The 144,179-nt window shown below is 42.6% G+C and overlaps 1 protein-coding gene across 1 annotated transcript; it reads right to left on the bottom strand.

Moving 5' to 3' along the window:
• Nucleotides 1-73,714: 73,714 nt before the first annotated feature.
• Nucleotides 73,715-140,875, bottom strand: LOC124613756 (odorant receptor Or2-like). Its single transcript, XM_047142472.1, has 7 exons — nucleotides 140,552-140,875; nucleotides 138,396-138,629; nucleotides 124,221-124,462; nucleotides 122,111-122,213; nucleotides 108,232-108,333; nucleotides 88,521-88,676; nucleotides 73,715-73,771 (listed from the first exon to the last, which is right to left on the bottom strand). Exons 1-7 carry the CDS (start codon nucleotides 140,873-140,875, stop codon nucleotides 73,715-73,717), a joined length of 1,218 nt encoding a protein of 405 aa, XP_046998428.1.
• Between the last annotated feature and the right edge of the window lie 3,304 nt (nucleotides 140,876-144,179).

The following is a 144,179-nucleotide window of genomic DNA, read 5'->3' as shown; positions in this document are numbered from 1 at the left end:
GTCACTAACAGCTAAAACGTCCAGCCCCATCTTACTTGCAGCCTCTGCCAGCTCTACTTTCTTCCCAGAGTAGCCCCCATTGATATTAATAGCTCCCCATCTCATTACCATTTGTTTGCCAAGTCGTATCTTAGGAGTCCCTGGTTTGTCAGTTAGAGGTGGTACTCCGTCACCTCCAAAGGTCCGAGGCATTTTGCTCTGATTGTTGCCAGCATCATATTTAAAGTACCAGGGAAGCAGGTTGCTAGCCTTACTTGCCCTGAGTCCCATTGAATTTTACCCCTAACGGTTGAGGGACTAACCGGTGGATTTGGTAGTCTTTGCCGTATGAGCACAAAGGTGACCACAACTCAGAATATGTCCGAGATGCCCAGCCTTATTCCAAAGTAACTGGTATCCCGACTGTCGGGACCACTTACTTGGCCATTCATATGTTGCCCGTGGTTCATGAACTAGGACATGACTACAGGAACCCACACCATGAAGATAATTAGTGGCTGCAAAAAAGCGTCACCGATTCGTGGAATACAGAAGTGTATTCCATGGCCATTGGGATCGACGTGTTATCAACAAGCCACTTACAGTTGCAACACAACGACCTCAGCCTCAAGGAGAGTTCTTTCTACCTGACATTGCATATAAGGGTGAGTGCTTCTTGTGTCATTCAATTTTTATCATTTTTTTTTAGTATTATTTACTTAAAACAGTTTTTGTTTTAAATTTTGTGAACAGCTACACCTAGCTTTACTTTTTAAAGAACATAAAAGAAAGTGTTTTTGTTATAGGTGCACAACCTATTACCTGTGACAGGTATGCAAACCTACAACAGTTAAAGATGTTTTACGAAGAAGAGGCTAGGCAGTTTTTTCCCAGCTGCCAAAACTAGAGAAACGACAAAAGCGTAACAAGAAACTGTGTCATCAAGATGACACTGAAACTTTCTGGCAGATTAAAACTGTGTGCCGGACCGAGACTCGAACTCGGGACCTTTCCCTTTCGCGGGCAAATGCTCTACCAATTGAGCTACCCAAGCACGACTGACGCCCCGTCCTCACAGCTTTACTTCTGCCAGTATCTCGTCTCCTACCTTCCAAACGTAACAGAAGCTCTCCTGCGAACCTTGCAGAACTAGCACTCCTGAAAGAAAGGATATTGCGGAGACATGGCTTAGCCACAGCCTAGGGAATGTTTCCAGAATGAGATTTTCACTCTGCAGCAGAGTGTGCGCAGATATGAAACTTCCTGGCACATTAAAACTGTGTGCCGGACCGAGACTCGAACTCGGGACCTTTGTCTTTCGCAGGCAAGTGCTGTACCACTTGCCCACGAAAGGCAAAGGTCTCGCAGCTTCTGCACGTTTAGGGTTACTACACCTGTTATAGGTGTAACACATGATGAGGAACTAATTAATTGGGTGTAAACTTAAAAATTCTTTGATGTCCATACCGATGAGAATTTAAGCTGCAAAGAGCACATCTTGGAAATCCTAAAACAACTTTGTTCAGTCATATTTGCACTTAGGATCACTGAAAAGCTTGGTGAGAGACAAATAAGTAAGTTGACATGTTTTGCACATTTTGATTCAGTAACGTCATAGGAAATGACGTTCTAGAATGACTATTCTTAAAAGAAAAAAGTCTTCCTTTCTTAAAAACATCTTGCAAGAATAATATGTGGTGTTCACCCAAGATCATGTCATAGTAATCTGTTTAAGGAGTTAGGCATTCTGACTACTGCTTCACAGTATATTTATTCCCTCGTGTAGTCTGTTGTAAATAATTCACTACAGTTTGTAAGGAACAATGCTGTACGTAATTACAATACCAGTAGGTAAAACGACATTTGTTACTCGACGTTAAAGTTGTGTTCAGCACAGAAAGGGATGCCCAATGCGGCAACAAAATTTCTATTTGTAGAGGAATTTCTGTTACTGTAATGTGTAAAACGCGGTTGGCAGTAAGTACTAACTCCCATCTGTACATCTTTTTTTATTTAAAATAAACTTAGAAATGTATGTAAAAATTGATTTCCAATGTGAATATAAAGTGACATGTTTCACATAATTATAATTAAATTTTCTCATTATGAGAGTAATGAAGGGTGATCTGTTTTGTTAAAAACTATTCAAAAGACAAGATCGCAAATATTTTTTTATTCGAGGCAACCGGTTTCAACAGTCTTTGTTATCATCTTCAGGTCCTAAACATCTTTTTGTAGTAAAATATGTTCATGTTACGCTGAAACTCATGCAGAAGATGTCAAGTGGATGAAACTCAGCACATTATAAATTTTCGTTATCGCTAAAATATTTAAAAACATGCAGCACGTTGTTCAAAAGGCTGGACCAGCATAAGTAAACAGATGTGCTATTGTGTAGCGTATTTGTATGATGCACCTGTGAGTAATATGTTTATGGACACACCATTTTGGACAAGGTGATGTGTATTTTTAAATATTTTTGCTATGACAAACGTTTATAATGTTATTAGTTTTATCCACTTCACATCTTGTGCATGATGTTCAACATAAAATGAACATGTTTTACAACAAAACGGTTTTTAAAACCGGAATATGACAGCAAAGACTGTTGAAACTAAAAAATATTTTGTGTGATCTTGGCTTTTGAATGGTTTTTTCAAATCATTATGATTTATAGTTCAAAATGATCCATGGAACACGAAACTAACTAAATAAATAATTTACTAGTAAAAAAGTACTTCCAGTTTGATAGTTAAGAGTGAAAAAAAATGCTACGCTAACTCCATATTGTCTACTGCTTCCCAGCTCACAAGATACTACGTAGCAGCACAACGGATGATCACGTTCGCTGCACATGTAAAGGAAAATTCTTCGTTGAAGTCCATGGGAAAAACGAAGACTGTCGCGAAGCAATGGCCAACAGAGAAACTGCTGGTAGAGTTTCGGGCGACTTGACATTACAGCATTCTGTTCTGTGCAAGTAAACATTCACACATTCAGTAAGTGGCACAAGTCTACAAAAGTAAGCGACGGTTCCTGTTACAGCCAGGCATATTAAAACTGAGTACTGTACGATTATTCGTACACAGAAACTTGCGTTTTGTCGACGACGGTGATTAAATATCTTCTCGGGAAAATGGACGGAAATGAAAATAAAATTTGCTTTCTGTGACAAAATGCTGGAGCTAGAGAGACTGAAACTGAAGTATTTAGTTTAGCCAGGAGACTACTTGGACAGCTCAGCTGTCAATATCGTCGTCGGTGGAAGACAGAGATGTGGTTTTGAGTTAATGCTTTTCACACGGCTTCAGCATTTTTTCTCACTCACGACTATCAAACACATTACAGCAAACACATTGCTACAGAATTACAAATTCATTCTTGAAAGAGAATCGGAAGCCAATACAGTGTCGAATGTCTGTCGCACAAGATATTGAAATTTTTGCTTCTTGTAATCACATAGCACAGAAGAACGATTTGTTATATTACAGTTAAAGAAGCAGATACCAATTATGCAAGTCATTCAAGTCTCACTAACAAAACGAAAGAAAACTACCTTTCTACACTCCTGGAAATGGAAAAAAGAACACATTGACACCGGTGTGTCAGATCCACCATACTTGCTCCGGACACTGCGAGAGGGCTGTACAAGTAATGATAACACGCACGGCACAGCGGACACACCAGGAACCGCGGTGTTGGCCGTCGAATGGCGCTAGCTGCGCAGCATTTGTGCACCGCCGCCGTCAGTGTCAGCCAGTTTGCCGTGGCATACGGAGCTCCATCGCAGTCTTTAACACTGGTACCATGCCGCGACAGCGTGGACGTGAACCGTATGTGCAGTTGACGGACTTTGAGCGAGGGCGTATAGTGCGCATGCGGGAGGCCGGGTGGACGTACCGCCGAATTGCTCAACACGTGGGGCGTGAGGTCTCCACAGTACATCGATGTTGTCGGCAGTGGTCGGCGGAAGGTGCACGTGCCCGTCGACCTGGGACCGGACCGCAGCGACGCACGGATGCACGCCAAGACCGTAGGATCCTACGCAGTGCCGTAGGGGACCGCACCGCCACTTCCCAGCAAATTAGGGACACTGTTGCTCCTGGGGTATCGGCGAGGACCATTCGCAACCGTCTCCATGAAGCTGGGCTACGGTCCCGCACACCGTTAGGCCGTCTTCCGCTCACGCCCCAACATCGTGCAGCCCGCCTCCAGTGGTGTCGCGACAGGCGTGAATGGAGGGACGAATGGAGACGTGTCGTCTTCAGCGATGAGAGTCGCTTCTGCCTTGGTGCCAATGATGGTTGGATGCGTGTTTGGCGCCGTGCAGGTGAGCGCCACAATCAGGACTGCATACGACCGAGGCACACAGGACCAACACCCGGCATCATGGTGTGGGGAGCAATCTCCTACACTGGCCATACACCACTGGTGATCGTCGAGGGGACACTGAATAGTGCACGGTACATCCAAACCGTCATCGAACCCATCGTTCTACCATTCCTCGACCGGCAAGGGAACTTGCTGTTTCAACAGGACAATGCACGTCCGCATGTATCCCGTGCCACCCAACGTGCTCTAGAAGGTGTAAGTCAACTACCCTGGCCAGTAAGATCTCCGGATCTGTCCCCCATTGAGCATGTTTGGGACTGGATGAAGCGTCGTCTCACGCGGTCTGCACGTCCAGCACGAACGCTGGTCCAACTGAGGCGCCAGGTGGAAATGGCATGGCAAGCCGTTCCACAGGACTACATCCAGCATCTCTACGATCGTCTCCATGGGAGAATAGCAGCCTGCATTGCTGCCAAAGGTGGATATACACTGTACTAGTGCCGACATTGTGCATGCTCTGTTGCCTGTGTCTATGTGCCTGTGGTTCTGTCAGTGTGATCATGTGATGTATCTGACCCCAGGAATGTGTCAATAAAGTTTCCCCTTCCTGAGACAATGAATTCACGGTGTTCTTATTTCAATTTCCAGGAGTGTATAAAATGAATAACAATTGGCATTACCATGTAGAACGTAATCGTACTCCATGGCGGTGTATTGTGGTTTCTCGCTCTTTTACCGGTAGGACGGCCTGCCGAAGCGTGACGTCATTGGTCAGCTATAGTGCTGCGATCTCGCTTACTTGAGTAGAGTTCGTGACCTGTGGCCTGTTTCGGTACGAAGTGATATCTTTTCTATACCTGTGGGTTGTTCACGGTATTTTCCGAATGATATGAGCAAAATCACGTGGTGTTGTGCTGCTGTTATTTACCATCGGTTTTCGAAAGACTTGGAACGGCAATGTTAATGGTTGTCTCGCTGTAAACGTGAGGACAAGATGAATAGTAAAAATGCAAGGATTTAATCCGAACATTTTCGTCCATAGCATTATAAACTAGACATGCTAAACTATTTGGGTGCACCTGCAACAAAGTTGCTGAAGTCAAATGCTGTTACATCCCAGAAAATTCCTAATGGTATGGAAATAAACCTGTGTGACGGTACGCCACGTAAATGGACATTTGGAGAAAGGAAAAGGAACATTTTGTTGTGCGACTTGTGAACTATAAATTATTTAAAGACTGTGTACGTGTGCGTGATGTATAAGAAAGATTAAAAAAGTTAAATAGTGCCAACAAAAATCACAAACAGCGATGTAATATACAAATGAAAGAACACTTTTTATCTGTGTAAAGAAAATGAACTTGACCGGAGACAATTTCTTTATTGAAAGCCCTCCTGTTTTTGTTTCGTCTAGAAGTAGGCCACCATTGTAGCGCTGAACAATAATTAATGCAGGTTTTTCTGAATTTTTGCAAAATATAATAGAAATTGTTATTAGAAAGTGTATATTATTGACTTAGTTGTCACCTCTCATGATCGCAACCATTAATTCTCATTAACCAAGTCTTTACAGAACTTCGTAGTGCAGGGAGCTCATCTCCCCTAACAGGATTTAGTCGGTCATTACGCTGAGTGTATTATTTAATTAAAATTTCATGTCATAATATTAAATGTAAATGCGAGAGGCTTCTCAATTTTGATCTTTCATTAATTTCAAAGTTAAAGACAGTAGTGATAGATTTCATTTACCAAAATTCACAGCACTGAATGAGTTCAGTATGTTTCATTTTGGCCGCCTAACGGCAGATGAGATTCTCTCCATTTTTGCCTTGCAAATAATGAACAAGAAATATTCAAAATCATTACATTCTGCAATATCTCAGTTAATCTTTGTTTAGTTTCGTACATAAAGAACCAGTAGCCCCTGAGACCCATATTAATAATTACAGTTTGCGTAAGAATAAGCATATTTTCTTTTCTAAATAGCAGCGCTCAAGCAAACTATTTATTAGAAGGCGGTGAGTCACGTGTTGTGTTTAAAAATATTATATCGTACGTACTTCGGCGCAGCCGATGTCCGTAAGAGTGTTATCGCGGTATAAGTTAATTAAAAGTCTCATGCTAGCCCACAATATTTAAAGCCATCCCAACCAAAATCATAAAATATAATTATAAAAACAAAAATATATAATTATCCCGTGATAAGTGGCCACACACCCACACACATACATATACAGTTATATCGTGATACCTGGTGCTACAGGTTCTGCCCACACGGAAAACAACGTATCAGGAAGAGAGCGTACATTACGTATATTCGCGGTTGCGAATATGGAGAGCCATCAGCTGTAGAATGGAATGGCGACAATGGTAATTTTTGCCTGACCGGGGCTCGAACCAGGATTTCACGCTCGTCGGGAGCGGTCCTCTTACCACTTTTTCATTCGCACAGGACTCACGGCCAGACCCAAATTTCCATACGTCGTCAACCAGGCATCTACGACCTGTACTCGAACATCCATTGTGTATAGTCCAGTACAGGTGAGACATTTTACTAGAAAGACGCTTGCTCGGCGTCGGCGGAGAAATACAATATTGCAGTGCCTGATTTTTTCTGAGTTACGAAGCAGAGCTCCTTTGGACATGTACGCTTGTCCAAAGGAACAGACACTGCGGTGACTACAGGCTTCATTCTCATCATTTCATTCTACAGCTGATGGTTGTCCATATTCGCAATTGCGAATACCTTCAACGTATTTCATAACGGCTGTTGTCGCCGTTGCATCTCCAGAGGAACACTGGATCGTATTTCAGCTTAACAAAGCCACTGAAATATCGAAAGAGAACTTCGTAGTAACATCACAGCAGTGTGGGAGAGGCCTCTCAAAACATTGCAAGTTTTGTTTTCCAAGAAAGAAAAACTGGACAAGTCCATTAACACAGAAATTTCCCCTGATCCGATAAGCCATTAACTACTGTAAAGATCGTTTACATAGATGAGGAACAATAGTAAACCTATGATTGGGTCTTAGGAAACCTCATACATGAATTACTAAGTACAACTTTTTGCATTCTTTGGGTACTGTACAACATTATCGATTGGTTGACTATACGATCAGTCCTATGGAACTTAATTTGTGTGGGAGAATACTGTGACACACATAGTGAAATGCCTTACGTAGGTTGTAGGACGCACCAGCCAGCCTTGTTTTATTATTTAAGAGCGGAAGCTCTTTACTGGAGCAAAAATTTCAGCTGTGAAGAAAGCTAAGAAACATGATATAACCCTAAAAGAAAATAATTAATTATTTTGAGTAAACAAAACTAATGTTAAAGTGACATGTTCCACATCATTACCAAATGTCGTATTCATGATCTATGGAACAAGGATTAATGTATACAGGGTGGTCCATTGATCGTGACAGGGCCAAATATCTCACGAAATAAGCGTCAAACGAAAAAACTACAAAGAATGAAACTTGTCTAGCTGAAGGGGGAAACCAGATGGCGCTATGGTTGGCCCGCTGGATGGCGCTGCCATAGGCTAAACGGATATCAACTGCGTTTTTTTAATAGGAGCCCCCATTTTTTATTACATATTCGTGTAGTGCGTAAAGAAATATGAATGTTTTAGTTCGACCGCTTTTTTCGCTTTGTGATAGATGGCGCTGTAATAGTCACAAACGTATAAGTACGTGGTATCAAGTAACATTCCGCCAGTGCGGACGGTATTTGCTTCGTGATACTTTACCCGTGTTAAAATGGACCGTTTACCAATTGCGGAAAAGGTCATATCGTGCTGATGTATGGCTATTGTGATCAAAATGCCCAACGGGCGTGTGCTATGTATGCTGCTCGGTATCCTGGACGACATCATCCAAGTGACCGGACCGTTCGCCGGATAGTTATGTTATTTAAGTAAACAGGAGGTGTTCAGCCACATGTGAAACGTCAACCACGACCTGCAACAAATGATGATGCCAAAATAGGTGTTTTAGCTGCTGCCGCGGCTAATCCGCACATCAGTAGCAGACAAATTGCGCGAGAATCGGGAATCTCAAAATCGTCGGTGTTGAGAAAGCTACATCAACATCGATTGCACCCGTACCATATTTCTATGCACCAGGAATTGCATGGCGACGACTTTGAACGTCGTGTACTGTTCTGCAACTGGCCACAAGATAAATTACGGGACGATGACAGATTTTTTGCACGCGTTCTATTTAGCGACGAAGCGTCATTCACCTACAGCGGTAACGTACACCGGCATAATATGCACTATTGGGCAACGGAAAATCCACGATGGCTACGATAAGTGGAACATCAGCGACCTTGGCGGGTTAAAGTATGGTGCGCCATTATGGGAGGAAGGACAATTGGCCCCCATTTTATCGATGGCAATCTAAATGATGCAATGTATGCTGATTTCGTACGTAATGTTCTACCGATGTTACTACAAGATGTGTCACTGCATGACAGAATGACGATGTACTTACAACATGATGGATGTCCGGCACATAGCTCATTTGCGGTTGAAGCGGTATTGAATAGCATATTTCATGACAGGTGGATTGGCCCGCACCTTCACCGGATCTGACGTCCCCGGATTTCTTGCTGTGGAGATAGTTGAAGGACATTTGCTATCGTGATCCACCGACAATGCCTAACAACATGTGTCAGCGCATTGTCAATGCATGTGCGGACATTACGGAAGGCGAACTACTCGCTTTTGAGATGAATGTCGTTACACGTATTGCCGAACGCATTGAGGTTGACGTACATCACTTTGAGCATTTATTTCATTAATGTGGTATTTACAGGTAATCACGCTGTAACAGCATGCGTTCTCAGAAATGATAAGTTCACAAAGGAACATGTATCACATTGGAATAACCGAAATAAAATGTTCAAATGTACCTATGTTCTGTATTTTAATTTAAAAAACCTACCGGTTACCAACTGTTCGTCTAAAATTGTGAGCCATTTGTTTGTGACTATTACAGCGCCATCTATCACAAAGTGAAAAAAGTGGTCGAACTAAAATATTCGTATTTCTTTACGTACTACACGAATGTGTAATAAAAAATGGGGATTCCTATTTTAAAAAACGCAGTTGATATCCGTTTGATCTATGGCAGCGCCATCTAGCGGGCCAACCATAGCGCCATCTGGTTTCCCCCTTCGAGCTAGACAAGTTTCTTTCTTTGTAGTTTTTTCGTTTGACTCTTATTTCGTGAGATATTTGGCCCGGTCACGATCAGTGGACCACCCTGTATATGTATGCATGTATGTGTGTATATATTTATGTACGAATACGGGAAGAGTAACTAAGGAGGTTAAGACTGTACTATCTCAGTGTTTCACACAAGAATAAATTCGGTGCCTCGTGAAAAAAAAGCCAGTAACATGGAGTTCGGAGGACACTGCATTTGCACTAACTTTAAGAGCTTCGTCTTGAAATGCATAATCTCAGCCCTGTCAATCAACACTCCAAAACTGGGCCAAGCAGTTTATGTGTCAATTAGGCATTTAAACGATAGATATACTAGTTTTAGTTAAGGCTCGGTTCAGAAATGTTTAGCACATTTGAGAACACGGCTGTACTAAGCTTTGTGCAAGGAATATTTACAGTCGTGGAGCTACGATTCATCTGACCATGTCATACCTGAACCACGCAAGAATGTTCAGTTATCCATGATCTGACTTTTACTTTCAATTGACAAAAAGGCAATATATTACTATTTTGACGTGACATTGACAAGTAATTTATTGCAGACAATCATTACATAACTTGAAGGAGTTGGGGTTCGTGTTGTAGCAGTTACATGCGATATGGGAACGAAAAATTGAAGTGAAAACAACTTGCTGCACTCACAAATAAGGCGTTTTTTTCTAACCCTGTGAGCAATACAAGGAAAATATGGCTCTTTACGACCTAACCTCATTTTCTCGAATTATTACGAAATCACTTTTTTGACGATGGAATCAACTTGTCTAACGGTGCTGTAAATAGCGACTGTAACAGAGGATCTCCTGCACCGCCAGACAAGTGAACTTCCGAACATCTGTCACATATCGGAAGCTCAAATGAATGTCAGTGGACGTGGAAGTCCAAACGTTAGAATGGCTGCATTGCTATTTTCGCGTAGCACTGCCCAAGCTGTACCATACATCCTCCATAAAGATGGTAAAATAAGCTTCATCCAACTGATAAACGACGTTAGCGATTTGTTGAACTCGGGGTGCACGCAAAATCAGAATGCACCTCTTAGAAGTGTTTATGATTTCAACCTCAGAAGTCAAGAAAATTTCCGTAAGAGGTTTTAGGAAATTTGCTCGAATATGTTGGGATACGCGAGTAGCGAAAGGAAACAGTCTCAAATTGTTTTCAAGAGGATTTGTCACTTCAGTAAATTCACGTTTCGGACTTTTCACACATTTAAAAAATGCCGAGGCACCTTCCTCCTGAGTGCCAGACTGAATTACGACTGTCTCGAAAATTTCTTTTCTAGATTTCGTAATCTTGGTGCATATTACTGTACACCCACACCCGTTGAAGAGAAGTAGAATACGCCTACTAATACTGACTGGCAGTGCGACAAATATACGTTTGTTCCTTTGTGCTTCCATTGCAGAGGACAAAGACAAAATTTCTGCAGAGAAAACAGCGGGCGAGTTTGAGAATTATATTTGTAGTGAATTATGAAACAAAGAAGCTGAGAGTTCACATTACGATATTTCAGATGAAGAAGATTTGCTTGGAGATTGTGATCATAGTGATCCAGCTAGCTCCAGTGAAGACGGCAGTCACGATGCGTTAAAATATTTGATAAGATACATTGCATTCAAGTGCAAAAACATCCACTGTTCATTAGAAATTACAACAGCTGAATGTCGATGCAAAATTAACAACAAAACAAGAATGGAAAAGTGTACTTTCGAAAGACGGACTTACTTCTTCATGACCTCAGTGATTTGCTAAAATATCTTGTTTCGAAACTATTTTTGCGTCTTTTCATGGAGCAAATATTTCACGTACGAAACGCGTGATGGAAACATTAGCAGAACTAGCACAATGAAGATTTCCCGAAACCGAAAGAAAATCGTTGATTTGTATGCAAATAAGGAGAACTTTCATTGGCATCAGGATTTTGGAATAGAAGGGCCAAATAGGCTACAATGAAGCAGCCTTCGGCGAAAAGAAATGTTTCCTCAAGTGCTTCGTCTTCAGCAATATTGAGTTAAATTTTCAGGGTCGTCATCATATGGTAAGTTTCGTGATTTCTATCATAACGTTCCCTAAACCCCTCTGAACCAAAGTAGCACGTAAAACTGTAAAATATTCGGTATAGTCACGTCCTTAACATTGAACTATTAGTGATGGGCATCTATAATTAGCTATGGATATTGAGAAATGTTGTCATCAACGACTTTATCGCTTTACATTTGCTTTCCAATATTTTAAAAACTAATTATTTCGAACCATCTTCAACCCCATCAATGAGATGCTCAAAATCTAATGAAAAGAGACGTGAGAATCCCATTAGCGAGTGCGTGATTGCACCAAAGCTTTGTGCCAAGTAACATAACACGTCGCTGACTAAAGAGAGCATATGCGCAGGAATGGTCTACGTTTTTAGGCTATGTACCTACACCTGATACAGTTTCACAACAGCAAGACGACAGCCAAATACACTGCACAATAAAAAATAGTCCATCTGCATGTACAGAACGGTATAATCTTGCTACATACTAATTTTCAAATAATTCCGCAGTACATACCGTTACCGTTAATGAAGGACGCAATAAGACGGATTGTAAAACTAGTGTTGTATCTTCAACTTTGCTCAGAAGAAGTAGTTGGTTTAATCAGTGAAATGAATTGAAACGTGTGATCCTCTAAAAAGATGATTAAGGTTTATACTTTTGATGAAAACAACTACCGTCAAAGAGTTCTGCTGCAGTAGCGTATAAAAAATCCCCACATGTGAACATCATCGTGTGCACAAGCGAAATCTGAGAAATGATGGTGACTGATCACTTACTTGTTCCTCAACAGAATCCCGTCTGATACCGGCTTTCTCTCTTCTTATATGAACTCGTAAAAGTCCACACAACCTTAGAAAGCAAGTATCACTGTCAGATGTTAGTTAAATAGCGCTCGACACTTAATATAGCACAAGTAGCAACTCAGAAAGGACTCACTCGTCGCGAATAAGTATCGCAATGATGCCAGGCAACTGCTCGTGACGTATGGCGCGATGTTTCATTGTTGAGAGTGTTGTCCCGGACCGATGATAAAAGATGACAATAGCTTTGTCGTAGGCACAGCTTTTTATCGATAAGACGTAAAATGTAACTAATTTACCACGATTTCTGCGCAACCCACATAACGTAACTTTCTAGCAAATCTTGTAATCTCTTTCTGGTATAGTCGTTATTACAAGAGACCATCAGATAATATTCCTCTGTTCGGCTAGAAGTCCCTATGCAAATTAACACTTCTATAATGCATATATCAGGAAGTAAGGTATTGGAGATGACGTAGTCTTAAATAATTTTGATTCACGAGTAACAAAGTATGTACAAGCTTAACCTGAAATGACGTAGCGTAAACTTTCGAGTTGGACGAGGATTTGAATTCAGAAACTGATCAATTGTTAATGAAGCATCGTAAAATGTCGGCCATCTAAATGTTTCGCCAGTACCGAGATGACTGAAACCGAAATGATGAAACATAATTGTTTTGCCTTGTCGGGATTCCAACTCGGCGCCTATCGCAGTTGTTTCTATATTTAAGCAGTAGCGAGTGTGCACATGTTTGAAGTTATTAAGCTGCGAAAAGTTCTGTGCTCACTCGTAGCCGAGCATGTAGACTTCATCGTTCTTAACTACACAAGAAGAGACAGTAACTATCGAAATATTTTCGCCTGTTATTTGGTGTGCGCATGCTATAGCTTGAATGGAAACGAAACTATTTGTGCTGGTCCAGAATTCTGAGTCAGACATGCGCCTGTTGGTTATCCTCGTTCCAAGTAGGACACCTTTGACGGGAATTCTTCGTCAGTCAGGAAGACAATGGACATTAATGGTTTCAACTACGGTCCACGTCAGTGAACCGTTAATTTCCAGAAGTGACGACCGCGATCAATTAACCTCAATGCAAAATTAGCATTCAGTTTGCGATGTTAGGAAGTTGGGTGTAAGGGTATTACATGCTGTAATTCAGCGCAACAAAACGTCATGCCATCCGTTAGACGACATTTCAATCTTGTCTTTTCTACGAAATATTCTGAAGAATTTGTGTGTAAGATGTGACCATGAGTTAAAAATTTTATTTTTTACTTGGCAAGGAGCTAATTTTACATATAAATTACAATTTCTGTTCAACGCCATCTCATTTGACGTATGCCACGGCCCTCGTTGCCCTGACGTAATGCAACTATAGCCGTAGGTTCTAATTGGTTGATGTGCTGATATACTTAACACCACTTATTCATTTTAAATGTAAGCAACCACAACGATATCTTAAGAATGTCATTGAGTTCGTGCTGCATTTATTATAGAATAAAAAGCTCAATTTGATAATTATCAGCCATCCGATAGAATGTCAAAACTTCCCATAGTTATTTCTGTATTTGCATCATTAATTTGTTCATACGAGCTTCTCTGTCGCTCATGGTGGACCTGGAGAAATGTAACCACTGCAGGTGCACCACCCACGGTACTCTAATACAACGTTACGTATTAGCGTCCATTTGAACACAGAACTCGATAATCAACTTCAATAATGAATTAGTTTTGCAAGACAAACACTTGGAATCCGTAGGGACTGGTCGAGTTTTTTCCTAATGCGGAAATACTGCAAAAACTACATATCCCATGCACAGGTGTGGAGTGATTTCAGGAGTTTTCGACTTCCGAAGACGAGTTTCGTGATCAGGTGAAAAAGTGTGTGAGTTTACGATAGGTATCACCGGTATTGATATCCGATCGGTATTTGGGGTTTTAAAGGTGAACTGTCTGGGGACTTAGATGAAGCTGGCGTTACTAATGGAAGATCAATTTATCGAGGAAGTATCCAGCGACTTTAGGTACTGGTCAAGCTTCCAGATCAAAAATCAGCAAAATTTCTCTTGCAAGTCTTTTCACAATGTCGGTTTAGAACTCCCCAGATCTGAAGGTTCTGACATAGCATTCGTGTTAAAAATTAGATATTTCTGTTTATATCTGCATTATTAGTTTATTTTTTCATAATGACTATTCGTGAGCTCTGTGAGATTTCCATTTAGGTTTACTGTTAAACAAAATCCCCTACTAGTCACAATTTGAGGTGGTTTATTCAATCACTACCGATTTTGCACTTATTCCCACCTTCAGTTGATTATACATCCAGTTTCATGTCCCTACAATTAATGTTTGAATCCACTGTTCATCCCAAAAGGCAAGTTAGGTGATGAATATGGAGACATACATGAAACCACTAAAAGTGACAAAGTGATAAGAGATGAATTTATTTACATTGGATGATCCATATCGTAAATTCACATTTGTCAAGAATGTAGTCGTTCGAGTCAAATCCAAATTGCACATTGCCACGAACGTAATCATTGGAACCACCATATTTCGATTTTAAAGGCAAACACAACCTACGTCACCGAACTCAGATATATAAAATCTTTGTGCCACAGTTTCCCACATTTCTACGCAAGCTAGAAAGGAAGAAATTTTGCTGTAAAGTATCGGTAACATATGGATATCTGTCAGCCAAAAAACTTTGTTAAATCCCCCTTCACAACACATCTGAAAGAGCACGATAGTAGTTGAGCACTACTAATACAGAGACCAAAATAAGAGTCACTGGTAAGCAATAGCAATACGATAACGAAATTCAAGAACTCTGATAAGACTTCCAAGATCCCCCCTCTCCCTAGGGGTTCCAGCATCAGGAGAATTGCACGTGGTACCTCCAACGTCACCGAAACACAGCATCAATATGAAGTTCAAAATCAAGGTGACACCCCTTTCCCTGGTAAGTGACGAGGGCACTGAAACACAGTGCCAATACAACGACCAAAATCAAGGTCGCCCTCCACGCCTTGACACGTGGCGATGCCTTGCAGCCACAGTGCGTATTTGAAAAAAAAAAAAAAAAAAAAAAGAAATGGCTCTGAGCACTATGGGACTTAACATCTGAGGTCATCAGTCCCCTAGAACTTAGAACTATTAAACCTAACTAGCCTAAGGACTCCACACACATCCATGCCCGAGGCAGGATTCGAACCTGTGACGGTAGAGGTCGCGCGGTTCCAGGCTGTAGCGCCTAGAAGCACTCGGCCACTCCGGCTGGCAGCGTATTTGACCACTAGATCTAGGATAGTGTCACGCCCCTTTCCCAATAGGTGTCAAAGTCGCCTTCCCCTCAACTGTTCCCCTTCTTCGTAATATAAATCCAGTTACATGAGCATCATTATTTGAGGTCTGTATGCCACAGGGACAGAATTATAAAACGCCAGCACCAGAGATCAGGCTCTGGCCAGACTAATAAGAGGGGTAAGTACACTGAGGTAGCAAAAGTCATGGGATACCTCCTAATGTCCTGTTGGACCTTCTTTTGTCCGGCGTACTGCAGCATCTCGACGTTGAATTGACCCAACAAGTCGTTGGAAGTCTCCTTCAGGATTGTTGAACCATCCTGCCACTATGCATCCAATCATTGCGAAACCGTTATCAGTGCATGATATTGTACATCTCTCGATTGATCTCGATTATGTCCCACAAACGTTCGACGGGTTTCATGTCAGACAATGTGGGTGGCCAGGTCATTCGCTTGTACTGTCCATAATTATGATCCGACCAGTCGTGAACAGTTGTTGTCCTGTGACGTCGGGAATTGTTGTCCATAAAGTTTCCATCGTTGTTTGGTCTCCAAGCAGCCGAACTTAACCGTTCATAGTCAGTGATCGGTTCAGTTGGACCGGAGGATCATGTAAATACCATGTAAACACAGCCCGCATCATTATGCAGCCACCACAAATTTGCACAGCGCATTGTTAACAACTTGGTTCCATTGTTTTGTGGGATCTGCGCCACACCCGAACCCCACCATCAGCTCTTATCAACTGAAGTCGGGACTCAACTGACCAGGCCAAGTTTTCCAGTCGTCTCGGGTCCAAACGATGTGTTCTCAGGCCAAGGGTAGGCGCTGCAAGGGATATCGTGTGGGTCGTCTACTGCCATAGTTCATTAACGCCAGATTTCGCCGCACTGTCCTATCGGAGACGTTCGTTGTGCATCCCACTTTGATTTTCGCGATTTTTCCATGCAGTGTTACTTGTCTGTTAGGACTGACAGCTCTACGCAAATGCCGCTGCCCCGAGTCGTTAAGTAATGAAAGGTAATACCTGGAATTTGTTACTCTCTACACACTCCTGACACTGCGGACGGTGGAATATTGAATTCCCAAACGATTTCCGAAATGGGGTGCCCTATGCGTCTAGCTCCAACTGCCATTCCGCTTTCAGAATCTGTTAATTCCCGTAGTGCGGGCATAATGGCATCGTTTGTCTTTTCACATGAACCACACGAGTACAAATGACAGCTCCGCCTATACACTCCCCTTTTATACGTTGTGTACCGCCATCTATATATATACACATAGCCGTAGAATGGCTTTTTATCATCTCAGCATAATTCTCTATCCACCTCCTTACGTCATTTAAAATTATTTTTCCAAGCGTTTATATTAAAGTGCTTGATACTGTTTGTTCCAACCGTGCAGTGACGTCCTGACGTGGTGTTAGCAGAAATGTTGAACCAGGATACTATTCTCTGCACCACCGAAGCAGCGGCAGCCCACAAACGGTCTTCCTGGACTATGGGATCTGCCGTTCAAATGTTCTGTATCGCCACAGCAGCAACCGTCGAATTTTTTCGGACCCGCCAAGTTCCAGTTAAGCGATTCTAGGATACTGCTCTTCGCCAAGACGAACAGTTTCACTGGTAGTGATTCAAAACGGGTGAATGTAGGCATATGACAGTGGCTTTGACGTACTAGTTGAGGTGGACAATGTCGAATGTCTTAGTAGTAGAATGCAATACACACGGCCTGAGTGGCGCTACGTAAGCCATATGAGAAGAACGTGACGACTGATGACGATCCGTCCAATTGATGTCCATTTGTTTGTAAGGAAGGTGTCCATAGTCGACATATATGGGGAAGCAATGCTAGATATAACTTCAGGAGACATATGCATTTATATTAAACACTTAAGTGTAGTCAATGTGCATAAGCAACGCTACACTGCGCTCTGGTTATCACTACAGATAGATTGCGTCGATGGTTGTGCGTAATTGAGAGCTGCTTATTACGACTTTATGGACTATTTACGTAATCATACCGTAAATAAAGGCAGTTAGAGCAATGTATGTACAACCCTGTACTCATCCAGTATGAAAGTCCACAACTAAGTCCAAAAGTATAAAATCCTTACGAACAGAATATACTCGTGGACACAGAACACCCATGCGTGTAATTGCTCCTATATAACTGAATAAGTTCCGGGCCAAATTTAAGGAATGTGGAAACCAATTAGTTTGAAAATACTTTAGAACAGAATGATTGCTATGTCTAAAGTAGGTAACAATATTTCCTAATAGAAATTTCTGTTGTTTTCCCCACTTGTTCATTCAAATTTTTTGTCTTGCCACAGCCCGCTGGAGAGAAATAATTGTGATGCTCCAAAGACACTTGTTAATACGCACAGGTCATACGCTCCAGCTGCCACTGCCGCCAGCCACCGCTGTCGTCGCCTTTACTGTAGTCGTGTTCTACCGAATCCGTTCACCGCACTTAGGGCAATTAAGAGGTAAGTTGACTCTGTTTTCCAGCAGCCAACACGCATTAGATAACTGATAGAAGAGATAAAGGTGCGGCACCTCAGAAGTTATCAAGCCAAGGCCAATCATACACCTCAGAGAGAGGGGGAGATGACACTTACAGTGCAACATTCCTCCAGCACCAGTCGGTATTTAGATGTGAATTAAAAATTAATAAAGAATGTTGTCGTCCTAGCGTAGTGGGTGTTGTTTTGCATTTATAAAAAGATAACAATCCAACCAACTTGTGATGTTGTCATGATATACACCCAAGAAATAGAGATATATATTTTGTACTTGTCAACACTCATAGTGTTGTTTAACAGGAGCTCAAAGACGATTTTTTTTCTTTTTTGAAGTTTTATACGCTGCTGCTAATATTATATATGTATACAATTGTTGATAAATCTCTCTCCCTGTCAAGTGTATACGTGTCAAAATGCATAGCAACAACACCTGTCCACAACCATCCCCCTCCACCCCTCTGTAAGACAGCATTCATGTGATGACATGCCACGCTACATAAAATAAAAACTAGTATCAGTGTTCGAATGATGTCGGATTGTGAGTTCTCCCTTCTAGTGGTTTTCGAAAATCCACGGTGTAGTGATACCAAAGTCGTATTCCCACTGGAAGAGTGCACATGAGTGCAAATTTCTGCCGTATGCGGCAGAAATACCCATTGTCTCTCACCGATACTAGGTGGCTGGGGACTTGCCACGAACAATTAAGTTGTATAACGGGTGACAGTGCAGACCTGTACAAGAACACACCTTTAAAAATTTTGTGTACACCAATTAAGCGATCCGATAGATTCCGGAATGTTGACTGGGTTGTCCGACAGCAGTGACCGAGCGGTTCTAGGCGCTTCAGTCCGGAACCGCGCTGCTGCTGCGGTCGCAGGTTCGAATCCTGCCTCGGGCATCCATGAGTGTGATGTCCTTAGGTTAGTTAGGTATAAGTAGTTCTGAGTCTAGGGGACTGATGATCTTCGATGTTAAGTCCCATAGTGCTTAGGCCCATTTGAACCATTTTTGTTGACTGGGTTGGCAACAATAGGTCCACCGAGTCTAGCAGAAAATGTGAGGCAACTGTTAGAGTCAATGCGCAATGCTCCCTGTCGATCAGGAGAAGTCATCGCTCAAGATTACAATACTTGTCGTGAACCAAAACATGTAGAAATGTATAAAACGACTGTGCCAGACGTAGGTGCAGAGTTACATTCGTATTCAGATATGGTCATATACCCTGCTATATACAAGAGGTTGAAATGAAAAAAAAAAAAAACAAAGGACCTCTTAAACTACGTCTGTGTTCTCTGTAAAAGCCCATGTATGTTAATGTGAGTGCAGAGTCGTCATGACTGAGGTGGTAAAACACCCATGTCTCAACAGATAAATCAGTACAACTAGAGGAAGCAATGTAACGAGCCCGGTCAAGGGAATCTGAAATGGCATCCTCTATGACGCATGCAATGAGAAGAGAACTTCGTGACTGAAAGGGAACGATCGGACCAAGGGAAAACAAGGTCACGAGAATTCGAATAACGGGATACAGGATTATCCCGGAATGCAAAGAATTTACAGTATCGAAGCAAAAAGTACTAAAGCGAGTATACTTTCCAGAAGCTCTAGTACGAAATAGGCAAGGAGAGTGTATTTTCAATGTGTTAGACACCAAAGAGGAAGAACGTGACATAAATTCGGTAAATTTAATTACCGAAATACTATGCTGCGAAGCAACGATAAGGAGAGCACGAGAAATGCCGGAACAGGCACCAGAATGTAATACTCATATCATTTAGCTCAGAGATGACATGTGAATAGGGCATCTAAATCAGAAAAAAACCTTAATTAGAAAGTTTGTGCTGTGGATATTGTGATATATGCCGATTAAATGGTGACAGATTTCCATTTACAGAAACCATGTAGCGTACACTTCCTATATAGCCGGACAATAAAGACGCAGTTATAAACGTCAGATTCTGAAGAAACCCGCAATCGCAGAGTAAGGTATCTCGGGAACATACAGGGCAAATGTTGTGGAGAGTCGACGTCTGGAACCCACCCGTGTAATTAGTCCCTGAAAACGTAGGTGTCAGGTGACAAATGCCTTGCTGGCAACCAATTACCGTAAAGTAAATCAGATTTCACTGGGAGAAGCGTTCCCAAAACCGAGCGTGTTCGAAATACTGGATACCTTAGGAAAAGTTTTTTTCCACATTCGATTTAGCTAGTGGTTGTCACCACATATTTATGGACTCCAAGGACAGAGAGAAAACCGTTTTTAGTGCTATCAGCATTATGAATATAACAGGATGCCAGTGCGATTGAAAAGTGCACCTAGTAATCTCAAAAATTGATGAATGTCACGTTTTCAGGGTTACCAGGAACCAAGTGTTTGGAATTCTTAGATGTATTATTTGTTATGTGAGCTCCTCAGGAGAGTATTATGAAAACGCCGAAAGATTTTCGATAAACAGGACACCGACTAAGACAGAAAATTGCGAATTTTTGCTGAAGGGTTTCGTATTACTGGGACGTAAACAACGGATACTGGAATAGAGCTAGATGAGCGAAATCTGGAGAAAGTGAAGAAGATCCCATAGCCAAGGATAAATAAAGGGTCAGAGAAATTCCTAGGTTTAATAGGATACTATCGAAAATTTATAAAAGACTTACGTAAAACTGCGGCTCCCTTGCCTATGTTACTATAGGCCGACGAAGGCAGCAGTAGAATGCTTCTGAAGAATTAAAAAGAGATATTACTCAGTCCTCCCATGTTACAATATTGTGACTTTTAGAAATTGTATTGTTTTCATTTAGAAGTAGAGGACGTAGGATACCAATTCTGCTCTGAGAGAGAGAGAGAGAGAGAGAGAGAGAGAGAGAGAGAGAGAGAGAGAGAGAGAGAGAGGGGGGGGGGGGGGGGATGGAGAAAACATTATCAGTAGCATACAAAGATTGGAATAAGGATGTCAGTTATGAAGAACATGGGTCTGGTGGAAACGCACATACCACAAAATAAGACGTATTAATTACCAGGATCGTTGTGGAAAGAAAAAGAAGGTGGCCAAGAAACAATTGTTTCAGCCAAAGCAATCGTGAACTACTTTGGATTACCAATTTTACTCGCTCCAGTGGGTTTATCATGGATGTAACATTCTAAGACGGATTATTTGTATTTGCACAACGGCATGAGTAGGTCGTTTGAGGATGATCCGAGTAATAATGTTGGAAATGAACAAGGATATTTATATTTGTTTTATTGACTGGTAGAACTTTTCAGTCATCTGGAGGTACTCCTGTTATGTTGGTATAGAGTCGACAAATATGACGTTAAGAAACGAGATATACAGAATCCAGAAAGTGACAGAACTGGAAATGAGGAAGCGGAAGAGATGAGCAATGGGAGTGGTGTAAGGCGAGGATGCTCACCTGATACAAGTAGGTAACGCCATAATGGAAGTAAGGAGCATGGTAATTGGAGAAGAATTGGTGAAGACTATAAAATACGCGGATGATCAAGCTTTGCTACCAGAACCAGAAGAGGTGCTACATCACATGTTGAAGAGAATTACCAGAAGAGCCTAGTAGTATGGAATGAAGATTAATACAGGAAAGACAAAAGTGATTACTATAAGCAAGAAAGAAGCCACAGTTCGTGTATTTATAGATAGAATAAAAATCAAAGTCCTTTCTGTATGTGGGAAGAGTAATAACATGAAACAGACTCTGTGCCTGCTTACTTAGCAACGCCCCGGTCTCCGGCGTGCTTCTGTTTGCCATTCTCCACTGCGTGAAGCAACGCTTACTACGTGTGGCCACAACACTGCCTCCTCCTAAAAATTGAATTCGTCCCCGAATTTACGCTATGCGTTAACTCTAGTTCTATCCTATATTCTACTTCTTCCCTATGTAGATCCAGGTTGCCTTGACTCATGCCCTACTGGTAATCCATTGTACAGGAATCTCATGGCGCGGTCTAGCATTAACATGCCGTATCCTCCGCGTTAATAAGACATACACTACACCGATAAATACAATCAACACAGTAATAGTACTGGTTGAAATACCAATGGTCACTATGCTACATTTCCGCCTGGTATCGTACACCTCCACATGCCTTAATAATTGCTGCATTGAAATTTGACCTTTCTCCGAATCTACTAGTTTATCCATCGTTTGCAATAGTGTAGCACCCAAGGTGTTGTTAATATGCGTCAAATTTTCTCCTGGAGCGATGCTGAATGACGCATGTGGCCAGTATCTCTAACCTTGGTGGTTCCCGTGACTGTCGCTGGTAAGCTGAAACGATCCCCTACTATTTCACAATTTGTCCCATTGATTATCGAGCCACTGTCCCGTAATTCCATCTCCGTGGTTTCTGTCCAATTCCCATTGTCATAACACTTGGCTGATATCCTCTCCGTAGCGAATACTGAATACAACCAATGCCTCCAAACTTGCTGAAAATGTGGCGTAGGCTTCACTATTATTCTCCGACACTCCGAAGCTTCTGCTTCTGCCCTAAATAACTGGATCTCACACGACCCTATGAAATAAAGCATTTGGAAAGGTGAAGCAGTCATTAACATATAGCCGAACGGCAAAAGACTGAGGAAACCATTTGCTGTTTGTTATATAGCAGTGAATCATGGACAGTTAAAAAAGTGAAGGAAGTTATTTACGAAGTTTTGATTTATGGCTGTGGAGAATAAAGCTCAAAGTGGACTGAGAGGGTTAGGAATGTAATGAAGAAAGTAGAGGAATAAAGAAAATTATTGGAAGTAACGAGAAACAGGGCAAACATTTGGCTGCCACATATACTGAGTAGGAATTGTCTGCCACAAAGGACTGTAGAGGGAAAAGTGGAAGGAAAGTGAGGAAGAGATAGGAAGAGGATTGGAATGATGGAAACATTAAAAGAGGATGCTGAGGCAAGATTCTCAGAGTAGAACACGAAGGAGAGCTTCCAGTTGGAACACATCATAAGAGAGATACACTAAAGAATAAATGAGGCAAAGCGTTCAGTCACATCAGGACGAGGCTTTTCCTTTGACTGCAATGAATCAGTGACCTGAAATACACAACAGCGACAACAGTGGGATCACAGCAAGCTTTGTGCCGCAGCGGCGCGGCTCTAAATTTGCGACGTCAAATATAAATCGCTTGCCCAGAATCTGACTGGTCGCCTCTAGCCGCCGCCATCCCGGCGAACTTTCTTTCCCCATAAATAGCAGTCACCTCTAGCTGATATAAATCAAGAAAAACAATCCTAATTCTATCTACAAGAATTTTTATTAGATTTATTATTCCAATAATTGTTATTATCCTTGCAACAACATTATCAAAAAAATTAATTAATGACCGAGAAAAAAGATGAGCGCCGGTATTGGCAGACGGCTTGCCGTCGCAGAGGAATGCGCGCCGATCGAAACTCTGGGTCCGCTCCGCACGTTTGGGATTCAGCCGGCAGCGGAGGGAATTCCTGAAGTTGGCCGCTATACATCTCTATATGAGGGCGCGGAGGAGCAAAGAATTTGATTTGGTGGCCGCTGCGTCTTCATGGTGGCACCAAAGGGCAAAGCCTTCCGGAAGTTTAGGGAGCCCTTCGTGCCGACCGCCGGATTTAACAACTTCAGCACTTGAAACGTCCCCTTTGGAAAATTATAACTAACTGTGCTTATAAACCTCTACATTATTTGATTTTCAAACAGCTGAGCAAAACTGAACGTACTCATACATTTCTCTCTTTACTTGTTCTGATCAACACTAAACTGACACATTATATTTTTAGCGCAACGCAATCTGACTTTCAACAATCTCTACAAAAGAATGACGCTGACTAACAATAAGCTATGCCTTTCATGAATAACTTATACCTCAAAAAAATCTTCGTTATTCGAAGTATTGCAATACAGCGAGCGCCAGTACTGCCAGCTAAATAAAAGATTCTAACTACTGAAGGCACTAACTACTGATAGGCATAGTTAGCAAATAAAAGATTTTGGTAGAGAACAAACAATGTATTTACCTTAATAGTGTTCATCCGGTCTTACAAATTTCGTTTTACTGACTGACACACGTCCAGATCGTCCGCTCTCAAAACTCTGCCATATCTCTCTCCACATCCACCACTGCTGGTGGCTCACCTCCAACTGCACAACGCTACACGCTGTTCACATCCAACTGCCCAACACTACAATAGAGAATATTGCAACAATGCCAACCAGCCACAGGCTGCACACAGCACAGTCAGTGATTTTCATACAGGCGCTCGTGGCGTTACCAACATAAAAACCTAAACAGCCTACTTACACACTTATTGTGACGCCCGAGCTAAGGTGTTAAAATGAGGCTTTGAACTACAGTGATTTTTACGAGATTCGGCCGGTGTTGGGATGAAGTGAAGTAGCATAATGGTGATTGTACCAAGTGACGCTACAGTGCCAGAGAAATCATGCACATAATTTAGGCACACTGACGGAAAAATGGAGCCTACTTAAGTGATTAAAATTGCGAGATCACAAATTAATGTACGCGTGAGATGAGCCACAGCATACGTGAAATTCTGATCCATTATTAACTTGTGTAACCATAAAAATGTTGAACGCAGGCAGGGAAACTTGATTGCATTGTGCTGTACAGATGCCGGATGTCAGTTTGTGGGACGGAATTCCATCACTGTTTCACGTGGTCGGTCAATAAACGGACGGCTAATGCTCGTTGTGGATGACATTTGAGTTGTCGACCGATGATAAATGCTCGATTAGATACAGATCTGATGATTGAGAGAACCAAGGCAACACGTCGACTCTCTAGGACGTTGGGATGCAGCAGCGGTATATGGACGAACATTACCCTGTTGGAAAACAGCCCCTTGGAATGCTATTCATGAATTGGAGCACAACTCATCTAATCACGAGTTTGACGTCCAAATTAGACAGGGTGCTTCCTATAACCACGAGAGTGCTCCTGTTATCATATGAAATAGCATCCCAGGCAGTAGCTCCAGGTGTAAGACAAGTGTGTGTAGCACGCAGACAGATATGTTGCAGGCCCTCAATTCCCCTCCTTTTAACCAACACAGAACAATCACCAGTACTGCGGAAGAGCCACAGTCCTTCAGAAAACACAACAGACCAGCAGCCCTCGCTTCAATGAGTTATCTCTTAAAAACCACTGATGTGGCAAATGGCGGTGGTTTTTGGTGACTTGGAGCTGTCCTTGAAATAATCGATGTGTTACAGTTCGTTGTGTAACTGTGGCGGCAACTGCTGCTCAGGTAGCTGCTAGAGATGCAGGACGATGAGTCAGAGCCGTACCTCGAACACTATGGCCTTCCCTGCTGGTAGTCCCATGTGGCCACCCGGTGCCCAGATTTCTAGCGACCATACATTCTCGTGACCACCCCTAGAAGCAATCATGTACAGTGACTACATCCCACCAAAATCTTTCTGCATTATCGCATAAGGAACATCCAGCTTCTCGTAGCACTATTACACGACCTCTTTCAAACTCACTATGATATTTCTATGGCGTCTTTGTTGACTTACAGGTGTTCTTGACTAACATCAATTCATGACATCCAATCTCAAAGGTAACTAACGCTCAGGGCAGTTATGGCGTTTGCTTAAAGTAAACCTGATGTGCATCCTCACAGTAGCGCTACTGGCGCCACTCTTACACTACTGGCGCGACATTAGAACAGACATCATTTCTCAGATGAAGAAACATGCCTACCAACTTTCGTTTATGTCGCACAGCTCCTTCTTAGTGTTATATTTCTGTTTACATGATGGTACGAGAAGAAGAAAAGTAAATGATATTCATCCAGTACCGGCCAACAGCTGCTGCAGCATCTTCAGTCTTCGTCAGCTCATCGTCACCGCATGGCTCAGGGCAGCATAAACAGAGGCACAGGTGACCCATTGCCTCTTCTCCTCCGCTTTCACATTTTGTCGTCCTTTTGAAAATGTTCATTTGCTAAGGGTGTCCCTGAATTGACCAAAACCTGACCTCAGATTGGTCAATGATCACCAGTCTAAAGTACCTCCGGGGTTCATTGAATTTTGAAGTTTACAGCATCAAGCTGTCTGCAGTTGTTCTCTGGCAGCACATGTAGACATAGTGCTGACGATGAACTAAGAAAAATTCTGGATTTCAACCTAGATCTTGATGGAGATGGACATGTAGAGGGTGTAAATGATTTATTTCAGGCATTTCCATTTCAACATCAGCAGCTGCTTTACCCCGTACATCGGGTTATGTAATACCTGACAATCGCTCAATCGCTTGCATGGTGGAAAGCATGTAAGTCGACCGCTCCCCCCCCCCCCCCTCCCCCAGGAGCTCAGTTCCTCATGGCACTCGATGACGGCGACATATGTGAGTGTCGAATCACTGTGTCCGTTGGACACTTTGAACGGTAATACATCCGTGCACTGTTTGACCAACATTGGAGCATGTTTGTTTATAGGATTCTCATTGTCAATGTAATGATATTTATATGATTCAACCGCCAGGTATTCTGTCTGTACATTGTATTGATCCATTCTGTATGAAACAGAAAGACAAAAGCTAGGTAAATTTTTCTATGAAAATCATTCTTGCACTATAATAATGTTGTTACGAAATCATAGTTTATTCTTCAACTAAGTTTCTACATCTACATCTACATTTATACTCCGCAAGCCACCCAACGGTGTGTGGCGGAGGGCACTTTACGTGCCACTATCATTACCTCCCTTTCCTGTTCCAGTCGCGTATGGTTCGCGGGAAGAACGACTGTCTGAAAGCCTCCGTGCGCGCTCTAATCTCTCTAATTTTACATTCGTGATCTCCTCGGGAGGTATAAGTAGGGGGAAGCAATATATTCAATACCTCATCCAGAAACGCACCCTCTCGAAACCTGGCGAGCAAGCTACACCGCGATGCAGAGCGCCTCTCTTGCAGAGTCTGCCACTTGAGTTTATTAAACATCTCCGTAACACTATCACGGTTACCAAATAACCCTGTGAAGAAACGCGCCGCTCTTCTTTGGATCTTCTCTATCTCCTCCGTCAGACCGATCTGGTACGGATCCCACACTGATGAGCAATACTCAAGTATAGGTCGAACGAGTGTTTTGTAAGCCACCTCCTTTGTTGATGGACTACATTTTCTAAGCACTCTCCCAATGAATATCAACCTGATACCCGCCTTACCAACAATTAATTTTATATGATCTTTCCACTTCAAATCGTTCCGCACGCATACTCCCAGATATTTTACAGAAGTAACTGCTACCAGTGTTTGTTCCGCTATCATATAATCATACAATAAAGGATCCTTCTTTCTATGTATTCGCAATACATTACATTTGTCTATGTTAAGGGTTAGTTGCCACTCCCTGCACCAAGTGCCTATCCGCTGCAGATCTTCCTGCATTTCGCTACAATTTTCTAATGCTGCAACTTCTCTGTATACTACAGCATCATCCGCGAAAAGCCGCATGGAACTTCCGACACTATCTACTAGGTCATTTATATATATTGTGAAAAGCAATGGTCCCATAACACATTCCCCTGTGGCACGCCAGAGGTTACTTTAACGTCTGTAGACGTCTCTCCATTGATAACAACATGCTGTGTTCTGTTTGCTAAAAACTCTTCAATCCAGCCACACAGCTGGTCTGATACTCCATAGGCTCTTACTTTGTTTATCAGGTGACAGTGCGGAACTGTATCGAACGCCTTCCGGAAGTCAAGAAAAATAGCATCTACCTGGGAGCCTGTATCTAATATTTTCTGGGTCTCATGAACAAATAAAGCGAGTTGGGTCTCACACGATCGCTGTTTCCGGAATCCATGTTGATTCCTACATAGTAGATTCTGGGTTTCCAAAAACGACATGATACTCGAGCAAAAAACATGTTCTAAAATTCTACAACAGATCGACGTCAGAGATATAGGTCTATAGTTTTGCGCATCTCCTCGACGACCCTTCTTGAAGACTGGGACTATCTGTGCTGTTTTCCAATCATTTGGAACCCTCCGTTCCTCTAGAGACTTGCGGTACACGGCTGTTAGAACGGGGGCAAGTTCTTTCGCGTACTCTGTGTAGAATCGAATTGGTATCCCGTCAGGTCCAGTGGACTTTCATCTATTGAGTGATTCCAGTTGCTTTTCTATTCCTTGGACACTTATTTCAATGTCAGCCATTTTTTCGTTTGTGCGCGGATTTAGAGAAGGAACTGCAGTGCGGTCTTCCTCTGTGAAACAGCTTTGGAAAAAGGTGTTTAGTATTTCAGCTTTACGCGTGTCATCCTCTGTTTCAATGCCATCATCATCCCTTAGTGTCTGGATATGCTGTTTCGAGCCACTTACTGATTTAACGTAAGACCAGAACTTCCTAGGATTTTCTGTCAAGTCGGTACATAGAATTTTACTTTCGAATTCACTGAACGCTTCACGCATAGCCCTCCTTACGCTAACTTTGACATCGTTTAGCTTCTGTTTGTCTGAGAGGTTTTGGCTGCGTTTAAACTTGGAGTGGAGCTCTCTTTGCTTTCGCAGTAGTTTCCTAACTTTGTTGTTGTACCACGGTGGGTTTTTCCCGTCCCTCACAGTTTTACTCGGCACGTACCTGTCTAAAACGCATTTTACGATTGCCTTGAACTTTTTCCATAAACACTCAACATTGTCAGTGTCGGAACAGAAATTTTCGTTTTGATCTGTTAGGTAGCCTGAAATCTGCCTTCTATTACTCTTGCTATACAGATAAACCTTCCTCCCTTTTTTTATATTCCTATTATCTTCCATATTCAGGGATGCTGCAACGGCCTTATGATCACTGATTCCCTGTTCTGTACATACAGAGTCGAAAAGTTCGGGTCTGTTTGTTATCAGTAGGTCCAAGATGTTATCTCCACGAGTCGGTTCTCTGTTTAATTGCTCTAGGTAATTTTCGGATAGTGCACTCAGTATAATGTCACTCGATGCTCTGCCCCTACCACCCGTCCTAAACATCTGAGTGTCCCAGTCTATATCTGGTAAATTGAAATCTCCACCTAAGACTATAACATGCTGAGAAAATTTATGTGAAATGTATTCCAAATTTTCTCTCAGTTGTTCTGCCACTAATGCTGCTGAGTCAGGAGGTCGGTAAAAGGAGCCAATTATTAACCTAGTTCGGTTGTTGAGTGTAACCTCCACCCATAATAATTCACAGGAACTATCCACTTCTACTTCACTACAGGATAAACTACTACCAACAGTGACGAACACTCCACCACCGGTTGCATGCAATCTATCCTTTCTAAACACCGTCTGTACCTTTGTAAAAATTTCGGCAGAATGTATCTCTGGCTTAAGCCAGCTTTCTGTACCTATAACAATTTCAGCTTCGGTGCTTTGTATCAGCGCTTGAAGTTCTGGTACTTTACCAACGCAGCTTCGACAGTTGACAATTACAATACCGATTGCTGTTTGTTCCTCGCATGTCCTGACTTTGCCCCGCACCCGTTGAGGCTGTTGCCCTTTCTGTACTTGCCCAAGGCCATCTAACCTAAAAAGCCGCCCAGCCCACGCCACACAACCCCTGCTACCCGTGTAGCCGCTTGTTGCGTGTAGTGGGCTCCTGACCTATCCAGCGGAACCCAAAACCCCACCACCCTATGGCGCAAGTCGAGGAATCTGCAGCCCACACGGTCGCAGAACCGTCTCAGCCTCTGATTCAGACCCTCCACTCGGCTCTGTACCAAAGGTCCGCGGTCAGTCCTGTCGACGATGCTGCAGATGGTGAGCTCTGCTTTCATCCCGCTAGCGAGACTGGCAGTCTTCACCAAATCAGATAGCCGCCGGAAGCCGGAGAGGATTTCCTCCGATCCATAGCGACACACATCATTGGTGCCGACATGAGCGACCACCTGCAGATGGGTCCACCCTGTACCCTTCATGGCATCCGGAAGGACCCTTTCCACATCTGGAATGACTCCCCCCGGTATGCACACGGAGTGCACATTGGTTTTCTTCCCCTCTCTTGCTGCCATTTCCCTAAGGGGCCCCATTACGCGCCTGACTTTGGAGCTCCCAACTACCAGTAAGCCCACCCTCTGTGACTGCCCGGATCTTGCAGACTGAGGGGCAACCTCTGGAACAGGACAAGCAGCCATGTCAGGCCGAAGATCAGTATCAGCCTGAGACAGAGCCTGAAACCGGTTCGCCAGACAAACTGGAGAGGCCTACCGTTCAGCCCTCCGGAATGTCTTTCGCCCCCTGCCACACCTTGAGACGACCTCGCACTCTACCACAGGTGAGGGATCAGCCTCAATGCGGGCAGTATCCCGGGCAACCACAGTCGTAGTCCGATCAGGAGATGCGTGGGACGAGCTGGCCGTCCCCGACAAACCCCCATCCGGACCCCCACAGTGATGCCCATTGGCAACAGCCTCAAGCTGTGTGACCGAAGCCAACACTGCCTGAAGCTGGGAGCGAAGGGATGCCAACTCAGCCTGCATCCGAACACAGCAGTTGCAGTCCCTATCCATGCTAAAAACTGTTTTGCAAAGAACGTCTGAACTAATCTACAGAGAGCGCAAACAAATCAACAAAATTTAAACGGTTATTAAAATACAAGATTGCCTAGTAAATGCAGTAATGCTGCTACTTGCGCACTGCTGACACTGCTCGGCGGCGGAAGGAGACTACGCGAATTTACACTATTCAGGTACTAAACGCGATGCTACACTCTCAAATACTATAATACGCCCGAAATTTATGAATTAAACAATGCAAGTACCAAAAACACGCAAAGAAATTAAGAATTAAACTATGTAACAAATGAGTGAGCTAGGAGTATACGACTTTCTGCTCAGCTGCTTATCCAACGGCGGCAGGAATGTCATCATTTAGTACAATCAAAAAGCTTAAATTGGTATGTGTTGTTGTTGTGTTGTGGTCTTCAGTCCACAGACTGGTTTGATGCAGCTCTCCATGCTACTCTATTCTGTGCAAGCTTCTTCATCTCCCAGTACCTACTGCAACCTACATCCTTCTGAATCTGCTTAGTGTATTCATCTCTTGGTCTCCCTCTACGATTTTTACCCTCCACGCTGCCCTCCAATACTAAACTGGTGATCCCTTGATGCCTCAGAACATGTCCTACCAACCGATCCCTTCTCCTAGTCAAGTTGTGCCACAAACTTCTCCCCAAACTTATTCAATACTTCCTCATTAGTTATGTGATCTACCCATCTAATCTTCAGCATTCTTCTGTAGCACCACATTTCGAAAACTTCTATTCTCTTCTTGTCCAAACCATTTATCGTCCATGTTTCACTTCCATACATGGCTACATTCCATACAAATATTTTCAGAAACGACTTCCTGACACTTAAACCTATAATCGATGTTAACAAAATTTCTCTTCTTCAGAAACGCTTTCCTTGCCATTGCCAGTCTACATTTCATATCCTCTCTACTTCGGCCTTCATCAGTTATTTTGCTCCCCAAATAGCAAAACTCATTTACTACTTTAAGTGTCTCATTTCCTAATCTAATACCCTCAGCATCACCTGACTTAATTCGACTACATTCCATTATCCTCGTTTTGCTTTTGTTGATGTTCATCTTATATCCTCCTTTCAAGACACTATCCATTCCGTTCAACTGCTCTTCCAAGTCCTTTGCTGTCTCTGACAGAATTACAATGTCATCGGCGAACCTCAATGTTTTTACTTCTTCTCCATGGATCTTAATACCAACTCCGAATTTATCTTTTGTTTCCTTCACTGCTTGCTCGATATACAGATTGAATAACATCGGGGAGAGGCTACAACCCTGTCTCACTCCTTTCCCAACCACTGCTTCCCTTTCATGCCCCTCAACTCTTATAACTGCCATTTGGTTTCTATACAAATTGTAAATAGCCTTTCGCTCCCTATATTTTACCCCTACCACCTTCAGAATTTGAAGGAGAGTATTCCAGTCGACATTGTCAAAAGCTTTCTCTTAAGTCTACAAATGCTAGAGACGTAGGTTTGCCTTTCCTTAATCTGGCTTCTAAGATAAGTCGTAGGGTCAGTATTGCCTCACGTGTTCCAATATTTCTACGGAATCCAAACTGATCTTCCTCGAGGTCGGCTTCTACTAGTTTTTCCATTCGTCTGTAAAGAATTCGCGTTAGTATTTTGAATCTATGACTTAATAAAGTGATAGTTCGGTAATTTTCACATCTGTCAACACCTGCTTGCTTTGGGATTGGAATTATTATATTCTTCTTGAAGTCTGAGGGTATTTCGCCTGTCTCATACATCTTGCTCACCAGGTGGTAGAGTTTTGTCAGGACTGGCTCTCCCAAGGCTGTCAGTAGTTCTAATGCAATGTTATCTACTCCCGGAGCTTTGTTTCGACTCAGGTCTTTCAGTGCTCTGTCAAATTCTTCACGCAGTATCATATCTCCCATTTCATCTTCATCTACATCCTCTTCCATTTCCATAATATTGTCCTCAAGTACATCGCCCCTGTGTAGACCCTCCATATACTCCTTCCACCTTTCTGCTCTCCCTTCTTTGCTTAGAACTGGGTTTCCATCTCAGCTCTTGATATTCATACCAGTCGTTCTCTTTTCTCCGAAGGTCTCTTTAATTTTCCTGTAGGTAGTATCTATCTTACCCCTAGTGAGATAAGCCTCTACATTCTTACATTTGTCCTCTAGCCATCCCTGCTTAGCCATTTTGCACTTCCTGTCGATCTCATTTTTGAGTCGTTTGTATTCCTTTTTGCCTGCTTCATTTACTGCAATTTTATATTTCCTCCTTTCAGCAATTAAATTCAATATTTCTTCTGTTACCCAAGGATTTCTACTAGCCCTCGTCTTTTTACCTACTTGATCCTCTGCTGCCTTCACTACTCCATCCCTCAAAGCTACCCATTCTTCTTCTACTGTATTTCTTTCCCCCAGTCTTGTCAATTGTTCCCCTTTTGCTCTCCCTGAAACTCTGTACAACCTCTGGTTCTTTCAGTTTATCCAGGTCCCATCTCCTTAAATTCCCACCTTTTTGCAGTTTCTTCAGTTTTAATCTACAGTTCAGAACCAATAGATTGTGGTCAGATTCCACATCTGCCCCTGGAAATGTCTTACAATTTAAAACCTGGTTCCTAAATCTCTGTCTTACCATTATATAATCTATCTGAAACCTGTCAGTATCTCCAGGCTTCTTCCATGTATACAATCTTCTTTTATGATGCTTGAACCAAGTGTTAGCTATGATTAAGTTGTGCTCTGTGCAAAATTCTACCAGGCGGGTTCCTCTTTCGTTTCATACCCCCAATCCATATTCACCTACTACGTTTCCTTCTCTTCATTTTCCTACTGACGAATTCCAGTCACCCATGACTATTAACTTTTCGTCTCCCTTCACTATCTGAATAATTTCTTTTCTTTCATCATACATTTCTTCAATTTCTTCGTCACCTGCAGAGCTAGTAGGCATATAAACTTGTACTACTCTGGTAGGCGTGGGTTTCGTATCTATCTTGGCCAGAATAATGCGTTCACTATGCTGTTTGTAGTAGCTTATCCACATTCCTATTTTCCTATTCATTATTAAACCTACTCGTGCATTGCCCCTATTTGATTTTGTGTTTATAACCCTGTATTCACCTGACCAGAAGTGTTGTTCCTCCTGCCACCGAACTTCACTAATTCCCAATAAATCTAACTTTAACCTATCCATTTCCCTTTTTAAATTTTCTAACCTACCTTCCCGATTAAGGGATCTGACATTCCACGCTCCGATCCGTAGAACGCCAGTTTTCTTTCTCCTGATAACGACATCCTCTTGAGTAGTCCCCGCCCGGAGATCCGAATCGGGGACTATTTTACCTCCGGAATGTTTTACCCAAGAGGACGCCGTCATCATTTAACCATACAGTAAAGCTGCATGCCCTCGGGAAAAATTACGGCCGTAGTTTCCCCTTGCTTTCAGCCGTTCGCAGTACCAGCACAGAAAGGCCGTTTTGGTTAGTGTTACAAGGCCAGATCAGTCAATCATCCAGACTCTTGCCCCTGCAACTACTGAAAAGGCTGCTGCCCCTCTTCAGGAACCACACGTTGGTCTGGCCTCTCAAGATACCCCTCCGTTGTGGTTGCACCTATGGTACGGCTATCTGTATCGCTGAGGCACGCAAGCCTCCCCACCAACTGCAAGGTCCATGGTTCATGGCGGAGAAAAATTGGTATGTAGGAACTAGATATTGACAAAAATAAGATTTAGTATCAAATTTTGATGGAATAAGAATGTATTTCATACAATTTTTCAATACTATGAAGCCCAGCTTCAAGAGTTAGGTTCCTCATACTGTTTTGAGTAACTGTCCTTGACATTTTCAGGAGGTATGTACAGAAATATGGGAAGCCACTGAAAAACTAGTTTTATCTTATTATCAATTTCAGAGAATTTGTTTCTGCCCATCGTCTGAGCTGTATGTGCCTAGAAAAGAGAACTGTCACACGCAGTTTATTATAGAAATCTGTTTTATGTTTCTCTTAAGCTTAAAATTAACATCAGAAATTATATTAGAACCAGTTTTAGAGCTTCACAACCTTCTGAAACAACACTATATTGGGTGTCCGCTATAGAAATCTTAACTTCTTTTGCCCGTCATAAGTCTCTTGATTCGTTTTCTAAAGTCTTCCAGCCTTCTATTTAACTATCAAGCTCCGTATGTATACTTCACTCAACGTGCTGGGAAACAAGACCGAACCAGTTGATACACTGGTCAGAAACTGGATCTTCTTCCAGGAGGAGCAGGGTTCATATCTCGCCCCGACCATCTTTATTTAAGTTTTCTACTGATTCCCTTACACCGCTTTAGGCGATTTCTATCCTCGTTGTCGGTGGGGCGTTAAACACAAACAGTCCTTGTCATTTTTACGACTGTACGTTTTACACACTTATATTTTTGTTTCTAAGGTTATTCCGTACAAAAAATATTCCGGCACCCCTACAGTGGACAAAAAACCGTTTTATCATTAAAAATTCGTATTATTTTTAAATGAAAAGCGCGCTTCACCTTTTAAGTCATTTAGATAATTATTTTACTTCTTATGGATTGAATGGGATTCTTATGTACAACTAAGATGATGTAAAAAGTTATTTCAAGGCATAAATATTATGCAGTCTTCATAAGCGAAAGTAGGACCTACAAAATAGTCTTTTAAAACTAGTAAATACTTTATATCTCTCACAATACAAATATAGAAAGTTTTGTAGGGAAAGGTTGGCAAAAACAGGGGAGATACTCACTGCCAATTTATCAGTCATTTACTGTTTGATTGCCGCTGTATTTCGTTTTTCAACAAACATATCCTATTACTACGTTTAAATTGTACCACAGGAGAAATACGTATCCCTGGCGCAAAGCTACTCATATATATCTTGTTAACTACTGAGTGAGCTAAGCTAGATGGAATCTGAAGATAAAACGGCTAAAATTCACATAACACTTCTAACCTGAAGAGCACAATATGCTGCACTACTAACCCATACCAATGTAGTGCGTTTGTACATGTGCATTTGGAAATGTGTTTGTGAAAATTTCATGTATGTGAAAGTATTTTTGTGTGTTTGCATGTTTTAGAGTGCATATGCAAATATGTTGATGAAAATGTTTTTGTGTGTGATTGTAAATGTGAATGTGAATCTACGTAAATGTATGCATGACTGTGTGTTTGTGCACAGAAGAGTGAGTGCGTGAGTGGGCATGTCAGTGTGTGTTTTGTATGTGTTTATTGAAGAATTTTTATAGAGAAAAAAATAGCTTATGAGTGATATTCCTTCTTCTCTGGTTTAATTAAAATTGAATCTTCTTTATTTCTGTTACAGTTGATAAATGCATCATACTCCTATTTCGCCTTGCTGAATCAGCTGAATTCAAATTAGGCAACATGGTGCAGTATTTAGCTAACAGTAATAAGTAAAAGCAATCCTTGTGAAATATTAGCAGTCACTACAGTATTAGTAAAAATGAATATCTTAATAATTCTAGGTGTGTTCAAGAATATTATCCCTGCTCCCTTTTCCTGGCTCAATATTCTTAAAAAGAGTTTATGAAAATTTCAGATCTTTTAGAGTGTAAAGTCATTTATTCAGGACACGTCAATCGATTTAAACTGTTTTCCGGATTCTAGCCTCTAGTTTCAGCAGGTAGATGTTTCCCCTTCATTAGATTATTGAGAACATTAACAATCGATAAGACGCTGTATTTCTAGCAATGGTTTACCGAGAAAGATCAGTTCCATTAAGAAAATGGAAAGATGTGTGCTCGATTCATTGCTCATATCACGTTTACAAAATCATGGAAGAATCTTACAAAGTTGAGCAAAAACAAAGTAAAAATTCATTAATAGCTCAAATTCCAGCAAAGAAGCTCTATTAAAAACATTTATTAATGATACATCACCGTTTAACGCAGTCAGAACTGAATAGAATGACACAGATACCTTAAAGTGCACCAGCAAAGAAAACATTTTATCAAAATCAGAAACGAATAACGTAAATGCATGTTCTTATTTTCTAACAGTAACACTATAACTGAAGCCTTTCGTGCGCACACACAACACGCATATACACGCACACGCACACACACACACACACACACACACACACACACACACACACACACACAAAGAAAATCCAAAGCGATTCTGATCGTTTGTCAAGTATGTTAGAGGCAAGAAACAATCAATGCCTTCTCTGCGCGATAGCAATGGAGATACTATCGAAGACAGTGTTGACAAAGCAGAGTTACAAAACACAGCCTTCCGAAATGCCTTCACAAAAGAAGACGAAGTATATATTCCAGAATTCGAATCTAAAACAGCTGCCAACATGAGTAACGTAGAAGTAAATATCCTCGGAGTAGTGAAGCAACTTAAATCACTTAATAAAAGCAAGTCTTCTGGTCCAGACTATATACCTATTAGGTTCCTTTCGGAGTATGCTGATGCATTAGCTCCACACTTAACAATCATATACAACCGTTCGCTCGACGAAAGATCCGTACCCAAAGACTGGAAAGGTGCACAGGTCACACCAATATTCAAGAAAGGTAGTAGGAGTAATCGACTGAATTACAGGCCCATATCGTTAACGTCGATATGCAGCGGAATTTTAGAACAAATATTGTGTTCGAACGTAATGAATTACCTCGAAGAAAACGGTCTATTGACACACAGTCAACATGGGTTTAGAAAACATCGTTCCTGTGAAACACAACAAGCTCTTTATTAACATGAAGTGCTGAGTGCTATTGACAAGAGATCTCAGATCGATTCCGTATTTCTGGATATCCGTACGGCTTTTGACACTGTACCACAAAAGCGGCTCGTAGTGAAATTGTGTGCTTACGGAATATCGTCTCAGTTATGTAACTGGATCTGTTATTTCCTGTCAGAGAGGTCACAGTTCGTTGTAATTGACGGAAAGTCATCGAGTAAATCAGAAGTGATTTCTGGCGTTCCCCAAGGTAGTGTTATAGGCCATTTGCTGTTCCTTATCTATATAAACGATTTGGGAGACAATCTGAGCAGCCTTCTTCGGTTGTTTGCAGATGACGCTGTCGTTTATCGACTAATAAAATCATCAGAAGATCAAAACAAACTGCACGGAATGGTGCGAAAAGTGTCAGTTGACTTTAAGTAACGAAAAGTGTGAGGTTATCCACATGAGTGCTAAAAGGAACGCGTTAAACTTCGGTTACACGATAAATCAGTCTAATCTAAAAGCAGTAAATTCAAGTAAATACCTATGTATTACAATTACGAACAATTTAAGTTGGAAGGGACGCATAGAAAATGTTGTGGGGAAGGCTAATCAAAGACTGCGTTTCATTGGCAGGACACTTAGAAAATGTAACAGACCTACTAGGGAGACTGCCTACACTACGCTTGTCCGTCCTCATTTAGAATATTGTTGCGCGGGTTGGGATCCTTACCAGATAGGACTGACTGAGCACATCGAAAAAGGTCAGAGAAAGGCAGCACGTTCTGTATTATCGGGAGAGAGTGTCACAGAAATGATACAGGATTTCGGATGGACATCATTAAATGAAAGGCGTTTTTCGATGCGACGGAATCTTCTCACGAAATTCCAGTCACTAACTTTCTCCTCCGAATGCGAAAATATTTTGTTGACATCGACTTACATACGGAGGAACGATCACAAAGGTAAAATAAGGGAAACCAGAGCTCGTACGGAAAGATATAGGTGTCCATTCTTTCTGCGCGCTGTACGAGATTGGAATAATGGAGAATTGTGAAGGTGGTTCGATGAACCCTCTGCCAGGCACTTAAACGTGATTTGCAGAGTATCAGGTAGATGTAGATTTGGATGTAGATGTAAAACAGAAAGATATATATTGGAAATGAAATGACGTCCCATGCTTCTTGACAGAATGTAAGGGAACGATGCGGGAGACCCGCACCGCCGTACTAGGCAAGATGCTAATGGAGGTGGTTTGCCGTTGCCTTGCTCTGACCATAATGGGGATGAATGATGATGATGAAGACGACACAACAACAACCAGTCATCTCGGGGCAGGTCAAAATCCATGACCCCACCGTGAATCGAACCCGGGACCCAATGCTCGAGAAGCGAGAACGCTACTGTGAGACCACGAGCTGTGGACATATATATATTGGGCATAATGAACTAACAAAAAGTAGACTATTATACACATTGGAATGGAACAGTGTTCATGTCCATGTACATAGTGTATCCTTGAGATCTGACTTGCTAATTCACAAAAATCGGACACGATTACATTATTGTTCTTATGTTAAGAAGATACAGCAGATCATTTATGTATGGTCTGAGCTCTCCCTTAACTTGGTATCAATTATCATTTGCAATATATAAAATTATGTTTAAGAAAGAAGGAAGCCATTAGGTCTGAGGGAGACCAACCTTCTGCCCTCGTCCTTTCCGTTTGTTGAACGCCTTTTCTGCAAGCGGAAAAGCGAAGGGATATCCAGCGGACAGTGTTGAGGTAGGGGTGACAAGTGCCCTCGGCGCACTCTGTTTTGGATAACACTTTTTATGTTTTTATGTGGAAAAAATTTGCCGTAAGCAGATTGTGCAGTGAGGAGTAGCCGCTAAGCAGTGATCGTGAGAGGTCGGGGTTTGGTGTGCTCTGTAAGCCATTACTGTTGTTTGCTAACATAGGCACACGTTGTTGGAGAGTGTGTTTATTAAGGCTTGTAAGTTAAGAAGTAATAAATGGCTGCGTTCCGAATCTTACCAGTTTGTACAACTGGGCTTCAAGCAAGCTTAATAAGGGCTGCCATTAAGATGCCATTATTATATGATTTGAACCAGGGACGTGAACAACTTGGAGATGCTTTGGCACCATGTCTTCAGCTCCACCTCTCAGAACAAGGCAACCTACAAACTGTTTGCCTGATATACTTGAAAAAGGAGAGCCTGGCTTGAGTTGACACATTCTGTCGACAGGCGTGTTTTTGGTGAATGTTAAACTTCAAATGCCAGTTTCAATTTCCTTAACTCATACGACAAAATTTATCAGTGCTAAATGTAACAGCATCAAAAGTATTTTCTATTTAATAATTCTTGAGATAGATTGTCTTTGGTGGGTCACTTCGTTGCAATACGCGAGTAACATTTGTTTCCATGAAATTGCTTTTTAAAAGTTTCAGGAGAATATTAACTTTATTCAGATGGCCAGAAAAGATTCGTAGTAATGAAAGGAAGTCGATAAATATCTTGCCAGATTCATTCTTGTTCTCAAAAGCAAGCTCTGATGTCATTAATGTGGTGTCACCGCCAGACACCACACTTGCTAGGTGGTAGCTTTAAATTGGCCGCGGTCCATTAGTACATGCCGGACCCGCGTGTCGCCACTGTCAGTGATCGCAGACCGAGCGCCACGACACGGCAGGTCTCGAGAGACTTACTAGCACTCGTCCCAGTTGTACGGACGACTTAGCTAGCGATGCACACTGACGAAGCCTCGCTCATTTGCAGAGCAGATAGTTAGAATAGCCTTCAGCTAAGTCAATGGCTACGACCTAGCACGGCGCTATTAGCATTACATTGCATGTATCTACAGAGTCTCACTTGTATCGTCAAGAGCGACGTACAACAAGGATGGATTAAAGTTAAGTATTCCAGCAGCTACTTACTTTTCTTTATAGCGTTCATTACGTATCCTGTTTCAGACCTCTCGCCAGCCTGCGTGAGTTGACGCGTGCATATCGGCATCCTCAACCAAGTAGTGTGCGCAGTGTTGGCTAACTGCTAACACTACAATTAACATTATTTACGTATTACAGTAAGGAGATGGTTAAAATTAATGTAAATTGTGCTGAACCATGCTTAGTTTTTGAGGGTGTTGTACTTCATACTACAAAAATCGTTAATACACGTCTTGGCATCTAATACTGAATTTGAACATTATAAATTTGTATTTTTGAGTGGTTTTACAGTAATGCTACGTTAATTTGTCCAGCAAGTAAGCAGTGTGAGGTCAATGACAACCCATGTTAAGTGCACTCAGTTTGTATGTAGACAGTATGAAGTACATTGACCGGTTTTAAAGGGAAACAGTTTTGGTAGAAGTAGCGATTTTAAAGGTATGTCGTTACAGTAGATATATTTAAAAAACAATGAAGTTATTTGAAAAAAAACTCACATTGACTGTAATTGGAATACCTTGTTTATGAGATGTCACTGAAATTTTACTGTGCACTTTCTCGAAACAGCTTGTTTCTTAGCGTTGTTTACAGCCAAGGTCTTCAGTTAACAGACATGACACAAAATGTTTCATGAACACAAGCGACCACGTAGAAGCGTATTAGTGTATTGGCTCGTGTATATATCGCAGGCTCAACTCAGTGCTTCTTCATATATCTTGAATTTCACATTCGTCTAATGTCCTGTGCTATGGACTGGACAGTTAAGCAGTGGTGCACATCTCCATTACTATAGTCTAGGGTCAACTTCAAGACTACAGGGGACATCTCCCACCTTCTCCCCCCCCCCCCCCCTCTCCCCTACTCTGGTGAATCCTTGCATCTCAGGTAATTGTTCGAGATCCTTGCATGGCCGCCGAATCACTGTGCCAGTTCAGGCACTGATGAATATGTAGGCCATTTGCGTGAGCTAAAAATAGCAGAAAACCCCTCCCCAATGTTCTTCTCGAGACCAACAGAAACCCAGTTTGACCTCCCCCTTTCGAATTTCGTCATTCGAGGTGTGTATGCTGTGAGGGAACCATCAGCAGCAGTGTTACTTGACTTAAAAAATGGCGGTAAATATTACCATAACTGACAAGGTAAATTACTCTGACAGTACAGTCTGTGACTGGGTTACGGCTGAACTACTATAATTTAATGACATCATGGCACAGTCTGCAAAATGACAATAAATGTTAACAATATTTCTGACTTCAGAGACGTAATAATCCTGCTGAGCTGTTTTTATGTGTGAAATAAACACGTCATTTCAATGGTTTTTCGCTTTTGGCTAATTCTGCCCCTTAGTAATTTTCAAGCTACCTGGTAATGAAACAAATAACATAAGTTACAGCAACTTCAGAACTATACACCTCTCACAGTAAATTATTTTATTGCACGGTAACTTCAAAATGCCCAACGAGGAATCTGGAATCTGACTGAGTGGAGTAGAATTGCCTTCAGTGATGAGTCCCTATTCAAACTGAGTCCCGATAACCAGCAGACGTGTCTGGAGGATGCCTAGACAACAGTGGGATACCAGCGTGACTGTCACCTGCCATACGATCTGACAACCAGAACTGATGGTTTGGTGTGCCATTTTCTTTCGTAGCGGGATCCCTTTGGCTGTCATCCGCGGCACCTTTACAACACGGTGGCACGTCAACGATATCCTGCACCCCGATTTGTTGCCTTCATGGCAAACCCTGGACTTACATTTCAGGGTGATAATTTCCTCCTGTACATGGTGGATGTTTGTACTGCTTGTCTCCATGCTTGCCAAAGCGTACCCTGGCCAGCAAGGTCGCTGGATCTCTGTCGAGCTGAGAAAGTTTCGATGATTTGGGGATAGTCCACCAAACAGTTCGAGATTTTGATGCCAACTGGACAGAACTTGGCACGATACCCCTCAGGAGTACAACCGACAACTCTCAATCGATGCCAAGTTGTATAACAGTTTTCATAAGAGCCAGAGGTGGACAAATGTGTTACTGGCTTGCTCAACTTGTGAAGCTCTTTCTCTTGAGTAAATATCCAGTTTTTTTTATGAAACTGTAATCATTTGTTTGTCTGCATTTGTACATCACATGCACCGATTTCCGTACCATTCGGATCATTCCTTTGTGGTGTGTAGTTTTCTTTCGTCCTAAATGGTTTAATTTATGACATTAGTCACTTCAACGTTACAATATGGGACCGGAGCGCAGCTGAATTACTATATTTTAATGATGTCATGGCATATCCTGCGAAATGACTGTAAATATTAAGGTAATTTATGTTGTAAGACACTTTGATACTTCAGTCTGTGACTGTGGTATGGCTGAATTGGTCTAGTTTACTTCTGTAAAGTGAAGTTATGTATTAACATAATTTATGGTGTAAGAGATAACGACAATTTAGAAAGTCACTAGGACACTGCTGGACTGCTATAAATTAATTATGTCATGTCATTTTCTGTAAGCATTCCATCGTACAATCACCTGCCAGCACAATTTACAATTTATTGCATTCTGTGACCAACGTTCTCCAAACTTCCACGTTTCCATTCCAAAATATATGTAAGATGTGTTACATTTTTAACAATTAGGGCAGCGCATTATTTTAACAAAATATACCAATATCGCACTTCGAACAATTAAGATAGCTTGATACTTTAGCAAATAAACGCACAACCTGAGATAAACAAATAACACACTGCAAGAACTACGTAGAAAGTCTACATTATCTGCATTATTAGCATGTGACGGTATTATACGACTGCCCGTTGTCGATTCATGAGTAAAGATGGAAAAATCCGAGTATTTACACTTTGAACACAAGGCTAAATGTACACTGTGAACAATAACCCCACCACCACCACTGCTATTGGATAAGGATAGAAAAAATACGCACTTCAATTAAAAAAGTGAAAGTAAGAGGGCGGAATTCCACACGTATCCATCCATGAGTGACGTAGCTGGTAGTTGGCTGGCTGAGACAGTGCCACAACCCCAAGCTATTCGCCAGGTACCTCTCACCTTTGTAACATCTCTGGCCATGATAATATACGATGTGTTGCAATAGGCAAATCATATCTGGTCTGCAACGGCTAGAAAAGAGAGAGGTAGGGAGTGTTCGCTCTATGAACGTTAAGACGAGACAGTCACTGGGAAACGCCAGCAATGCCTACATTTAGTATTATCAGGGACGAGAGGAACTCGATAAGATACAGAGCGTTGCTTATAATAGCATTAAGTAGTCAACAGCAGAGGAGAATTCAAACTGTATTAAACACTCGGAAAATTTTTATTACGTGTCTCTCTAATTCTTGGGAATATTTCCAGAAATTAAATGTTATTAACATACTGCTACCGCTAACAAAGTTCTCCTGTACAGCACTGATTTATTTTCATTGTTAAATTGACTGTGCTAAAAAATTCTCGTTCATTGTCGATGACAACTATACAATGAGCTGTTTCATCGTTGCAACCTGTTTATGATTAACAATCATGAGGGAATTGTTAAAAAAAATTACGTATCGTTTGCGCATGCAGTAGTAAACTACGACCGTTGTAACATATACTATCATGCTAGATGCATCCCTCCCCACATTGTTTCCTACAAGATATTGTTAAATGCTGTTACCTATGATTGTTCTCTACGAAGATATATAAAATGCGAAATAAATAAGAAATTTTATCGTACCCAGTTATGAAAAAATGGTTTTAAAGCATAATTTTATATAGTCATTCGATACGGCAGTTCCATATTAGTCTGGATTGATATTAGTTTAATCGATGTATATTAACAAGGACATTAAGGAAACCCAAAGAACACCCAGTTCCCCAATCGTAGCAAGACGCTAATCCGTATATCTCGCATAGAGGCCATAGGAATAAGAGAGAGAGCCGGAGTAAAGAGTAGATTTAATATTTCGAGATCTGTATCGTTTAGCAGTATTACACACAGAAGAGCGAAATTTGTAAATATTTAGCGCATTGTTCACTTCCTTCACATGCTATTTGAGCATCAGTGACTTCGATCTTGAATATAGGGTCTGTTGCAGTAATCTCGTAGTAATTTCTTTAACAGGGAATTACCTAAGTCTGTTCGATACAACGCCATATTCTCTTAAGTAGAGTAACAAGATACACATCTGGATACAAAGCAAGCGTTGTCTTTAAGTATTTTCAATTACATGTTTCACAATATTATCAACAGAAAATCTGTACCAATTACCCTTCATCCAGTTGACTGATTGCGAAAACAATTACAGAAACAGAACTGCTAACGACAACAATGTAATTGTATTTTCAGAATCAGAAAGCGGAAATTTGGTGTTATCTCGAAGAGAATGGTTTTGCAATGGCGAGTATATAGATGGATGCTGAATTTTAGCTCTCCAGAGCAACGACGAAAAAAACCTTTAATTTTTATAATACTATGCCTACTAACTTAAACACCTTTCGAAATAAAACCGCATTATGAGAGAATCCTAATTTCTATACGGGGATTGTAGTGACATGAGAAAATCAGATTCGTAACACCTACATGTCACCTTACAATGTGTGGTGAAGAGAACATTAAAAGCCATGCTGTTCCATTTGTGTGGAAAGAATGGCTGTAATTCTTCGTTTCAGTCGTTTTGCCAGATGTGCGCCAGAGGCAATAATATATCGCCTCAAAATACTATCATCTCACTGTTGTGCACAGCTCCTCAAATGTAGTGCCCACCATCTAGGGGAATTTAGAGATATTAAAGTGACATATCGTAGCTTGACAGATGCGCTTCATCTTTGTGCAGTAAAGCAAAACACTGCAAAACGTGAATCTATCTGCACCGTTTTCGACAACTCTTCTCACACACAGGAATTATTAACTTATTGACTGACTAGAGCACTTGCCCGCGAAAGACAAAGGTCCCGAGTTCGAGTCTCGGTCCGGCACACTGTTTTAATCTGCCAGGAAGTTTCAATTGAGTGACTGTTTCGATTGGAGTTAGAAATCACGCCCTCACGTAAAACACGCTTCGCTAAAAGTAATTTATGCTAGTTTCTTATTTGTCATGTATCTTGCTATCCACGCAATGGATTTAGCGTAGAATTGCTGAAAAATATTTTTTGTACCAGTGGCAAAAACTTCGGGGAATACGGAGCTGTTGTCTGCCATAGTTCATGGTTCTTAACTGAAAATAAATATGCCTAGTATCATGATCTTACACAGTCTTAGTTCAGTGGGCAACTTAAAAAGATTGCGACCCCAGTAAGTTTGTTGCTGAACCGCAAATAGCGTAAAAGTCTCTTTACTCGATTTCCACGTGGTTTACCACTCCACCAAAATGAATGCTCGTTAAATATAATTATTCTACATGTTTTAAAAAACTTAACAACGACACTAAAGAGTGTTTGTTGGTAAAACTACATATCATATCTTGTTTCTAGGATCTTCTCATTGCTCTCTTATCACGATACATTACTGTTGTTTGCTAACATAGGCACACGTTGTTGGAGAGTGTGTTTATTAAGGCTTGTAAGTTAAGAAGTAATAAATGGCTGCGTTCCGAATCTTACCAGTTTGTACAACTGGGCTTCAAGCAAGCTTAATAAGGGCTGCCATTAAGATGCCATTATTATATGATTTGAACCAGGGACGTGAACAACTTGGAGATGCTTTGGCACCATGTCTTCAGCTCCACCTCTCAGAACAAGGCAACCTACAAACTGTTTGCCTGATATACTTGAAAAAGGAGAGCCTGGCTTGAGTTGACACATTCTGTCGACAGGCGTGTTTTTGGTGAATGTTAAACTTCAAATGCCAGTTTCAATTTCCTTAACTCATACGACAAAATTTATCAGTGCTAAATGTAACAGCATCAAAAGTATTTTCTATTTAATAATTCTTGAGATAGATTGTCTTTGGTGGGTCACTTCGTTGCAATACGCGAGTAACATTTGTTTCCATGAAATTGCTTTTTAAAAGTTTCAGGAGAATATTAACTTTATTCAGATGGCCAGAAAAGATTCGTAGTAATGAAAGGAAGTCGATAAATATCTTGCCAGATTCATTCTTGTTCTCAAAAGCAAGCTCTGATGTCATTAATGTGGTGTCACCGCCAGACACCACACTTGCTAGGTGGTAGCTTTAAATTGGCCGCGGTCCATTAGTACATGCCGGACCCGCGTGTCGCCACTGTCAGTGATCGCAGACCGAGCGCCACGACACGGCAGGTCTCGAGAGACTTACTAGCACTCGTCCCAGTTGTACGGACGACTTAGCTAGCGATGCACACTGACGAAGCCTCGCTCATTTGCAGAGCAGATAGTTAGAATAGCCTTCAGCTAAGTCAATGGCTACGACCTAGCACGGCGCTATTAGCATTACATTGCATGTATCTACAGAGTCTCACTTGTATCGTCAAGAGCGACGTACAACAAGGATGGATTAAAGTTAAGTATTCCAGCAGCTACTTACTTTTCTTTATAGCGTTCATTACGTATCCTGTTTCAGACCTCTCGCCAGCCTGCGTGAGTTGACGCGTGCATATCGGCATCCTCAACCAAGTAGTGTGCGCAGTGTTGGCTAACTGCTAACACTACAATTAACATTATTTACGTATTACAGTAAGGAGATGGTTAAAATTAATGTAAATTGTGCTGAACCATGCTTAGTTTTTGAGGGTGTTGTACTTCATACTACAAAAATCGTTAATACACGTCTTGGCATCTAATACTGAATTTGAACATTATAAATTTGTATTTTTGAGTGGTTTTACAGTAATGCTACGTTAATTTGTCCAGCAAGTAAGCAGTGTGAGGTCAATGACAACCCATGTTAAGTGCACTCAGTTTGTATGTAGACAGTATGAAGTACATTGACCGGTTTTAAAGGGAAACAGTTTTGGTAGAAGTAGCGATTTTAAAGGTATGTCGTTACAGTAGATATATTTAAAAAACAATGAAGTTATTTGAAAAAAAACTCACATTGACTGTAATTGGAATACCTTGTTTATGAGATGTCACTGAAATTTTACTGTGCACTTTCTCGAAACAGCTTGTTTCTTAGCGTTGTTTACAGCCAAGGTCTTCAGTTAACAGACATGACACAAAATGTTTCATGAACACAAGCGACCACGTAGAAGCGTATTAGTGTATTGGCTCGTGTATATATCGCAGGCTCAACTCAGTGCTTCTTCATATATCTTGAATTTCACATTCGTCTAATGTCCTGTGCTATGGACTGGACAGTTAAGCAGTGGTGCACATCTCCATTACTATAGTCTAGGGTCAACTTCAAGACTACAGGGGACATCTCCCACCTTCTCCCCCCCCCCCCCCCTCTCCCCTACTCTGGTGAATCCTTGCATCTCAGGTAATTGTTCGAGATCCTTGCATGGCCGCCGAATCACTGTGCCAGTTCAGGCACTGATGAATATGTAGGCCATTTGCGTGAGCTAAAAATAGCAGAAAACCCCTCCCCAATGTTCTTCTCGAGACCAACAGAAACCCAGTTTGACCTCCCCCTTTCGAATTTCGTCATTCGAGGTGTGTATGCTGTGAGGGAACCATCAGCAGCAGTGTTACTTGACTTAAAAAATGGCGGTAAATATTACCATAACTGACAAGGTAAATTACTCTGACAGTACAGTCTGTGACTGGGTTACGGCTGAACTACTATAATTTAATGACATCATGGCACAGTCTGCAAAATGACAATAAATGTTAACAATATTTCTGACTTCAGAGACGTAATAATCCTGCTGAGCTGTTTTTATGTGTGAAATAAACACGTCATTTCAATGGTTTTTCGCTTTTGGCTAATTCTGCCCCTTAGTAATTTTCAAGCTACCTGGTAATGAAACAAATAACATAAGTTACAGCAACTTCAGAACTATACACCTCTCACAGTAAATTATTTTATTGCACGGTAACTTCAAAATGCCCAACGAGGAATCTGGAATCTGACTGAGTGGAGTAGAATTGCCTTCAGTGATGAGTCCCTATTCAAACTGAGTCCCGATAACCAGCAGACGTGTCTGGAGGATGCCTAGACAACAGTGGGATACCAGCGTGACTGTCACCTGCCATACGATCTGACAACCAGAACTGATGGTTTGGTGTGCCATTTTCTTTCGTAGCGGGATCCCTTTGGCTGTCATCCGCGGCACCTTTACAACACGGTGGCACGTCAACGATATCCTGCACCCCGATTTGTTGCCTTCATGGCAAACCCTGGACTTACATTTCAGGGTGATAATTTCCTCCTGTACATGGTGGATGTTTGTACTGCTTGTCTCCATGCTTGCCAAAGCGTACCCTGGCCAGCAAGGTCGCTGGATCTCTGTCGAGCTGAGAAAGTTTCGATGATTTGGGGATAGTCCACCAAACAGTTCGAGATTTTGATGCCAACTGGACAGAACTTGGCACGATACCCCTCAGGAGTACAACCGACAACTCTCAATCGATGCCAAGTTGTATAACAGTTTTCATAAGAGCCAGAGGTGGACAAATGTGTTACTGGCTTGCTCAACTTGTGAAGCTCTTTCTCTTGAGTAAATATCCAGTTTTTTTTATGAAACTGTAATCATTTGTTTGTCTGCATTTGTACATCACATGCACCGATTTCCGTACCATTCGGATCATTCCTTTGTGGTGTGTAGTTTTCTTTCGTCCTAAATGGTTTAATTTATGACATTAGTCACTTCAACGTTACAATATGGGACCGGAGCGCAGCTGAATTACTATATTTTAATGATGTCATGGCATATCCTGCGAAATGACTGTAAATATTAAGGTAATTTATGTTGTAAGACACTTTGATACTTCAGTCTGTGACTGTGGTATGGCTGAATTGGTCTAGTTTACTTCTGTAAAGTGAAGTTATGTATTAACATAATTTATGGTGTAAGAGATAACGACAATTTAGAAAGTCACTAGGACACTGCTGGACTGCTATAAATTAATTATGTCATGTCATTTTCTGTAAGCATTCCATCGTACAATCACCTGCCAGCACAATTTACAATTTATTGCATTCTGTGACCAACGTTCTCCAAACTTCCACGTTTCCATTCCAAAATATATGTAAGATGTGTTACATTTTTAACAATTAGGGCAGCGCATTATTTTAACAAAATATACCAATATCGCACTTCGAACAATTAAGATAGCTTGATACTTTAGCAAATAAACGCACAACCTGAGATAAACAAATAACACACTGCAAGAACTACGTAGAAAGTCTACATTATCTGCATTATTAGCATGTGACGGTATTATACGACTGCCCGTTGTCGATTCATGAGTAAAGATGGAAAAATCCGAGTATTTACACTTTGAACACAAGGCTAAATGTACACTGTGAACAATAACCCCACCACCACCACTGCTATTGGATAAGGATAGAAAAAATACGCACTTCAATTAAAAAAGTGAAAGTAAGAGGGCGGAATTCCACACGTATCCATCCATGAGTGACGTAGCTGGTAGTTGGCTGGCTGAGACAGTGCCACAACCCCAAGCTATTCGCCAGGTACCTCTCACCTTTGTAACATCTCTGGCCATGATAATATACGATGTGTTGCAATAGGCAAATCATATCTGGTCTGCAACGGCTAGAAAAGAGAGAGGTAGGGAGTGTTCGCTCTATGAACGTTAAGACGAGACAGTCACTGGGAAACGCCAGCAATGCCTACATTTAGTATTATCAGGGACGAGAGGAACTCGATAAGATACAGAGCGTTGCTTATAATAGCATTAAGTAGTCAACAGCAGAGGAGAATTCAAACTGTATTAAACACTCGGAAAATTTTTATTACGTGTCTCTCTAATTCTTGGGAATATTTCCAGAAATTAAATGTTATTAACATACTGCTACCGCTAACAAAGTTCTCCTGTACAGCACTGATTTATTTTCATTGTTAAATTGACTGTGCTAAAAAATTCTCGTTCATTGTCGATGACAACTATACAATGAGCTGTTTCATCGTTGCAACCTGTTTATGATTAACAATCATGAGGGAATTGTTAAAAAAAATTACGTATCGTTTGCGCATGCAGTAGTAAACTACGACCGTTGTAACATATACTATCATGCTAGATGCATCCCTCCCCACATTGTTTCCTACAAGATATTGTTAAATGCTGTTACCTATGATTGTTCTCTACGAAGATATATAAAATGCGAAATAAATAAGAAATTTTATCGTACCCAGTTATGAAAAAATGGTTTTAAAGCATAATTTTATATAGTCATTCGATACGGCAGTTTCATATTAGTCTGGATTGATATTAGTTTAATCGATGTATATTAACAAGGACATTAAGGAAACCCAAAGAACACCCAGTTCCCCAATCGTAGCAAGACGCTAATCCGTATATCTCGCATAGAGGCCATAGGAATAAGAGAGAGAGCCGGAGTAAAGAGTAGATTTAATATTTCGAGATCTGTATCGTTTAGCAGTATTACACACAGAAGAGCGAAATTTGTAAATATTTAGCGCATTGTTCACTTCCTTCACATGCTATTTGAGCATCAGTGACTTCGATCTTGAATATAGGGTCTGTTGCAGTAATCTCGTAGTAATTTCTTTAACAGGGAATTACCTAAGTCTGTTCGATACAACGCCATATTCTCTTAAGTAGAGTAACAAGATACACATCTGGATACAAAGCAAGCGTTGTCTTTAAGTATTTTCAATTACATGTTTCACAATATTATCAACAGAAAATCTGTACCAATTACCCTTCATCCAGTTGACTGATTGCGAAAACAATTACAGAAACAGAACTGCTAACGACAACAATGTAATTGTATTTTCAGAATCAGAAAGCGGAAATTTGGTGTTATCTCGAAGAGAATGGTTTTGCAATGGCGAGTATATAGATGGATGCTGAATTTTAGCTCTCCAGAGCAACGACGAAAAAAACCTTTAATTTTTATAATACTATGCCTACTAACTTAAACACCTTTCGAAATAAAACCGCATTATGAGAGAATCCTAATTTCTATACGGGGATTGTAGTGACATGAGAAAATCAGATTCGTAACACCTACATGTCACCTTACAATGTGTGGTGAAGAGAACATTAAAAGCCATGCTGTTCCATTTGTGTGGAAAGAATGGCTGTAATTCTTCGTTTCAGTCGTTTTGCCAGATGTGCGCCAGAGGCAATAATATATCGCCTCAAAATACTATCATCTCACTGTTGTGCACAGCTCCTCAAATGTAGTGCCCACCATCTAGGGGAATTTAGAGATATTAAAGTGACATATCGTAGCTTGACAGATGCGCTTCATCTTTGTGCAGTAAAGCAAAACACTGCAAAACGTGAATCTATCTGCACCGTTTTCGACAACTCTTCTCACACACAGGAATTATTAACTTATTGACTGACTAGAGCACTTGCCCGCGAAAGACAAAGGTCCCGAGTTCGAGTCTCGGTCCGGCACACTGTTTTAATCTGCCAGGAAGTTTCAATTGAGTGACTGTTTCGATTGGAGTTAGAAATCACGCCCTCACGTAAAACACGCTTCGCTAAAAGTAATTTATGCTAGTTTCTTATTTGTCATGTATCTTGCTATCCACGCAATGGATTTAGCGTAGAATTGCTGAAAAATATTTTTTGTACCAGTGGCAAAAACTTCGGGGAATACGGAGCTGTTGTCTGCCATAGTTCATGGTTCTTAACTGAAAATAAATATGCCTAGTATCATGATCTTACACAGTCTTAGTTCAGTGGGCAACTTAAAAAGATTGCGACCCCAGTAAGTTTGTTGCTGAACCGCAAATAGCGTAAAAGTCTCTTTACTCGATTTCCACGTGGTTTACCACTCCACCAAAATGAATGCTCGTTAAATATAATTATTCTACATGTTTTAAAAAACTTAACAACGACACTAAAGAGTGTTTGTTGGTAAAACTACATATCATATCTTGTTTCTAGGATCTTCTCATTGCTCTCTTATCACGATACATATGTCGGAGGAAGTAATATGATGCACTTGTACAGATATGCTTTTTGTTACTGTCCATTCATGGTCTATCTAACATAGTTCAATTATCAACTAACATACACTTAGACATATGTATCATTTATTGTTCATACTTATTCCATCAGCAAAGAAATTATCCACACTAATGGCAACAACACCTCAACCTCTATTCATCTCTCAACCCATATTCATCCTGTATGCTACTATGACTGTCCGCACTATTAATGTGAAAACCATTTAAAGTTATATATTTAAAAGGAAGTGCACTTTTTTCGGTGTTCTGACTCCAGTGTATTGTTGTCATTATGGGTGAGAAGGAAGTGCGAACAATAGCACAATATTTTACTCAACTGGTTCTTGTAACTACTTATTGATAATGAACCTTGTTGAAAACATGGATTGCTGAAAATAGTTTTTTCTCTGTTTTTTTACATCTAGATGATTTGATCGGCTTTGTTGCTTTTCAACACTGTAGGATTCTGTTTCTTCCATCCGTTATTACTTGTATTTTCCTCATTTCATATTTCCACATTACAGTACTTCACAGTTCAGTCTCTATTTTACTACAGACAGTAATCAACTCCCAGCTTCTACACACCACAACTCAATTCCCTCATAATACATGTGAAAACCAAGAAGAATATAGATGATACAAACAGTCTTAGTCATCTTACAAAATACCTATCTTTTACATTCAAAGAACTTTATGCAGGATTAATTCGTTATTACACAAATATTATCAATTTATTACTCAGAAAAACATCCAGTATGACGCTGAAATTTTCAAATGTGATTACAATTTCGAATTAAATTACATATATGAAAATAGTTATCTTATACTAATTTTGCTGTTTATAAATATAGAAAATCATTTTAGTTAAGCTGCAAAAATTACTCTTAATTCATATATTACAAAATGTATGCAAATGAGTCATATTGTAAATTTATCTGTATCTCATCCTACAATATGTTCGGAAAATGTGCTGACCAGTTCAGTTGCAATGTGTACTACACTTCTGCATATAAAACATCAGGACCCACCCAGTATATAGTTATCCTCCAGTGGTTCTACAACACTCATCATGTAAATCGAACATTTGTAGTTTTGCCTGCAGTTTAATTGAATAGTCCTTAATGATCAACAAATATTACATATGTATTTGTCTGTATTATGGAGAAGAATGTCCCGGATTGAGAAAAAAATCTTCCCAAGCTTTAATACAATAACTATGTCATCTTTACTAACAATCTATTCCTCTTAGTTTATAGGTATAAAAACTAAAGGCAAACAGAGAATTCCCCTCAGTAGACAAACTGAGAAGTGAAAGTAGTGTAGTATATGGGTGTTACATTCGGAAATATCTACTATGGAATGGTTTACGTCTGCTCAACACATTTAGGCATTATCCACATGAATATAGAATTCGACGCATTGCGTATCGCTGTAACAAGCTCTTGCCTTTAAATGTCAATATAATACCTCTGTAGTGTTTGTTGGAGTCAGTATTAACAAAGATCATCTACAAGACACATGTCAGCTGTCATTCTGCAGCATAGTATCATACAAGTTTTGTTATGTGCAGCTGTCCGTTTCTCTGTTTTTTAAGTATAAAATGTTGTTAGTGGCACTGGCATGAAGGACGCATCACATATTCATTTGGAAATGAGGTATTACTCCAGAAGAGCAATGGAGTCAGATGTGTAACACAGTTAATCAGCTTCCTTCTCAAGGAGAGTAATGGTGTCTCTAATACTGCTTCCTGTCACTGATGTCAAAGCTACAGCATACACATCATACCGATTTGAATGCAATTTACTTATGAAGAATAGCCATTACAACAGCAGAGCGACAGAATCAGATTCAAAACAAAGATTATCTCCAAGAGGTAGTTTACAACATGCCTGACAGTCCTACTTTTTAGAAGAGTAATGATGTGTGTAGTACTTCACAAAACTTTTATATCAACAAAATCCTATTGTCTTCTATTGTGTATGTACCAAATCATGATTTTGAAGTACAATTTGCTTCTGAAGAAGACCTATTTCTACAGAGCAATGAAATCGTATTTATAACTAGGATTACCACCCATAGGTGGTTTACGATATGCCTGTCAGTCCTGATTCTGGTAGAGTAATGCTATGTGCAGTACTGGCTCTTGCTATTGCCTAAAATTGCCCATTAAAAAACTACACTCATCTAAAGCATACGCACGCAGCTGACATACAACACCAATATATAATATATATTATGTTAACAAACTCATCCTAAGTTACAAGTCCACCTAATTAAAACTATAAGCAGACAGAGCCTAGCACACAGAAATGATAATCTGGACTGCGTACTGCTACAGCAGTCAACTTCCATATGCTCTTATTACTACAGAATGACAGGGGTGCTACATATATGTTTATGTATTTGAGATTAGCTAATCCTTCAACAACACTTTGTAGCAAGAATGTAATTGTTGCTTCTTTGATAATCGTTAAAAATTAAAACCATAGGTTTAGCACAGCTACTTCTTGGCTGCCAGATAGATATAACTGCTGCGTGGCTCCCATGAGTCAGTGAAGACATTCATGAAATACCACATCGTGGGGTAGTAAGAGTAGAATTCTTGAGGACTGTATCTTTTTTCATCGCAGAGAAACTAACTTTAGAATTTGCGAATGTATATCAGTGAATTTTATGTAATATATCTTCCAGATGTATATTTGTCTCAAGCAGTGGATCTCCCATATCGTGTACTACGAGAGAAAATTGCAAAAAAGAGGCTAAAATTGTGGTAACAGGCTTAAAATTACGCAAGGAATGATGGCAGCTAATATTATTATGAGTTTATTTGACGCATATACTGTCAGTTGCGTCAGGCTTCATATCGCTCCATGACCACCCAACAACAACAACATCTAGTCGGCATCCTCGTTGTATGTACTAATGCAGAATACAGTACAACTAATGTAGCTGCAGATTTTTTATATACTTTAAAGATACAAGACGGAAATAATGTTCAGAATACAAATCAAATTTAGCTATCGAAGCTTCTACATATTTATCCACTAAAAATCCAGGTTGTATGAATGTAACAGTGGAATTGATAATAGTAATTGAGCCGTGGTTGGCTCATGCTATGCGCTGCATTAAACCTTCGTTGCGATTCTGTGTTCAGTCTCCCGCGGTTATCGCGATTATGCTGCCAGCCTCTCCTTCCGCGGGTGGCAGCAGCGGTGTGTATCGATATTCGCACCCTGGACTATCTTTGACCTCCGCTTATAGAATCCGGCTGGGCGGTGTGTAACCAGTCGGTCGGTTGGCGTGGAGCAGCGAGGAATTCTATGCGGGACGTAGTTTGGCCGGGGCCGCTCGCAGTCTCTACGTGGTGTCGGAGTGTGTAGGGCTGTTCCCATTGCTATGAGATCCGTGGCTGACCGACCCCGGACACGAAAGTTCTGATTTCACCTACCAGCAAGACAAGACTGTTCCCATTGTGTTGTTCGGAGTTTGTTGTCCGTTGTTGGGATATTCCCGAGAGCAACAACGTGGTTTTCAAGTTGGAAAATTCTAGCCACCCTCCAGTGGAGTTTCATTGTATTTGAATTGAAGTGCACCAGCGGAATCTTCTGCCTTGTGGCCCTTAAAGTTCCGGTTACCTGCCCTGGCCATTGACGTAAATTTCAGGCAGTGTAGTTTCCTCATCGTGTTGTTGCTGTCCAGCACGGTGTGTATTTTGACAGCTCCAGATATGAGTGGTTGTGGGCGCCAATATCTTTTGCGTTGTTCCGTTGAACTCCCTGTTGTGCCCTGGTCGAGTGAAGTGGAAGTTATCTTGTCGGTGGGTCCATTGACTGTCGGTCGGTTGGGTTGTCGGATCGTGAATGGTTGGCCCGACTGCCTGTCTCACCTAAGCGAGCGTTAGTGTTTGAATTCCAGGTCGCCCCTCGAACATCTGAGTGCCCTTGGGTGTACTGTCTTTTTGTTTTTAATTGTTCTTGTTGTTTGTACTTGTATGGCTTCCAGCCGATTTGTTTTTAAATTAAGGTTGTTTTGACCTTAAGGTGTACGATTCTTTAGGCCTTCAGTCTGATTCAAACAACTGCTTCGCGTAAGGCCGGCCGGAGTGGCCGAGCGGTTCTAGGCGCTACAGTCTGGAACCGCGTGACCGCTAAGGTCGCAGGTTCGAATGCTGCCTCGGGCATGGGTGTGTGTGATGTCCTTAGGTTAGTTAGGTTTAAGTAGTTTTAAGTTCTAGGGGACTGATGAACTCAGAAGTTAAGTCCCATAGTGCTCAGAGCCATTTGAACCATTTGTTTCACGTAAGGCCTTTGGTATTAAAAAAATAATGTTATGGAGTTTTAAGTGATAGGCCTTCAGCCGATTTGAATTTAACTCGTTTGCTCTTCAAGTGTCGCATTCCTTGGGTCTTCAGCCTAACTAAAGAACTGTTTTAAGATAAGACTTTGACATTTAAATTTCTGTTTTGCTTGAATTTTGCCTAATTAAGAACTTTTTTTTTAAAGAAACCAGTGTGGTTTAGCCTTAAGTGTTGGGCTTTCAGCCGATTTTGGATTCAAATTATTTGCTCTGAAAATCTCAGATTCTTTGGGCCTTCAGCCTAAATAAAGAACTGTTGTAAGATAAGGCTTGCCTTTAAAATTTCTGATTGTGCTTGCGTTTTAAGTTATTGGCGTTCAGCCGTTTCTAATTAAAGTGGCTTTCAGCCGGTAAATAAGTCCCAAAGATTTAAGCTGTGTAGTTAAAAAATAAAATATTGGGCTTTTGTAAAGTTTGATCAAATAATGAAGTTGTATGTTCGAGTGTAACTGACAGCCCCTCATTTTGGCCCCTTACCACAATTTAAACTACCTACCCTGTCCTTCTGGTTAAGCTGGGCGTTTCATTGGTAGCAGAGCGTGGTTGCGCTTGTGCCTGCCATTCTAGTTGCCGTGAGTTTCACTCTTGTTTCGTTTGTGCTCTGTGGCACCATATTGTTTTGTTTGCTACTTGTTTCAGATGCTTACCGTAATGACTGTTAGAAAGTGTCCGGGTATCGGCCTGCTCAGAAAAGACGACCTTGATTACGAGTTGGTAATTAGGTGCCAACCGATTGAGGGCTGTATTTCGGGATTGGTAACCCGTTTGCGCGCTGCCGTTCTTCAGCGGGTTGACGTCATGCAGGCGGTGGTGGGTGAGACAGGAGCGGCAATTGAGTTCTTGTTTGATGCTATTAGAGGCCATGAGGACTCTATTTGTCTTTTGGAGGGAACGCAGTCTAGTGACAGTCAGCTGGATTGGGCGCGGGCACAGTTAATGGATTTAACTAATCGGATAGCGGATTTTAGCACGTTACATTTGTAAGATCATCACAAAAAATCAACCGTTGAATTGGGAACTTTGGTAAACGCATTACAGTTTAAGCTTACGTGTTTGGAGTTCGATTGGAGGAAGCTTGGAGATAGACTTGCGCTGTCAGGGAGAGAGTGAGAACCAGCACAGGGGTGGTACTGTGACAGCCACTGTCAAGTTAAATGCTGTATTTGCTAAGTTGCTTAATCCTCTGGCCTGTTTCTTTATAGATATTACTGAATTGGTTGTGGATCAACTTGATCAGGTAGAGGAATTATTGTGGTTATTGGTTCGCTTAGAACAACACGCGGCCGCTTTTCGGGTTCCGCACCAAGTAATTTTGTCGTTGTTGTACCCGTTAGCTAGAGGCGAGCAGCACAACCTCCTCTCGCGAGCCATGGCGGAAGGGTTTTCCTTGCAGCAATTAAGAGAGCTCGTAAATAGGCGAAGGTTGACCACCGGGGCTCGTAAACAGCTTGAGTGTCGTTATATTTGGGAAGTGCAGTGGGGTGAGGAGCAGTCACATCAGTATTTCGATAGAGTCCAGACAGCCTCTTTGGCCTTGTTGATTGACTGACCTGAACAAGAATTGGTCTCTATCGTTCTTAGGGGAATGTGTGCGGCGGATAATTCGCATTTTGTCTTCCGTAAGCAGCCTTCAACTTGGGAAGAGCTCCGTGAAGTGGTTGTAGCAGCACCTGCGTTACCACTTGAGAACCGTGTACGTCACGAAGCTAATGGACGAGACGTCTGCGCTGATGCCGGAGTATCTACATCTGCTGAAGTTATCAAAAGGGAACCCCGGCTTGGTTTCAGGTGCGACAGTACCACTCATTTGTTGCGCTCTTGTGTTCAGCCTCGGGCACCCAGAGCCAATACATGGCGCCGGTTTGGGTGTAAAGTCGGGTTCGAGCTTCCCGACACTGGTGTACTCGGGTGGTCGCTCCCTCATCACCGCTCTTGCCGTATGTTTGTTCTCAGCTAGGTGGCGAGCCGGTTTGTGCTCTTTTGGATTCTGGTAGCTCCTTTTCATTATTGAGCTTCGAGTGGTTTTTGGAATTTGGACATCTCACGAAACTTAGGTCGGTCCCTTCGTCGGTGCAGAGATGTCGGCTGGCCAATGGATAGATGGTGCCATGTACGGTTGGGTCCGGGGGAGTATATGGGTCGGCGATGTTTCCTGGCCTATGTCTGTAGCCTTGGTTAAGGAACTGCCCGTTAATCTAATTTTGGGGTGTGATTTCATCAATAAAACCGACTTGGTCTTGGATTATTCCAGACACACCTTTTTCTTTAAATTCGCTCCTCGAGAGAAGTTTGGCCTTTGCGAGTGCCCTAAACCTGTTGTGCATCGAACTGTTGGGGCGTTGGCCATTGAGGCCGTAACTAACGAGTTTGATCTAGCCCATCTCTTGCCCCATCAGGCTTCTCAGTTACGCGATTTGTTGCACAGCTTTCCCTATCTCCTTAGTGATAACCTAGGTGTTACTGAGTTCTTGATTATTGTATCCGTCTTCCGAGAATATTCCAGTTAGGCAGTCCCCATACCGCCTCTCACCCCCTAAGGTGAAGATGCTCAAGGCTAAAATATATCAGATGCTCCAACAAGGGGTGATTAGGCTTTCTACATCTGCTTGTGCTTCCCCAATATTTCTTGTACCTAAAGATACGGGGTGTGGTTGACTACCGCCGTTTAAACGCTAAGGTTGTCCTTGAATCGGTACCCCTACCTGATCTGCATAATTCTTTTACTTGGTTTGCTGGCGCTAATTGGTTTATGGTTCTTGTACAATTTTGGTAAACATTTTTGGAAAGCAGTGATCAATTAATTGACTGCGTAGCAGCGAGGAGAGCTCCGCCTACCATCCTAAGGGAGCCATGGGTCTGATGATGGTTTTGTAGAAAGAACCGAAACCGGTTACCTGTATCATCAAAACATACATGACGTGATCAAGACTGAACTTTAGTCAAAATATAAAAAATTATGGTTCTTGATTTGAATCAGTCCTGTTATCAGATTCCATTGGCTGAAGAGTGTAAACATGTTACTGCATTTTGTACATTTTTCTGGATAATATCCTCCAATGACTGTAGCGCTCTTATCTGCTGTCCATAAAACCAAAAACTCTCTGTACGGTCATGACTGTATCGACATCAGTAATGTGCGATGAGGAGTTGCTCGCGCTAGCAACAAAGGAAACTTTGGTGGTCGTTCTCTTACGGCAACCGACGAGACTCAGGGGAAGCTGGTTAGTCAGCTATTCAGAGAAAATCGTCAGATAACACACACATAGCTCTCAGGTAAGTGCGGCATATCACGAGAGCGTCTGTAGGCGACCATTGCTGAACTGCGGTCCAGAAAGCTATGTGCACTACGGGTGCCTCGGATACTCACACCTAACGTGAAACATGTGTCAGCAATTTCTTCTGCGTTTTGAGCGTGAGGGTAAGTATTCCTTAGCAACATTGTGACAGGAGATGAAAGCTGCGTCACGATTATGACCACCAAAATCCACCAGTGCAATTCCGCGACAAAGGGCACCAACGTCAAAAAGGTTCAAGACCATGACATCTACAGGCAAAGCGATGCTCACAGTGTTCTGGGACGTTCAAGGTACGGTGCAGTTGGGATTCAGTCCCGAAGGCATCACTATAAACTCTGAAAGGTACTGCGAGACCTTCAGAGGACTGAAAGTACGAATTCGAAGAAGTCGTCCACAGATTGAGCACTCTCTCTTCAGCATGAAAATGCCAGACCACAAACGAGCGCTGCGATATCTGGAACAATGTGTCACCTTTGGTTCACTGTCATCGATCATACACCTCCAAATCAGATTTTCATCTGTTTCCGAAACAAAGTTAAACAACGTTAAGCATGCTACAACGACGGTATCAACAACGGTGCTCGTCTAAGGGTCGACTATGTTGGGAAAGAAAAAGGTAGGCACAAAGGCTAAAAACGTATAATGTTAGTAAAGTTGGTTTTATTTAAAAGGTTTTAAGATTTTTCACATAAAACATTCGGACGCGTTAGTTTTCAGCACGCCCTCTTAGTTTACAAAACACTACTTCGAGCAATACTTTTATACAGTTTGTCAATCTGCGATCCCTACCCAATAGGGTTGATATAAGAAATGGAGAAGATCCAGAGAAGAGCAGCACGTTTCGTTACAGGTTCATTTACTAAGTGCGAAAGTGTCACGGTTATGCTCAGTCAACTCTGATGAAAGACACTCCAACAGAGCTGCGTCACGATATGATCTAATGTTAAAAGTTCCGAGAGTTTACGTTCCTAGAAGATTCAACGAACAGATTCCTTCCTCTTACGTAAATCTCTCGGTAAAATATGAGAGATTTGAGCCCACAAGTTGGCTTACCAACAATCGTTCTTCCTGTGAAACATTCGCGACTGGAACAGGAAAAGGGAGAACTGACACTGGTTCATAAAGTAGCCTCCGCCACACACCGTAAGGTGGCTTACGGAGTATAGATGTGCAGAGTAAAATTACAAAATAGTTACAAAATGTAAGTCAAACTTGAATTACTGAAGATACATAAAAAAGGACCTGAAAGAGCAGCTGAACGGAATGGACAATGTCTTGAAAGGAGGATATAAGATGAACATAAACAAAAGCAAAATGAGGATAATGGAATGTAGTCGAATTAAATCGGGTGATGCTGTGGGAATTAGATTAGGAAATGAGACACTTAAAGTAGTAAAGTAGTTTTGCTAATTGGGGAGCAAAATAACTGATGATGGTCGATGTAGAGAGGATATCAAATGTAGACTGGCAACGGCAAGGAAAGCATTTCTGAAGAAGAGAAATTTGTTAGCATCTAGTATAGAATTAAGTGTCAGGAAGTCCTTTCTGAAAGTATTTGTATGGAGTGTAGCCATGTAGGGAAGTGAAACATGGACGATAAATAGTTTGGACAAGAAGAGAATAGAAGCTTTCGAAATGTGGTGCTACAGAAGAATGCTGAAGATTAAAAGGGTAGATCACACATTTAATGATGAAGTGTTGAATAGAATTGGGGAGAAGAGAAGTTTGTGACACAACTTGACACAAAGAAGGAACCGGTTAGTGGGACATGTTCTGAGGCATCAAGGGATCACAAATTTAGCATTGTAGCGCAGCGTGGAGGGTAAAAATCGTAGAGGGAGACCAAGAGATGAATACACCAAGCAGATTCAGAAGGATGTAGGTTGCAGTATGTACTGGGAGATGAAGAAGCTTGCACAGGATAGAGTAACATGGAGAGCTGCATCAAACCAGTCTCTGGACTGAAGAACACAACAACAACAACAACAACAACAACATAAAAAAGTATGTTTTTGGAATACTTACACCTCTAAGCCGATACTGCATCACCACCTGCTGTGGATTACTATCAAATAAATTCGCAAGAACAAATTTTTAACAAATTACTAGCTAATTCAAACAGCAAGACGAAATAGGATGAACTATTTCAATCTGCGTCACAAAGAATTAATGTCTACAAGGCGCGAGTGATCGAAATTAAATTTATGTATTGTTTGTCTTATTAATACAAATGTCGTAGATCACTTTCTTTGGTGAAACTTCGTGAGTTATGAGTCTCATTTCAGCTCATTCTCAATTGGAGAGTCTAGTACTTTTGTGATGTTAGATTCGTTTTTCTTCGGGAAATTAGTTTTATCGAGATGAACCGCGTAATTTTCATTGTGTCTTAACGATGATGCTGACACGTCAACAGGTTTTATATCAACAAGTTTTATTTTTATTGCTGGAGTGATTTCTGTTTCATTCCTTAAACGAACTACATTACTTTCGTGTCTTCTGTGAATGCAGTTCATCTTGTTTTGATATCCTTTTATATAAATACACTACTGTTCATTAAAATTGCTACACTAAGAAGATGACGTGCTACAGACGCAAAATTTAACCGACAGGAAAAAGATGATGTGATATGCAAATGATTACCTTTTCAGAGCATTCACACAAAATTGGCGCCGGTGGCGACACCTACAACGTGCTGACATGAGGAAAGTTTCCAACCGATTTATCATACACAAACAGCAGTTGACCGGCGTTGCCTGGTGAAACGTTGTTGTGATACCTCGTTTAAGGAGGAGAAATGCGTACCATCACGTTTCCGACTTTGAAAAAAATTCGGATTGTAGCCTATCTCGATTGCTGTTTATCGTATCGCGACATTGCTGCTCGCGTTGGTCGAGATCCAATGACTGTTAGCAGGATAAGGAATCGGTGGGTTCAGGAGGGCAAATGCGGAACTCCGTGCTGGACCCCTTCGGCCTCGTATCAGTAGCAGACGAGATGACAGGCATCTTATCCGCATGGCTGTAACGGATCGTACAGCCACGTCTCGATCACTGAGTTAACAGATGGGGACGTTTACAAGATAACAACCATCTGCACGAACAGTTCGACGACGTTTCCAGCAGCATGGACTATCAGCTCGGAGACCATGGCTGCTGTTACAGTTGATGCTGCATCACAGACAGGAGCACCTGCAATGGTGTACTCAACGACGAACCTGGGTGCACGAATGGCAAAACGTCATTTTTTCGGATGAATCCAGGTTCTGTTTACATCATCATGATGGTCGCATCGGCGTTTGGCGACATCGCGGTGAACGCGCGTTGGAAGCGTGTGTTCGTCATCGCCATACTGGCGTATCACCTGACGTGATGGTATGAGGTGACATTGGTTACGCGTCTCAGTCACCTCTTGTTCGAATTAACGGCACTTTGAACAATGGACGTTACATTTCAGATGTGTTAGAACCCGTGGCTCTACGGTTCATTTGATCCCTGCGAAACCCTACATTTCAGCAGGATAATGTACGACCGCATGTTGCAGGTCCTGAACGGGCCTTTCCGGTTCAAAATGGTTAAAATGGCTCTCAGCACTATTGGACTTAACATCTGAAGTCATCAGTCCCATAAAACTTAGAACCACTTAAACCTAACTCACGTAAGGACATCACATACATCCATGCCCGAGGCAGGATTCGAACCTGCGACCGTAGCAGTCGCCCGGTTCCAGGCTGTAGCGCCTAGAACCGCTCGACCACCCTGGCCGGCGGGCCTTTCTGGATACAGAAAATGTTCGACCGCTGCCCTGGCCAGCACATTCTCCAGATCTCTCACCAACTGAAAACGTCTGGTCAATGGTGGCCGAGCAACTGGTTCATCACAATACGCCAGTCACTATCTTGATGAACTGTGGTATCGTGTTGATGCTGCATGGGGAGCTGTACATGTACACGCCATCCAAGCTCTGTTTGATGAAATGCCCAGGTTTATCAAGGCCGTTATTACGGCCAGAGGTGGTTACTGTGGGTACTGATTTCTCAGGATCTATGTACCCAAATTGCATGAAAATGTAATCACATGTCATTTCTAGTATAACTTATTTGTCCAATGAATACCCGCTTGTCATCTGCATTTCTTCTTCATGTAGCAGTTTTAATGACCAGTAGCGTAAATTGCTATTTGCAATTGTAGTGTAGACGAATTCTGGAAGTTTTCAGATATGTTAATTAGTTTTTTATTATATTAAATTAATTTAAACGTATTGCGAGCAGATATGTATTGAATATATAAAATTTATTCCAGATTTTTTTCTCTTTCCTTAATTTTCTATTTACTTTCATGTGCCCAACCTTTTTACTTTCTTTGGCGAGATTATTATTTTGCCATGTGGTATGTATTTTATTTTCGCACTCTCGATTAGTGCCTCGGCACCGCTGGCCACAGCAGTGGATCGACCGGTGGATCCACCACGAGAGGGATGGTCGCGCGATTTGATAGCAGTCGCGGTGGCCATCAGGCAGTGAGTTACCGGCAGGCCAGTGTCTTCGGGCCCGGCAGTAGGCTTCGGAAGGAGCTGTGCTTCAAACGCTACTCTGTGCCGGTTGTTCCTGTTTAGTCAGTGAATATCGCCTGGTGGCAAACTTTTTCCGACGTGGCGGTTGAACCTTAACAGGCGCATTGAATTTGAGTATCTGAAGGAACCCCATGGCAGTTGTGGTGCCACTTTCGCCAGCTGTCTGTCGGTTTCGAACTTTGTTCATAGAGGCTGCCTGTAAATTACAGCCTGCTGAGTACTGAATGACAGCTACACAGTGAAACCACTCACTTGATAGCATCCCGCGTTACTTGGGAGTTGATGCTGCTTTTGCCATCGATTCTCAAGAAGGACGGTGCTCATTTTATCTTATGACTGTTATGTTGTTATTGATCTGGCTGTCTCTGTGAACGTCGTCCTGCTGACACCAGCCCCAACTCTTATTGAAACTTGTGTGGACAAGCGATTCCGTAATCTGAAAAATGGTTCAAATGGCTCTGAGCATTATGGGACTTAACATCTGAGGTCATCAGTCCACTAAGACTCAGAACTACACTACTGACCATTAAAACTGCTACACCAAGGAGAAATGCAGATGATAAACGGGTATTCATTGGACAAATATATTATACTAGAACTGACACTCCACATCATCCATACCTCAACAGCCTTCGCCCGTCGCACTCCACATCGATCGCACGGTTCACGACACACTCCGCGAAATCGCCAAACGTTCCGAGGACATTCTCCGCAGACATCGACGCTATACCGTTTCTACTTGCAATGCATTTTCACAGTCACTTCACAGAAAAAAACGACGAGTTCCGACATCGTATCGCTACCACTGCCACGGCCCTAACAGCAACATACGTGATACTTCGCAAGACAGACACCATCGTGCGGGCACACCCGTCCCTCCTCCAGACTCGAGTACACCATACCACGATAGACGCCACCGGTCACCGACAGCTACCTAAAGGTCAGTAAACCGCGGCACACAGTGTCCGTTAACAGTGCTCCCGACCTTTGCACCTCACACATACAAGCACTCGCCTTTGCTGTTCGTGACAGAAGCATGCATCGCGTAATACAGTACTGGCCATTATAACTGCTACATCAACAAGAAATGCAGACGATAAACGGGTATTCATTGGACAAATATGTTATACTAGATCAGACTTGTGATTACATTTTCACGCAATTTGGGTGCATAGATCCTGAGATATCAGCACCCGGTACAACCACCTCTGGCCGTAATAACGGCCTTGATACGCCTGGGCATTGAGTCAAACAGAGCTTGGATGGCGTGTACAGGTACAGCTGCCCATGCAGCTTCAACACGGTACCACAGTTCATCAAGAGTAGTGACTGGCGTATTGTGACGAGCCAGTTGCTCGGCCACCATTGACCAGACATTTTCAATTGGTGAGAGATCTGGAAAATGTGTTTGCCAGGGCAGCAGTCGAACATTTTCTGTATCCAGAAAGGCCCGAACAACACCTGCAACATGCGGTCGTGCATTATCCTGCTGAAATGGAGGGTTTCGCAGGGATCAAATGAAGGGTAGAGTCAAGGGTCGTAACACATCTGAAATGTAACATCCGCTGTTCAAAGTGCCGTCAGTGCGAACAACAGGTGAATGAGACGTGTAACCAGTGGCACCCCATACCATCAAGCTGGGTGATACGCCAGTATGGCGATGACCAACACACGCTTCCAATGTGGGTTCAACGCGATGTCGCCAAACACTGATGCGACCATAATGTTGCTGTAAACAGAACCTGGATTCATCCGAGAAAATGACGTTTTGCCATTCGTGCACCCAGGTTCGTCGTTCAGTACACCATCGCAGGCGCTCCTGTCTGTGATGCAGCGTCATGGGTAACCGCAGCCATGGTCTCCGAACTGACAGTCCATGCTGCTGCAAACGTCGACGACCTGTTCGTGGAGATATTTGTTGTATTGCAAACGTCCCCATCTGTTAACTCAGCGATCATGACGTGGCTGCACGTTCCGTTACAGCCATGCGGATAAGATGCCTGTCATCTCGACTGCTAGTGATACGAAACCGTTGGGATCCAGCACGGCGTTCCGTATTACCCTCCTGAACCCACCGGTTCCATTTTCTGCTAACAGTCATTGGATCTCGACTAACGCGAACAGCAATGTCGCTATACTATAAACCGCAATCGCGATAGGCTACAATCCGACCTTTATCAAGGTCGAAAACGTAATGGTAGGCATTTGTCCTCCTTACACGAGGCATCACAACAACGTTTCACCAGGCAACGCAAGTCAACTGCTGTTTGTGTATGAGAAATCGGTTGGAAACTTTGCTCATGTCAGCGCGTTGTAGGTGTCGCCACCGGCGCCAACATTGTGTGAATGCTCTGAAAAGCTAATCATTTGCATTATCACAGCATCTTCTTCCTGTAGGTTAAATTTCGTGTCTGTAGCACGTCATCTTCATGATGTAGCAATTTTAATGGCCAGTAGCGTACTTAAATCTAACTAACCTTATGGCATCACTCACATCCATGCCTTAAGCAGGATTCGAACCCGTGACCGTAGTGGTCGCGCGGATCCAGACTGATGCGCCCAGAACCTCTCGGCCACTGCGGCCGCCCGTAATCTCAAGGTGGTCCGTTCTGTCTATGTGTGGGTCGCAGAATAAATTCAGTGTCCAGCTGTGTCTCAGTATTGCAGGAAGGGCACAAGCAATCTACAAGTTGCAACAGTAGATCTGGTGGGCAGATGCTGTTTAACTCAGTAGATCATTTTTACTAAATTCTCCCACCAGATTGTTTCAGTAAGTTATAACATATGATGGGCAGTTGCTGCTTTCCTCATGGCAATGTTTTTTCTATTAAATTATGACAATGTTTGCTTTCTTGATGTATGTTGTATAGTTCCCGTTAACTAATTGTATCATTTTGTAAATGCTGCCAGAAGTTGCTTTTCTAAAATAGTAATAGTAAGTGTTCTTGGGAATGGCTGCTTCACCGCTCACTTCAGTCAACAGTTGATTTTCTCAAATTTTTATAGTAAATCGGAAGTGTTACTTAATATTGGTACCATTAAATTGCTGTATTGGTGTTTAGCAAACTGTGCCAGTAGCGTCCTTTGGTAAGTCATATGCATGGATGTTAGAGGTATGAGCTGGTCTCATCTTGTATATTTTACTCTTGTGAAATTTTCTCCTTGTTTAAATGAAGTAGTTTGTTTGAATTCGAATGTGTTTTGATACAGCGTGTTACCATCAATACCAGCTCCCCACCGCTTTCAGTGTTGTCTAGCTGTAATATCGTTGTCCTCAGATATGTATTATTCTCTATTGGTTACGTTAAACTTCTTTATATGAGTTATAACCACCGGTGGTCTATGGGTAGCGTCCTCGGTCCCGAGTTCGAAACACGCCACCGCTAAAATTTTGATTAATAATCAGCGTTGGCGGCCGAAGACTTGCGGGATGAGGATGAAGAAGGCAATGGAAACCAACGCATTAAATACAAGTAACGTGTATCCACAGGATATCTGGCCTGTAATTGCAAAAGTGTCACGAAGATCTCTCCATTGGCAAAAGATTCCGGAATAGTTCCCCATTCGAATCTCCGGGAGCAGACTGCCAAGGGGGAGGCGACCATGATAAAAAGGATGAATAACCAACCGAAGGATAATGTTCTACGAGTCGGGACGTGGACTATCAGAATCTTGAACGTGTTATGGAGCTAGAAAACCTGAAAAGGGAAATGCAGAGGATCAATCTATACGCGGTGGGGGTCAGTAAGGTGAAATGGAAAGAAGACTAGGATTTCTGGTCAGATGAGCATAGGGTAATATCAACAGCAGCAGAAAATGATATAACGGGAGTAGGATAAGTTATGAATAGGAAGGTATGGCAGAGGATGTGTTACTGTGAACAGTGAGTGATAGGGTTGTTCTTATCAGAATAGACAGCAAACCAGCATCGACAACGATCGTTCAGGTATACATGCCGTCGTCGCTAGCTGAAGAGAGAGAGAAAGTATTTGAGGGTATTGAAAGGGTAACACATTAGTAAAGGGAGAGGAAAACCTAAGTCATTGGGGACTGGAATGCAGTTGTAGGGGAAGGAGTAGAAGAAACGGTTACAGGAGAATATGGACTTGGGACAACGAATGAAACAGGAGAAAGACTAATTGAGTTCTGTAGCAAATTTCAGCTACTAACAGCGAATACTCCGTTCAAGAATCACAGAGGAGCAGGTATACTTGGAAAAGGCGGGGTGGTACGGGAAAATTTCAGTTAGATTATATCATGGTCAGGCAGAGATCCCGAACTGAGATACTAGATTTTGAGGCACAACCAGAATCCGATGTATACTCAGATCACAATGGTGAATAGGCTAAAATTTAAGAGACTAGTCAGGAAGAATCAGTACGCAAAGAAAAGGGATGCGGAAGTACAAAGAAATGACGAGATGCGCTTGAAGTTCTCTAAGGAAATAGACACAGCAGTTTGGTATACGTCAGTAGGCAGTGCAGTTGAAGAGGAATGGACATCTCTAAAATAGGCAATCACAGAAATTGGAAAGAAAAACATAAGTACAAAGAAATTAACTGCGTAGACACCATGGGTAACAGAAGAAATACTTCAGTTGATCGTCGAAAGAAGAAACAAAAATGTTCAAGGATATTCAGGGATACAGAAATACAAGTCATCGAGGAATGAAATAAATGGGAAGTGCAAGTAAGCTCAGATGAAGTGGCTCCAGGAAAAAATGGGAGAAATCGAAAAAGAAATGATTGTCGGAAGGAATGACTCAGCGTATAGGAAAGTGAGAACAACCTTGGGTTACACTAAAAGCAAGGCTGGTAACACTAAGAGTGCAGCGGTAATTCCAGTCTTAAATGGTTCAAATGGCTCTGAACACTATGGGACTTAACATCTGAGGTCATCAGTCCCCTAGAACTTAGAAGTACTGAAATCTAACTAACCTAAGGACATCACACACATCCATGCCCGAGGCAGGATTCGAACCTGCGTCCGTAGCGGTTGCGCGGTTCCAGATTGAAGCGCTTAGAACCGCTCGGCCGCAGCGGCCGGCCACTAGTAAACGCAGAGGAGAGAGTGGATAAGTTGGGTCGGGTTGTTTTGGGAAGAGACCAAACTGCGAGGTCATGTGTCTCATCGGATTAGGGAAGGAGGGGGAAGGAAGTGGACCGTGCCCTTTCAAAGGAGCCATCCCGAGCGGGTAAGTGGAAAGAGTACATTGAAAGACTCTATGAGGGAAAGATTTGTCTGATGTGATAGAAGAAGAAACAGGAGTTGATTTAGATAGGGGATCCAGTATTAGAATCAGAGATTACGAGAGCTCCGGATATCTTAAGAACAAATAATGCAGAAGGGATAGATAACATTCCATCAGAATTTCTAAAGTAATTGGAAGTGGCAACAAAGCGGCTATTCACTTTGGAGTGTAGAATGTATGAGTCTGGCAACATACTATCTGACTTTCGAAAAAATTTCATACACACAATTCTAAAGAGTGCAAGATCTGACAAGCGTGAGACTTATCGCACAATCAGCTTAACAGCTCATGCATCCAAGTTTCTGACAAGAATAATATACAGAATGGAAACGAAAACTGAGGATGTATTACATATCGATCAGTTTGGCGTTAGGACACGTAAAGGCTCCATAGAGGCAATTCTGACGTTGCGGTAGATAATGGAAGCAAGACAAAAGAAAAATGAAGAGACAATCATAGGATTTGTCGACCTGAAAGAAGCATTGTACAATGTAGAATGGTGCAAAACGTTGAAAGTTCTGAGTAAAACAGGAGTAAGCTACAGGGAGAGACGGGTAAGATACAATGTGTACAAGAGCCAAGAGCGAATAATAAGAGTGGACGACCAAGTACGAAGTGTCCGCATTAAAAGGAGTGTAAGAGAGGAATGTAGTCTTTCGCTCCTACTATTCAAATGGTTCAAATTGCTCTGAGCACTATGGGACTTAACATCTGTGGTCATCAGTCCTCTAGAACTTAGAACTACTTAAACCTAACTAACCTAAGGACATCACACACATCCATGCCCGAGGCAGGATTCGAACCTGCGACCGTAGCAGTCGCGCGGTTCCGGACTGCTCGCCTAGAACCGCTAGACCACCGCGGCCGGCGTCCTACTATTCAATCTGTGCATCGAAGAACCAATGACGGAAATAACAGAAAGGATAACAGAAAGGTAGAGGAGTGGGATTAAATTTCAAGGTGAATCGGTACCAGTTATACGATTCGCTGATGACAGTGCTATCCTGAGAGAAAGTGAAGAAGAATTACATGATCTACTGAATGGAATGAACTTTCTAATGAGTACATAATATGGACGGAAAGTAGATCGAAGGAAGACGAATGTAATGAAAAGCAGCAGGAATAAGAACAGCGAAAAGTTTTATAGCAGGATTGATGATCACGAAGTAGATGAAGTTAAGGAATTCCGATACGTAGGCGGCAACATAACCAATGACGGACGGAGCAAGATGGACATCAAAAACAGACTAGCACTGGCAAAAGGGCTATTCCTGGCCAAGAGAAATCTACTAGTATCAAACATAGACCTTAATCTGAGGAAGAAATTTCTGGGTATGTACGTTTACAATACAGCATTGTATGTTAGTGAGACATGGACTGTGGGAAAACCGGAACAGAAGAGAATCGAAGCATTTGAGATGTGGTGCTACAGAAGAATGTTGAAAATTATGTGGACTAATAGAGCAAGGAATGAAGAAGATCCGCGCAGAAACGGAGAGAAAAGGAATATGTGTAAAACACTGACCAGGAGATGGGTCATGATGATAGGATATTTGTGAGGGCATGAACGAAGACTTACAAGGTACTAGAGGGAGCTGTAGAGAGCAAAAACTGTAGAGGAAGACAGAGATGAGAAGACGTGCAGCAAACGGTTGAGGACGTAGATTGCAAGTGCTGCTCTGATATGAAGAGGTTGGCAGAGGAAAGGAATTCGTGGCGGGCTGCGTCAAAACAGAAAGAAGGCTGATGATAAAAAAATGGGAGTTAATCTAGGGCTATTTTTTTTGTTCTACTAAAAGTGCTTGTAAAATTTATCTACAAAGCAGAAACTGATAGTTTCCGTAATTATAGCTTCATAGGGTACAGTGGTTTGCAAATTATGTAGCTAGTTTATCTTTTACAAAAGGGTCTGAAGCTGCTATGTGAACGCGTCAATTTCAAAGCGAACCTGGGTGGCACATTACAGTTCTAAGAATAGTGCAGAGAATTTTAAACTATAGACTGACTGTATGCAAAACACATATAAAATAATATTACAAAATTGAACATAAAATTTCGACTTTAGTGCCTGGTTGGAAAACGTCACGTACCTCAGAGCCTAAAAGCTTTGTGACGCTTACTGTCCTTTCATACTTGATACCGGTATCCACAGAACACCGTCTTTTGCTGATGAACTGTGGCGAACAAAGTGCCGACCAACCATAGTATAGACGTGCTGGATGGGGGCCTCGTCAGGCGATCATCCAGTGAAGGGGGACATATCCAGCGATTAAGTAATCTTCTGGATTTTGTGGCGCTTCTTGCTTTCCATGCGTGCTAAGAAAGATTTGAGAAAAATGGTCCCTTATGCAAGACACCATGTAATTAGTTTAACTCAAACAAGCTGCAGCGCTTTCTGTGCTATCTTCAGCGTGTTTTATTTTTTTCTTTTTCACATAATGCTTTCAGTTATGTATCATGGTTGCGTTGCATCTACCAAACACTCTGTTACTCGTCAAGATTTCCTTTATTGATGCTGTAGATTTCATTACTTTGTTTCTGACAAGTTAAAACATTCAATATTTTTACTTTTACTGTTTTTAGCTGTTACACACCCATCTGATATATTGTACATGCATGTTTGTAACTTACTGTCGCGGAATTTCGGCAAAGAAACTTCTGGTCATCTTAAGGTGTATTCTGAAGATGACACAAAGCTTCGCATAAATAACGCAGCAGCAAGATACAGACACCCGACACGTCACCCGAAATTTCACGGAAAAACTGTATTTTTGATAAAATATACCAGAGGAAAATGTAACAATTAAAACTGGCAGTAGGAAAAACACGTGATAAAAGGGATTCGAAATTAGAGCACAAAATAATCCATAATAAGTGTAGAATCCTTGGATGATATAAATCACATATCTCATAGCATCACGTGAGAAAGAAAATAAATAAAATCCACTGAAGTTAGCACAGAAAGTGCTGAACCATGTTTGGGTTGAATAAAAAAGAATCAAACGATGTCTTACAAGCTGAATTTCTCCAGTTTTTTTCTGTGAGTGACGATCCTTTGACATTTCATAGTACACAAACATAGACTACTCAAATGACACGTCTTCATCTGAAGCGGAAGAAGTGCCATATTGCATTAAAAGCTTTGAAGGTAGTGGACAATAAAGGGTTACATAAGCCGAATGTGTACTGCTTCTCTCATTACTTGTTGTCTTCCTTTATTGTTTGTACTATTATAAAAGTAACAACCTAAGAAGTTATAAGCTACACAGTCAAAGTAATTTACTCATATATTGTCTCATATATTATAAAGATGGGTAAGTTGATAGTCATTTCATTACTTGTCTCTAAACCGAATTCCATAAAGTACATTGGGTGAAAGTCTGTGGTAGAATTTATCACACATTCAATTATGGTATTCAATTCTACGAGCGAAATCTTCTGCTGCAATTATCAGTAAACTATTATGGTAGTTGTAAATTAATGTCGTGGGGTAGCGTTGTCATTTATGACGGCACAAACATGATGAATATAATTTTGTCACTAAACGTTTAACTCGGCGAAGTGTAAGGCACGTGATTTGAGTACCTAATGTAAAACAATATGATCAATTTAATAATTAGTGCAGACTATTTAAACAATCTCATATCAGTGTTTTAACAGCATTGTATCCTTCATGGCGCGTATTTCTTCTGTGGTTGTGACGGGCAAACAGTGGCAGAACCCCTGAACCCAGATGAAGTTTTGAGGCAGACAATTATCTGCTAATCATAACCTGTTCATATTCCATTACATTTCCAAAAAAACTGATGTAAGGGAGGCAGCACGACATCAGTCATTCGGAGCTCAGCTGATTCAGCAGCGCGAAGTACGAATAGGAGGCGTTCATCAGCTGCAAAAGAAATCATTTGGTTAATCACATGCAAGAAGAAAAAGAAGTAACATCGGCGATACTAAAGGCACGTAATTGTTAACATGGTAATGATTGTGGCAGTTTAAACTGTCCTTTAAGTCATCTGAAAGAGCTATCAGTCTTTGTGTAGAAGTTATGACGTATCTTTCAGTGAACATGGATAATAAGACGGAGAGTATGCAGCCATATGTCATCTATGGCTGGTACAAAAAATTACCTGAAATATTAATTGTATTTGTAGCACAACTAACGCTGCTAACGCAGTACAAAGATCCAGCACTTGTAATTATATGCAACCTCCTACTTCTAATGAAAATAACTTTTAATTAAAGTGGTTGTGCTATAAAACACGTTATATAGATGACAAAAAGGTTTAGTGAACAGATTATTTAATTCAAGTAGAGAGGTTGTCTTGCATGTGGATTTGTAAATACATATACCTTTCTACAATTCTCTAATGTAAGAGACAATGGAACGTTCTCTACATATAAAAGACAATGTCCTGACTGACTGACTCATTGCTGCCCAGCCGAAACCGCTAACGACAGAAACTTGAATTTTGGAGAAGGTGTGGATTTTATACTGTAGGCGTCGTTCAAGAAGGGATTTTTCAAATTTTCAACTCTTTGGGTGTGAATTAGGGGATCAACCTTTTTTAAAAAATATTCGCTATTAAGGCAGTTTTGAAGCACCACCTACGAAAATTGGTATTTGGTTTCTAGGTCAGCAATAAAGAAATACATGTGTCAGCATTTTTGGAAATTTAACACTGTGGGTGTGAAATAGTGCTTGAAAAATTTTGTTTGAAAATATTTCATTATTAAAGAATTGCTAAAGTATTTAGAAATGTACATCTATAAACCTAGGTATTTGACTTCTCAGTTACAAATAAAGAAATACGTGCTTCAGTTTTTTTTTTTTTTTTTTTTTTTGTAAGTTCAACCCATATGGAGGGGGGGGGGGCACCAGGGGATGAGAATTTTTACGGAAATATTTCATTGTGCAAGCATTTTTGAGGTTAAATCTATGAAAATTTGTATTTGGTTACTCTGTTAGAAATAAAACATACACATGTCACTGTTTCTGGAAATTCAACCCCTATGTGTGTGAATAGGGGATGTAATGTTTTATGGAAATATTTCATTGCCAAAGAATTTTTAAAGCTTACTCTTTGGAAACTGGTATTTGGCTTCTCGGTTGAAGACGAAAAAAATACGTATTTCACTGTTTTGAAAATTCAACCCCTAAGGGGATGAAATAGGCTCAGACTGATTCACTGAGTCATCATCGCTCAACCCAAACCACTAAGGATAGAAACTTGAAATTTGGAAAGTGTGTGGATCTTCTACTGTAGGTGTCGTTTAAGAAGGGATTGTCGAAAATTCTATTCCTAAGGGAATGAAATAGGGGATGAAAGACTTTTTGAAAGTATGCCGTTATTAAGGGAATTTTGAAGCTAGATCTACAGAAACTGGTATTCCGTTTCTCAGTCAGAAAACAAAAAACACATATTCAGCATATTTGGAAATTCAATCACAAGAGGGTAAAATAGTGGGTCAAAGTTCGTTTGAAAATAAATAGGTACTAAAGCACTACAAAAGGACTTTTAAGGCTACGTCTCCGACAGTTGTTACTCGACTTGTAGCTTAGAAATAAATAATACGTGTTTCAATGTTTCTGGAAAGTCAGCCGCTAAGGAAGTGCAATAGGGGATGAAAGTTTTTAAGAAAATATTTCGTTATATTGAAAAAAATTTTAAAGCTAAATTTATGAAAGTTAGTATTTTGTTTCTCAATTAGATATAAAGAAATATTTGTTAGAGGATGACAGGAGCTACGGAAATATCTGCACACCATAACACCTCGGCAGTCGGTTATCAGTACTACTACCAGCAAGATAACAAACTTATCTCAGGGTCTCTTCTGGCGCCACGTTAACTTTCGGTGGCATGTTATACAACTGGGTGACTTATATTCAAGGTCGGCCACCAATATGAAGGCTGGGTCAAATGCAAACGAGATCTCCCCTTTATTATATTATGAATCCAGCCGCCTGTGCCTCCTCATTCTGATCTGATCCTCACAGTAAAAGGATGAAGAATCAAGTAGAAACAGAAACCTCCCCCAGCTATAAGAACAATACGACTGTTAGATATGAAATCAAATGTCTAATATCATTATAATAAATTTTAATATTGTTATTAATAGATATATACTCGATTAAACTTATGGTTTGTTATTGTTCCAGGAAGCAAACGCGCCTCTTTTGTCGTAGTTACAGAACTGCTACATACTATTAGCCACACTCACACAGAAGCAGAGTCCCATGGATGGTCTTCCTTACTTATTGGAGCTGGTGTTCAATTATACTGTATCACGGCTATAGACACAGTAGCAGCCACTATCACAGCCCACCAACATGCAGGCAAGTTCCTCAAAAGCAGTAGGGATCACCAGCGCTTATAATGGGACAGCAAGTCGATCTAAATGTGTAAATGGGGGTGTATCATCAGCTAACGACTTTGTTGTGTTGGTTGGAGTAGAAAACACACAATACATTGGTACCAGAGTTCAATATTCATGATAAAAGGGGGAATATTTGTGCAATATTATGGGGTATATAAAGAATAAGATGGCAGAAAAATGTGATCTATCACATACTCCAATAGATGTTCATATATATGGCCATAAGGTCTCAATAGTACAGCGTCTAATGAGACAATGCTGGAATTAACATAATTGGACACAAGCATGTAGTTAAAACATTCAGTATTGTACTACAAAGATTGGCACAGAAGTCTGTGCCATTAGCATCCCTAAATGAAAAGTAGTTTCCTATGAGTGTTTTGACTGTTGGAGCAAAAGTAGTATATGTACCAGGTGAAGTGGTGTATCAACACCTACATTCCATTTGTACCAAGTCTGTAAGTGCAGAACCTGTCAACTCTGTAGATGCTTGGTTCACTGAAGGAATTCCTATATAGTGAATGCTGCCTATGGGCTCAAAGAGGATACAAGGTGATTTTAGGGCATACAGATGATAGCTATTTACAGACTGTTGTGCTGCCAGTACACAATGAAATTTTTACATAAAAATAAACAAATCACAATGTGTATTGTTGTTATTTCTCATGCATCCCACATCCTCTGCAACCACCTGTAAAAATACGTATATAGCATCGTATCAAAAGTCAGTCTGCTCAAGTGCCACCACTACCACCACCTTTGCTGCCGCCACCACTACCTCTGCCATCGCTACTGTTGCTTCCTCCAGCATCTCTGATGCGCCGCCATCTCTGATACTCCTGCCAGTGCCATTGTGTTAACACTTATGCAAAAGTGTCCCATACAGACATACAATAATAGCTACAGGCTTGCTGCTTATTCGGGCCTGATAACCAGCCTTCCACGGGGAGCAGATCACAGTAACGAACAGATGGAGCGAGACTTATCTACCTCACCATAACACGAAACACAAGTTCTTGAAAAGATGTATATACTCTGGCTTAGTTAGTAACATCCCATACATTACCTGACATTTCCTAGGCCACTGTGACCTACACACATATTATTACAATTTTTAAACACAATGTTTAGAATAGAATCACTTATTATTTTCCTTTTTACAAACAACACCATGCAGTTTAGTAGGAGTCCCATCACCGTGGCACCATGCATTCACATCATAATGTTTGTAGCAGGAGTAATACATAACAAGAAACATGTCAGTTTCAAACATTTGAGTCTGCAAGTTAAATCTCTGTGAAATATCACATAGAAATGGTAAAAAGTGTGTAGGAAAAAAGTAATAGTTTACAAAATTGAAACTACGATGTCTTTCAGTAAGTATCTTACAAATTTTCAAAAGCACATAACAAATATTTCTTGATTTCACCTGCTAGAACATGTAATAATGAAATGATAGTCCTCCTGCTGAAGCTTTGTAGTATATCTGGGAATATCCAGAACATCTAGGTAGTTTTCTTTAGTGCACCGGCGTTGTGCAGTCACTGATCTCCTTCAGCGGAGAGGTTATCGCTGATGTATCAGCGGACATCACCTGCAATATACAGTCACTGCCCTCAAACTACATTGCACGACACTACCGCAGTTTCAGTGAAATAACGGCCACTACTATAATGGACATGGATTACGAACAAGCAGTGAAAGTTTCTAATTGAGAGGAATATGCTAGTTTGTACATGAACAGCCATATACAGCTGCTCGCAGACATTTTCCAGAAATTCTAGAATGTGGGCCTGGGCACATACATTCTGATTCCTGCCTTCTGTTTCACCAAATCAAGACTTTTGTAGGTGGTACTGTTAAGGGAGACATGTGTCAGGATTGACCTCTTGACTAATGACATATTGCTCTTCTTTGAACGCTAGTTTCGTGTGGGACTTTGCCAGTGCAGACACAGGCATGGCAAGGCGAATAACCCGTGAGTGAGTGAGTCGGAGGATGGGCTATCTGATGATTTAAGTTGCATCCTTTACTTGGATGTAAACAACCTGTACCAGCACGCAGTGTAACAAAGTCTGCCATTCAGAGGGTTCTGCTGGCTGCCTGAAGAAGAAATCGTCAGACTGCAGGACGAGATCCATGATGTAGCTGGGGATGCTGGTGAGGGATACGTTCTTGAGGTAGAACTGGCATGTCCCACATACACTACTGGACACCAAAATTGCTATACCACGAAGATGGCGTGCTACAGATGTGAAATTTAACCGACAGGAATAAGATGCTATGATATGCAAATGATTAGTTTTTCAGAGCATTCACGCAAGGTTGGCGCCGATGGCGACACCTACAACGTGCTGACATGAGGAAAGTTTCCAACCGATTTCTCATACACAAACAGCAGTTGACCGTCGTTGCCTGGTGAAACGTTGTTGTGATGCCTCGTGTAAGGAAGACAAATGCGTACCATCACGTTTCCGACTTTGATAAAGGTCGGATTGTAGCCTATCGCGATTGCGGTTTATCGTATCGCGACATTGCTGCTCGCATTGGTCGAGATCCAATGACTGTTAGCAGAATATAGAATCGTTGGGTTCAAAAGGGTAATACGGAACGCCGTGCTGGATCCCAACGGCCTCGTATCACTAGCAGTCGAGATGATAGGCATCTTATCCGCATGGCTGTAACGGATCGTGCAGCCACGTCTCGATCCCTGAGTCAACAGATGGGGACGTTTGCAAGACAACAATCATCTACACGAACAGTTCGACGACGTTTGCCGCAGCATGGACTATCAGCTCGGAGACCATGGCTGCAGTTATCCTTGACGCTGCATCACAGACAGGAGCGCCTGCGATGGTGTACACAACGCCTAACCTGGGTGCACGAATGGCAAAACGTCATTTTTTCGGATGAATCCAGATACTGTTTACAGCATCATGATGGTCGCATCCGTGTTTTTCGACATCGCGTTGAACCCACATTGGAAGCGTGTATTCGTCATCGCCATACTGGCGTATCACCCGGCGTGATAGTATGGGGTGCCATTGGTTACACGTCTTGGTCGCCTCTTGTTCGCACTGATGGCACTTTGGACGTTACATTTCAGATGTATTACGACCCGTGGCTCTACCCTTCATTCGATCCCTGCGATATCCTATATTTCAGCAGAATAATGCACGACCACATGTTGTAGGTCCTGTACGGGCCTTTCTGAATACAGAAAATGTTCGACTCCTGCCCTGGGCAGCACATTCTCCAGATCTCTCACCAATTGAAATCGTCTGGTCAATGGTGGCCGAGCAACGGGCTCGTCACAATACGCCAGTCACTCTTCTTGATGAACTGTGGTATCGTGTTGAAGCTGCATGGGCAGCTATACCTGTGCACACCATTAAGCTCTGTTTGACTCAATACCCAGGCGTATCAAGGCCGTTATTACGGCCAGAGGTGGTTGTTCTGGGTACTGATCTATGCACCCAAATTGCGTCAAAATGTATTCACATGTCATTTCTAGTGTAATATATTTGTCCAATCAATATCCGTTTATCATTTGCATTTTCTTGATGTAGCAATTTCAATGGCCAGTTGTGTATATGCATGATGCTCACAATGTCATGCCATTGTGTCTAAAGTGCTCAGCCAAGCGAAATGGTGGAATTTTGTCATATGATGACATGATGGAGACAGTGGCTGTTGTTTGAAGACAAATGTTGATGGTGTTAGGACAGCAACCAGCCACAAATTTACTTTCAGTTCCTTTATTTAAAGGACACCGTTAGCGGTTTCGAATCGTTGTGATTCATCCTCAGACGGTTTACACGCTTTCTTAATGACATGTTGTGTGTTTTTTACAGATTAATTTTCCTAAAATATAAATAATACATAATTATAAACACGCCACACACAGATGGTTGCGTTACAGATTGTCGTTGCGAACAATGTACGTATGCAACAACAAGAATGCAGTGGGAATGCATTTACATCTGTTGGACGCATGTTATGAAAACAAACACTCCAAACCGACGTTTCATCTAAGTCACATGCAACGACATTCTGTAACGCAACCATCTGTGTGTGGCGTGTTTATAATTATGTATTATTTATATTTTAGGAAAATTAATCTGTAAAAAACACAGAACATGTCATTAATAAGCGTGTAAACCGTCTGAGGATGAATCACAACGATTCGAAACCGGTAACGGTGCCCTTTAAATAAAGGAACTGAAAGTAAATTTGTGGCTGGTTGCTGTCCTAACACCATCAAGCGAAATGGTTCCATTCCAAAGCTGTTGACAATGCTGGCGGATAAGTTGGGATATATTCTGCGCTTCAGAAACACCAAACAAAGCGCGCTCGTGATTTGTGACTTAAAAATGATTTTTACAAGTTAATGAATAATTCAACTTTCGGGAAAAGAATGCAAAATGTTGCAGAATAGCTCAAAGTTTATTTAGTTTACCTGTGTGATGGACGTTATGGTGCAAGAGATTACATTGCCATGCCAAGTTTTATGCAGTTCACCATCTTAAGCGAAGGATTTGTCACTGTGGAGATGCTCAAGATTTAAGTGCAGTTCACAAAGCCTGTCTATATCGGTATATGTTTTCTAGACCTCTCCTGACTCCACTTGTCCTGATTCCACAACGAGTTTGTGAAATGAAATTTTTTCGATCCAGAGTTGCTTTACATCGACACAGTTTCACCTATTAGGTGAAAGGGTGTGATCAATACGAAGTTAATAGGTATGATCACGACGGACCTGACAAGTCTTGATATGCGATGTTTTTGGAATAACACACGAAACAAGAAGATTATCGGCCCTATGAACGACGAGGCGATTGGTTCGCAGATTGTGGAGTTTGTGGGACTCGAGTCGAAAATGTACTCATATCGCACAGATGCAGGTGCCGCCCAGAGGTCAGCTAAGAGCGAGAATCGTGCGGCCTGAAAGGTGCTCATGATTGAGGATTAGATAAGATGCCTGCTCAAGGGCACTGGCACCGCTCCGCATATGGTGTGCCAGGTAACTTTTAGTCGTGAGGGCATGAGGTACTTCATGCGCTGCTGATGAAAAAAGTCTCTCGTATCATGACGATAAATCGTTCATCTGTGGAGATGAGCTCTGCACCTTCCCGTATTTACACTATTCATTGAGTGATTGTGTGGCTGGACATTTATTTGTAAATAGTAGAAGTATGAGCTAGTATGTACTGAATAATTGGATGAAGCGTTTGTCATAGTTGTGTGTTTGTTAGTATGCATGCCTGATTGCACTCTGTGTATGCATATACTGTTTACATTGTATACTAAACAGCACACCGTATATGTGTGTAAATATTGTATATATTTGTGTGTATGTGTGCAATTTGTTTTCACCTGCTGCTAATAGTTCCTGTTTCCCAGCCACGGCGGGTAGCCGTGCGGTCTGGCGTCTTGCCACGGTTCGGGCGGCTCCCCCCCCCCCCCCCCCCCTCTGGCGGGGGTTAGAGTCCTCCCTCGGGCATGGGTGAGTGTGTCGTCCTTAGCGTAAGTTAGTTCAGTTCGTGTGTAAGCCTAGGGACGGATGACCTCAGCAGTTTGGTCCCATAGTCCTTACAACCAATTTCCAATTCCTGTTTTCCAAATTATCAGAAGGCAGTGAATAAAATGTAAATACTGTATACGTACTCGTGTATAGAAAAAAAATGTAAACGCTGTACTTTTTTTTTTAGTCTTCTGACTAGTCTGAGGCGGCCCGCCACAAATTCCTCTCTTGTGCTAACCTCTTCATCTCTCATTAGCACTTGCAAGCTACGTCCTCAACTATTTGCTGCATGTGACTGTCTCCCTCTACAGTTTTTGCCCTCTACAGCTCCCTCTAGTGGCATGAAAGTTATTCCCTGTTGCCCTAAGAGGTATCCTATCGTCATGACCCTTGTCAGTGTTTTCCACACATTCCTTTCGTGTCCGATTCTGCGCAGAACCTCCACGTTCCTTACATTATCAGCCTACCTACTTTTCAAAATTCGTCTGTAGCACCACATCTCAAATGCTTCGATTCTCTTCTGTTCCGGTTTTCCCACTGTTCATGTTTCACTACCCTACAATGCTGTGCTCCAAACGTACAATCTCAGAAATTTCTTCCTCGAATGAAGGCCTATGTTTGATACTAGTAAACTTCACCTGGCCAGGAATGCCCTTTATGTCAGTGCTAGCCTGCTTTTGATGTCCTCATTGCTCCGTCCGTCATTGGTTATTTTGCTGCCTAGGCAGCAGAATTCCTAACTTCATCCACTTCGTGACTATCAATCCTTATGTTAAGTTTCTCGCTGTTCTCATTTCTGCTACTCCTCATTACTTTCGTCTTTCTTCGATTTACTCTCAATCCATATTCTGTAGTCATTAGACTGTTCAGTCCATTTGGCATATTATGTAATTCTTCACTCTCACTCAGAATAGCAATGTCATCAGCGAATCTTATCATTGATAGCCATTCACCTTGAATTCGAATTCCATTCCTGAACCTTCCTTTTATCTTCATCACAGCTTCTTTGACTTACAGATTGAAGAGTAGAGGCGAAAGACTATATTCCTGCCTTAAACTCTTTTTAATCCGAGCACTTCGCTCTTGGTCGTCCACTTTTATTATTTTCTCTTGGCTATACTACATATTGTATATTACCCGTCTCTCCCTATAGCTTTTTTTCAGAATTTAGAACATCTTGCCAGGTCGACAAATCCAATGAAAGTGTCTTGATTTTTCTTTAGTTTTGCTTCCATTACTAACCGCAACGTGAGAATTGCCTCTCTCGTGCCTCTATCTTTCCTGATGTCAACTGGTCCTCAATTTTCTTTTGCATTCTTCTGTATATTATTCACGTCAGCTGATTGTGCGATATTTCTCGCACTTATCAGTTCTTGCAGTCCTCGGAATTCTGTGGATAATATTTTTCCGAAAATCAAGTAGTATGTCGTCAGACTCATACATTCTACATACCAAGGTGAATACTCGTTTTGTTGCCGCTTCCGCCAATGATTTGAGAAATTCTGATGGAATCTTATCTATCCGTGATTTTAAGTCCTCCAAAGTTCTTTTAAGTTCTGATTCTATCACCGGATCCCCTGTCTCTTCTAAATCGACTCCTGTTTCATCTTCTATCACATCAGACAAATTTTCCCCCTCATAGAGGTCTTCAATGTACTCTTTCCACCTATCCGCTCTCTCTTCTGCATTTAACAGTGGAATTCCCGTCGCACTCTTAATGTTACCATCTTACCTTTTAATTCACCGAACGTCATTTTCACTTTCCTATATGCTGAGTCAGTATTTCCGACAATCATATGTTTTTCGATTTCTTCATATTTTTCATCCATCCATTTCATCTTTGCTTCCTTGCACTTACTATTTATTACATTGTACAGAAACTTGTATTTCTGTATTCCTGAATTTCCCTGAATATTTTTGATACTTCCTTCTTTCGTCGATCAACTGAAGTATTTCTTCTGTAACCCATGGTTTCTTCGCATTTACCTTCTTTCTACCGATGTTTCTCTTTCCAGCTCCCGTGATTGCCCTTTCTAGAGATTTCAATTCATTTCCAACTGTTCTGCCTACTGAGATACTCCGAACTGCTGTATCTATAGCGTAAGAGAACTTCAAGCGTTTCTCGTTATTCCTTAGTACCTCTGCATGCCACTTCTTTGCGTCTTGATTCTGTCTGACTAATTTCTTAAACTTCAGCCTACTCTTCATAACTATTACATTGTTATCTGAATCTACATCGGCTTCTGGTTGCGCCTCACAATTAGGATCTGATTTCGGAATTATGTCTGACCATGGCGTAATCGAACTGAAATCTTCCTGTATCACCCGGCCTTTGTCAAGTATACCTCCTCCTCTTGTGATTCTTGAACAGAGTATTCGCTGTTACTAGCTGAAATTTGTTACAGAACTCAATTAGTCTTTCTTCTATCTCATTCGTTGTCCCAAGCCCATATTGTCCTCTAACCTTTTCTACTACTCCTTCCCCTACAACTGCATTCCAGTTCCCCATGACTGTTGGATTTTCATCTTCCTTTACGTACTGTATTATCCTTTCAATTTGGTTTTCTGTCGAGTCTGAGAAGAACACCCCTACCACTCAACTGTTCACAGTAACACATTCTCTGCCATACCTTTCTATTCATAACGAGTCCTACCCCCGTTATACCATTTAATGCTGCTGTTGATATTAACTCACCCGACCAGGAATCCTTGTAGTTTCTTCCATTTCACTTCACTGACCCCTACTGTATCTAGATTGAGTCTTTGCATTTCTCTTTTCAGATTTTCTAGTTTCCCTAACACGTTCAAGCTTCTGACTTTCCACCCTCGACTGGTAGAACATTATCCTTGCGTTGGTTATTCAATCTTTATCTCATGTTCACCTTACACTGGCAGTTCCCTCCAGGAGATGCGAATGGGCGTCTATTTGGGAATCTTTTACCAATGGAGAGATCATCATGACACTTTTGCAATTACAAGCCACATGTTGTGTGAATACACGTTATTCACCTTTAATGCAGTGGTTTCCATTGCCTCCTGTATCCTCATGCCGTTGATCATAGCTGGTTCTTCCACCTTTAGGGGCAGTCTCCCACCCCAAGGACAAGAGAGTGACCTGAACCTCTGTCCGCTCCTCTGCCCATTTTGGCAAGGCCATTGGCAGAATAAGGGTGACTTCTTCATTCGCCAATCCCGATTATTAATCGAAACTTAAGCAGTGGCGTGTTTGAACACGGGACCGAGGATATTTTGACTACTAATCAAAGACGCTACCCCTAGACCATGAGTTAACCTAAATGCTTTATATAGAAAGAGAATGTAAATATTCTATGTAGAAACAAGTGGGAAACATAGTATTTAAGTCCATCTGGATTAAGTGTCGCAGATAGTCGTAAGCCACTAGTAAAAATAATAACTCAATAAATAAAACCAATATGTGTAAAAAAATTACAAAAACTGACAAAAATGGTAAATTGTTGTACACGAAAGACAGATTTCTAGAAAAAAAAACCACTGTGTTTGTATGTTACAGAAACAAATAGCTTTGTAAATAAGGGAATAAGTTTTTTGACGAACAGCAACTAATTACTGCATAAAAATTTTATTGCAAAAAAAGAAAATTGTTTATAAGAAACCATTAGTTAATTTGTTACACCATTGTTATTATTTCCATACCATACCACTATATTATTATTGTTTGCAGCAAATCCTAACCGTTCCCCATGACGGACAGGCCTCGGATGAAGAGGCCTATACAACTGAACTTGTTGTAAAAGATGATGAGGGAGAAGGGGATCACAAATCTTATCGGTCCAGGGCGGGGGCGGGGGGGGGGGGGGGGGGGCTAGGGTGTCGGGTGAAGGAAAGGATTTCCCAGCTTTTTAATGTAGTCCCACAACTCTAGACATTTCCAGCTAGTATTATGTCATGTGACTAATATCAAGTTACATCATGATCTTGAATAGCACTTGCCAAGGTGTGTGGATAGTGCAAGTGTTCTCGTGGATGACCTTGATGGTTTCCTGGGGAGATGGGAGTGTGAGGTGACCTTGAATATACATATAGTGCAAGTGTTAACCTGTGTAATCTGACACAATAAATCATCAGCGACCTTGAGATAAGATCGTTAAGCATGAACGACCATCCAGCAGTTGTCATCTGAACTGGATGGAGGAATGGAACATCCTACCACAATAACCCATTGTCAATCTTGCGGGGAGCATGGACGCACATTACAGTACGCTTTGATCATAGATCCTGTTAGGAAACACGTCCCACCTTTTGTAACGTTCAGAGGACCATCATAAATCGCAGTGAGTTCAGAACAGTTATTGTCTTTGAACAAAAGTGTCATTTCTGCTCGTGCAATTGCGTATTTCGTTATTGCTTGTTCACGAAACTGTAATCGTTCTTCCTATGTATGGTGCAACTTTCATCGCACTATGTTTCTTGACAGTGACACATCATGCGAAAGTTATTTTCATCCTTGGGTTTTATACACGAGTTGGAGAGCCACTGGAAGCACATAGTGTTTAGTCCATGGAAACTGACGTACATGTGTGACTATGATAATTCAAGGTAATGCAGGACGGTTACTAATGTTATTTCGTCAATTATATCTATTTATGGAAAGAACGGTAGGAGGAAATAATATTGTCGATGGAGGAAAGGTGAAAGACTAGAATTTATCATCGTACCGACGAGAAAGTCGTTACAAACAGAGCACACTGAGCCGTGGTAAAATTTGCTGTTTTGAAGAGCGCGCCGCAGCGCGTAGTGTAAAGCAGTCGCCTTCCGTTTCCGGCGGTGGCGCCGCTGTGTCAGTCGCAGCTTTGGTGTGTCCCTCTGGTGGGAAAGGCGAAAAGTTGCCTGTTCACGTGCATTTAAGGGGCGCTATAAGCTCGCAAAGGGGTAGTTCGTCAGTCGGAGTGAGTCTGGTCAGTTGGTCAGCCGGGTCAGTGTGGGGCAGTCAGTGTGTCTGTCGTCCGGAGTGCTAGTATGTGTTAGGCCGCCAGTCTGCTCGAGTTTGTTCACGCAGTGGTTATTGGCGGTTGAATCGATCGGTTGGTCGGTCGCGCACTGAGACACAAGATGACTTGCCCGTCTTGAACGTCGGCGCATGTGAGGTCGCCACGTCAGTCCATTGGGCCGCGCCGTATAGCGAGGGGTTGTGGCTTCGCGGCCGACACGAGAGCAACAGGAGTTAACCCACGACATCGGTCTGGCCGGGGCGAACTGCGACGCGATGAGACGGGAGATCGGTGCGCCTTCCTGCGTCTGTTGAAGCGGCTGGCAGCGGACGGTTCGGGAGAGCGTTTTGGGGGTGCTGCGACAGGTCTTCGCCATAAATCGCAGTTTATTAGAAGTTAAGTGACTGGAGGTATGCTGTTCATTCACTTGTTAAATTCTACTTGTTTTCTTGGTCAGTCTCTCGTCCCCAGCTTGCTCGTCTGTCTCTCGTCCGCATTTGTTAAGCAGTTAGTGTCTGTCTGTTTGTCTGTCGGTCTGCCGTACGTTAATAGCTGCCTCTGTCATGTTTGTCGGATTCGGTGTTAACGAATTTATTGCTTAAGGTGGAAAGGCCGATTTCCTGTAATATGTTTTCATCATACCTATCATCTTGAAAGGTGGTATATGTGTAATGCAGAGCATGTTTGTACATTTTATGTAAGACCGCATTTCATGGGTTTTAATTTAAATGGTCATTTTAGTATATAAAGTTGCCACCCTTCCACCGTAAGAGTTTTTTTAAAAACTAGTTGCACTTTCGGTGGCAAATAATTTTTAATGTGAGTGTTTTGTACCATTTCCATCCCTCCTACGGGGTGCATAATTTATGTGTTTGTGTGAGTTGTTAAAATTTTTAGTTTAAAGTAATCTGGTGTGTTGCAGATTTGCACCAGTGTAGTCTTTCAGAGGTTGTTGTGAGCGGTCGTGACTACGGCCGTGTTAAAAGGCAGCGGCCATGTTCACAGTCCGAAAGCTCATACTGCCCAAAAAATTTTTTTTGTTATTTCTGCCTCTGAATAAATTGTAACTTGATATTTACAGGGTGCTTTCTGATTATAATTTTAAATCTGTTTAAAAAAATGGCTTTTAGGAATAAAATTTCCATTTATTGAAAAAAAAATTGTTTTCATCAGTTACCCACTGGCAACTACTTCACGCTCAAAAATGGTTCAAATGGCTCTGAGCGCTATGGGACTCAACTGCTGTGGTCATCAGTCCCCTAGAATTTAGAACTACTTAAACCTAACTAACCTAAGGACATCACACACATCCCTGCCCGAGGCAGGATTTGAACCTGCGACCGTAGCAGTCGCACGGTTCCGGACTGCGCACCTAGAACCGCGAGACCACCGCGGCCGGCAACTTCACGCTCACATAGTGTGATTAAATGTGTTAGTGTTCTTGATGAGTCGCTAGTATATAAAGTGAATTCTTAAGAAAAGTTTTGAAAATAAATCCACGGTTCACACGCGATTGGAAAGGGGGAATATGGGGAAAGAAATTGGTCGCGTTCGTATAAAAGCAGCCATTCCGGCATCAGGTTTAGTTGATTTACGGAACCTACAGTGAAAGTAAATCTGGATGGCCTGATGTTGATTTTAACCGTTGTCGTCCTGATGTCAACGCAACATCATACAATTGTAGCATCGTACTAATTGATACAACACAGAATCGGTACGGTGGTACAGACATCGTAAGGAATGTTAGCAAAGTACAAATGTCGACTGACCCGCAGGAATGTCTGCCTGGAGATGGCGCAGAACTTGCTGGCGGTGAGGATAAGCGGCCGCTGGCTGCGGCACAGGAAGATCCGCAACTCCTTCCGGAAGCGAGGCGAGGCGTCCGCCCAGTCGCTGCTGTACGCCGACAGCTGCAGCCGCTCGCTCTGCCGGCACAAAATGGTTCAAACGGCTCTGAGCACTATGGGACTTAACATCTGAGGTCATCAGTCGCCTAGAACTTAGACCTACTTAAACCTAACTAACCTAAGGGCACCACACACATCCATGCCCGAGGCAGGATTCGAACATGCGACCGTAGCGGTCGCGCGGTTCCAGACTGTAGCGCCCAGACCGCTCGGCCACCTCGGCCAGCTCTGCTGCCACAATAGCGAGGGGGGTTACTGCTGTAACTCTACTGCCTTCCATTTCAGATAACCGGTATTATTCTTTCACATACGTACCCTACTTTGTTGCTATTAGTATAACAATAAATGTCTAACTTTAAGGGAGGAAGGACGTCAAACGGGCCGAATGGAGCAGGAGATGCATCATAGGAGATTTTAATTTCCAGTGTCTATACTTTTACAAATAAATTCATAAAACTTTGTCAGCATCACCAGGAAGGATTCAGGATTCACACTCATTCCAGTGGAAGTTCGAAAACATAACAAAATAATTTTTTTTTACGTTTGAAATTTCATCATTTTTTCACTTACTAATGGCTGCATTTGTTGCTATAGGCACACTTTTCTTCATACGTTACAGAGATTCTTCGATGAATTTTGCACATCATACATACCATACTCACAGGTGTATGAAACTCTACAATTTATTTAATTTATGAAAAAACGAATGAACTGTTGCATTTTAAACTTCATGTTTAGGAAACACACAAATTTTATAGTTAATTACCTCAATTTTTACCACAGTTTTTAATAGCTTTCGAAAATTCTAGAATTTCATACACCTTTAAGTATGGTTAGTATGCTGTGCACAATTCATCGAAGAATCTCTCTTACTTATGAAGAAAAGTGTACCTACAGCAACAAAAACTGCCATTAGTAAGTGAAAAAAATGATGAAATTTCACATGTAAAAAAAATTATTTCGTTATGTTTTCGAATTCTGAATCCTTCCTGGTCATGCTGACAAAGTTTTATGTTTTTTTTTTTTTTTTTTTTTTTGTAAAAGTATAGACAGTGGAAATTAAACTGTCCTGTGGTGCCTCTCCTGCTCCAAGTCGGTCAGTTTGACGTCCTATCCCCCTTAAGAGATCACTTTATACAAAATGTTGCAATGTGCAAGAGGACCAGAGGAATATATTATAAACGGCCACAGTTTGCGCCGACAAGTATGGCAGCGATTGCCCACCCACGGTCGAGCAGCATCTGCAGAGTTGTGAGGAGAGCTATCCAAGCCTCAGACGAACAAATGCCCACGTAGGTGGGATGTCACCAGCAGACAGTGTCACGTGTTAATTTTGGTAGCACTACCGGGAGGGGATAATTTAAATGATGAGCGAATGATATTCAGAGCCAATGTAAGGCAAAAGCTAGAAAAAGACTACACAATGTCCAACTGCAATGCCTGAAGATGATTGCTGCAGCCGCAGCTGCCTTGAAGTGACCTTTAGAAAAAATTTTATTACAGCTGAAACCTCAATTCGAAATATTTTTGTTAAAAATTTACGAATTAACAATAATTGTTTATATTTAGGTGTGGTGTTTCATCTTTCCGACAGGTCCTAAAGAACAGACAGCACACATGTGATTGTATAGACATTCCTCCACCGACATACGGCTATTTCAATGCGAATGCATACCATTGCGGGAATACAGTGAGGATGCGAGCAATGGGGAAAGTGGAAGGGTTCACAACATCTGTGGTGACCAGGACTTGGAATTCTGAGTTCGTTAAGAAGCATATACGGGTGGCTGAGGCGGTCAAGTCGACCGTTTGCAAGAAGAAGAGAATCTGGGTTCGAGTCCTGGTCCAGTTATAAATTTTCAAGTGCAAGTGTTGAATTGAATAAAATGTTCTCGGATTTCCAACCGCGTCAATTGCTTAAGACTACACGAGCTTTCGCCCAAGCACTCCTTGGTCGTTGTCAAGTGAGATGACTGCCAGTGGGCTGTTGGTGCGCCCTTATATACGCTAGCTGCCGGCTATGACGTCACTGGTGCCCGTGACATTGCCATTTATGAGCATGTTTTGAGTCTGCGTTCGATGTGCCCTCTTCAACCGCGCAATCGCTGGATCCCACGCAGCGCTGAGCTGCAAGCACCGTCTCTGTTCAGGGTGTTTGCAGTAATTTTTATTCCAACAGATTCCTTCATTAAACTGTCCCAGAAACCGTTAGTGCGAGCCACGGCAGAGGTATCGTCAAATTTTATGTGGTGACCGTTTTCTAACGCATGCTCAGCTAATGCAGATTTCTCTGGATAGCGTAGGCGATAATACCTCTCATGTTCCTTTCTGCGTTGTTCCACAGTGCGCACTGTTTGTACGATGTACTTCTGGCCACACTCACCAGGAATTTCGTAGACTCCGGGTGTTCTGAGACCTACTGCGTTTGTAACTGGTCTCAGTAATTGACGGATTTTCGTTGGTGGCCTGAAGATTGATTTCATCTTGTGTCTTTTCAACAGGCGGCTTATCTTGCCCGATACAGAGCCATAGAATGACAGCAAAGCAAGTTTCTTTTCCTGCTCTTCATCGCTGGTCTTATTCTGACATTTCCCAGAAATCTTTTCTTTCACTTGATGGGCGCTGTGGCCATTATTCCTGAAAACCTTCCGTAGGTGGCTCACTTCATGGGGCAGGTTATCGTTGTCTGAAATTACTCCTGCACGATGCACCAATGTTTCTAATACTATGTGCTTCTGCGCTGGATGATGATGGCTGGTGGGTTTTCTGTAGACGCTGTTGCCAAGGCACCCTTTTGGTTTACGGTGGACAAGGACGTCGAGGATGTGCAATGTATTATCTTTGCACGATGCACCAACGTTTGTAATACTATGTGCTTCTGTGCTGGATGATGATGGCTGGTGGGTTTTCTGTAGACGCTGTAGCCAAGGCACCCATTTCGTTTACGGTGGACAAGGACGTCGAGGAAGTGGAATGTATTATCTTTTTCCACCTCCATGGTGAACAGGATATTACTGTTGATGCCATTGAGGTGGTCCAAAAACTCGTCTAGTTTCTCGCGTGCGTGTGGCCAAATGACGAACGTGTCGTCAACGTATCGAAAGAAACACTTCGGCTTCAATGGCGCAGTATCTATGGCAATATCCTCAGAACCCTCCATGAAGAGGTTTGCAACAGCTGGAACCAACGGGCTATCCATTGATACGCCGTCTGTCTGATCGTAATACTGGCCGTTGTACACGAAATAGGAGGACGTAAGAGTGTGCCTAAATAGTTCGACCACGCCACTTAAAAAGTACTGGGAAAGCGTCTTTGATAGGCACATCCGTAAACAGCGCCACTACATCAAAACTGATCATAATATCATCCTCACTAAGGCGTAGACGGTTGATTCTGCTGAGTTTTTTTATATGATGTTCCCAGTGTCCCACATGTGGAGCGAGGAGCTTGGTCAAGTACTTCGCCAGCTTGTATGTTGGTGAACCTATTGTGGACACAAGAAGGCGAAATGGCGTCCCGTACTTGTGTATCTTCGGTAAACCATAAGGCGCCTGTGGGAAAAGATTCTTAATCACACTGTCTTCCACCACTGAAGATCGCTTAAGAAGTTCTGATGTTTTTCTTACTATTCGTGATGTCCTGTCGCGTGGGAGCTTCCGATAAGTATCTTCGTTCAGTAGCGCACAGATCTTCGTATCATACTCCTCGAACTCCATAATTACGGCGGCATTGCCCATGTCAACAGGAAGTAATTTGACGATACCTCTGTCGTGGCTCGCACAAACGGCTTCTGGGACAGTTTAATAAAGGAAGCTATTGAAATAAAAATTACCGCAAACACTCTGAATAGAGACGGTGGTTTGCAGCTCATCGCTGCGTGGGATCCAGCGATCGCGCGGTTGAAGAGGGCACATTGAACGCCGACTCAAAACATGCCCATATATGGCAATGTCATGGGCACCAGTGACGTCACAGCCGGCAGCTAGCGTATATAAGGGCGCACCAGCAGCCCACCGGCAGTCATACCACTTGAAAATGGCCAAGGAGTACTTTGCCGAAAGCTCGTGTAGTTTTAAGCAATTGACGCGGTTGGAAATCCGAGAACAATTTATTCAATGTTATCGCCTCGAGACTCTGCATTCATACAAATGTTGAATTGTTTCAATGCTCAATCTAGCTACGTCATACAAATTTCCCTTTAGTTACGCAAGTCGGTCCTGTGATTGGACATGGACATGTTCAAAGGAACAGACGTCACACAGACGACTGCATATTATAATTGACAACAGTTAGTTTGAGTAGCTTAGTAGGGTAGCGACCACCCACTAACAATCGAGCAATATCACCAAGTTGTAAGGAATGCTACACAAGTATCGGACTTACAAAGGTCCACGCAGGTGGGATGTCGCTAGGAGAAAATTTTAGATTTTAATTGTGATGGCAGTAACGTGAGAGCAGGATTTGAATGACAAGCGAATGATATTTAGAGCCGACTTAAGACAACAACAGAAAAAACATAACAAGATTTCCAACAGCAATGCCTCAAGATGATTGCTGCCGCACCGCTGTCTTGAAATGACTTTTAAAAAACGTTTACTGTAACTGAATTCTCACTTAGAACCATTTCCTTTAAGAATATAATAATTAGCTATAATCGTTGTGGTAATAGGCATCTTACAATACTTTAGTAATACCTGCTCCTGACTGTTGCCAGAAACTGCCTACTGTGTAAGTAACATACTTTTTGAGTTAATACAAGAATCTGCGTACCACGAAGGAATTATCCGAACAAGACGGAAATCGGTAGTTCACGTACAAACAAATGGTTAAAATTTCAACGGTGAGATACTAACCTGACTCTCGACCGCCATGTGCACCGACAACCAGGAGTGATTATTTTGGGTGCCATTTGTTTTCATAGCACGACCCCTTTTGTTGTCATCTGCGGCACCCTTACAGCAGTTCTGTGCATCGACTATATTCTACGTCCCTTCTTGTTGCCCAGCACAACAAGCAATCCCAGGCTTAAATTTCAGCAAGATAATGCCCGCCCGCACAAGGCGATAGTTACTACTGCTTGTCGTCGTGCTTACCAAACCTGGCCTGGGCCAGCAAGATCGCCAGATCTTTGGAGTATTAACGAGAGGGCCCTCATAACAGCTCGGGATTTTGTCGATCGAACACGCCATTTGCACATGACTTGTCATGATATCCCTCAGGAGGACAGCCGAAAACCCTATCAATCAATACCAAGCTGAATAACTGCCTGCAGAAGGGCCTGAGGTGGACCAAGGCGTTGTTGACGTGCTCGGTTTGTGAAGCTCCTCTTGATAAATCATCCAGTTTTCTGAAATTGTAGCCCTTTTTTTTTTTTTTTTTTTTTTTTTTTTTTTTTTTTTTTTTTTTTTTTTTACATCACATCTACCGATTTCGGTCCCAGTCGGATAATTCCGTCGTGGAGTACCTTTTTTTGTCTTAGAGAGTATATACTACTCTGCACTATATCCAGTATCTCTCAAATAGCATGTGCAGAAAGAGTGTATTTTCTATCACTGTGTACTTCAATAAACTCATTAAACTACACCAATTATATTCCGAAATCAGTGAACAGTTAAAACGCCAACAAGCCACATTGCCTACAGTGCCACTAACAGTAGATATTTCTTGCTGTACCTAATGAATGAAGTTCTTTTTCTATCTTGTATGTTACGATCTTGCTGTCAGTTGAATAATGATGATTGCTTATGACCTCTTAGTACCACCCTGTTTAAGTTGACCGCGTTGTAAAAATTCAGTATAAAAGTTGTTTGTAATTTATAAGAAATCAACAGTTGTCTGATGTTGCATCAACAATGGCGGCATACGATGAACACGTTAGTTGACTTAAATCCTGTGAATTTCACAGAATGCTCCGAGTGCCTTCTCGATTATAATCATCTCTGATCGCCACGTTCACGTAACCCGCATCTTCCGCGCCACACAAAGTAATTCAACAATCGCAATTCTCCATGCAACAGCCAACTACGCATAAACAATCGGCAGCCACTTCACGGACATAGTGCGCCCACCGGTAAATCGTCATGTTCGGACGGCACTCATCTCAGATTACCACATTTCGACGCCAAGAATCCGTACTTGTGGTTCACGGTCATGGAGCACATTTTTCACACAACCGGCAATTTCGATGACCTGTCGAAGTATATGCATCTGATCAAACACCTGGTGGGCCACACTGAGCTAGTTTCCGATATCATCATATTTTCTTGGGTGGAGAATAGATACGAGACGGACAAGGCGGTGTTGTTACAGAGACAATTCCTCACGCAGGAACCGCAACTTCAAGAAGTCATGTATGAGATCAAACTGGGGGTCCTACACGGTTACATCTCTGGCGCCACCGCTGCACCTCAGCCGATTCAGCTCAAATGTCAGACGCCATGCTGTGGGTCATGCGGGTTGTCAAGCTCCGACAGACCCATCGCTCGCAATGATCGCTAATGAGAAAGAGCCGATCGGATGGTCCTTGGCTACAGCTGACAGGAAATTCACTACCATTCGACTTAGGCAGAAAGTAACAGCGTCCTAAGATTCGACTCAACGACACGTGCACTAGACCCCCCAACGACCTGCGCTTCACGAACGCAGCAGACCAAACACGAAGGGCCACAACCACGCCAGATTGCAACATTTCCGGCCAGCGCCACAGAATTGCACACCGGCACCCGAAACTACACATGGCTACAGCGTCACGCAACCCGCACCTGCTCCACGTTTTGCTCCCTCCTCGTATCATACACCATTTGGCAACGCTGCATGCAAATATCAGGATCCTTGCGGATACCTAAACTCCACGAGCGGGTCGCAATAGGCGTTCAGCCCTGTGACGCCTCTCCAAGTCGCCTCCAACCCACCAGAATTTCTAATACTCGCACGTTCGCCTCAGCTGATGCTCACGGACGCCTCGCCGTCACGGAGAAATCATCAGACCAATATCTACTAACTGACACGGTCCCCCACGTTAGATCGCTTTCACGCACCTCCGCTCTGACTTTCGAGCCTGCGGCCGCCCTCATGTTTCAGGCTGCCAACGACTCCAACGTTAGTTTATACGGCAGGGTCACATGTACACCTGTCAGGCATAATCCAGCGTCAATGGACCTCCCTAGTTACCGATCTGGTAGATACAATCACCGGAATAAATTTGAAACATCCCGTTAGAAAAATTTATGTATTACTGTGCTGTAAATCTCTTATGTTATTTGATTTTCAAACAGCTGAGCAAAACTGAACGTACTCAGACATTTCTCTCTTTACTTATTCTGATATCACTAAACTGACACACAATAATTTTAGAGCAACGCACTCTGACTTTCAATAATCCCTACAAAAGAATGGCCGTGACTAACAATAACCTATACCTTTCATGAATTACTTACCTCACAAAAATCTTCGTTACTCGAACTACTGCAATACAGCGAGCGCCAGTATTGCCAGCTAAATAAAAGATTCTAACTACTGAAGGCACTAACTACTGATAGGCATAGTTAGCAAATGAAAGATTTTGGTGGAGAAAAAAACAATATATTTACCCTAATAGTGTTCAAAAGTCATAATATTCATCTCATCCAGTCTTACAAAACTCGTTTTTCTGACGGACACACTTCCAGATCGTTCGCTTCAAAACTCTGCCATCTCTCTGCCCACAGTCACCACTGTTGGCGGCTCACCTCCAACTGCGCAACGCTATGCGCTGTTCACATCCAACTGTCCAATAGCGAATATTCCAACAATGCCAACCAGCCACAGATTGCACACAGCACAGCCAGTGATTCTCATACAGTGCGCTACGTAGCGTTACCAACATAAAAACCTAAAAAGCCTACTTACATAGCCTCCATGCTCCCCACAAAAATTTTACAAATTGTTTTGGGCATTGGCCAATACGTATTTGTTAAAAAAAATTTATATTGACGCTAACAAATATATCAAATGCACACACTTATCGATAGAATGTTGGTCAAAAGCAAAAATTTTCTCACAGTGCGTAAAGACAGTCGTGATCTTTCATCACAGTAGTAATTGCATTTTTTTTCTCAAAGTCTGAGCAATAAGAGAAAAAACACACAGAAGTAGTGGATTTCCACGCAGTCTTGAAGAAGTAGTGCTGTCCTACCAACGGAAAGACAGTGCTAACTCTTGACATGCAGACAGGTAATGGACCGCAACAGAGCAAACCCACAGCAGAGTCAATCGAAGTTTTGAAGAATATTGGTAGGTACGTCATCACAGAACAGACCCACTGTAGTCCTGGTAAAGAGTATGGTAATAGTGGGCCATCAAAGGCGCAGACCCGATGCAGTCCTTGTAGAGACGGCCAGCAGCTATCTGTTGCGACTGTGCGGGTTCATAATCACCATCGTTGAATCTTGTGGACAATATAGCAAGTCCATAAACCACCACTTGTGCACTCACAAACTTTGTGTAATTGTCCTTAGAACCAGCAATGCTGTTAACCAGTCCCTTGCTGAATTAGTAACACACATTCAATCATTCCCCCCCCCCCCCCTCTTTTTTTTCTTTTTCTTTTCTTTTCACTTCCCACATATTGTGCATATACTATGACCAACGGAAACGTGTGCAGTGAAAAGAAACTTAATTTGAAGAACAGATGTCTATACAATTATAAATTTATAACATAAGAATACAATTACAAAGGTACAAAATACATCATTAAAGAACATAATAATGCAGATATCATTTTCAGTAATACAGGCTTTACAAAAGAATAGAAATAAATATATACATCAGTGTTACGGTAACTATGGCATAAGTAAATACATAAAAGATCAGAATACCTTTTGAAACATCAACTTTACACGTGGGCATTAAAACAAAACAGAATAAATAATGTCTAAACATCTTTACAAAGTAAATAATATGTTATTAGAAAAATTCTACAACATAACTCTTATCAGATAAACACATCAAGACAGGAAGAACACAAATACACAAGGGTACACAAACACATAGCGAGATAACACAAAAGGAAAGGGCTATGCAAGTTGGCTGTTTACATTTTTATGTTGGTAACACCACATTGTGCTCTGTATGAAAATCACTGACTGTGGTGTGTGCAATCTGTGGCTTGTTGGCATTGTTGGATTATTCGCTATTGTAGTGTTGGGCAGTTGGATGTGAACAGCGCGTAGTGTTGCGCAGTTGGAAGTGAGCCACCAGCGGTGGTGGATGTGGGGAGAGAGATGGCACAGTTTTGAGAGCGGACGATCTGAGCGTGTGTCCGTCAGAAAAACGAAATTTGTAAGACTGGATGTCATGAACTGATATTTGAACACTACAAAGGTTAATACATTGTTTGATCTCCACCAAAATCTTTCATTTGCTAACTATGTCTATCAGTAGTTAGTGCCTTCAATAGTTAGAATCTTTTACTTACCTGGCAGTATTGGCGCTCGCTGTATTGCAGTAATTCGAGTAACGAAGATTTTTGTGAGGTAAGTGATTCATGAAAGGCGTAGGTTATTGTTAGTCACAGCCATTATTTTGTAGCGATTATTGAAACTCAGATTGCGTTGCGCTAAAAATATTGTGTGTCAGTTTAGTGATGATCAGAATAAGTAAAGAGAGAAATGTCCGAGTACGTTCAATTTTGCTCATCTGTTTGAAAATCATATAACGTAAGAGGTTTACCAGTACAGTAATTCATAAATTTTTCTAAGGGGATGTTCCAAATTTTTTACACCACCAGCTCTCCCCCGATGTCTTACAGTCCATGCTCATTTACCACATCTCGCGCGGACGAGAGCAAGCTACCTCCACCTCTTCCATACCTCTACAGCCATCGCCCGTCGCACTCCCCATCTATCGCACGGTTCACGACACAATCCGCGAAAGCGCCAAACGTTCAGATGACATTCTCCGCAGACATCGACGCTATACCATTTCCGCTTGCAATGCGTATACGCAGTCACTCCACATAAAAAAACGACGAGTTTCGACATCGCAACGTTACCACTGCCACGGCCCTAACAGCAACATACGAGGTACTTCGCAAGACAGACACCAAACAGCTAACAGCTTGACGCGGCCGCACCTCCCTCGTGCGGGCACACCCGTCCCTCCTCCAGACTAGACTACACCATGCCACGATAGACGCCACCGGCCACCGACAGCTACCCAAAGGTCAGTAAACAACGGCACACAGTGTCTGTTAACAGTGCTCCTGACCTCGGCACCTCACGCATACATGCACCCGCCTTTGCTGTTCGTGACAGAAGCATGCATCGCGTAATACACTACTGGCCATTAAAATTGCTACACCAAGAAGAAATGCAGATGATAAACGGGTATTCATTGGACAAATATATTATACTAGAACTGACATGTGATTATAATTTCACGTGGCCAGACGTTTTCAATTGGTGAGAGATCTGGAGAATGTGCTGGCCAGGGCAGCAGTCGAACATTTTCTGTATCCAGATAAGCCCGTACAGGACCTACAACATGCATTCGTGCATTATCCTGCTGAACTGTAGGCTTTCGCAGGAATCGAATGAAGGGTAGAGCCACGGGTCATAACACATCTGAAATGTAACGTCCACTGTTCAAAGTGCCGTCAATGCGAACTAGAGGTGACCGAGGCGTGTAACTAATGGCACCCCATACCATCACGCCGGCTGATACGCCAGTATGGCGGTGACGAATACACGCTTCCAATGTGTGTTCACGGCGATGTCGCCAAACACGGATGCGACCATCATGATGCTGTGAACAGTACCTGGATTCATCCGAAAAAAATGACGTTTTGCCATTCGTGCAGCCACGTTCGTCGTTGGGTACACCATCGCAGGGGCTCCTGTCTGCGATGCAGCGTCAAGGGTAACCGCAGCGATGGTCTCCGAGCTGATAGTCCGTGCTGCGGCAAACGTCGTCGAACTGTTCGTGCAGATGGTTGTTGTCTCGCAAACGTCCCCATTCGTCGACTCAGCGATCGAGACGTGGCTGCACGATCCGTTACAGCCATGCGGATAAGATGCCTGTCATCTCGACTGCTAGTGATACAAGGGCGTTGGGATCCAGCACTGCATTCCGTATTACCCTCCTGAACCCACCGATTCCATATTCTGTTAACAGTCATTGGATCTCGACCAACGCGAGCAGCAACGTCGCGATACGATAAACCGCAATCGCGATAGGCTACGATCCGACCTTTATCAAAGTTGGAAACGTGATGGTACGCATTTCTCCTCCTTACACGAGGCACCACAACAACGTTTCACCAGGCAACGCCGGTCAACTGCTGTTTGTGTATGAGAAATCGATTGGAAACTTTCCTGATTTCAGTACGTGAAGGTGTTGCCACAGGCGCCAACCTTGTGTGAATGCTCTGAAAAGCTAATCATTTGCGTATCACAGCATCTTCTTCCTGTCGGTTAGATTTCACGTCTGTAGCACGTCATCTTCGTGGTGTAGCAATTTTAACGGCCAGTAGTGGAACTACTGATTGACCCCCGGTTCGACAGGAACCACGATAGTTAGCCCCAGGACATCTACAATTTGCCAAAGCCTCAGTTAACGAACTCCTTCAAGAAGAAATTACTCGACCTTCTGATATGCCCTGGGCCTGCGGAAACAAGGTTGTTTCTAAGAAAGACAGCTCTGTCACGCTGTTCAACGATTTCAGGGACCTCAGTTATCGAACAGCGCTTGACAGCTACCCCATTCACAACAAACATGAGTTTATGAACGCCCTCACAGCCGCTGTAATTTTGAACCTAGTCGATTGTAAGCGTGCCCAGCTACAAATACCGATGCATTCCAATGATATTCGAAAGACTTTCATTGTAACTCTTTTCTGAATTCTAAGTATCTCTGTTGCCGTACAGGCTTACACATGCTCCACTGACATAGCAGTGGTTCATTGACAGCCGCGTTCTGCTTTAAACGTCTGTGACATACTCGTCCTCTCACGTTCCACGGACAGCACTCACTGCACTTAGAACACATTGTACCCGCGTTGCAGGACGACGGAGAGGTCATTAACGAGGCGAAATCACAAATTCAGCAAATGGAAGTCACCTTCCTCGGGCACACTCTCAACGTATCTGTCTTCACACTGACAACTGAATATACGATGCTGGTAGAAGATCTTCCCCACCCACAACTGGTCGATGGCCTACGAGGATTCCTCAGGCTTCTCAGCTTTTACTGTCGACACTTCTCACAGATAGCTCAGTTGCACAGTCTTCTAACAACTGATTTGAAAGACGAACACGGGAAAAGGAAATCTTGTTGGACCTCAGAAATTCCGGAAGCATTTCGCGGCGCTAATAATTTCCTGGTTTAGGCTGTCACATTGGAACACCCGCAATCGTATGCACGATTGACATTAACAAGTGACTCGAGAGACACCACAACTGGAGCAGTTCTTCAGGAGCCTACCAATGATGTGACACAACTACTCCGATTTCTCTCCCAGAAACTCTTGATCAAGCAACCACTAACTGATCGCAGTGTACTCCGCAGTTCGTTATTTCAGTTAAGACATCGAAGGTAGCCATGTAACAATATTTACAGATCATGCATGACGCATGCATGATCAGTGAGATCGCAAGCCGTTCACAGACACCAGTCCCAGCCGTTTATGTCACTTGGATATTATAGGCCAATACACAATCGATACCGAACATGTGCATGCAACCGATAATACACTACTGGCCATTAAAATCGCTACGCCACGAAGATGACGTGCTACAGATGCGAAATTTAACCGACACGAAGAAGATGATGTGATATGCAAATGATTAGCTTTTCAGAGTATTCACACAAGGTTGGCGCCAGTGGTGACACTTACAACGTGCTGACATGAGGGAAGTTTCCAACCGATTTCTCATACACAAACAGCAGTTGACCGGCGTTGACTGGTGAAACGTTGTTGTGATGACTCGTGTAAGGAGAAGAAATGCATACCATCACGTTTCCAACTTTGATAAAGGTCGGATTGTAGCCTATCGCGATTGCGGTTTATCGTATCGCGACATTGCTGCTCGCGTTGGTCGAGATCCAATGACTGTTAACAGAATATGGAATCGGTCGGTTCAGGGGAGTAATACGGAACGCCTTGCTGGATCCCAACGGCCTCGTATCACCAGCAGTCGAGATGACAGGCATCTTATCTGCATGGCTGTAACGGATTATGCAGCCACGTCTCGTTCCCTGAGTCAACAGATGGGGACGTTTGCAAGACAACAACCATCTGCACGAACAGTTCGACGACGTTTGCAACAGCATGGACTATCAGCTCGGAGACAATGGCTGCGTTTACCCTTGACTCTGCATCACAGACAGGAGCGCCTGCGATGGTGTACTCAACGACGAACCTGGGCGCACGAATGGCAAAACGTCATTTTTTCGGATGAAGCCAGGTTCTGTTTACAGCTTCATGATGGTCGCATCCGTGTTTGGCGACATCGCGGTGAACGCACATTGGAAGCGTGTATTCGTCATCGGCATACTGGCGTATCACCCGGCGTGATGGTATGGGGTGCCATTGGTTACACGTCTCGGTCTCCTCTTGTTCGCATTGACGGCACTTTCGACAGTGGACGTTACATTTCAGATGTGTTACGACCGGTGGCTCTACCCTTCATTCGATCCCTGCGAAACCCTACATTTCAGCAGGATAATGCACGACCGCATGTTGCAGCTCCTGTAGGGCCTTTCTGGATACAGACAATGTTCGACTGCTGCCCTGGTCAGCACATTCTCCAGATCTCTCACCAATTCAAAACGTCTGGTCAATGGTGGCCGAGCAACTGGCTCGTCACTATCCGGCAGTCACTACTCTTGATGAACTGTTGTATCGTATTGAAGCTGCATGCACACGCCATCAAAGCTCTGTTTGACTCAATGCCCAGGCGTATCTAGGCCGTTATTACGGCCAGAGGTGGTTGTTCTGGGTACTGATTTCTGAGGATCTATGCACCCAAACTGCGTGAAAATGTAATCACATGTCAGTTCTAGTATAATATATTTGTACAATGAATACCCGTTTATCATTTACATTTCTTCTAGGTGTAGCAGTTTTAACGGCCAGTAGTGTATCATCACCGATTATGTCTTATGACGTTCTGCAGTCTCCCTACAATGCGAGTGAGAATGCATAGAACAAGAATAAACAAATGATTCAACCGTAACTTAAATACACACTGCTGGACATGAGTGCCTTCAGATTGAGCTACGGACTTCGTCTTCTACAACGACCACATTAATTTGTGATGTCACTCTGGCGAAACCAAGTCCACTGGCCCCCTTTACATGTTACTCGAAGTATTTCACAAACTTCACAATCCCAGCAATCCTACACGACTGATTGCAAACTGTTTTCTGTGGCCTAATGTAAAACGTGCCTTTCGCCAATGAGCACAATGTTGTTTACCCTGCCATCAAAGCAAAACAGAGCAACTTTGCCATCCCAGCAGCACGTTTCAAACACGTCCATTTGAGATCGTCAGTCCACTGCCTGAGTCAGAACGATTTTGTTACATTCTCTCTACCACAGATACAACGACTCGCTGGCTGGAGGCGGCCCCTCCACAATAACACTGTAGACAGCATCGCATGGACTTTATCGAACTATGAATTGCGCACTTTGGTATACCTGAATGTATTCAAATGGTTCAAATGGCTCTGAACACTATGGTACTTAACTCCTGAGGTTATCAGTCCCCTAGAACTTATAACTACTTAAAACTAACTAACCTAAGGACATCACACACATCCATGCCCGAGGCAGGATTCCAGACTGTAGCGCCTAGAATCACTCGGCCACACCGGCCGACCTGAATGTATTATGACCAACCAGATCGGACAGTTCGAGCTGCCCTTTTCAACACTCTTTGCAGTCTCTGGGAGGCTGACTATAAGTGCCGGCCGAGGTGGCCGAGCGGTTCTAGGCGCTTCAGTCCGGAACCTCGTGACTGATACGGTCGTAGGTTCGAATTCTGCCTCGGGCATGGATATGTGTGATGTCCTTAGGTTAATTAAGTTTTAGTAGTTCTAAGTTCTAGGGGACTGATGATATCAGATGTTAAGTCCCATAGTGTCAGGGTCATTTGAACCATTTTGACCAAAAGTGCAGCACTGTTTACTACCCACAAAGCAATGGCCTGGTAGATGGGTGGCATAGAAAAATGAAAGCGGCGCTCATGAGCCATGGGCTTTCATGGACTGAGACTATTGCTTGGGTCATACTAGGCACACGTGCTGCATGTAAAGAGGACTTCAGGCTTCGCTCGCAGCAGTGGTGTATGGAGAAGCCCTTGGACTTCCTGCAGACTATACGCTACAAGTGACCGACGTCGGTGAGTTGTACGACGCCTCAAAAATCGCATCCACTACACATGGGTCACTTCGTTGTCTTCACACATCGTGCTGAAGTTATTCGTTCATAGAGATCTCAGACACTGCGAACAGGTGATGTTGCGTCATGAGACGATACGTCCTACATTGCAATTTCCTTATTCAGAACACAACAAAGCGTTCAGACGTGGAATTCATAGCTGCGACATTTTGACTAAAGAGATCCCTACCACCGTCTCGCTTTACTGCCTCAAACCGGCAAGGGTACTGGAAGATGGACCTCCTCCATTGTCGCTGGAAGTTCTGAATGGGGCTTGGGTGGAATATGGGGTACAAATGAACACAGCAAAAACAAAGAGTATTGTCATCAGTACAAGACGCAGACTTTCCAATATCAAAATAGGATGATCTACCGTTAGCCAAGTAAGTGAATTTAAATATCTTTGAAGCACAATAACTGAAGACTTGAGATGTCACCAGGAGGTGAAAACTCGAATTGCCGTAGCGAAGGAGGGATTCAGCAGAAAGAGGAGACTCTTACGTGGCAAATTAGATAAAGGACTAAGGAAAAGGCTTGGAAAATGCTCTGTCTGGAGTGTGGCACTATATGGGGCAGAAACATGGATACTGAGACGAGAGGATGAAAAAAGGTTAGAAGCATTTGAGATGTGGATGTGGAGGAGAATGGAGAGAATAAACTGGATGGAAAGAGTGAGTAATGAAAGAGTATTGGAAAGGGTCGGTGAGAGAAGATGTCTGCTGAAGGTTGTAAGAGAAAGGAAAAAGAACTGGTTGGGACATTCATTGAGAATGCTTTGCTAGTGGATGCTTTAGAAGGATTGGTTTGTGGGAGAAGACCGAGAGGAAGAAGGAGATACAAGATGATAGACGACATAAAGGGAAGAGGAAATTATGCAGACCTGAAGAGAATGGTAGAAGACCGGACAGCCTGGAGAACTACCATGTGAAAACCTGCCTTTTGGCAGAACACTGATGATGATGATGTTTGTCGCTGGATGATGACGACACCCACCCCGACCACTGCAACACCGACACAGGCCACTCAACACTTCAGCTGCCACAAGAGCTATGCCACACTGCCACGTCTCCGCACGAGCCAACAGACCCTCTGACTTCACAGTAAGGCCGCACCTGATGACCACCGCAACACCTGGCCCCCACCACGTAAACGGCATCTGCCGCGCTAATTCTTCTTCTGCGAGAAATGGTCCGATCAGGCCTCGCGCAAGTTCCGATCACGACGTGATCGCTCATGCACGCTCCCGCACGCTGCACGACAAACGAACCGGTCGGGCCAGGCATCACACACAGCCCAGCCGGTCACGCGCACTTACGTCACCGCTAGCTAGTGCTCCCACGCCCGTCGACGCAGACTGGTCGCCACACCCCAGAGTGCTCCGTACTCTGTGAGGACCTTCGTTCTAGAGCGACCGATCATCTTTGGCACGAGCGGTGTGGAATGTCTTCTGTATAGCGCAACGCGCTGGACAATGCGACTGACGAGACGCTCTCTGCTAGTGCTCTGTTTTAATGAATAATAATCTCAAGATCCGGGTGCGTCGTCCATCTGTGGCGTTCTACTGCCGTAGTATCCCTCTTCCTACAAGGTAAATACATTGGCTTACACTCTCCATGTATCGCCTTGTGAGGCTGAGTGGAAACCCCTCCTAAATGTCCCTACCTCAGAAAGATTGTGGTGCTAAATTGATTGCTATGGCATGAGTTCCCAAAATCAATATGTCCTAAGATCTTTCAATGGAAACTTAATAAGGTTTTACGCTCGTTAAGACATTGATAGTTACTATAAAAGCAGTTAAGCTGTTTCCTGCATTTGAAAGTTATTCGCCAGACTGTGAAATCGCGAATGAAATGCTTGTGGTAAAACGGACGACTTGTAACATCACAATCTGCGAGTTGAAGTGAATTTAACACAGTTGTAAAATTATGTACTTGCCCTTGATAACTGCGTTGTGTTTCGAAATTTTGTCATCCTAGATAAACGAACTAGTTGCTCCTGACCAGCCTATCTACATGTACATCTACATTTATACTGCGCAAGCCACCCAACAGTGTGTGGCGGAGGGCGCTTTACGTGCCACTGTCATTACCTCCCTTTCCTGTTCCAGTCAGGTATGGTTCCCAGGATGAACGACTGTCGGAAAGACTCCGTGCGCGCTCGAATCTCTCTGATTTTACATTCGTGATCTCCTCTGGAGGTATAAGTAGGGGGAAGCAATATATTCGATACCTCATCCAGAAGCGCACCCTCTCGAACCTGGACAGCAAGCTACACTGCGATGCAGAGCGCCTCTCTTGCAGAGTCTTCCACTTGAGTTTGCTAAACATCTCCATAACGCTATCACGCTTACCAAATAACCCTGAGACGAAACGCGCCGCTCTTCTTTGGATCTTCCCTATCTCCTCTGTCAACCCGACCTGGTACGGATCCCACACTGCTGAGCAGTACTCAAGTAGAGGTCGAACGAGTGTTTTGTTAGCCACCTCCTTTGTTGATGGACTGTATTTTCTAAGAAATCTCTCAATGAATCTCAACCTGGCACCCGCCTTACCAGCAATTAATTTTATGTGATCATTCCACTTCAAATCGTTCCGTACGCATACTGCCAGAAGTACAGAAGTAACTGCTACCAGTGTTCGTTCCACTATCATATAATCATACAATAAAGGATCCTTCTTTCTATGTATTCGCAATACATTACATTTGTCTATGTTAAGGGTCAGTTGCCACTCCCTGCACCAAGTCCCTATCCGCTGCAGATCTTCCTGCATTTCGATGCAATTTTCTAATGCTTCATTCTCTGTATACTACAGCATCATCCGCGAAAAGCCGCATGGAACCTCCGACACTATTCGGAAACAATCCCTGTTACCAGGCTTTCGATATTTATCGCTGCTCCGAGATTTTAGGAACTTGCTAATTTAGGGATGGCTGTAAAGCATAAACTAATATCTTCTCTGTGGTGCCCCTATTCAGGAGTCGACGGAGGGATGATATTATCAACAGGTTGATCACACACCCAACAAAAGAATGTAGGAGTTGCAGTAAACCGCTGAGGTCTCTAGTGTAATTTCACTGCCGCCACCGACTAGCTGCTGACATCACATACCATGTCCCATACACATGTAAGTAAGAAACATTACCACGAAGCCCTCTATCAGAAAAGCAGGTTCAATCATTTTAAAGTAATTTCATATTTTGACGAATAGCATCAAATAGTAACTACATAAAAGCTACTGATCTGTCCTTTCTTAGCAAGGAATCATGTAATAACTTTCTACTAATTTTAAGCTAGCTGCTAAGGACAATTTTAGTATTTTAAAGATTGCGAAATATGTAATAACTGCATTAATTTTACAAACACCGGGATGACGCATCGGCCATCTGACATGTGGAACTCATGTGCTAAACAGAAAAACTTTCAAACGGTCGCGGGAAATGAGATTTCGATGGCTCAGTAAAACGGTCGGCGCGACTCGTAATGGCCAACGGATGAGATGCTCTGGGTCACTATTTTACTGGAGAGTTTCGCTGGCAGTCCTCTGCTAGTTATGTCGCGAGGTTCTGTTCATTTAAGTGAGAGAACTTCACAGAAGAATGGTACAACTGCCAAGCTGTTGAAGAAACTCTGTGAGAGTGTGAAAAATACTCTGGTTGAGGTCCGACAGTCGCTGGACTTCGAAGTCGTGCGGACTAGTTTCATGCAGACAATGTTGGTCTTGAAATTATTTCACACCTTATTTGTTACGATGGGGAAGTGTGTGAAAGTAGATTGAACATTCGTGTATTGATTAATAAGCCATCTTGACTTTGTGTTTTGAGAGTACACAAAACTTTGATAAACTGTTTAATTCGGAAACAATCCCTGTTACCGGACTTTTGATACGTATCGCTGCTCCGAGATTTTAGGAATTTGCTAATTTAGGAATGGGTGTAAAGCATAAACTAATATCTTCTCTGTGGTCCCGCTAGACACCCATAAACTTAATAGCTACACATTATGCGAATAGCACGAGGTCAGATCGCAACTGGAAGTGAAATTGTCTCGGATAAGCCGCAAACGTCAGTGAACCGTCGGCGATCCATAGGGAGGGCACACTGCCCTAACATTAATCATACTGGATGGAGTACTAATCGGTAAGAGATGGGACCTACCTCCGTCAAGATGTCGTTCCCGAACCAACAGAACAGGAACATGTGCTCGATCGTGCCAGAAAGATACGAGCCATACTTCAACAGCCACCCCGAGTCTGCTTTCTGTAAAAAGAACAAAACATTTCTAGTCTTGTATGAAATAAGCGGAAGATAATATACTTGTTAAGAAACTAGTGTCCATCATAAGTAATCTAGTAGTTTGGAAGACAACAGTAGTATATTTGCGTACAATAAAGTTTATGATTTAAATGTTGTTAGATAACTTGCCAAAATCGGATAAATACTCCATCCTTCGATGACTGCCTCCATCGGTATCGTCGGAACTCAGTCTGAAACTTGTGATTTTATCCATATATGACGCGGCAGGTTAAACAAGAACTCCATCGTGAAGGACTTCGTAGCAATATAAATTTATTTCACTCAATGCTAACATAATTGTTTAATGACTATGCCTCTTTCCACTGTCTAGCCATTATCAGTAACCTATAAACGTTGCTTGGTCATAACGTGCTGGGAATCAGCTGTTATTAGAAACTGGTAATGGCATGCGTGTTCAAATACAGAGATATGAAAACAGGAGGAATACGGCGCTGCCGTCACCAATGCCTATATAAGACAACAAGTGTCTGGCGCAGTTGTTAGATCGGTTACCGCAACTGCAATGGCAGGTTATCAAGATTTAAGTGAGTTTGAACGTGGTCTTATAGTCGGCGCACAACCGATGAGATACAATATCTCCGAGGTAGCGATGAAGTGGGGATTTTCCCGTACGACCATTTCACGAGTGTACCGTGAACATTAGGAACGCAGTAAAACATCAAATCTCCGACATCGCTTCTACCGTAAAAATATACGGCAAGGACGGGACCAACGACGACTGAAAATAGTCATTCAGTGTGACAGAAGTGCAACCCTTCCGCAAATTGCTGCAGAATTCAATACTGGGCCTTCAACAAGTGTCAGCGTGCGAACCATTCAACGAAACATCATCGATATGGGCTTTTGGAGCCGAAGGTCCACTCGTGTACCCTTGATGACTGCGCGACGCAAAGCTTTACGCCTCGCCTGAGCCTGTCAGCCGGCCGTGGTGGCCGAGCGGTTCTAGGCGCTACAGTCTGGAACAGCGCGACCGCTACGATCACAGGTTCAAATCATGCCTCGGGCATGGATGTGTGTGATGTCCTTAGGTTAGTTAGGTTTAAGTAGTTCTACGTTCTAGGGGACTGATGACCTCAGAAGTTAAGTCCCATAGTGCTCAGAGCCATTTGAACCATTTTGAGCCCGTCAACACCGAAATTGGACTGTTGCTGACTGAAAATTGTTTCAAATTGTATCTAAAGGATGGACATGTACGGGTATGGAGACAACCTCATGAATCCATAGATCCTGCATGTCAGCAGGGGACTGTTCAAGTTGGTTGAGGCTCTGTAATGGTGTGGAGCGTGTACAGTTGACGTCTAGATACGACTCTGACGGATGACACGTACGTAAGCATCCTGTCTGATTACCTGCGTCCGTTCATGTCCATCGTGCATTCCGACGGACTTGTGCAATTTTAGCAGGACAATGTGACACCCCACACGTCCAGGATTGGTACAGAGTGGCCCCAGAAACACTCTTTTGAGTTTAAACACTTCCGCTGGCCTCAAACTCCCCAGAAATGAAAATTATTGAACATATCTGGGATAATATGCAACGTGCTGTACAGGAGAGATCTCTAGCCCCTCGTACTCTTACGGATTTATGGACAGTCCTGCAGGATTCACGGTATCGTTTCCCTCCAGCACTACTTCAGACATTAATCGAGTCCATGCTACGTCGTGTTGCGGCACTTCTGTGTGCTCGCGGGGGCCCAACACGATATTAGGCTAGTGTACCAATTTCTTTTGCTCTTCAGCGTACGAACAAAATTGACTGGCACAGGCGATGAAAACTTTCATCCATAAGAAAGCTTTGGTTGCATCCGATAATGTTGTGGAATTGATGGAGAAGTTTCTGAAAGGATACGTATGGAGATCTGCATTGTATGATAATTAAACAACGAGAGTCCGAAATTTAAAAAAAAAATCACTGCTAGCATCTGAAAAGTGGTACCATCAAACAAGATTAAAAATTAAGTGCACAGATAAAGTATCAAATGAAGAATTATTAAAAAGATTGGTGAGAAATGAAATATATCTAACAATATGTATAAGACAGTCATTTCCAAGTTTTTCCTCTCACACAAAACAACTAGAGCTCCGATATCAAGATACTGGCAAACTCTGGAAAACATGTTGACCTTCAAACTAACGAAATTACAAGTGACATAGCAAATGGCAATCAATACAGTTGAGATAATTCTCATTAATTAAAACTGATATGTAAGACTTTTACAAGAGAAGGGAGTAAGTTAATGGAACATGTACTACGACATTCAGGAACAGTTAACTAGGACTGGAGGTAGCAGGAATAGGGAACAATAGTGGGGGCAGGCCAGGACTAAAATACGTAAACTAAAGTGTCAAGGATGTCAGATTCAATAGATCGATAGAGACGAAAAGGTTTGTTTACTATATCGGTAATATTAAACACCTCCAGTGTTGAAGGCTTTTACTGTATCATAGATACAACGAAGATAACTGTGAAGAAATCTTGGGTAGCAGAAGAAATGCTTCAGCTGATCGAAGAACGAAGAAAGTGCAAGAATGTTCAGTGAGTGACTGGAAGCCGGGAATATAAATCACTTGCAAATGAAATAAATGGCGAAGCCAAGGTGAAATAGCAGCAGGAAAATTGTGAAGAAATCGGAAAAGAATTGGTCTTCGGAACGACTGATTCAGTGAACAGAAAACTTAAAACATTGTGCGGTGAAATTAAAACCACGGCCATCAACATTAAGATTTCCATGGGCATTGCTCAAACACAAAGGAGAGAGGGAATGGATAGAAAGAACACACAGAAGGCCACTACTAGGAGGAAGAAGGTAAAATGGGATGGTGGGGGGTAAAGTGGGATGGTGGGGGGTGCAGTGTTAGAGTGAGAGTTTAATATAGCTTTGGAAGACTTGTGATCAAATAAGGCAGAAGGGAGCGATAACAATCCTTCGGTATTTCAAAATTTGTTGAAGAAAGTCGCAATCAAATTATTATTCAAGTTGGAAGGGACAGACAATATTCCTTCGGAATTTCTAAAATCATTGGAGGAAATGACACCCAAACGACTACATAAGTTTGTGTGTAGAACCTATGAGATTCATGAGAAAACATTACACTTCCGGAAAAGTATTTTCCACACCATTCCGAAGATTGAGAGGGTAGATAAGTACGAGAGCTACCGGACAATCAGCTGAAATGTCCACGCATCCAACTTGTTGACAATAATAATATACAGAAGAAAGGGAAAAAGATGAGGAGCAGTTAGATGACGACCACTTCTGGCTTTCGAGAAAATAAACATACCAAAGATGGCGTTGCGATTGGTAATGGAAGCAAGAGTTCAGAAAAATCAGAACACGTTCATAAGATAAGTCGATTTAGAAAAAATTTTGGATTGAAAGTAAACGATGATAAGAAAGTAATGAAGTGTACCAGAAAAATTATTAACGGTGAACTTAAGACAGCGAAGCGTGACTACGAGGAAGCCTGAGTTAGGGAACTCTGTTACCTTGAAAACAAAATAACATATGTCCGGCTAAGCAAGGAGGACATAAAAAGCGGACTAGCGCAGGTAAATCAACCATTCCTGGCATCAAAATAAGTCTACTATCACCGAACAAAGGCATAATTTCTGAGAATGTGCGTTTGGAGTACAGCAATTTATGGTAGGGAATCACGGACTGTGAGAAAACCGATAAAGAAGAGCACTTGGTGCTATAGAAGAATGTTAAAAATTAGATGGAATGATAAGATCATGTATACGGAGATTCTCCACATATCCGGGAAGAAAGGAACGTATGGAAGCCTTGACAAGAAGAAGAAGAATCAGGATGATACAACATGTGTTAAGAGATCAAGGATTATTTCTATGGAACTGGAGGAACTATAGAGGATAAAAGTTGTAGGGGAAGACAGAGCTTGGAATACATCCCACAAATAATTGGTTCAAATGGCTCTGAGCACTATGGAACTTAACATCTGAGGTCATCAGTTCCCTAGAACTTAGAACTACTTAAACCTAACTAACCTAAGGACATCACACACATCCATGCCCGAGGCAGGATTCGAACCTGCGACCGTAGCGGTCGCGAGGTTCCAGACCGAAGCGCCTGGAAACGCTCGGCAACATCGGCCGGCCAACAAATAATTGAGGAGGTAAGCGTCAATTACTGGGATAATGATTGGTGACTAAAATTAAAAGAATTAATACTTCAGCCTTTGTGGAACCTATAAAATTCTAGATCTTGTACCACTTCTGCTAATTAACCGCCTTTGAGAAACTCATTGCGCTCCCGATAACTGATGCTTGTGAGGTAAGGTACGTGCACCACTGGTGTATACTGCGTATATTGTGTGGAACCACTAGCCTTGTTAGTACCTGCGTAACAAAGCATGAACACAGATTTTTGGCAACAAAATAGAACCCCAGCCACAGATTTTGTTTAGTATGTGTTGTGACGTGCTTCTGTGAAGGATTCGGTGTATTTAATTGCGTTGCAAGTGTCAGTCAACTATCCTGTTAAGGTATCTGTTCGTGCAGTTGCCTCGTGTTAGCTTTCTAGTGTAGTTTTACGCCGCCATTAGCGGTACTGTCATCTGACTTAGTTTGATTTTTGCAACTATTGCGTATACAGTATATTTGAATAGTCAGTAATTCCGCAGTTGTGAAGTTGTCTACGCGCTAGCGACAGCAACAGTGTCCGCTACACAGCTTTTAGTTTATTTACTCTCACGTGCCTCTGTGAATAAATGAAAAGTAGCTGATTATGTACTATGTTGAATGGAGTTGATTAACTTATACAAAATGTTTCCGTATTTTTCGAGCATTTGTATCGCATGAAGTTTCTTTGTGGTGTTTTGATAATCAGTAAGAGTAATCAGATTGTATCTGACGGCTGCTTGGATTAGTGCTACATTCCTTACTGTGCAGACGAACTATGACTAAACGTGAATAGGGTCTGTGCCCGCTTGTGTACGGATGAAGGGGGAGCTGTCCATTGTCTCGAGGCAGTTGGAAGCTGCACTGGCTACGCTCGACAGGCTTCCGACCGCTGCCACAGTTTGTGTTGACAATGGGGCACCTGAGACGAATTCCTTACCATGTGGTACCTACAGCTTCGCATGGGGTCTCTGGTGTCACAGCACCTTACGGCTTTCTAGTAAAGACAGTGATTACAAATGTTGATGGTGTTAGGACAGCAACCAGCCACAAATTTACTTTCAGTTACTTTATTCAAAGAGTACCGTTACCGGTTTCGGATCGTTGTGATTCATCCTCAGACGGTTTACATGCTTTCTTAATGACATGTGGTGCATTTTTTACAGATTAATATGACAAAATTGCACAAAGACACTGATTAGCGAACAATGGCAGGGTTTCACGAACGATGAACAGCGAAAAGCGACGGGATCGCATGCGTCTTGGTGGAAGGTGACTGTGGGATGCTAATCATACGACTGTCCACTTACACCATAATGACGGGTTTAAGGTATTGTCCATTGCTGACAGCACATCTGAGTCAGCACGGGACGCCTCGTCTGTTCGTCTGTCGGCGCTGCGACCGACCTTCCTGAATGCTCAAGACAAACGCAGTGGACTGTTTTTCCAGTCATGGGGAGCTCCAGCGTAAGTCGGGTGATGGGATGCCTTAGGGAAATAGCGAGAACAGCCGGCTCTACTTGCCAGAAGGACTCGTCCGAGATGTGTAGGAGGTTCTTCCACCGGCAGCTTAGCACAGTGGGTGCACACCTGGCTACAAATAATGATTCATGCCTTGAGAGTGGCACCTACTAGGTGTACTCAGAGGCCATCGTCGGTTCCTACAGGCGGCTGGCTGCTTTTGTGAAGACAGTTGGCCTCGCGTGCTGCGCGGAAAGCGAATTAACGTTTTGTAACGTCGTTCACAAAAACGATCACGCTCCTCTGGACTGGAGCCGAGTGAAAGGCTTAAACCAGAAGCTCAGAGGAAATATCGTGGATGCAAATTTCTTCACCTCCTCTAGCGGGTAGAGAACTGAAGGACGCGTCTCAAGAGGACAGGTCAAGTCAGGAAACAACTACTAGGGTAGGAAAGAACATGTAAGGTGCACATGTGCGTTTTCTGAGAAATTCCTCGAAGGCCCTATAAGGACATGGAAGAATATCAGCCCCATTAATTGAAAGTAGTATGGCAAATCGGAGAAAAAAAATTTACTGTAGTATAATATTCCATAAAAGGGTTTAAGACTTGTAAACTGTAATAATGCACACATAATGCTAGGAACAGAAAGCTGGTTCAAAACAAGTGCTAACAACAATGAATTCTAAATTCATATCCTTTCCATCTTCATCTCAGAATATCACTTAGAGCCAGCGACCGTAATTATTCGTTGCATATATTCCAATCACTGTCTTTCTCTACAGTTCTTACCCTCTGTATGCCCCTACAGTACCATGGAAGCTGTTCGCTGATATCTTAACACATGTTCGATCATTCTGTCTTTTTTTCTTGCCAGTTTCCTCCACATATTTCTTTCCTCAACCTCCTCATTTCTTTTCAATCTAACCATTTTCACCACCCTTCTAAGGCATCGCGTTTTAACCCTTCGATGCTCTTCATTTCCGGTCGCCAAACAGACCGAATGCTTCAGTCGCATTTGTCAGAAACTTGTTCCTTAAATTGAAGTCCAATTACTGATGCTTCTAAGGGAGCAGAATTCCTTCACTTCATCTATGTGGCGGTCCCCAATTTTTATGGTAAGTTTCTCACTAATCTCGTTTCTGCTACTTCTCATGACTTTCGTCTTTACTTAGATTTACTCACAATACATATTCTGTAATCAGTGTTCTGTTCATTTCATCCAATATGTCCTGTTATTTGCCATCGCTTTCTCTGAGGATAGCAATGCCATAAGCGATAGTTATCAATGGTTTTCTTTCACCCTTAGTTTTAATCCCACTCGTGAGCCAATCTTTGACAACTGTAGTATTTGGCAACTCGCCTGGCCACGTACCACTGTAGAGCACACCTGTGGCTGGAGGGTTGTCTCGTTCCTAGGCGTCCTCTACAGAAGCCAGGCACACACGGACTCTGGTCGTACATACCGCGCTGTGTACGTACCAGACCACAACAGCAAATTGCGCATTCTATTCTCGAAAGACAACAGCAAACTGAACTTTTCCTCTGCGAACAGACGGGACTGCAGTGGACTCCTCGAGAGGCGCAATCATCGCCCGCCAGTAGCTGTCCGCGGTGCTGCAAGTCGTGGGACTACATTCAGTCGCGCGTCGCGGAAGTCGCACGTAAATCCATCCGCCGGATTACATAAGGTATAGCGCGGTGACAGCTAAACACACTCTCGGTCCGGGCGTGATGCTGGCTGCTGGCTGCAGCCCATCAATCGGTAACGGACCCCGACAGGACGTCGACTCAGCAAGGTTCAACAACACCGGCAACATCACCGACCCGGCCACCGACCATATCAGCGCACAGCTCACTAATCGGACATCGACCCAACGCCGATCAAGACGTCTATATGGACTATCGTGTGAAATTTCATTTCTACCAGAAGTGTTTTTAATTTTCAGGCTTCACATCAGAATAGTGAACTGTTTATTTTCCATGTTACCAATAAAAGTGTTCGTTTTTTGTAACTGGTGCATTGAGTTATTTATGTGCTTTCCTTGGCCACGCCGCAAGACCAAGACTTAAAAATAACATTCATTGCTTCTTAGATATACAGACTGAAGATTAGGGGAGAAAGACTGCACTCTGTCGTACATCGTTTTTAATTCGAACAGCTCGCTCTTTGTCTACCATTCTTACGGGTGCACATTCGTTCTTACACATATTACATATTACATGTTTTCCTCTAGCTTATACCTATTTTTCTGAGACTGTAGAAATCTTGCACCATTTTACACTAATCTTTTTCTAGACCGACAAACCCATGAACAGATCTTAATTTTTCTGTATAACTTCCGTTATGTCACAACTGCCTCTCTGCAGCCTTAGCCTTTCCTATAGTCCAACTGATCATCGTCTAAAAGATCTTGTGTATACTCGTATTATTCTTATCAGCAACTAGGTGCATGAGCGATTAGACTGATTCTGCTCTAGTTCTCACACTTATCTGGCTTTGCCATCTTCGGGATTGTTTGAATGGTATTTTTCCGGAAGTCTCTTGGTACGTCGCCAATCCTACAGATTCTACACACCAACTTCAATAGTCGTTTTGCTCCCTTTTCCCCAATAATTTTGGGTATTTCGAAAGATATTATCTATACTTTTCACCTTATTCAATCGCACTTCTTCCAGCGCTCTGTCAAACTATGACTGTAATAACGGTTCCACTATCTCTTTTAAATCGATTTTAGTTTCTTCTTTTATTACGTCAGCTGACAGTTTTCCCTCCTCGTAGAGGCCTTCAGTACACTCTTCGCAACTATCCGCCCTCTGCTCTGCGTTTAACCGTGAAGTTCTTTCATCACTCTTAATGTTGACAAAAAATTTTTAATTTCACCGGAGGTACTTTTCACTCCTGAACTCACATCAACAAAAGTTTTTCGTCCCCTAGATGCGTCGAGACGGTGTAATGTTGTTGTGGGTGTTCCTCTACCGATCGGAAGGCTTGTAAAGATAGAAACATTTACCATGTGCAGTATGATGGGTAGAACGATTCACTCGAATGCACTGCAGCATTTCAGCTAAAGTGTAGCACCACCCTGGACGCATTAGAGACGCCTGTGGCACACTAGAGTAAATATCCATCGTGCCACGAAGGATAATGACGACTAGTGATCGGGTGTGCATAATCTCTATCCACGCAGAAGTCTTGTTAATCAGAGAAGTTGCTAGACGTGTGCACAGGATTCGACGTGTGGGCATGGAATCGGTGCCAATTGATGGGTAGTGTTGAGGACTTAACACGCACAGGCTCTCCACGTTGGACAGGTGCTCATTGTGATCGATATCTGCAACTTTTGAATCGAAGGTACCGTGGGCTGAGTGATCCAGAACTGAATTCGGCGTTCGAAGAGACTACAAAGACGTCTTATATCACATGAGAAGTTAGGAGACGATTGCATGACGCGAATCTGCATTTCCAACAACAGTGGTGAGTACCACGTCGTGCACCACAACACTGTAGACTCCTTACAGATGGGCATGAAATTATGCCCCAGTATTGGGCGCTTTTCTCGGACGAAATTCGGATGTGTTAGTACCCTGAGAATCGCCTCCAAAACTGTGTACCACACTTACAAGGAGGTGGTGGTGGAGGATCTTCTAGTGTGGTATTACGTGGGACTACCGTACACCTTTCGTGGTTGTTAAAAGGAAGTCTCGTTGCTTTACGATATAGGGACGACATTATGCAACGAATAGTGGGGCCGTGTTGCCAACATTTCGGTGACAGTTTCATCTGGATGAATGATAACTCTCTTAATCAACGTTCTGTTCTCGGAAATTCTTTCCTTCAGCATACTAGGACGATCAGAATGGAGTGAACTGCCTGTCCTCAGCACACGAACTCAGTCAAACATAAATGGGATGGACGGGAACGAGGTTTGTTTGGGCATCGACAACGACCATGTACGAGGGCTGTCCAGAAAGTAAGTTACGATCGGTCGAGAAATGGAAACGAGTATGAAAATCCGATAAAGCTTCACAAAGATGTGTTGGGCAGTGTCTCTAGTATGACTCTAGATAGAATTATGTCGCTCTTTTCATTCCTGAGCTCTTAGTGAGGGCGTAGAGATGTTATAGAAAATAGTGTCTCCCGCCAAGTACGAGGGCCTGGTGAGAATTTTCCCCTGAAGCTATGCAACCAACATTACATAACTGTCGTGCGATTTCTTCTTCAAGACAATTCTCAGCCTCATTCTGCAGGGGCAATGAAGATGTTCCTGCATCGTTTCAATTGGAAATGTTTGGTTACCCACAATACAGCCCGTAATTGTCTCCCACTGAGTTTCATCTCTGCTCAAGCCAGCCATGAACCAGACTATTCGCTGGCTATGAAGACAACATTTTGGCACAGACAAAGAGCTTTAGGCCAGCGTAGAGAATTGGCGGAAAGCACCGGCGGCTGCCTTCTATGATGAGGGTATTGGAAAGTTGGTACAACGCTACGACGAATGTCTGAGTCAGAACGGCGACTACGTAGAGAAGTAGCTGAAAGGTGTAGCTAACTGTTACAAATGAAACATTTCAGATTTTCACTGTGATTTTCATTTCGCGATCAATCGTAACTTACTTTCTGGACAACCTTCGGATTCTACGTGACGTACGCAAAATCACCATTAAAGAGTGGAAAAGTCTGGTTCATGGCTGGCTTGATGATGCAGTGGTACGCATGCCGCGACGAACTGATGCCTGAATCCGAGCAAGGGCACGTTCTAGCCCCTAATGACGCTACTCGGGAGTACTGTTAAAAACTCGCTTTGGGACACAGACGATTTTGTCGCTACACGAACATTTTGTTTCAATATAGTTTAAAATAAATACTGGTGATACAAAACTTTTGCTGATGTTTCTATATGCTGAAACTGTCCTCCCGACAACCATTCCTTTTTCGATTTTTCAAATTTTCCTCGTGCCCATTTTGCCTTAGATTTCCTGTACTTTTTATTTATTCCAGTCCTACATGACTTATATTGCTTTATGAATGAAATTACAACCCTGTCTTTTCCTGAATATTTTTAATACTTCCTCCATTTATCGATCATTTGAAGTATATTTACGTTAATCAATGATTCTTCAAAGTTAACTTCCTCATTTATATATTAGTCTATTCAACTTATGTTGCTTTCATTTTCAGAATCGTCCATGCTCTTCAACTGAAATCCTTACAGTGGTACTCGGTAGCGCAGTATCCACAACCTTAGAGATCTGTGAACGCACGTCTCAGTTCTTCAGTATTACAATATCACACTTCCTCTTGACGTTCATCTAAGAATTCAGCCTACACTTCATCATTGCTAAAATATCTGATTACGGAATCGCCTCACCAAAACATAGGCCACGCGGGGTAGCCGCGCGGTCTCTGGCGTCTTGTCACGGTCCGTACGGCTCCACACGTCGTAGGTTCAAGTCCTCCCTCGGGCATGGGTGTGTGTGTTGTCCATAGAGTAGGTTAGTTTGCGTTAGATTAAGCAGTGTGTAGGCTTAGGGAGCTTACCAGTTTCGTCCCATAAGACCTTACCACAAATTTCCAATTTTTTTTTTCCACCAAGACATAATCCTGTTCGTACCTTCCCTGTCACCACAATTTTCCAAGGACACCACCTCCATTTGTGATTTTTCGAAGTATATTCGCTATCACCAGAAGAAGTTTACTGTACAACTCTATAAGTTTTCCTGCATCTCATACCCACTACTGACACCACCGCATTTCATTTCTTCCGCTACCCCAGCGACCCAATTATGAGATTATCATCCCACATTACATAACAAATTACCCGTTCAATGTCCTCGTGTGCTCTCTCCATCTGTTCATCTCCTGCTTGTGATGTCGGCATGTATACCTGAATTAGTGTAGTGTGCGTGTTTATATCGGTAAATAATGTCAAGTAAGGTTGGTACATATTCCAAATGCGACATAATTTGAGTTAATATAATTGTTGAAGGTTGTTCAAATATGGTAACTGAATGCATTTACAGATGGCCTAGATCAGGAGCCGCAATGGCGGAACACTTTAAATAAAGCTTCGTGAAGGTTGCGCGAAAATATCTTGGTCACACTATTTTACCTGGAGAGTTTAAATTACCCACTGTAGAGTGTGAGACTCAAGTGATTTGGTGGGTAGTATGGACAGGGAATCGAGTGAAATTATTTTAAATTCTTTATCCAAGACTTACCTTCAGTAGTTAGCCGGAGAAGCTATTAATGACAATAACATATTAGATGCCCTTGTCAACACAGGCACGAAGTATTGGACTCAGTTAGCACAGAAATGCGTATCAGTTATTATACGGCCATTACAGCATCTCTGAATACGGCTGTAAATTGGACTGAAAAGAGAGGTAGGGAAATATAGCTGCTTAACGAGAGTGACTAAAAGCAGGTTTCGCGTCCCCGAGCATAGATCTCTGACATACAAAATAATGAATTTAAGTGGACAAAGGTCAAGATTGTTGTGCAACAGGCCTTAGACATGTGGGAAAGTGAGGGATGGGAAAGACCAGCCGTGGTTTTGTACTGTTTCTCCTGGTTGGACTTGGGTTTAAAAAATTGTAAACTAAATATTACGATAAATTTTATAAATAATCGACAAGTACGCCAAAGAAGAAGAGAGAGAACTACAGTGGACATGTTATTCCATGGACTCTTGCGCTTCTATGCATGAACTATCCTTCCTTTGTCATTCACTTATCTTATCTGCTTGGATTCGGACCTAAGAGGACGTTCTTGTGTAAAGCTCATCTTGCTGTACCAGCTGATAATGTAAGTTGTACTTAAAACCCGAAGAATATAATGGTTATTTTGTCAAAAGAATTTGTGTATGTCGTCAATTAATCGATCGTCTGATACCTAGACTGTCCTAAGTAGATATGGGCCGTAACAAAGAATTTTCATTGTTAGGCACCATCTTAGAAAAATCTTTAACATTTTTCTTTTAGCTCAATTACGAGGCTTGCCGACGGTTAGGAAAATTAACTTTATTTCAGATCCCACGGGACCGGATGCAGCTACTAATAATTTAACAATTTTATTTACAGATTTTCATTATATAACGAGATAACATCCCAGGCAGAAAAAGTCTGGTCACAGGATTCCAGTTCCATTATAGGATTTCATTTGTAAATGCTAGTATTGTTATCTTATATGGGGGAATCGAGACGAATTCACGACAGTAAGTTACGTACTACAGCAGTGTACATCGAACAGACTTGGCAAATATTCTCTGGTGCAATAAGCACACGACTTCTCACGAGGCTAGTGTTGGATAAATAAGAAAAGGACAATTAATTATAGACGATTATGTAACTACCCTGAGAACTGAGCTAGTTTACTGAGTGCTTATACACGTCGGGCTAAATTAAACAACATATTACACTGTTAATAATATTCCTTCATTAGTTATTTCTCTTTTACGCTGAGCCACTGCATTAATGTGTGTTTCTTTTTTGTATAAGTCACGGCTCATATTTTATTTTATTAGATTACACTAATAGTCACAAAAGAAACAAAAAAATTTATTTTATTAAATTACAGTTTGACACCCGTGTTAGGATACTGCTTCAAACGCAAAGAGAGCTTCACTTCATACTGAAACGTAGCCAAAGCGTTGTAGTCAAACAAAAATCAGAGAAGCAAAAATTAGCATATGAATAGCCATGCGTGAAGTCTTCGACCAATTCGAAAGCCAAATTATCTACCAATCTGACAAGAAATCCTAATTTGTTTTGGCCTTACGTTAAGTCAATAAATGAATCCGGGCTTGCATGATCATAATGGCACCGAAACGGAGGGTAACAGAAAGACTAAATACTAAATCCTCTTAGCCAAAATGGTTTCACTGTTCCCCCCTAGCAGGCTTCCGCTTAGAGTCTATGTAGGTGACCTACATGAGTTCTCTCGTTATCGTAGTCAAAGTTGACGAACGCTAACCGAGTCGTAGCCGCTGAAACCGATATTAATCGACTTTTCCTAGTGATAAATAGAACTCCTGCGATCTCGTTGTAGGCCACTAACCTACAACACAGTCTGCAGCGTGTTGCGGGTAAGACAGCAAACTTACCGGACAGTGGGATGCTTACCAGCATTGTAGCTACAAAGGCACTGGCACTGATGGTGACGATGTCTGTGAGGAACTGTCCCAGCATCACGGGGCCCAGCAGGGAACTCAGTCGCTGAACACACCTGAAACAGTTTTTCGGTACACGAAGTAAAATTTTGAGTGTTGTGCTTTGTCTGCAAGTAAATAACACCACATTTTTATTTTAGGCCTACCTTTAGTTACAATAGATTTTATTCTCGATGCAGCTGGCTGTAACACTGTCTGTCCTAAGTAATAACAGTGGGAGTGTAAAGTTACGATAGCGGAACGACCGCGATTTTATAGAAAGAAACAATTTACATCTACATTTATGCTCCGCAAGACACCCAAGGGGGGTGTGGCGGAGGGCACTTTACGTGCCACTGTCTTTATCTCCCTTTCCTGTTCCAGTCGCGTATGGTTCGCGGGAAGAACGACTGCCGGAAAGCCTCGAATCTTTCTAATTTTACATTCGTGATCTCCTCGGGAGGTGTAAGTAGGGTGAAGCAATGTATTCGATACCTCTCGAAACCTGGACAGCAAGCTACACAGCGATGCACAGCGCCTCTCTTGCAGAGTCTGCCACTTGAGTTTGCTAAACATCTCCGTAACTCTATCACACTTACCAAATAACCCTGTGACGAAACGCGTCGCTCTTCTTTGGATCTTCTCTATCTCCTCCGTCAACCCGACCTGGTACGGATCCCACACTGATGAGCAATACTCCAGTATAGGTCGAACGAGTGTTTCGTAAGCCACCTCCTTTGTTGATGGACTACATTTTCTAAGGACTCTCCCAATGAATCTCAACCTGGCACCCACCTTACTAAAAATTAATATTATATGATCATTCGACTTCAAGTCGTTTCGTACGCATACTCCCCCATATTTTACAGAAGTAACTGTTACTAGTGTTTGTTCCGCTATCATATAATCATACAGTAAAGGATCCTTCTTCCTGTGTATTCGCAATACATTACATTTGTCTATGTTAAGTGTCAGTTGCCACTCCCTGCACCAAGTGCCTATACGTTGTAGATCTTCCTGCATTTCGCTGCAGTTTTCTAATGCCGCAACTTCTCTGTATACTACAGCATCATCCGCGAAAAGCCGCATGGAACGTCCGACACTATCTACTAGGTCATTTATAAATATTGTGAAAAGCAGTGGTCCCATAACACTCCCCTGAGGCATGCCAGACGTTACTTTAACGCCTGTAGACGTCTCTCCATTGAGGACAACATGCTGTGTTCTGTTGCTAAATACTCTTCAATCCAGCCACACAGCCGGTCTGATATTTCGGATTGTAGTGGACGAAACGTATAGCACAAAACATAAATTTTCCTTTTTTCATAAAATCTGGGTACAAACGGGATGAAAAGAACGCAAAGGAAGCTGTGAAAAATAGTCTTCTTGAAATGACAAACGGGGGAACGAAAGAAAAATATTTAGTTCGAAGAAGTACAGTAGATTAGGCACAAAGAGGTTGCCATCAAATATGTTTTAGTAAATATTAATTTTTTCCGAGAACAGGAAACAATATCACGCGATAAATTTAGACAGCCAGCTTTTTGTTTTGAGTAGAAATGAGTTCCCATGTCTAGCGTATAAATCTGCAGCGTAACTGAAAATAATGCATGGGTTCAATGAGAGCAAAACGAAAGTGGGTGAAGGTATTTACTACTATTTTATGAAGACTTGAAGACTTAAGGCAGAAAGGTGAATCTACGAGTTTCCAGTGTGCAGCGGTTTCCAGTAAGTTGGCATATTGTTTCACAAACTAGATGAGCTGTTGGACAAATTCAAATTTATTACTATTTACGACCCAATTAAAATTTTTTGAATAAAAATGATGTGGTTACACATTAAAATTACGCTGATTAAAAAAAAATTAGAAAACTTTAAACGGTCACAATGCAAAGAATGGAAAAAAAAATTATTTAAAAAATCTGTGGATATATATATTAGTGACATGAAAAATTTTTAATCTGTTCACTGAAGCATCAAAGCATTATTTAGTATGAGGAATATTCCAGTTTAACATTGAGAATAATTTCTGAAAAGACTGCTTCTCCGATGCTACCCTACCTTCCCTGTACGGCGAGTCCCACCTGTCTATGTCATTGTGGTAGCAGACGCACTCCTTGAGGCGTCGCCTCATCTTCTCCTCCAGTTGTGGAGACCCTCCAGGAGACTTCGTGTCGCTCTCACCGCTCGACATGTTGGTCACCATAAAGTTCAGGAAGCGCAAGTGTGCGCCTACATAGATTATAAGCGACCAGAAGAAGCCGTCTTGGGACGTGAAGATGATGCAGCCGTAGAAGAGGCCCATGGAGATGACAGCGTAGATCATCTGCATATAATACATTTCGTTGGCTTAAGGACAGACATGGCAGAAAAGACCTCTAAGTCGAATGGAAAAGAAAGCTAGTCTTTAAACTGCGCTTCATATCACTAGACAACAAATTTTAACATTTAAAAAAGGCCAAAATAGTTGGTTTGTGTGGATTTGATTTTACTGAAGTTGAAAACGGCAATTAAATATCTGGATAAGGTCATGCTAGGAAGTTACTGACGCTTTTATGTTCTTCACACGTTATAATGGGCAATAATCTATCAAGCGTGTCACTGTCCAACACTCAGTTATTTACCAGAAATATGACAGTGATTTTGTGTTTAATTCTGTGCAATAATCACAAATATTGTGTACGTTTTTCTAAAATGGATCTAGACTAAAGAGACAGCCTACATTACACTTGTCCGTCCTCTGCTGGAATACTACTGCGCGGTGTGGGATCCTTACCAGGTAGGATTGACGGAGGACGTCGAAGAAGTGCAAAGAAGGGCAGCCCGTTTCGTGTTATCGCGCAATAGGGGTGAGAGTGTAACTGATGTGATACGCGGGTTGGGGTGGCAGTCACTGAAACAAAGGCGGTTTCCTTGGCAGCGAGATCTATTTACGAGATTTCAATCACCAACTTTCTCTTCCGAATTCGAAAGTATTTTGTTGACAGCCACCTACTTAGGGAGAAATGATCATCATAATAAAATAAGAGAAATCAGAGCTCGAACGGAAAGATTTAGGTGTTCCTTTTTCCCACGCGCCATTCGAGAGTGGAATGGTAGAGAAGAAGTAATAAAATGGTCCGATGAACCCTCTGCCAGGCACTTAAGTGTGAATTGCAGAGTAACCATGTAGATGTAGGATTTTAGATACAAGGCGTTGAAGTTTATGTTTTTACCGAAATACTGACGCATATATTTTTCATGTTCCATTCAAAGATATTAATAATGACAATAATACCTAAAGGGAGCTATACAATTAAAGATACGCACTAGTTTTTTTTACATATTTCGTATGCTATATCACAGATATATATCCACAATGCAAAATCGTAAAGTATAAACTATTCACAAACAATATGGAATAATAGATCAAATTGCTTTATACTATGTACATGAAAAACTACGGTCCGTTTAGCTAAATTTAACATACACTATTAGGGGGACGATGCGAGTCTTTCTTCAAAGTCCAGCAGAAATCTGTAAGCAGCGAAGCACTGAATCTTCTTTGATATGGATGTTTCATTACAGAGATCTGTTGGCGAATGCTTTCGCCATGTTCATTATTAAACGCCCCACAATATTCACGGAAAACGTAGATATGTGAATACGTGATGTGAATTTTGAGTGACCCGTAGGCACGTATAAGGTCTTTCCTAAGTTCAATGCACTTTCAGCGCACTTACCGCCCATGAACAATGAGGTAATTCCTTTTTTTCTACAGTATTGCCACGCATTTAGCTAATCGGAGCTGATAATTCACTCGAATTACTGATCTGCATGGATCTTGCGTAGCCGGCCGGGGTGGCCGAGCGGTTCTAGGCGCTACAGTCTGGAACCGCGCGACCGCTACCGTAACAGTTTCGAATCATGCCTCGGGCATGGGTGTGTGTGATGTCCTTAGGTTATTTAGGTTTAAGTAGTTCTAAGTTCTAGGGGACTGATGACCTCAGAAGTTAAGTCCCATAGTGCTCAGAGTCATTTGAAGCATTTTTTTGATCTTACGTATTTATCGGCCAGTAAATACTTCGTGCTGCATCTGCTCAGTAGTCAATGAAGGGAATGTTCCACGTATTCAAATGCTCGTTCGTTTTTTATTCACTGGTTTTGCTAATAACTTCAACTTCGCATGTTGCGGTCCTAACAGGACTTGACTAGAATTTGCAAGAGAGTGATAGGAGACATCTTTCTTGTCAGACAACAGAACTTTTCATCGAGGCCAGTCCTTCTGTTTGTAATGTTAATCCCTAGTGCGACTGTCCCAGTCACCAATATAGTAACAGTACTTAATGAACCCATCTTGTAGGCCCTGAAGCATACCGATGACTTTTAAATCAGCACATATGAGGTATTGATGCTTACCATAGTAATTGTTATGTAAAATACAGCCGGCCGGAGTGGCCGAGCGGTTCTAGGCGCTTCATTCTGTAACCGCGCGACCGCTACGGTCACAGGTTCGAATCCTGCCTCGGGCATGGATGTGTGTGAGTCCTTAGGTTAGTTTGGTTTAAGTAGTTCTAATTTCTAGGGGACTGATGACCTCAGAAGTTAAGTCCCATAGTGCTCAGAGCCATTTTGTAAAATACACTGACAGAAGAAATTACAACACGAAAAAATAAATAATGTACACTAATGAAATTTCGGGATTACATTTGTGTGGGTAACACATGTAAGTGATTAACAATTATCTTAAATGCTGTACCACTAATGAGTGTAGCCACCGGAATATTGAATGCAAGCATGAAAACGAAAATGCATTGTTATAAGAACTTAGGCTTCCGCGGTCGGTGTCATAGTGATTAAAATTCTTCTGGGTATTATGCCGCGTCATTGCTAAAAACTAACAAGAATAATAAACTAAAACCGACGTTTCGGCCGAATTGCAACGGCCTTCCTCAGGGCACGACTGGTTTTTCATGGAGATAAGTGCTTCTACTTATTACAGACTATCGATGTCTGACGTCAGTGTTGTAAAACTTTTAATTGGCCCTCTAATATGTTTGGCTACTCATGACGTAATGGAAGATGGAAGGAAAGAGGCTATTCGTGGATGTCCATGTCGTCAACGATTGGTAGCTGTCCGCCAATCAGCGTTCGGCTTCTGGTCGGCAAGTTTTCCACCTAATGTGCGCGGAAGTGGACTGACAGTTGCTCTACAGCTGTTTATGCAGATACGTCCATATCGACCGATCGCAGCCCGTTGGGCTGGGATGGCCGGCAGCCAGGACACCGGCAGTTTGTCGCAATCTTCTCTGCTGATGTTGTCAGGCTGCTTAATAATTTCGATCCCCATGCAAAACCAGTCGGGCCCTGAGGAAGGCCGTTGCAATTCGGCCAAAACGTCGGTTTTAGTATATTATTGTTGTTAGTTTTTAGCAATGACGCGGCATAATACCCAGAAGAATTTTAATCACTATGTAACGGAACTGAAATGATGGTGGGCTGACAGTAATTTGGAGCCCGCGCGTCGGAAACGGGCGCGCTGGTGTGAGACTGCCAGGGAGTGCACCCTGATGCCATCTATTGGCGAAACTGGGAATTAGCGCTGCCTCAGACAATGCACTATGCTATCGGAGTCAAATGTATTCTTTTTCTTGGTAATTATAAGCTATTACTGTATGATTTAATGTTATAAAGCGCTAGTAGTAAATTATTATGACTGGTATGAACTCCAGGGTAATAAATATAAATATTCTTAAATACTAAATGATTTCGGTGAAAAGGTGGTAGGGGAACGCCCCCACTCTTGGTGATACGAGCGTAGCTAGAGGTAGCGGGAGACACAGGGACTGAACAATGGAATGGCCTGGGGAGTGTTGACGTGAGCGGACGTGCATAACTGTGCTCACGCAAAAGTGACTGTGCAACAGCGAAAAGGAGAATATCGTCCCCGTTTGTGGAGTGGAACGCGACGAATGGTTGTCGAAGCCGTCTCTATGCCACTGGGGCTGATTGTAAGAGTTCCTGCGCCCAGATTTTATGGCGGACGCGCAGTAGCTTATACGAGTGCTACAGCTCGTAGTTCCAGCCGCCATTAAGGGCACGAGGCGTGAAGAGGAAGAGCTGCGTTAGCCACATGCATCTCACCACCAGCACCGACACGTCTACCCAAGGCAAGACTGCTTGAAATTGTTAAGTCGAACTTTGTATACATGTAAAAGGAGAATACCAGTTTTCTTTTGTGCAAGTGCAGAAGACAGGATATAGTAATGAGTAAAATTACGACGCATGTTGTTCATTGTAAAGTGTAGTAACCTGAAACATAGTGTAGTGAAATCAGACTGAGGCCACCATCGCCTCTTCCATTTACAATTATTTTGGGTGTAGAATACTTTAGCGTATAAGAACCAGAAAAGAGCAATGGTCACACCAGAATGAGTCGCCTATTTATAGTTACTTAAATATTTCTGAGCAACCTTTCAAGTAAAGTCACTTAACTAATTCTATAGCAATTGTCCAAAGAGTAATATCCCAAAATCATTAAATAAGTTGAAGGGTAGAAGTTTGTTAACCTAAGTTGCTTAAATTGTCTTGGTGGTAACTACCAAGCCAACTCACAGAAATTGAGAGAGTATTTGCTTTGTAGAATCACCTAGAATGATCAGAAATAGTAATATTCAGAATTAAGTTTAAAATTCAACTCAAGCCGTTTCACTTTGAAACGAGCCAAAAAATTGATTTATTCTTTTGCTCCTTCAGAGCTGGCGACCGTAGTTATAAGTATTTTCAGGAGGATTCGACGGTAAGTCTGCTGCTCTCGTCGTGCTGATAGGATTATCTACTGCTGCTAGCAGTGGTGATTGGATACATAAGCTCACTACCAAGTTAAGTGGGTCAGGTAGGCAGTGTTACCGTGTGAACTGTAGGGCACTGTAGGCCGTGGATCGAACCCGTTCAATCATCACAGCTCTTTGAGAAATAGTCCGGTTAGGAGTGTACTAATCCAATAGGTAAATACTGGCGAGTAACGGTAAAAAATGTATACGCAAGGGAATTTAGCAAGGTCCATGTAGCACCTAGTTAATGTGGTGTAATGGCGAGGGTAGGAGTGGAGTAAAAGTGAGCTGAGCTTGTGGCAGCTGTGCTGTCTTCAAAGATTAATAACGCCAGAATTCACTACTAACTCTTACCATTAGGGCTGAGCTATTTACGGTTAAAATACGTAGCAGTAAGTGCAAAGGCGTGACAGCTACAAGTCCGTATTGGCTTTATACATACGGAAGTAGGAAGCGGGTCATTCTGTCAGTGGAGGGGTTAAAACAACGGAGTCACTTGAGAACATACCCCATTTACTGATGGAAAGATTCGGCGGTTCGGTCGCAACTACGAAAATGAATTGTCTTGTACAGGTGCCGGATGCCAATTTGTGGGATGGAGTTCCATGCCTTAGTCGGTCAATATATGGTTAATGCTGCTTGTGCATGACGCTGAAGTTGTCGTGCTATGATATACCTCATGTGCTCGACTGGAGACAGATCTGGTGATCGAGCAGGCCAAGCCAACATGTTGACACTCTGTAGAGCATATTAGTTTATAACAGCGGTGTCTGGACGAGCGTTATCCTGTTGGAAAACACTCCCTGGGAATGCTGTTCACGGATGGCACCAGAACAGGTGTCTGCCCCCGGTAGCTGAGTGGTTAGCACAACGGAATGTCATACCTCACGGCCCGGGTTCAATTCCCGGCGGGGTCGGAGATTTTCTCCGCTCAAGGACTGGGTTTGTGTCGTCATTATCATCATCATTTCATCACCATCTACACGCAAGTCGCCGAAGTGGCGTCAACTCGAAAGACTTGCACCAGGGGAACGGTCAACCCGACGGGAGGACCTAGCCACACGGCATTTTACCACAACAGGTCGAATCACCAGACTGACTTTCAAATTTGCAGTCATGATGAGTGGGATAACCAAGAGAGTATCCTGCTGTCATATGAAATTGGTCCCCAGACCATAACTGCAGGTTTAGGTCCAGTGTGTCTAGCATGGAGACAGGCGGGTTGCAGGTCGTCAGCTGGCCTCCTCGTTAGCAACGCACTGTCATCATTGACACCGAGGCAGAACCAGCTTTTATTTGGAAACTCAACAGACCTCCACCTCTCGCTTGGCAGCACACAGGGTAGTGATTTGGGGTGAGTGGAATGCACACTGTATTGCGCCCTTGAAGTAACCGATTTGAAACAGTTCGTTGTATCACAGTTGTGCCAACTGCTGCTCAAATTACTGCCTGCGATACAGTGGGTTGCACCAGAGCCGTACGCCATACATGATGGTCTTTCCTCTCGGTAATACCACGTTGCGATCCGGAGCCCGGTATTCTTGCGACAGTACATTTTCGTGTCAACAGCTGCCAGCAGTCATGTACAGTGGCTACATTCCTGCCAAGTTTTTCTGCACTATCACAGAATGAACATCCAGAGTCTCTTAGCCGCATTACATGAGTGGTCATATAATGTGGCTACGAGACTGTGGATGTTCATTCTGTTCAGACTCAGTGAGGTGTTGACAATGTGTCTTTATCGTTTTGAAGGCATTCTTGACTAACATCAACTCATCGTGTCCAAGCTTGAATGTAACTAAAGCTCATGACCGTTACAGCGTATATTTAAAGCAAACCTGATTTGCATCCCCATAGTGGTGCTACTAGCACCATTGTTATGCGATTGCCGCGAAATTTGAGTAGACGTCATCTTTCGTACGTAGAAACACGCCTAGAAATTTAGTTTTGTTTCACAACTCCTTGTTTGTGCTGCGATTTTTCTTTCCGACAGTTTAGCTGTTATCATGATGCAACCTTCCTCTGGTAGGGCTGCATATGCCATTATGTAATAGCATGGTTGTCAAACTAGTTTTTGAACCACTATGAAAAGTCTTCAAGGTTGAAAATGGTTCAAATGGCTCTGAGCACTATGGGACTTAACATCTGAGGTCATCAGTCCCCTAGAACTTAGAACTACTTAAACCTAACGAACCTAAGGACATCACACACAGCCATGCCCGAGGAAGGATTCGAACCTGCGACCGTAGCAGTCGCGTGGTTCCAGACATAAACGCCAGGAACCGCTCGTCCACAGCAGCCGGCGGCTTCAAGCTCTTGCGTCAAATTTTCTTCATTTGTTATGTTTAAAACCTTTCGAATGGCCTTTAATGTTGGTAAATGCCGTGTGGCTAGGGCCTCCCGCCGGGTAGACCGTTCGCCGGATGCAGGTCTTTCGAGTAGACGCCACTTCGGCGACCTGCACGTCGATGGAGATGAAATGATGTTGATTAGGGCAACACAACACCCAGTCCCTGAGGGGAGAAAATCTCCGACCCAGCCAGGAATCGAACCCCGCCCTTAGGATTGACATTTTGTCGCGCTGACCACTCAGCTACCGGAGGCGGACTTTAATGTTGGTGAAAAGTACATACTCGAGTTGATTCTTCTAGAAGATTCCACTTCCTCAATCGAGAAGCTAATAGTTCCGCCTTACGTTTCGGAAGGTTGAAGTCTGTGACAAGATCACTGTTTTCAATTCACGTAATTTTGTGCATTTCACCAGATAACAATGGTGTAAAGCTGGGATAGTTGCATTTGGAAGGATGTAATGTATATGGCTGAGCTACATTTTCACTGAAAAGTTTTGGTGTGGCTACTGTAGGGTCCGGAATGGGGAAACTGACTCCAAGAGGCAGTGATGGCATCACTCTTCGTACATGATGGTACTGTATGATGCTCTTCTTTTTCTTGTTAAGTCCTTTATGAGTGGAGACATCAAGCAGAAGTAGCAATCTGTTAGGTCGTTTGTAGTTTCGCGCCATGTGGTCGGCACTGCAGAATGCTTGGGAACTTTTTTCCTTTCATCGATACTTGATAAATATGTATAAAAAACACGAAGAGCTCATGCTTTTGATTGGTCCCCTACACGGCATTCTAAATCTAGGATATAAGCCTTTTTCACTGGTTGTGACAATGTTCCTCCTTTGTGTCCAGGGATGGCACCTGTACATAAGTAACATAAATTTTTGCTGTTATCAACACCTCTACGGCGCGTAACAGCATAACACAGTATATCAGAAACTCACAGTAGCCGGTGGAGAACTCCGGAAGGCAAGCAGTGTCAGACTGTTAGCTAGACACAGAACACTGACGTAATATCACATCGAGCCGGTCTTCATCAGTCAATATCTCTAAGGGTGTGCTTAATTCATTTGTGATTTCAGTGGCATATCTGATGTAACATGAAAACGAGAGCTAAAAAACTAATAAGTAAATTAAAAAACTAAAAATTAAAAAAAGAACAGAAATGAGAATGTAAAAACCTTTGCAGAGTACGAGGACAGGAGCTAAAAAGCAAAAGTTATTGTCACTTTCGAATTCAGCGTGCCAAAATCTGTAAGAACTGGGTACTTTTATTTTTCGTAAAAACTTTATTGTTGAACAGGGTAATGAAAGCAAAACTTCAGAAAAACACTATGGATAGTGGAGCTAGAAAAAGCTGTCGACATTGTAAAACGATGCAAGATGTTCGAAATTCTCAAAATAATATGTATTTCAGGAGCAACAGAGCAGCGTTTCTGTATGGCGGTAGCGTCAACGCAGGCCATGGTGGTTCTCTTGGTACTGGACTACTGGTTATTCTTCGTGTTTTACTGTCCCTGTTACAACATGTCGATAAAACAAATATCACAGTAGACTAATTTTGGACCGTTCTAACTAATGGACACGTGAAATTCCTCTCTAAAAATCTCTTTATTTTATTTTATTTTTTTATAACGGGAAACAAACCGAAGATTTTTGTCAACACTGGGCGTCGCATGGAAGAGGTAATGAAAAATGGTTGCTGGGGCTGTCTCCAGCTACACATTACAAAAGTAAAAATGCATGTATTAGCCAGAACAAGAGAGAAGAAGCAGCTTGCGACACTTAGGAGACACTGCTGATATACACACATTAAAAAAAGTTTTGCATCACCGCAGTTTCGAGAGTTCCGGAACATGTACAGAAAACTGGAATAGAGATCGACGTAAACATCATTTCCGCAATGTTTTATTGCTCTTCAAAACCACACATTGCATGTTGTACCACAGTACAGAGAGACCTTCAGAGATGGTGGTCCAGATTGCTGTACACACCGGTACCTGTAATACCCAGTAGCATATCCTCTTGCGTTGATACATGCTTGTAATCGTCGTGGAGTACTATCCACAATTTCATCAAGGCACTGTTGGTCCAGATTGTCCCACTCCTCAACGACGATTCGGCATACATCCCTCAGAGTTGTTGGTAGCTCACGTCGTCCAGAAACAGCCCTTTATAATCTATCCCAGGATGTCCAATAGGGTTCATTCCTGGATAACATGCTGGCCACTCTAGTCGAGCGATGTAGTTATCCTGAGGATGTCATTCACAAGATGTGCACGATGGGGGCGCTAGCCGGCCGCGGTGGTCTCGCGGTTCTAGGCGCGCAGTCCGGAACCGTGCGACTGCTACGGTCGCAGGTTCGAATCCTGCCTCGGGCATGAATGTGTGTGATGTCCTTAGGTTAGTTAGGTTTAAGTAGTTATAAGTTCTAGGGGACTGATGACCACAGCAGTTGAGTCCCATAGTGCTCAGAACCATTTGAACCATTTTTTTGGGGGCGGTAATTGTCGTCCATGAAGACGAAAGCCTCGCCAGTATGCTGCCGATATAGTTGCACAATCGCTCGGAGGATGGCATTCGTGTATCGTACAGCCGTTACGGCGCCTGCCATGACCACCAGCGGCGTACGTCGGCTCCACATACTGCCACCCCAAAACATCAGGGAATCCCCACCTTGCTGCACTCGCTAGACAGTGTGTCTAAGGCGCTCAGCCTGACCGGGTTGCCTCCAAACACGTCTCTGACGACTGCTTGGTTGAAGGCATGTGCCACACTCATTGGTGAGGAGAACACCAATCCTGAGCGGTCCATTCCGCATGTTGTTGGGCCTATCTGCACCGCACTGCATGGTGTCGTGGTTGCAAAGATGGACCTCGCCATGGATGTCGGGAGTGAAGCTGCTCATATGCAGCCTATTGCGCACAGTTTGAGTCGTAACACGACGTCCTGTGGCTGCACGAAAAGCATTATTCAACATGGTGGCGTTGCTGTCAGGGTTCCTCCGAGCCATGATCCGTAGGTAGCGGTCGTCCACTGCAGTAGTAGCCCTTGGGCGCCCTGAGCGAGGCATGTCATCGACAGTTCCTGTCTGTCTGTATCTCCTCCATGTGCGAACAACACGCTTTGGTTCACTCCGAGACGCCTGGACACGTCCCTTGTTGAGAGTCCTTCCTGAGAAAAAGTAACAATGTGGATGCGATCGAAACGCGGTATTGACCGTCTAGGCATGGTTGAACTACAGACAATACGAGCCGTATACTTCCTTCCTGGTGGAATGACTGGACCTGGTCAGCTGTCTGACCCCCTCCGTCTAATAGGTGCTGCTCATGCATGGTTGTTTACATCTTTGGGCGGGTGTAGTGACATCTCTGAACAGTCAAAGGGACTGTGTCTGTGCTACACTATCCACAGTCAACGTCTATATTCAGGAGTTCTGGGAACTGGGGTGATGCAAAACTTTTTTGGTGTGTGTGTATTTATACCGGTAAAGCTCAGTCCATTTATTCTGAGAATTTGTAGTATTTGTACACACGATATTGGTCGTATAAGTGCAGACATTTTGATCAGTGATACTTCAATACGTACCCGCCTCTAACAGTTTCCCCGCAAATGCATCAAATGATTTACTACCCGATTATTCTGCACAGCTGTAACTGCAAAACTACACCTGTGAGTATAGAATAATTGATTTGCATCCACATGTCCACACTTATCCACGTGGCCTCACTTTAACACCTGACCTGCTGTCCAGGGGCAGCTTGCTCTTGCTATGTACTTGGAGGTTTTAACCAACCTAAAAATATACTACTTCTAATAGCTGTAATTATTATTCTGCAAACGAAGTAAATACTGATGTATTGTCGTTCATTACACTGTCCTCCATTGTCAATAAATATATCTGGACTTATACCCTGAACACTAGGGTATATTAACCAAGACGGAACAATAAAAGAGAAGAAAAAGTCCGGAGTGGTAGGATTGAAGAGGGTGTATGACAAGGATGAAGACTGTCTTTTCCATAGCTCAGATTATAAATCGAAGAATAGCTTCAGGGGTGCGATTAAACTGCAGGCGAAAGGATACTAATGATTAGACTCACTGCTGACATTGCGTCACTGAGTCAGCGTTTGATGTATTACGCGGCGTACTGAAGAAATGAATCATCTACTAAGTACAACATTTGGACTGAGAGTAAACGAAAGGAACGAGAAAATCGTGAGTAGCAGCAGAAATAGGGTTAATCAGAAACTTATCGTTAAAACGGGCGACTGTAAAGTACATGAAGTGAAGGAATTCTGTTACTTCATGAGCAAAATAACACATGATAGATGAAGCTAGCAGATATAACGAAGACAGGGCAGGGCAGAACTATAAGTTTCCACCTACAGGATGTGTTTTCTTTATCAACCTGACAACTGCTACACTTTTCAGAGAAAGCTTTTGACAATGTTGACTGGAAGACTCTCTTTCAAATTCTGAAAGTGGCAGGTGTAAAATACAGGGAGCGAAAGCCTATTTACAATTTGTATACAAACCAGATGGCAGTTATAAGAGTCAAGGGACCTGAAAGGGAAGCAGTGGTTGGGAAGGGAGTGACACAGGGATGTAGCCTCTCCCCGGTGTTGTTCAATCTGTATATTGAGCAAGCAGTAAAGGAAACAAGTGAAAAATTCGGAGTAGGTATTAAAATCCATGGAGAAGAAAAAAAACTTTTGAGGTTCGCCGATAACATTGTAATTCTGTCAGTGACAGCAAAGGACTTGGAAGAGCAGTTGAACGGAATGGGCAGTGTCTTGAAAGGAGGATACAAAACGAACATCAACAGAAGCAAAACGAGGATAATGGAATGTAGTCGAATTAAGTCGGGTGATGCTGATGGAATTAGATTAGGAAATGAGACACTTAAAGTAGTAAAGAAGTTTTGCTATTTGGGGAGCAAAATAACTGATGATGGTCGAAGCAGAGAGAATATAAAACTGGCAACGGCAACGAAAGCGTTTCTGAAGAAGAGAAATTTGTTAACATCGAGTATTGATTTGTCAGGAAGTCGTTTCTGAAAGTATTTGTATTGAGTGTAGCCGTGTATGGAAGTGAAACATGGACGATAAATACACTCCTGGAAATGGAAAAAAGAACACATTGACACCGGTGTGTCAGACCCACCATACTTGCTCCGGACACTGCGAGAGGGCTGTACAAGCAATGATCACACGCACGGCACAGCGGACACACCAGGAACGGTGTTGGCCGTCGAATGGCGCTAGCTGCGCAGCATTTGTGCACCGCCGCCGTCAGTGTCAGCCAGTTTGCCGTGGCATACGGAGCTCCATCGCAGTCTTTAACACTGGTAGCATGCCGCGACAGCGTGGACGTGAACCGTATGTGCAGTTGACGGACTTTGAGCGAGGGTGTATAGTGGGCATGCGGGAGGCCGGGTGGACGTACCGCCAAATTGCTCAACACGTGGGGCGTGAGGTCTCCACAGTACATCGATGTTGTCGCCAGTGGTCGGTGGAAGGTGCACGTGCCCGTCGACCTGGGACCGGACCGCAGCGACGCACGGATGCACGCCAAGACCGTAGGATTCTACGCAGTGCCGTAGGGGACCGCACCGCCACTTCCCAGCAAATTAGGGACACTGTTGCTCCTGGGGTATCGGCGAGGACCATTCGCAACCGCCTCCATGAAGCTGGGCTACGGTCCCGCACACCGTTAGGCCGTCTTCCGCTCACGCCCCAACATCGTGCAGCCCGCCTCCAGTGGTGTCGCGACAGGCGTGAATGGAGGGACGAATGGAGACGTGTCGTCTTCAGCGATGAGAGTCGCTTCTGCCTTGGTGCCAATGATGGTCGTATGCGTGTTTGGCGCCGTGCAGGTGAGCGCCACAATCAGGACTGCATACGACCGAGGCACACAGGGCCAACACCCGGCATCATGGTGTGGGGAGCGATCTCCTACACTGGCCGTACACCACTGGTGATCGTCGAGGGGACACTGAATAGTGCACGGTACATCCAAACCGTCATCGAACCCATCGTTCTACCATTCCTAGACCGGCAAGGGAACTTGCTGTTCCAACAGGACAATGCACGTCCGCATGTATCCCGTGCCACCCAAGTGCTCTAGAAGGTGTAAGTCAACTACCCTGGCCAGCAAGATCTCCGGATCTGTCCCCCATTGAGCATGTTTGGGACTGGATGAAGCGTCGTCTCACGCGGTCTGCACGTCCAGCACGAACGCTGGTCCAACTGAGGCGCCAGGTGGAAATGGCATGGCAAGCCGTTCCACAGGACTACATCCAGCATCTCTACGATCGTCTCCATGGGGGAATAGCAGCCTGCATTGCTGCGAAAGGTGGATGTACACTGTACTAGTGCCGACATTGTGCATGCTCTGTTGCCTGTGTCTATGTGCCTGTGGTTCTGTCAGTGTGATCATGTGATGTATCTAACCCCAGGAATGTGTCAATAAAGTTTCCCCTTCCTGAGACAATGAATTCACGGTGTTCTTATTTCAATTTCCAGGAGTGTAGTTTAGACAAAAAGAGAACAGAAGCTATAGAAATGTGGTGCTACAGAATAATGCTGAAGATTAGATGGGTGGATCACATAATTAATGAGGAGGTATTGAATAGAATTGGGGAGAAGAGGAGTTTGTGGCACAACTTGACAAGAAGAAGGAATCGGTTGGTAGGACATGTTCTGAGGCATTAAGGGATCACCAGTTTAGTATTGGAGGGCAACGTGGAGGGTAAAAATCGTAGAAGGAGATCAAGAGATGAATACACTAAGCAGATTCAGAAGGATGTAGGCTGCAGTACGTACTGGGAGATGAAAAAGCTTGCACAGGATAGCGTAGCAGGGAGAGCTGATCAAACCAGTCTCTGGACTGAAGACCACAACAAATTGGACAATAGACAACTTATTTTAGTGACTTATATACACATGCACAAAATCATTGTCACTAGGCGACTGGATTGGCAGTGACTGCGTGTATTCAGACATTTCCAACCAAAGTTAAAGGCGTTAGCCCCTCACCTCAGATTAATTACGATTGCTGGAATAGAAATAAGTGAGTAGAAGTGGCAGTTTGCAGCGTCACCTGGTAGACGGGCGGCTCTGTGAAGGAGAAAGGGTACCAGACCAGCGCGGGGAAGCCGCTGTGGACGCGGCACTCTGCGGAGTGGCAGGCCTGCGCGCGCAGGGCAGGCAACACCACCCAGCTGAGGTAGACGGACACGCCCAGCGACACCTGCAGCCGCGCCACCAGCCGGCCCTTCTGCGCGCACGCGCCGAACACGGCCGCCTTCTGGACCGCGTACTCCTGCCCGTACACCTGCCGAAGCATGCGCTGCCGTCACCGCTCTCAAACTGTCGTCTGTATGCTGAAGATACTGGGCTCATCGCATTAAAATCAGCTAACATATAAATGTGCACACTGGTCACTTTTGAGTGCTGCATACGGGGTAGAAATGGTATCAGGATATCACTTAAAGCTCCACCATTGACCAGTGTAATGGCAGTGGAGTTGTGGTTAAATGGAACCACTGCAGTTATTTGTTTATTCTTGTCAGAAGCATTTACGATGTATAAAATAATGTACAATATTTACATGTAATGTGTGTATACACTACTGGCCATTAAAATTGCTACACCAAGAAGACATGCAGATGATAAACAGGTATTCATTGGACAACTATATTATACTAGAAGTGGCATTTTCACCCAATTTGGGTGCATAGATCCTAAGACATCAGTACCCAGAACAACCACCTCTGACCGTAATAACGGCCTTGATACACCTGGGCATTGACTCAAACAGAGCTTGGACATATATATATATATATATATATATATATATATATATATATATATATATATATATATATATATATATATATATCGCCAGTCAATACAGGTCATTATCAACCAACGTGAGGGGAACTGCATGCAATTGACATACTTTTCATGTTCGTATTTGTTTGATACGGTTCGTGCTAAGGTTGAACTGCCAGCGACCCACAGGTGTTCAAGTGTGTTCAACGTGCACCAACTCTAGCAGTTTCTGACTTAGAGAATATTTGAACAGTGAGTGCTAGGGTAACTCTCAGTGACTGAAGTTTGCTAAGGTGAATTGGTCATTGCATACAGACTTGAATTAAGTTGTTTAACATTAGGAATTTTGTTGAATTTAGTTTTGGTGCACTGCATACTGCCTCTGGCTTACATCAGTCATTGCCTTCGAACGCTCTGGTTCCCCAGTCATTCCATATCTTATTTGTTTCACCGTGTATATATGTTATCCAATGTAAGGCCACCATTCAAAGTAATTTATGTTCTTAATCCTGTGATTAAGAAACATCATTAACCTCAGGAATCAGTTCTTTCTTATCTCCTTTATTTACTGATTTTTCATTTATTTGTTTGCTTTTGCCAGTTACTTAGTAATTGAAACTTTCTGGCAGATTAAAACCGTGTGCCGGACAGAGACTCGAACTCGGGACCTTTACCTTTCGCGGGCAAGTGCTCTGCCAGGAGGTTTCATATCAGCGCACACTCCGCTGCAGAGTGAAAATCTCATTCTGGAAACATCCCCCAGGCTGTGCCTAAGCCATGTCTCCGCAATATCCTTTCTTTCAGGAGTGCTAGTCCTGCAAGGTTCGCAGGAGAGCTTCTGTAAAGTTAGGAAGGTAGGAGACTGGGTACTGGCGGAAGTAAATCTGTGAGGAGGGGGCGCGAGTCGAGCTTGGGTAGCTCAGTCGGTAGAGCACTTGTCCGCGAGAGGCAACGGTCCAGAGTTCGAGTCTCGGTCCGGCACACAGTTTTAATCTGCCAGGAAGTTTCATATCAGAGCACACTCCGCTGCAGAGTGAAAATCTCATTCTATTTACTGGTTGTCCATTAGGCTGACTGCATGAGTAATCGATGCTTCTTTAACGGCAGAATGCAAGAGTGCAAAAATGGACCCATATGTTAGCAAACGGGCCATAAACAACTTTAAAGTTGTGTATTCGCCCTGTGATCGTTAGGCAGTAAAAAATTGATTTCAGCTGACGACTGATGTCACATTATTTTTTATTACTTTAAACCTCCACTGCAATTACAGGATGAACTTATTACTTCCTGACAACCGACTATGAAATCCGCCAGACATGTACCTGTAATTCGAGACTGAAGTCCAAAATAGAAAGCAGGAATGTCAGAAACCTTTTAATTCCACACTAAAGTTGCACAGACAAGAAGTGCGGAGAAATTTACTTGCAGGCATCTGTCGAGGTCGTGAATGAGGCGTTCGGCAGAGGGCCGCATCACGCGGAAGGCGAAGAACTTGAAGACGGCCATCGAGTAGCTGGAGGTGACGCAGGCGTTGTTGGTGGCGCTGAGGATGTCGCCCCAGAAGTGCAGCATGGCGGACAGCTGGCTGGCCACCAGGAACAGCAGGGAGGCCACGACGGCGCCCGCGTAGGCGGCGTACAGCCACGCAGTCAGCCTGGCCCGCGGAGTCCACTGGCCCGCCAGCCTCAGCAGCCGCTGCTGCAGCCACAGCTCCGTCCGAAGTCGAGCCGGCGAGCCCTGTACCATGTCTGCCGAACGACGCGGGAAACTGACGATCAACCACTGTGCAAACTCCTGCATCTACATCTACGTTCATACTCCGCAAAACACCGTACAGTGCATGGCGGAGAGTACCTTCTGCCACTACTAGTCATTTCCTTTGGTGATCCACTCGCAAACTGAGCGAATAGGGGAAATACAACTGTCTAAAAGCCGCTGTGTGAGCCCTAATTCAAAAATGTTCAAATGTGTGTGAAATCTTATGGGACTTAACTGCAGAGGTCATCAGTCCGTAAGCTTACACACTACTTAACCTAAATTATCCTAAGGACAAACACGCACACCCATGCCCGAGGGAGGACTCGAACCTCCGCCGGGACCAGCCACACAGTCCATGACTGCAGCGCGTCAGACCGCTCGGCTAATCCCGCGCGGCAGCCCTAATTCCTAGGATCTTACGCTTGTGGTCCTTAAGCGAAATATACGTCGTCGGCATTAGAGTCTTTCTGTAGTCGGCTTCAAATACCGGTTCGCTTAATTTCCGCAATAGCGTCTTGCGAAAAGAGCGTCGCCTTCCCTGCAGGGATTCCCATTTGAGTTCACGAAACATCTCCGTAATACCTGCGTGCTGATAGAAGCTTCCGGTAACAAATCTAGCATCGTGTCTCTGAAATGCTTACTAAAGAGTGAAACGGGCGCCGCTCCCATAAATCTCCCACTAAAACGAAATCGAGCATTCGCTTTCCCTACTATTAACTTGGACGTGTTCATTCCATTTCATATTGCTTTGCAAAGTTACTTCTGGATAGTTAATCGGTGTGACGCTGTTAAACTGCACGCTACTAACGCTGTATTCGAATGTTACAAGATTGTTCGCATTAAGTTACATCTATCAACATTTAGAGCAATCTGTCGTTCATCACACTAACTAGAAAATTCGTCTAAGTCATCTTGTATGCTCCTACAATCACTCAACGACTACACCTGTCGTACACCTCAGCGTCAACGACAAGCAAACGCAGATTGCTGCTAGCTCTGTTCGTCAGATCATTTTTGTACACATAGAATAACAGTGATCCTATCACACTTCCCTGTCATGCTCTCTGATGAACACTCGTCTTCGAGGACAACGTGATGGGTTCTATTGCGCAAAGTGTTCCAGCCACTCACTTAGCTGGGAACCTGAATAATATGCAGTGCGGCATTGTGTGAAACGCTTTCTGTAAATTTAGGAATATGGAATTTACATGCTGCTATCCATAAATGGTTTGTGGGCTATCATCTTATCAAAGGGCAAACTGAGTTTCGCACGAGCGATGCTTTCTAACGCCGTGCTGATTCGTGGACGGAAGCTTCTCTATCTCAAAGACATTTACTATATTTGACCTCAGGATGCGTTTGAGATTTCTGCAGTAAACAGTTTTTAAGCATATAGATGTGTAATTATGCGGGTCAGTTCTTTTATCTTTCTTAGATAAACGAGTCAAGTGCGTTCGTTTCCGGACGCCTGGGACATCGCGCTGGGGTAGAGATACGCGATAAACGCTTTAACAGTAAGGAGCTAATGCCGCAGAGCGCTCTCTGTAAAACCGAGTGCGGATTCCATCTGGACCTGAGGACTTATTTTTTTCAACTCTTTCAGTTGCTTTTCTACGCCACGGATGCCAATTTCTGTGTGTTCCATGCGAGAGTCTGTACGATAGCCAAACGATGGTATGTTCGTACGATGCTCCTGCATGAAAGATTTCTTAAACGTGAAATTTAAAATTTCAGATTTCCTTTTCCTATCTTCTATTACAACAGCAACCGGTCGACGAGTGAATGAACAGAAGCCTTCGAGCCACTTAGTGATTTTGCGTATGACTAGAATTTTCTCGGTTTTTCGGAAAGATCTTTCGGTGATGTATGACGGAGGAATTTGTTGTGTGCTTCTCACATTGATCTTCTTACGGACGCACGAATTTCTACTAACTTTTGCCTGTCAATATTTGACCACTCTTTTTTGAACTGAGTGTACAGCAATATCTGTTTCCTCAGCATTTTCCGAATTTTATTATTAAACCATGGAGGATCCTTCTCATATTTTAGCCTCTTTTTTGGCACATACATAGCGACAGCCCGGTAACACAATAACAACTATCCCTACCTTCACAGCCGTTGCCTACGTAACATTTCAGTCTCTTCTTTTTTTCAGTAGTTATTATCCACCGTAAATGTTAGTAAAGACGATCGGTAATTATATGAGAGTGAAGAACTTATATACAAGTAAACAAGGGAAAGTGATGAACTTACCGTGTTCCTAGCATCACTGCCATGTTCCTGTTTCACTTTTGATACAGATTAATTATTACTCGTCGCACATTGATATATAATTATGTATCCAATCATTCTCATGAATCACAATTGTGTTCATAGCCACTGCAGATTAATATTGCCACATTAACAACCTTCAGTCCTACTTTAACAATATTACTTTCACTGTGGTCAGTGTGATTCTGAAAACTTTCTCCATGAAAATCATTAAAGCGAAAATGATACATCGTATATGATAGCTACTGTTTGTTACGACTGGCTCGCAGTTGTTTACCTTCAACTCTTCAGCTACTTCACATTCAAGTACACCTTCCTCAATGTTTCCATAACTATCACTCTCACTTTCTTTCCATTTCCACTGCTTATCTGTCATCGACATTCATTTCATATTCAATATTCAGCAATACCTCTCTGCACATATAAATTGAAGTCACTTGCTCGTGTCCATCTGTATACGCATTCCAATCCCATGAACTGATGGTGGAAGTTTGATCCAGTACTGACTAATGGATACATTGATTCAGGAGGAAGGTTTCCATTATAGCCCGAGAGAACAGAAGTGTCTCGAGAACGGAGCAAGCGGAGCCAAACTCTCATGTGCTGTGGAGGTCTACCGGTAGAGGATATGACGGGAAAACAGATTGTTGTACGATCCAATTTCTTCACTCTGTTTTTTCTCGTAGCATTCGCCTTTCAGTGTTGTGGAGATCCGCATTGGAAATATGGTGGCAGTAGCAGACTGCCAATTTCCGATTCTATCAGTTTAGCAATCGCAGTTCTCACCGTTAATTCAATGCACATTCTTCGAACAACTGGAAGTGATGTATTAAGCTTTGAAATGTCATATTAAATATGACCAATAACAAAAAAGGTAAACACCTGATCATTAGGCTGTGACATGAGACTTACAATTTGAGATAACCAATAGTGGAGAACAACTGTACATCGAAATAACATGAAAATGCAGAACATAACGTGGTTTGTTTTTTATGCTACAAGTAAAATGTTTTCTGAAAAA

The sequence above is a fragment of the Schistocerca americana genome, chromosome 4, assembly GCF_021461395.2.
Source record: "Schistocerca americana isolate TAMUIC-IGC-003095 chromosome 4, iqSchAmer2.1, whole genome shotgun sequence".
Lineage (NCBI taxonomy): Eukaryota > Metazoa > Arthropoda > Insecta > Orthoptera > Acrididae > Schistocerca > Schistocerca americana.
Note: the sequence above shows the minus strand (reverse complement) of the source record. Positions and strands in the feature narration are given on the sequence as shown.

Excerpts from the sequence above, each read along its gene's own strand:
- LOC124613756 (XM_047142472.1), bottom strand. The coding sequence starts at position 140,875 with ATGGTACAGGGCTCGCCGGCTCGACTTCGGACGGAGCTGTGGCTGCAG. Across the intron at positions 138,630-140,551 it reads ACCTCGACAGATGCCTGCAA|GTGTACGGGCAGGAGTACGC; the intron begins GTAAATTTCTCC and ends ATGCTTCGGCAG. Across the intron at positions 88,677-108,231 it reads GGAACGACATCTTGACGGAG|AGCGAGCGGCTGCAGCTGTC; the intron begins GTAGGTCCCATC and ends TTGTGCCGGCAG.